Source organism: Hemicordylus capensis, chromosome 2 (assembly GCF_027244095.1).
Source record: "Hemicordylus capensis ecotype Gifberg chromosome 2, rHemCap1.1.pri, whole genome shotgun sequence".
Lineage (NCBI taxonomy): Eukaryota > Metazoa > Chordata > Lepidosauria > Squamata > Cordylidae > Hemicordylus > Hemicordylus capensis.
In genome coordinates, this window is record NC_069658.1 from 206440334 (window position 1) to 206577469 (window position 137136).

Here is a 137136-nt window from a genome sequence, read left to right on the forward strand (position 1 = left end):
AAATACTTTTAAGCCTAGTCTTGATTCCAGGACCATGATAGTGATTTATCTATCTATGGTTTAATCTTGCAGAGATCTTCCAAACTGGCTGAAAGAAGAAAATGGGTGAGTTTTAATTACATCTCTCTAACTCACGATATCTTAGCCTATATCTAGCTAAGCAGCATAAATATTCTTACTGTACCTCTAGTGTTTCTAGTGTGTTCTAGAGCCGGGTCTCACGATCCGTCAGACCCGGTTTCTTCGGGTGAGTGGGGAGGAAGCCCTGTGTGGCCGGATCGGCCGCCCACACAACTGCTGGCTCTGTGACGGAGCCCGCGAGGGCTGGGGGGAGCGGGGGCTGATTGCCCCCCCCAGGCTCCAGCATGCCCTGCGCGAACACGCAGGGCATGCTGAGGAGAACCCCGGAGCCGGGAGCCAGCTTTTTGCCTTCCCTCCTAGGGTCTCCTCGGGAGTAGGCGTGGCATGAAGCCACGCCACAGCGACTCACGATCCTGGAAACCAGGTTTGCGGAGCACTCGCTCCATAAACCTGGTTTTAGACCCGTGATTTAGTGATTTAGACCAGGGATTTAGACCAGCGAGCCCAGTGGTTCCGAGGCGGGTAACCTGCCTCACTACGCCTGCCCTAAAACCAGGTTTGCGGAGCGAGAACTCCGCAAACCTGGTCCGAAAGATCGTGAGTAGCTGCAGTATTCCTCTCTTCAAAGCTCATGAGAGTCTCTTAGGGGCGATTCGCACAATCCGCAGAAATCGGGCTAGAAGAGCCGAGCTCAAGTTTTGCTGATTGCGAGAACCACCGGGCTCAGCTGCAAGCCCCGTGGTTCTAGAGTGGGTAACCCACTCAATACCCCACCCCTAAAACCAGGTTTGTGGAACGAGCGCTCTGCAAACCCGTTGTTTTCGATCGAGAGTAGCCGTGGTGCAGCTCCGCGCCATGGCTACTCACGAGGAGACCCCCCCGAGGGGAGGCAAAAAGCCACCGCCTGGCTCCGGGGGTCTTGCCAGCATGCCCTGCGAGCACCGTCACGGAGCCAGCAATCCTGTGGGCGGCTGATCCGGCCACCCAGGGATCCCGCCCAGATCATGAGCGGGGAAAGGGGCTTAGCCCGCTCTCCCCGCTCAGCTCACCAAACCGGGTCTCACTGATCATGAGACCCGGCTCATGGTGTAGCGGGATCACATCTCCTTGGGGTTGGTACAACCTCCCTCCCAGCTTCTGCAAATGGTGTATTTTTCAAATCGGTGTCACTGTTACAAAAACATCGTGATTCCATTAGAAATCTAGTTGGCAAAGCCTGTTTACAAAAAGCCGGCGGGCTCAGCTCAGCAAATCAATCTCTCTCTCTCTGACAGGTCAAGATCTCGGACATGCAGAGGCGTGGCACCCCAAGGCACTTGCTGCCTAGAGACCCTGTCTGCAGCCCGGCAGGAAACCCTCACCGAACCCCAACCCCATCCCCCCCAACCCCAACTCCCAATGCCAAAACCAACCCCCCCACCCCCACCCCAACCTCGATCCCCAACCCTCACCCCCCCACTCCCCCACCCTCCCTCGCACCCAAATGCTAAAACTCCACCCCACCCCTCAACCCTCACCCCCACGCCCATGCCAGCCCAACCCACCCCCAACCCACCCACACCCCACACCCCACGCCACCCACACCCCACTCACCCCAACCCCATGCCATCCCCACCCCATGCCACCCCAACCCCTATGCCACCCCCACCCCCACACCACACCTACCCCCACCCACCACCCACCCCCACACCACCTCACCCTAACCATCATCCTAACCCAGATCCTAACACTCATCCTAAATAGGCCTGTGCCCAAAACGCGCGCTCGGGACTTCCAGCCACTTCCGGCCGACGGGGGGAACGGGGCGGCAGGGAGGAACACTGCCACCCCGAGGGGCTAAAAATTCAGAGAGCGCCGGCGGGGGAAACACAGCAGGGGGGGGTGAGTACACTCTCCCCCGCCCTTAAAGCCATACTCCCTCCGGCACCGATATTTTTCATGCACATCCCTAATCCTAAACCTCACACTCACCTGAACCCGCATACTCACTGGGAGTCTATTCACACGATTGAAGAACATCGGGCTCGCCTCAGGTAGCCAGATTTTCTTCAGTCATGAGAATTACTAGGCTCGGCCGCGATGCCAGTGGTTCTTGAGCAGCTAATCCGGTTAGGCTTAGGGTTTTCAATTTTCAAAGATGAATGAGCTTGACTTATATTTTTCCTTTTTTTCCCAATTCAGTTTTTATTAATCCTCTATAATAAAAGCCTTGGTGTCCGTCCGTGGACACCAAGGCATGTGTTCATGCCTCCCTGGCCTGTACTGGGCATGCGCGAAGCGCATGCCCACAACAGTACAAGGGAGACACGAACGGCGGCCAGAGGGGGCTGCCCCGAAAAAGCCGGGTGTGCGGCGGCAAGGGAAACTGGCCGAGGCGGTGGCAGAGCCGCCACCTCGGCCAAAAAAAGGGAGCGCCTGGCCGCTGCATGAGGGGGAAAGAGGCGGCGGGGGAAGCCGGCCAAGGCTCCGTCGCCGCACCGGAGCCGGGAGGGAGAATTTGGGGCCTGAAGCCGGGCAGGGGGGAGAAGTGGTGGGGTAAACTGGCCGAGGTGGCGGCAGAGCCGCCGCCTCGGCCAAAAAAAGGGAGCAGAGGCCACCGGCGGCACGGAGGCCGACGGCAGCACGGCGGTCCAGAGCCGACCGCAAATGGCGCGGCCCGGCCACGGAGGCCGGCGGCGGCGCCCCCAGAGTCCGCCTGGCCGCTGAATGAGGGGAAAAGAGGCGGCGGGGGAAGCCGGCCAAGGGGGGAGAAGTGGTGGGGGAAACTGGCCGAGGTGGCGGCAGAGCCGCCGCCTCGGCCAAAAAAAGGGAGCAGAGGCCACCGGCGGCACGGAGGCCGACGGCAGCACGGCGGTCCAGAGCCGACCGCAAATGGCGCGGCCCGGCCACGGAGGCCGGCGGCGGCGCCCCCAGAGTCCGCCTGGCCGCTGAATGAGGGGAAAAGAGGCGGCGGGGGAAGCCGGCCAAGGGGGGAGAAGTGGTGGGGGAAACTGGCCGAGGTGGCGGCAGAGCCGCCGCCTCGGCCAAAAAAAGGGAGCAGAGGCCACCGGCGGCACGGAGGCCGGCGGCAGCACGGCGGCCCAGAGCCGACCGCGAATGGCGTGGCCCGGCCGCGGAGGCCGGCAGCGGCGGCCCCAGAGTCCGCCTGGCCGCTGAATGAGGGGAAAAGAGGCGGCGGGGGAAGCCGGCCAAGGGGGGAGAAGCGGTGGGGGAAACTGGCCGAGGTGGCGGCAGAGCCGCCGCCTCGGCCAAAAAAAGGGAGCAGAGGCCACCGGCGGCACGGAGGCCGGCGGCAGCACGGCAGCCCAGAGCCGACCGCGAATGGCGCGGCCCGGCCACGGAGGCCAGCAGCGGCGCCCCCAGAGTCCGCCTGGCCGCTGAATGAGGGGGAAAGAGGCGGCGGGGGAAGCCCGCCAAGGGGGGAGAAGTGGTGGGGGAAACTGGCCGAGGTGGCGGCAGAGCCGCCGCCTCGGCCAAAAAAAGGGAGCAGAGGCCACCGGCGGCACGGAGGCCGGCGGCAGCACGGTGGCCCAGAGCCGACCGCGAATGGCGCGGCCCGGCCGCGGAGGCCGGCAGCGGCGCCCCCAGAGTCCGCCTGGCCGCTGAATGAGGGGGAAAAAGGCAGCGGGGGAAGCCGGCCAAGGGGGGAGAAGCGGTGGGGGAAACTGGCCGAGGTGGCGGCAGAGCCGCCGCCTCGGCCAAAAAAAGGGAGCAGAGGCCACCGGCGGCACGGAGGCCGGCGGCAGCACGGCGGCCCAGAGCCGACCGCGAATGGCGCGGCCCGGCCGCGGTGGCCGGCAGCGGCGCCCCCAGAGTCCGCCTGGCCGCTGATTGAGGGGAAAAGAGGCGGCGGGGGAAGCCGGCCAAGGCTCCGCCGCCGCGCCGGAGCCAGGAGGGAGAATTTGGGGCCTGAAGCCGGGCAGGGGGGAGAAGCGGTTGGGGAAACTGGCCGAGGTGGCGGCAGAGCCGCCGCCTCGGCCAAAAAAAGGGAGCAGGGGCCACCGGCGGCACGGAGGCTGGCGGCAGCACGGCGGCCCAGAGCCGACCGCGAATGGCGCGGCCCGGCCGCAGAGGCCGGCAGCGGCGCCCCCAGAGTCCGCCTGGCCGCTGAATGAGGGGGAAAGAGGCGGCGGGGGAAGCCCGCCAAGGGGGGAGAAGTGGTGGGGGAAACTGGCCGAGGTGGCGGCAGAGCCGCCGCCTCGGCCAAAAAAAGGGAGCAGAGGCCACCGGCGGCACGGAGGCCGGCGGCAGCACGGCGGCCCAGAGCCGACCGCGAATGGCGCGGCCCGGCCGCGGAGGCCGGCAGCGGCGCCCCCAGAGTCCGCCTGGCTGCTGAATGAGGGGAAAAGAGGCGGCGGGGGAAGCCGGCCAAGGCTCCGCCGCTGCGCCGGAGCCGGGAGGGAGAATCTGGGGCCTGAAGCCGGGCAGGGGGGAGAAGCGGTGGGGGAAACTGGCCGAGGTGGCGGCAGAGCCGCCGCCTCGGCCAAAAAAAGGGAGCAGGGGCCAACGGCGGCACGGAGGCACGGAGGCCAGCGGCAGCACGGCGGCCCAGAGCCGACCGCGAATGGCGCGGCCCGGCCGCGGAGGCCGGCAGCGGCACCCCCAGAGTCCGCCTGGCCACTGAATGAAGGGGAAAGAGGCGGCGGGGGAAGCCCGCCAAGGGGGGAGAAGTGGTGGGGGAAACTGGCCGAGGTGGCGGCAGAGCCGCCGCCTCGGCCAAAAAAAGGGAGCAGAGGCCTCCGGCGGCACGGAGGCTGGCGGCAGCACGGCGGCCCAGAGCCGACCGCGAATGGCGCGGCCCGGCCACGGAGTCCGGCAGCGGCGCCCCCAGAGTCTGCCTGGCCGCTGAATGAGGGGAAAAGAGGCGGCGGGGGAAGCCGGCCAAGGGGGGAGAAGTGGTGGGGGAAACTGGCCGAGGTGGTGGCAGAGCCGCCGCCTCGGCCAAAAAAAGGGAGCAGAGGCCACCGGCGGCACGGAGGCCGGCGGCAGCACGGTGGCCCAGAGCCGACCGCGAATGGCGCGGCCCGGCCGCGGAGGCCGGCAGCGGCGCCCCCAGAGTCCGCCTGGCCGCTGAATGAGGGGAAAAGAGGCGGCGGAGGAAGCCGGCCAAGGCTCCGCCGCCGCGCCGGAGCCGGGAGGGAGAATTTGGGGCCTGAAGCCAGGCAGGGGGGAGAAGCGGTTGGGGAAACTGGCCGAGGTGGCGGCAGAGCCGCCGCCTCGGCCAAAAAAAGGGAGCAGGGGCCACTGGCGGCACGGAGGCCGGCGGCAGCACGGCGGCCCAGAGCCGACCGCGAATGGCGCGGCCCGGCCGCAGAGGCCGGCAGCGGCGCCCCCAGAGTCCGCCTGGCCGCTGAATGAGGGGGAAAGAGGCGGCGGGGGAAGCCCGCCAAGGGGGGAGAAGTGGTGGGGGAAACTGGCCGAGGTGGCGGCAGAGCCGCCGCCTCGGCCAAAAAAAGGGAGCAGAGGCCACCGGCGGCACGGAGGCCGGCGGCAGCACGGCGGCCCAGAGCCGACCGCGAATGGCGCGGCCCGGCCGCGGAGGCCGGCAGCGGCGCCCCCAGAGTCCGCCTGGCCGCTGAATGAGGGGAAAAGAGGCGGCGGGGGAAGCCGGCCAAGGCTCCGCCGCTGCGCCGGAGCCGGGAGGGAGAATCTGGGGCCTGAAGCCGGGCAGGGGGGAGAAGCGGTGGGGGAAACTGGCCGAGGTGGCGGCAGAGCCGCCGCCTCGGCCAAAAAAAGGGAGCAGGGGCCACCGGCGGCACGGAGGCACGGAGGCCGGCGGCAGCACGGCGGCCCAGAGCCGACCGCGAATGGCGCGGCCCGGCCGCGGAGGCCGGCAGCGGCGCCCCCAGAGTCCACCTGGCCGCTGAATGAGGGGGAAAGAGGCGGCGGGGGAAGCCCGCCAAGGGGGGAGAAGTGGTGGGGGAAACTGGCCGAGGTGGCGGCAGAGCCGCCGCCTCGGCCAAAAAAAGGGAGCAGAGGCCTCCGGCGGCACGGAGGCTGGCGGCAGCACGGCGGCCCAGAGCCGACCGCGAATGGCGCGGCCCGGCCACGGAGGCCGGCAGCGGCGCCCCCAGAGTCTGCCTGGCCGCTGAATGAGGGGAAAAGAGGCGGCGGGGGAAGCCGGCCAAGGGGGGAGAAGTGGTGGGGGAAACTGGCCGAGGTGGTGGCAGAGCCGCCGCCTCGGCCAAAAAAAGGGAGCAGAGGCCACCGGCGGCACGGAGGCCGGCGGCAGCAGGGTGGCCCAGAGCCGACCGCGAATGGCGCGGCCCGGCCGCGGAGGCCGGCAGCGGCGCCCCCAGAGTCCGCCTGGCCGCTGAATGAGGGGAAAAGAGGCGGCGGGGGAAGCCGGCCAAGGCTGCGCCGGAGCTGGGAGGGAGAATCTGGGGCCTGAAGCCGGGCAGGGGGGAGAAGCGGTGGGGGAAACTGGCCGAGGTGGCGGCAGAGCCGCCGCCTCGGCCAAAAAAAGGGAGCAGAGGCCACCGGCGGCACGGAGGCCAGCGGTACGGAGGTCAGCGGCAGCACGGCGGCCCAGAGCCGACCGCCAATGGCGCGGCCCGGCCGCGGAGGCCGGCAGCGGCGCCCCCAGAGTCCGCCTGGCCGCTGAATGAGGGGAAAAGAGGCGGCGGGGGAAGCCGGCCAAGGCTGCGCTGGAGCCGGGAGGGAGAATTTGGGGCCTGAAGCCGGGCAGGGGGGAGAAGCGGTGGGGGAAACTGGCCGAGGTGGCGGCAGAGCCGCCGCCTCGGCCAAAAAAAGGGAGCAGAGGCCACCGGCGGCACGGAGGCCAGCGGTACGGAGGTCAGCGGCAGCACGGCGGCCCAGAGCCGACCGCCAATGGCGCGGCCCGGCCGCGGAGGCCGGCAGCGGCGCCCCCAGAGTCCGCCTGGCCGCTGAATGAGGGGAAAAGAGGCGGCGGGGGAAGCCGGCCAAGGCTGCGCCGGAACTGGGAGGGAGAATCTGGGGCCTGAAGCCGGGCAGGGGGGAGAAGCGGTGGGGGAAACTGGCCGAGGTGGCGGCAGAGCCGCCGCCTCGGCCAAAAAAAGGGAGCAGAGGCCACCGGCGGCACGGAGGCCGGCGGCAGCACGGCGGTCCAGAGCCGACCGCAAATGGAGCGGCCCGGCCGCGGAGGCCGGCGGCGGCGCCCCCAGAGTCCGCCTGGCCGCTGAATGAGGGGAAAAGAGGCGGCGGGGGAAGCCGGCCAAGGCTGCGCCGGAGCCGGGAGGGAGAATCTGGGGCCTGAAGCCGGGCAGGGGGAAGAAGCGGTGGGGGAAACTGGCCGAGGTGGCGGCAGAGCCGCCGCCTCGGCCAAAAAAAGGGAGCAGAGGCCACCGGCGGCACGGAGGCTGGTGGCAGCACGGCGGCCCAGAGCCGACCGCGAATGGCGCGGCCCAGCCGCGGAGGCCGGCAGCGGCGCCCCCAGAGTCCGCCTGGCCGCTGAATGAGGGGGAAAGAGGCGGCGGGGGAAGCCCGCCAAGGGGGGAGAAGTGGTGGGGGAAACTGGCCGAGGTGGCTGCAGAGCCGCCGCCTCGGCCAAAAAAAGGGAGCAGAGGCCACCGGCGGCACGGAGGCCGGCGGCGGCACGGCGGCCCAGAGCCGACCGCGAATGGCGCGGCCCGGCCGCGGAGGCCGGCAGCGGCGCCCCCAGAGTCCGCCTGGCCGCTGAATGAGGGGGAAAGAGGCGGCGGGGGAAGCCGGCCAAGGGGGGAGAAGCGGTGGGGGAAACTGGCCGAGGTGGCGGCAGAGCCGCCGCCTCGGCCAAAAAAAGGGAGCAGAGGCCACCGGCGGCACGGAGGCCGGCGGCAGCACGGCGGCCCATAGCCGACCGCGAATGGCGCGGCCCGGCCGCGGAGGCCGGCAGCGGCGCCCCCAGAGTCCGCCTGGCCGCTGAATGAGGGGAAAAGAGGCGGCGGGGGAAGCCGTCCAAGGCTCCGCCGCCGCGCCGGAGCCGGGAGGGAGAATTTGGGGCCTGAAGCCGGGCAGGGGGGAGAAGCGGTTGGGGAAACTGGCCGAGGTGGTGGCAGAGCCGCCGCCGAGGCCTGGCGGCGACGGAGCCGGGCGGGAGGGCGAATATGGGCCCTTCCCCTTCCTAGCGCCCGTTATTCAACAGGCTAGAATTAACTTGTTTTTAATAATAATCATAACAATCATAATCATAATAAACACAAATGGACTTCCCGCGCACCTCTCTTCATGAAATTACAACTATAAAGTTTACCCTTATTATATTACTAATAAGAAGAAACACAAATTTAAACTTTTAAAATAGAAAAAAAAACACCCATTAATCTACCCTACCTGCATCTCAAATTTGGGGCCTGAAGAATTTGGGGGGAGAAGCGGTGGGGGAAACTGGCCGAGGCGGCGGCAGAGCCGCCACCTCGGCCAAAAAAAGGGAGCAGAGGCCACCGGCGGCACGGAGGCCGGCGGCAGCACGGCGGCCCAGAGCCGACAGCGAATGGCGCGGCCCAGCCGCGGAGGCCGGCAGCGGCGCCCCCAGAGTCTGCCTGGCCGCTGAATGAGGGGGAAAGAGGCAGCGGGGGAAGCCCGCCAAGGCTCCGCCGCCGCACCGGAGCCGGGAGGGAGAATTTGGGGCCTGAAGCTGGGCAGGGGGGAGAAGCGGTGGGGGAAACTGGCCGATTTGAATTGCAGGTAGGGTCTCTCTCTCTCCCCCTTCCCCCACCCCTTCCCCTCACCCCACCCCTCCCCCACCCCACCCTCCCCCTCACCCCACTCCTACCCCACCCCACCCTCCCCCTCACCCCACTCCTACCCCAACCTCCCTCACCCCTCCCACCCCCTCCCTCACCCATCCCCATCCCTCCCTCACCCCCAGCCCCTCCCTCACCCCTCCCACCCCTCCCTCATTCCCTCCCACCCCTCCCTCACCCCCAGCCCCACCCTCACCCCTCCCACCCCCTCCCACCCCTCACCTCTCCCACCCCCTCCCTCACCCCATCCCCACCCCTATCCCCACCCTCACCCCCAGCCCCACCCCCACTTGTTATGGACTTATTAGCTTTGAGTCATGTTACTGGTGTTGTATTATTCTGTTCTGGCTAAAATTGGTTCTTCCTTAAGTGGGATTATTTATGTATGTATTTATTTAATTATCTTTTTTGTGTTTTTGTACTCTGGTCTATGACCATAATAAAATTGGATTGGGAGTCGCCCCTTTCTCCGGAGGCCAAGCCCGGAAGGGCTGAGTAGCAGGGGCTGCCAGCTGTGAAGAGAGGGCCGGTGCCCGGCCGGCCTCAACGAAGATGTTTCCTTTTCCCACCATGGGGCAGCCCCAGGAGACAGTTCCTCTGAGTCACCTCACCAATGCCTTCCATTCGCCCCAAAGTCCAGCTCCATCTTTCACTGCAGCGTCCATCCAGTGTGTGCAAAGGGAAGCAGCTCCTGAACATGATGTACAGAACACGGAGCCAACGCTTAATCTACGAGATCGAGGACGACCTGATTGGAAAGCTAGCCAGATTGATAAACTAGTGGACAGGCTACTTCCTGGCTGTTGTATAGCAAAGAAAACCCCTTCCCACGGGCAAACGTCCTATATATCTGCACAGTCCTTCTTGGGAAATAAGTATGGTTTTGCAGATGGATTTAGTGTTTTGCGCTCATCTGATCTGTATGGACAGCATCCTAGCCCTCTCCAGAATGTATGCAAAAACCTTCAACGCTGGCCAGTTTTCGTTCAGTCTCGAGGTTTTAAAACCCTGAAATCAAGAGCAAGACGACTGCAGTCCACATCAGAACGATTAACAGAAACAGAAAATGTAGCACCCTCATTTGTAAAGGGTCTTCTGAGAGATCGAGGAACTGATTTTGAAAGTTTAGAGAAATTGATGAAAACAAAAAACATACCTGAAGTTCATCAAGATGCTTTTAAAACTGGGTTTGCAGAGGACTTTTTGAAATCACAGGCACTCTCACAGCGTACAAATGATTCCTCAAGACGAAACCGTTACATTCTGGTTCTTCTGATAATGCTTAGTATTTATGCTTTATTTAAAAACCCATATTTATCTGGTAAAGGCTCCTTTTCTGATACTGTGCGTTTCCGAGCAACTTCTGGGCTTGATGCAGCAGTGGACCCTATTCAGATGAAAAATGTCACCTTTGAACATATCAAAGGAGTTGAAGAAGCTAAGCAGGAGTTGCAGGAAGTGGTAGAATTCTTGAGAAATCCTGATAAATTCACCGTACTAGGAGGTAAACTTCCTAAAGGTATTCTTTTGGTGGGACCACCTGGTACTGGCAAAACCCTTCTTGCCAGAGCTGTGGCTGGAGAAGCTGATGTTCCATTCTATTATGCCTCTGGGTCTGAGTTTGATGAGATGTTTGTTGGTGTGGGAGCCAGTCGTATCAGAAATCTGTTTAGGGAGGCCAAAGCAAATGCACCTTGCGTTATATTCATTGATGAACTGGATTCTGTTGGTGGCAAAAGAATAGAGTCTCCAATGCATCCCTACTCAAGGCAGACTATAAATCAGCTCCTTGCTGAAATGGATGGCTTTAAACCTGATGAAGGAGTCATTATCATTGGTGCAACAAACTTCCCCGAAGCATTAGATAATGCTTTAATACGTCCTGGCCGCTTTGACATGCAAGTTACAGTGCCCAGACCAGATGTTAGGGGCCGAACAGAAATCCTGAAATGTTATCTTAATAAAATAAAGTATGATCAATCTATTGATGCAGAAATCATTGCAAGAGGTACAGTAGGATTTTCTGGAGCTGAGCTGGAAAACCTTGTGAATCAAGCTGCATTAAAAGCTGCTGTTGATGGGAAAGATATGGTTACTATGAAGGAGCTAGAATTCTCAAAGGACAAAATTCTCATGGGCCTTGAGCGAAGACGTGTAGAAATTGATGATAAGAATGAAATGCTTACTGCCTATCATGAGTCTGGGCTTGCCATCATTGCATCTTATACTAAAGATGCAATGCCAATTAACAAAGCAACAATTATGCCAAGAGGACCAACACTTGGACGTGTATCTTTGCTACCAGAAAATGATAGATGGAGTGAAATTAGATCCCAGTTACTTGCGCAGATGGATGTTAGTATGGGAGGAAGAGTAGCAGAAGAGCTCATATTTGGAGGTGATCATATCAGCACAGGTGCTTCTAGTGATTTTGATAATGCTTCTAAAATAGCTACGCTTATGGTGACTAAGTTTGGAATGAGTGAGAAGCTTGGTGTCATGACCTACACAGATACAGGGAAACTCAGTCCTGAAACCAAGTCTGCAACTGAACAGGAAAGAAGAACACTGTTAAAGGATTTGTACGAGCGGGCAAAGAATATCCTGAAGACCCGTGCAAAAGAACACAAGAATTTAGCAGAAGCATTACTGACCTATGAGACTTTGTATGCCAAAGAGATTCAGATTGTTCTAGAGGGGGAAAAACTGGACGTGAGATGATCGCTTCCTTGACAAGAAAGGTTCCAACTGATTACTCTGAAGAATGCAGCAGTCTCCTTATGCAGTGTAGCTTTCTTTTCCTCCTGATGTGTGTGTGGTAATAATCACATTTCTGAATAAAATTGGATTGGATTGGATTGGTTTGGATTTATTTAACATATGTATATATCGCCCCAAACCAAGGTGTCAGGGTGGTTCCCAACAAAGCAATAAACAAAACATTAAAATCAATTAAAATTCTAAAAACAAATTGACACAAATCAATAAACAGTATAAAATTTAAAAAGTTAAAAAGCCTGGGTAAAAAGATCAGACACTTTTTAAAAGCAAGAGAGACTCTTATTCCCACGGGAAGACCAGAGAAAGCCCGTCCCTGGGTGGCCACCAGATGACTTGGAGGTAGCCACAGGTTAGCCTCCCCTGATGTACGCAGTGGACGATGGGGATCATGCAGAAGAAGACGCTCTCCTAAATACTGTCGGCCGAGGCTGTTTAGGGCTTTATAGGTTATAACCAGCACTTTGTATTTTGCCCAGAAACTTATTGGCAGCCAGTGCAACTCCTGTAATATAGGAGTAATATGGTCTCTTTGAGATGACCCAGAGACCAACCTGGCTGCCGCATTTTGTACTAATTGTAGTTTTCGGACTACGTACAAAGGCAGCCCCACATAGAGCACATTGCAGTAATCAAGTCTGGAGGTTACCAGCAAGTGTACTACTGTTCTGAAATCATGAACCTCAAGAAACAGACGCAGCTGGTGTATCAACCGAAGTTGATAAAAAAGCACTTCTGGCCTCTTCCTCACCCTGGGGAACCAGGGAAAGGTGTGAATCCAGAAGCACTCCCAGACTGCGTACCTGTTCCTTCTGAGGAAGTGTGACCCCATCTAGATCAATATTGCTTCCCAAGTGGACCCCACACAATGAGTACCTCCGTCTTGTCTAGATTCAGTCTCAGTTTGTTATCCCTCATCCAGCCCATTACTGCTTCCAAGTAGGCATTCAGGGAGGATATGCCTTCTCCTGATGATGTTGACATGGAGAAATAGATTTGGGTGTCATTAGCGTACTGATAGCACCCAGCACCAAATCTCCAGATGATCTTTCCCAACGGTTTCATGTAGATATTAAAAAGCATTGGAGACAGTATGGAGCCCTGAGGGACCCCATATAAATGCTTAGATTTTGAAGAGCAACAGTCTCCAAGCGACACCATCTGGAATCTGCCAGAAAGGTAGGAGCGGAACCACCGCAAAGCAGTGCCTCCCACCCCCAACTCCCTCAGACATTCCAGAAGGATACTATGGTCGATAGTATCGAAAGCCGCCGAGAGATCCAAAAGGACCAACAGAGTCACACTTCTTCTGTCAAGTCCTAATTGGAGATCATCCATCAGGCTGACCAAGGCAGTCTCCACCGCATAGCCCGTCTGAAAACCAGTTTGAAATGGGTCTAGATAATTAGTTTTCTCCAAGACCTCCTGGAGCTGGTGTTAGGAATTCTCTTTGGTGAGAGAAACCCTTTTTCATTATAGCAGAGTGCACAGAGGCACAACAAAGCGGAATTTAGTTAGGCATGCGTGTATGCTGAGAGTAAAGTAACTTGGAGCCAATTCATAGTTTCAAATCAATATATAAGGCATTTATTAAGGAACTCCATTCTAGATAGGAAAGTGAGGAGTTAGGATCTCTAATCTATCTATCTATCTGGATGCAGATGGATTCTGCATCTTCTCTGCACACATGGTGCAGGGAGAGAAGCTTGCTTGCATGTTGCAAGGTAGAAGGAACAGGTAAAGGAGAGAGAGAGGAAGTTAATCCCTAAGAGTACCAATCTACATTTCAAAGGGATAGTGTCAGAGCAGTAGAGAAGGGATGACCAATGTCTTGAGCCTCTAGCCCTCTGACTCACTAGTCTGTCCTCCACTGTCTGAGACAAGAGATAGTGCAAAGTCCTTAACTTCCAACAGCTGGGAGGTCACCACCCTCTCAATCTCCTTGCCCAACTATGGGAGGTTGGAGACAGGCCTGTAGCTATTGAACTCTGAGGGGGTCCAAGGCAGGCTTCTTAAGAATAGGTCTAATAATTGCCTCCTTTAAACAAGGAGGCATGCTGCCCTCCGTCAGAAAGGTATTTTTAATTGCCACCAGGCTCTCCCCAACAACCCCCTTGCCAGATAATATAAGCCATGTTGGGCAAGGATCAAGCAGACAGGTGGCAGGACACACCGTTCCGAGCAGCTTGTCCACATCCTCAGGAGTCACAAACTGAAATTGATCCAGAGGAGTTACTGGAGACCTCTGCATCTGACACTGTGCTAACTGTGGAGTCTAAATCTAGACCGACTCGAATATGAGAGATTTCCAGTGCCTGCCTTCTCCCCCAAACAAAAGCCTGAAATGTGCCTTGCAAGGGGGTAGGTCTGAATTATGCTCTCCCAGTCTTCCTCCGGGAGCCTGGCTTCTTTCCTTCCTTGGCTCTCTTCTTTTGCTTTCTCTGCAAGGACCTTTTGCAATGAGGGAGAGGCGTCGTGCAAAGACCTGTGAGAGGAATCCTAGCTGAGAAGGTTTAACCTCAAGGAACAGGCCCCGCAGTTTTTGTAAAAGCAGGTCTCATGGATCGTGAAACCTGCCTCCAGCTCACCTCCCCTGACCTGCAGCCACAACAGCAGAGGCTGTGCTTGGCTTAACTCAGGGGTTCGCCAAGTTGCGCGGCCAGAAGTTGTTGGACTACAGCTCCCATCACCCCCTGCAAAATCAAAGGCTGGAGGTGATGGAGTTGTAGTTCAGCAACATCTGGAGACTACCATATTGAGAACCCCTAGCTTAATTCATTCATGAATAGTCCCTACATTTCCACCCACCCACTGGAGAACCCCCTAATTCCAGAGGGTTAAGAAAGGGTCTCTTCACTCCAAAATCAAGAGATTGCATATCGAAATCCTGAGGTGTGGAAACCCAAGTTGCCTGGGTTTCTGGAGTCCACCGAGGGCAGTGAATTGGCATTTTTTGGTCCAGGGTTCAGTCTGGAGAGTCTTTATGGGTTCCCCAAACTACTCAAGGGTTCAATGCTTCATTCTCATGCAGAGCGGTGCTGGGCCCCAGCCTCCCTAGGAGCTCTGCTCTCTGACCCAGCGGCCTTTCCTCCCACTCCCAACATGGTTCCTAAGCTGGAAGGGGAAAGCACTCTCCGCATGCTTGCTTAGTGGCTGCTCTTCAGGATGGACTCTGGCCCCTGGAATACAGCTCTTCTTGCAGCAAATACGGGCTCTTGTGAGGCTACCAGGACTTTTTAAAAAGGTACAACCGGACACAAAATGTGCCGTTCCAAAATAAAATGTGTGCAGTTCAAACATTCAAGCCATGCAAGAGCTGAATTGTGTTAGATGTTGCCAAGAGTGCCTGGTAAGGACGGTCCAAGTGAAGCGAGTCCTCCAGACCTCCTCCAGGCTCCTCTGATCAAGCCCCCCCATTTCTCCTCCCCCTGCCGAAGACGCTCTCCACAGTCTCCACAGCGACTCCCCACAGGGTCCAGGGCCCTCTTCGGCAGCACTGCTTCCAAATGCCCAGCTTGGAGGATTTCCTCCTACTCCTACTATTGCTATTGCTATTGCTACTCCCTGTAGGCTTCTTCGTGTGCTGGAAGGGGACTCTTTGCAGCCCAGCCGATGTGCACAGACCACAGACTGGGGAAAGGCCTGGCTGTGGGGGGCTGGAGCAAGAGCAAGAGCAAGAGCACTGACATTTATATACCGCTCTATAGCCGGAGCTCTCTAAGCGGTTAACAATGATTTAGCATATTGCCCCCAACATTCTGGGTACTCATTTTACCGACCTCGGAAGGATGGAAGGCTGAGTCAACCTTGAGCCCCTGGTCAGGATCGAACTTGTAACCTTCTGGTTACAGGGCGGCAGTTTTACCACTGCACCACCAGGGGGGCCATGCATGCATATCACACACACACACACACACACACACACACACACACAGAGCACTCACATCCCATTGTGCAGTTCTGGGTTTTCCCTTCCTAGGGGCCCCCCCTTCTTCTCCCCACAGCACCTCCTCCCCACCCCCTCCCATCTCCAAGCAGGCCAGTTGTTGTGGGCCTTGTAAAATGAGATACTTTGAACCCAGCGGGCTTGGAGGCAGCCTGGTGTCCCCAGCAGCAAAAGTCCTCCCTCCTTCCCCCCTCCCTCCAGAGTCCCCCACCACCACCACCACCTCCCATTCTCTGCCGGCTCCCCCTATAAATTGCGCCCTCCTTCCTGGCGGAGAGGGACACGTGATGGGCCCAGACTTCGGACCCTTTGGCCCTTCAGAAACTTTGACTCAGTTTCCCCTCCTGCAGCGTTTTCCTGTCAACACGGATGCTTTCAGAAACAGGGGTGTGCGTGTGTGAAGCGTGGAGACTTTCCTTCTGAGTATTTCTGACCTGAGATTGTTCTTGCAGCTCCAAGGCCAGGAGTTTTGCGTAGATCTGAAACAAATGGCATTTTAAATTAAAAGAGCGTAATCGCTTCTTTGGGCTTTGATCCTGCTGCAGCACCCTTGTTCTCTTCTATTTCCTAACCACATTCCTCTTCGTTGATATTAGAGTTGCCACTTTCCCCTTTCTCTTTGGAGGCAAGCACTGTGCCTCAGCAGCCACACCACAGGCAGAAACAGCAAATGTAGGGAACTGCCTTTTACAGAGTCAGACCTTTGGTCCATCTAGCTCAGGATTGTCTACTACACTGACTGGCAGCAGCTCAGGCTGAGGTTCCAGGCAGGAGTTCTTCGCAGCACTACCTGGAGATGCCGCCAGGGGCCTCACCTGGGATCCTTCTGCATGAAAAGCAGAGGCTCCACCCCCATTATTCAGCACACTGAAAAAGCATGCCAAACGTTTTCCAGCACGGAGAGAGCTGCATCAGTTGGATTTCTGCCTGTATGTCATAGGAACATAGGAAGCTGCCATGTACTGAGCTCTCAGCCCTATCTTGGAAATATTTTACAGTGCTCACACATCAAGTCTCCCATTCAAATGCAACCAGAGCAGACTCCGCTTAGTTAAGGGGACAATGCATGCTTGCTACATAGGAGCATAGGAAGCTGCCTTATACCGAGTCAGATCTTTGGTCCATCTAGCTCAGTATTGTCTTCACAGATTGGCAGCGGCTTCTCCACAGTTGCAGGCAGGAATATTTTTTGCACAATTTAAAGCTGCAGAGGAGGAATTTACAGAGAGTCAGAAGCTGGAAGCTCTGTTCCTAAGCATGCCCCCCAGCTATAGGAATATAATTGGCCAATTGGAAGTCCACACCGCTCTAACCTTTGAGAGAGCAGTGGAAACCATGTCTTCTGAGGCAAACAGAAGAAAAGTTTTGAATTCTCGCTATGAAAATGAATTGGCAAGTAACTTTGCTCTTAAAGCAACAATTGGCCGTTCCAGAAGAAACCCAAGGTGGGGAGGGAATGCTGCAAGAGGAAACCGCATGGGCCCCCCACATTTGCATACAAAGAGGTCTGGCTTCGTTGCCAAGGAAACTCGGTCCAAAGAGAGAGGTCACATGACCGCCAGCAGGGAGACTGCTCCTGGAATGAGGCCAATTGGGACTAATGCCTTTAGATGTTTTCTGTGTAACCAATTTGGCCACAAGGTGGCGAACTGTCCCAAGAATCAGACAAGAAGAGTTGATTTTACTGAGAGAAATTTAAATAAGGACTTTAAGCGTACAAATACCAATAAGAATTTCGGTGCTTCACTGTTTCAAGGAGATGGAAAATTCATATTAGACAGTGGGTCCACAATTCATATCTCAAATCATTTGGATTTCTATACTGAACTGTTTGATATTCCTGAAGAGATTGTTCATTTGGGCAATAATACTACAATTAAAGCAAAGAAAAAAGGCAAAGGAATTTTGTATTGCAAGTTATTGGATGGATCAATTAATGAGGTTTTTGTGAGTTAAGTTTTGTATATTCCTGACTTCTCAAGCTCCTTGCTTTCAATATCCCAGCTAGAGAAACAAGGCTGTGGACTGTATATTAGAAATGGACAATGTATTGTTACCCAGAATGGAGAAGTTTGCCTTGTAGACTCTGAATGCAAAGGCCTGTACAGCGTGCAGGAACAACCTGTACCAAAGACAGACAGAGAGAGTCCAGCCCAGTCCAAACCTGAACATACCAGCCCAATGAAGTGAACCTTGGTCAGTCATGCCTGCATGAAAACTGCTTGCAGCTGTGGCATAGACGCCTGGGACACAGGAGCTATGAGTCAATCCAGAACATGAAGGAAAAGGGATTAGCTGATGGCATTTTGTACCATGTGACATTGTGACTAACTGTGTTTGTTGTCTTGAGTCCAAAGCAGTTAACAAGCCATTTCCTAAGCAGAGTGAAAGGAAGACCAGAAGACCCCTGGAGCTGATCCACAGTGATATATCTGGACCACTACCAGCAACCATAGGTAATCAAAAATATTTCTTAACAATCACAGATGATTTCTCACGATATTCAGTTGTCTTTCTACTAAAGGAGAAATCACAGATGCTCGAGAAACTCCAGGACTACGTGGCCATGGAAAGCAACAAAGTTGGGTTGAAGCCAAAGATCTTGCACACAGACAATGGAGGAGAGTATATGTCCAGCGCCACACAGCAGTTCCTGAGAGAACATGGAATCATGCATCAAACCACGGTAGCTTACAACATGTCCCAAAATGGAGTCTCAGAAAGAAAGAATAGAAGTCTACTGGATATGGTAAGATGCATGCTTGCTGATGCACACCTCCCACAGAAACTCTGAGGAGAAGGCATCATGACTGCTACATACATACAAAACAGAATGCACACAAAGCCAATAGGAACGACACCATATGAACGTTGGCATGGTCATAAGCCGTCCATGACACATTTGCATGTCTTTGGAAGCACAGCTTACCCATACATCCCAAAGGAAAAAAGGACTAAGTTAGGGGCTAGGGCCACAAAAGGGATTTTTGTAGGCTACTCAGCTCAATCCAAAGGCTACAGAATTCTGGATCCTGACACCAACAGGATAACCATAAGCAGAGCGGTGTATTTTGATGAGAATGAAAGAGCTACACCTTCAGAGGGGGCCTACACTGAAGTAAGCAACCAGACCAAGCACCCTGATGACTGGATTATGCTTCCTGATCTCAGAGGAATTGAGGAGGAGGAGACAGCAGATCCAGATCCAACCACGCTCGACACAGAGACCCCCAGAGATCCACCAGATGCACCCGAGGTAATGGAAGGGACCACAGAGGGTGAGGTGAGGCGATCAATGCGCTCAACCAGAGGTGTCCCAGCCCCAAGACTGTCCTACCTCGCAAGAATGGCAGAACAACCAGAACCCTCATCATGGGAGGAAATATCCCAGCTACCACAACCAGAAGCCCAGGAGTGGAAACAAGCTGCAATTGAAGAGCTTGAGGCTCTACAGAAAAACAAAACCTGGACATACCTCAAGGTAGGAAGGTTATAGGCTGCAAATGGGTTTTCAAACTCAAACATGATGCTGATGGTGAGATTCAGCGCTACAAAGCCAGATTAGTAGTGAAAGGATATTCACAACAATATGGAGAAGATTATGATGAAACATTTGCACCAGTGGTCAAACATACCACAGTAGGCACTCTGTTAAGTATAGTTTCTAGCAAAGGAATGCATGTTGAACACCTAGATGTGAAAACTGCATTCTTGCATGGTGAACTAGAAGAGGACATTTACATGGAACAACCACCAGGTTTCTTAGAGAAAAGCAAAGAGGACCTTGTATGCAAACTGCAAACGAGCATTTATGGTTTAAAACAGGCTGCCAGAGCATGGAACACAAAACTGAATGATATGCTGCTTCAAGCAAATTTCAAAAGAAGTGAAGCTGATCCATGCCTGTACACGGAATTCATAGATGGCAAATGGACTAACATTTTGGTGTGTGTTGATGATTTGAGTCTTGCCTATGAGAATCCAGATGACAGCAAGGAAATAATGCATTATCTGAACAGAGATGTGGAAGTCAAGCGACTTGGCAACATTGCACACTACTTGGGCATTCAAGTACAAAGAGAGAAAGATGGAAGTTTCCTCATCAACCAAGAACAGAAAATTAAAGACCTGATAAACTTGCTCAGACTGGAAAATGCGAATCCTACACCAACTCCAATGGAAGTGAACTACATAAAGCAAGAAGATCAAACTGAGCCACTAGCTGACAACCACAGATATCGTGAAGCATTAGGTAAGCTTCTATATACAGTATTAGTACACTCAGTAGGCCAAATATTAGTACAGCAGTTGGCTTATTTTGCAGAAAGACTGCATCACCAACAGTCAAGGACTGGAATGCAATTAAGAGACTTGTTAGGTACCTAAAGGGTACTGCACACTTTAAGCTCAAGCTGCCAGCTAACAGTCAACCAAAACTAGAAGAATACGTAGATGCAGACTGGGGTGGAGACCTAACAGAAAGGAAATCCACCAGCGGTCACATAATTTTCTATGGAGATGGAGTCGTAAGCTGGTCAAGCACCAAGCAAGACATAAACAGCATCATACTGTAAACCAATGAAGCAGAGTATGTATCAGCTGCATAGGGCTGTCACGAGATACAATGGCTGTGTCAACTACTGAAAGATCTAGGTACAGAGGTACCACAGCCCATACCAGTGTATGAAGACAACCAAAGCTGCATTCAACTCTCCAAACAAGAAGATGTAAAGAGGCTTACCAAACATATTGATATGAAGTACCATGTAGTGAGAAATCTGCAAAAGGATGGACTAATCAAGCTGATCTACTGCCCAACCAATGAAATGCTTGCAGATCTACTCACTAAGCCACTACCAAGAACTTGCTTTGAAAAGCTGAGAGAGAAAATGAATCTTGTGAACTGAGTCACGAGACATCGAGAGGGGGTGTTGGAAGTGAAGGACTTTGCGCTATCTCTTGTCTCAGACAGTAGCGGACAGACTAGTGAGTCAGAGGGCTAGAGAGTCAAGACATTGGTCATCCCTTCTCCACTGCTCTGCCATTATCCCTTTGGAATTTAGATTGCTAATCTCACGGACACTTCCTCCTTCCTCTCTCCCTTCGCTTCCTGTCCCTTCTACCTTGTAACATGCAAGCAAGCTCCTCTCCCGTGCACCATGTGTGCAGAGATGCAGAATCCATTTGCATCCAGCTAGCTAGATGGATTAGAGATCCTAACTCCTCACTTCCCTGTCTAGAATGGAGTTCCTCAATAAATGCCTTATATATTGATTTGAAACTATGAACTGGCTCCAAGTCACTTTACTCTCAGCAGACACGCATGCCTAACTAAACTACTGCTGTGTTGTGCCCCTGTGCACCCTGCTATCATGAGAAAGGGATTCTCTTACCAGAGAGAATTCTGCTGCCTGAGATGCCTCACTTCTTGTGGGTCGGCTTTGTTCTCCAGGAGAGTAACACATTCCTCGCGCCGGTGCTGAGGGCTAGCTGGCTCTGGCACCAATGCCTTCTGCTTGCTTTTCCACTCCTCCAGCTTGTCTTTCCAGAAGCCCAGCTCCCAGCAGAGCCGTTCGGGTTGCTCAGTCATGAGGGGCCTCCCCGCCCGCCTCCGGCACCAATCCACTCGCCCTTGGTGCCTATAGCGCCGCCGCGCCCTCCTGCATACAACCGTCTGACTGTCATCAGTGTTCGTGTAGGTGGTCGCCGAGCCCTCTGAACTCCTGTCCTCCTCCTCCTCCTCCTCCCCCACTCCCCCGTGGATGACTCAAGCAGGGAGGAGGAGGAGAAGCAGCCCTCCGGCCAAAGGTCCAAGTCCAAAGGAGAGCGCTGTGCCTCTCCATCCGCGCATCACTCCCATGAGCCAGCAAAGCACAGGGGTTCCTTTCTCCTCTGGGGACCTCAATGTCCTCCCTGTCTGCCAACATGCTCACCTCCTCTGCTACTTCCACGTCATCTGCTGCCACGGCCATGTCTGCATCGGATGCCCTCGCTCGGTCCGAGGAGGGGGTGGCCCCACGCATCTTTGAGCACTGAGCTCCTCTCTTCTGGCCACTGTCCAAACTCCTTCTCCCCCCCCCCGCTGCCGCTCCTGTGGCCCCTTCTCCTCCATGCACTCCTGTGGTGGGGGGGGGGCAGCAGGAATGGTGATGCCTCCCCTCCGCCCCTGTCCAGACGCACCAGTTGGCTGCCTCTGGTACTCCTGCCTCCTGCACCCCCTCACACTCTCGGCACCTCCGGTCACCCTCTCTAAGCCCAGGAAGAAGTCCTTGGGCAGGTGGCGGCGGATCCTGCTCGTGACTGGGCCCCTGTGGAAACACACTGCCGCCCTGTATTCTCCAGGCCAATCGCCCATCTCAGCCCACACTTTCTGAGGCGTGGTGAGCCCCTCCCGCTCCCTCTCCATGCTCATCTCCACACCTTCCGAGGGGATGCCCGTGGAACGCAGCGCCACTGTCACAGTCCTCGGGTCCACTGGCGACCTAGGAATCAAGTGGGAGCCCTCCAGCAGGTCCGGCCTCCGGTGATCGACAATCTTGGCCTGTGCCCAGAGGTGCTCCTGGGCCCCCCAGGCTCACATCCACCTCGGCAGTGCCGGGCTGCTGAATGATGCCCGCCCCGGGGAGGCGGGGAAGAGCCCAGCGCCTCCTCCACCCACGGAGGAAAGGCAAGCGGCTGGGGCTCTTGTGGGGTGGGGGGGTGCCCCTCCTCGTGGCCTCCCTGTGCACCTCTCCCTCCTCCTCCGCTCCAGCCTTGCGCTCCACTGCACCGTAAGGAGGGGGTGGGTGAGGCTCCCTGCTTGCATCCCGGGAGCTCGCTTCTTCCCCTCCCGAAAGGGAGCCCAAGCCCTCCGCCCGCGGCGGGTCTTCTGGTCAATCCAGCCAAGTGGCCACTCTTTGCAAGTCCTCCTGCACCTCTTGAGCCCTGGCCAAATGGTCCCCCCCCCCCACGACCCCCTTGGGAGATGCCTGTTTGAGCAGCAGCAAAGTGACTCGCCGGCAGCGGGGCTTGTCGGAGCTGCCCGCTCTCCTCGGAGACCCTCCAGCTCCTGCGTTCCCTGGCACAGGTGCTGCTGCTGCTGCCCCTTTGGGGGCGCTGCTGGAGAAGTGCTTGGCTGCCCCTCGAGGGCTCTCGGCTGTCTCTGCAGCCTCACCACCGCCTGAGCCTTGATCTCTCTCTGCTGCCTCAACGCCTCCTGGAACCTCTCTGTGTCGGTCGGTGCCAAGATCGGGGGGGGGGGGGACGGGGAGGGACATTCTCCCACCACACGGTGCTCCTCAGAACCGACGGGACTGCCGGGAGGACCCTAACCCTATGGAAACTGAAGACGCCGCTCCTTCTGGGGTGGACTCTGGCCCGGGAGGGACAGCTGCCGCCGCCTCCTCTGTCACTGTCACGGTCTCTGCCACAGTCTCTGTTATCAATGCTGGTACCTCTCCCTCCACTGGAGCGGATGGAGGGGGCAGAGGGGGACTCCCCCTCTCCTGCTGGACCTTCCTCACCCTCACTCGGGCCTCCCCCTTCCAATGAGGGGCTGCGGGGACATTTCGGGGGGGGTGACCAAAGGAGTGCCATGCTGCGCCCCTGTCTTACTCCCAGACAACTCCACCTCCACTTCTTCCATCTCCTGCGTGTCTGTCCTTCTCCTCAAGCATCAGGGGGCATTTGAAAATGGAAACAGCCCCCCCCCCGCGCGCAGCAAGACTTCCATCGGCACTGGTGCGGGCTCTGGATGCGTGTCCATCTCTGAGAGACTGCTCAGCTTGTTGGAAGACTACTCTGTGAAGAGCAGACACATCTGGGGGAAGTGAGCAAGCTTTTCTAAGCATCTAGCCCTTCCCTCCTTCAAACCAACTAACAGGAGCAGGGGAGATTTTCAGGGGCTGGTTTCTCTTTAAGGGATAAGTCCTAGTCTCTGTGTGTGGGTTTGTCCCTGCAAGGGGTAGAAATTGCAAGGGTTAGCTAACTCCAGTGTTTGTTGATTGTCCCTGCCTGGAGGGGATGAAATCAGATAGGGCTAGGGGAGGCCCCACATTCCTTTGACTCACATCCTGTGTCAGTTGGAAGACTACTCTCTACATAAGAGGTTTAGGGCCGAGAGCATAGCGAACAGGAGTAGCAAACAGGACATCGGAGTTTTGCAGGAGTTTAGAGGGAAGTGTGCGGGGGGAGCCTGGAACAAGCCCCAGTGATCACAAGGAGACTGGTGGAGAAGAGGACATAAGTACAAATCCCTTCCTCATATTCTTGGGAAAGGCTGCTTGGACAGTAAATACCTGACCATTACAGCTGAGACCTATCCTTCTAATAAGCTAAATACTGTAAATAGACAACAAAAACTCTCAATGGACCTTCCAATGGGCCTCCCCATGTACCCAGGGAGCTGTCACTCACTGCCCAACAGAACTCAGGAAGCCTCAGGGGGCCTCAAGGGGGGAGACTGAAAATAAGACGGCTAATATGATAATGCCCTTATACAAAACTATGGTGCAACCACACTTGGAGTACTGCATACAATTCTGGTCACATCATCTTTAAAAGGACATTGTAGAACTGGGAAAGGTGCAGAAGAGGTCAACCAAGATGATCAGGGGCCTAGAGCACCTTTCTCATGAGGCAAGACTACAACACCTGGAGCTATTTAGTTTAGAAAAAAAGACAACTGCGGGGGAGATATGTTAGAGGTCTTCAAAATCATGCATGGTGTGGAGAAAGAGAAATTCTTCTCCCTCTCCCATAACACTAGAACCAGGGGTCATCCCATGAAATGGATTGCCAAAAAATCTAGGACCAACAAACGGAAGTACTTTTTCCACACAGCACAAACTCAGCTTGTGGAATTCTCTGCCACAAGATGTGGTGACAGCCAACAACCTGGATGGCTTCAAGAGGGTTAGGGTTAGATAACATCATGAAGGAGAGGTCTATCAGCTACTAGTCAGAGGGCTACAGGTCACCTCTGGCCTCAAAGGCAGGATGCTTCCGAGTCCCAGTTGCAGGGGAGTAACGGGGGGGGGGGGGACACGGCATGCCCTCAACTCCTGCCTGTAGGATTTCCAGCGGCATCTGGTGGGTCACTATGTGAAACAGGATGCTGGGCTAGATGGGCCTTCTTGGGCCTGATCCAGCAGGGCTGGTCTTATGGTTATAAAAATTCCATTGTGTAAAAGTTTGGGTAATACAATGGGTAAAGTTTGTTAAAGGGTTCCCGGTTTTAAACATTCCATTTGTAACAAACAGATTTACGTGGCAGGCACAGGAAACTCTTAACAGACATGTTGTTAGGGTGAATGTTGTAAGCACAACACCTAAGCCATTGAAACAACGTCAAGTTAAATCCAAACTATACGATGATAAATGTCAGGGGAAGGATTGTTCCATCTGTGAGGAGGGTGAAGGGTGATGCGAGGTGAAGGGGACACTGTATAAGACAGAATCTGTGGAATGTCCAGCATTTTATATTAGGGGGGAAGGAAGACAGTTGATGAAAATATATGAACAGCATTTGGCTGATTTGCAGCACAATAAAAATAAAACTAAAATGTGGGTGATGCACATGAGGGGAAAACATCAAGGAGAAGTAATACTGGCAGTTGAAAGGAATTTGAGATGTAAGAATAAAGCAGCAACGTTTATAGAGCAATTGCAACCAAATATTGAGGTAAAAGAGATGAAAGAATCCATGTCACTGAATTAACGAGGTTTGCTCATTTGTTTCTACTTTTGTATTTAAGGGTTAGGTGTTTCCTGCTGATATGTGTAAAAGAGCAACAATAAGGGTGTCTTATGAGTGAGTGAAAGGGATTGCCTGTGAGTGGACAGATGCTACAGCTGAGCCAGACAGGCACTGCTTTGCGGTGGTTCCGCTCCTACCTCTTGGACAGATTCCAGATGGTGTCAGTTGAAGACCCTAACCGGCTCTTCAAAATCTGAGCTTAAGTATGGTGTCCCTCAAGGCTCCATACTTTCTCCATTGCTTTTTAACATCTACATGAAACTGCTGGGAGAGATCATCAGGGGATTTGGAGCTGGGTGTTACCAGTACGCTGATGACACCCAGATCTACTTCTGCATGTCAACTGCTTCAGGAGTTGGCATATCCTCCCTAAATGCCTGCCTGAAAGCAGTAATGGGCTGGATGAGGGAGAATAAACTGAAGCTGAATCCAGATGAGACGGAGGTACTTATTGTGCGGGGTCAGAACTCTAGAGACTATTTTGATCTGCCTGTTCTAGGTAGGGTCACACTTCCCCAAAAGGAACAGGTTTGGTGTCTGGGAGTACTTCTGGATCAACGTCTCTCCTTGGTTTCTCAGGCTGAGGTGAAGCCAGGGGTGCTTTCTATCAGCTCTGGCCGATACGCCAGCTGCGCCCATTTCTCGAGATCAATGACCTCAAAACAGTGGTACATTTGTTAGTAACCTCCAGACTTGACTTCTGTAATGCACTCTGTGTGGGGCTGCCTTTGTACGTAGTCCGGAAACTTCAGTTGGTTCAGAATGCTGCCAATAGGTTTCTGGGCAAAATACAAAGTGCTAGTTATAACTTACAAAGTCCTAAACGGCTTAGGCCCTGGGTATTTAAGAGAGCGTCTTCTTCGCTATGAGCCCCACCGGCCATTGAGGTCACTTGAGGAGGTCCGTCTCCAGTTGCCACCAACTCGTTTGGTGGCTACACAGAGACGGGCCTTCTGGGCTGCTGCCCCGAGATTGTGGAATGCGCTCCCTGCTGAGATACGATCCTCCCCATCTCTGGCAATTTTCAAAAAACACATCTCTTCAACCAGGCTTTCTCAGCTTTTTAAAACTTGTTTTTAAATTGTTCTGATTATTTAATTGTTGTTTTATGATGTTTTTAGTTGTTAATCATTGTTTTTATGCTTTATCATTTTTGTTTTAATTATTAACTGATTTTAATGGTGTTTTAATGTAAACTGCCCTGAGCCTTCTGGAAGGGCGGTATAAAAGTTTTAATAATAATTTAAAAATAATAAATAAATAAATAAGAGATGACATTCTAAACAGTCCAGAAAAATCAAAGATTAACAAATCACCAGGGCGAGATGGCAAGAGCTCACATGTTGCCAACCTCCTTGCAAATATATATATATAACTTATCCCTACAGTCAGACTCTGTACCAGAGGACTGGAAAGTAGCCAAGGTAACACAGATTTTCAAAAAGGAATCTGGGGGTGATCTGGGAAATTACAGGTCAGCTAGCTTAACATCTGTGCCAGGCAAATTGATGGAAAGCATTCTAATAAAAGCCCTGCTGGATCAGGCCCAAGGCCCAACCAGTCCAGCATCGTGTTTCACAGTGGCCCACCAGGTTATTTTAAGAATAAAATTGTTAAACATACAGGACAAACCCTGCTGAAAGAGAACCAGCATGGCTTCTGCAAAGGTAAATCTTGTCTCACCAACCTTTTGGACTTCTTTGAGAGTATCAACCAGTGATCCAGTTGACATAGTCTACCTGGACTTCCAAAAAGCTTTCAACAAAGTTCCTCATCAAAGACTCCTGAGAAAACTTAGCAGTCATGGGATAAGGAGACAAACACATGTGTGGATTGCTAACTGGTTGAAGGACAGGAAAAAGAGGGTAGGGATAAATGGAGAGTTTTCACAATGGAGGGAAGTCAGAAGTGGGGTCCCCCAGGGCTCTGTACTGGGACCAGTGCTCAACTTGTTTATAAATGATCTAGAAGCAGGGGTAGCCAGTGAAGTGGCCAAATTTGCAGATGACACCCAACTATTTAGGGTAGTGATTGCAAAACTGATTTCAAGGCACTCCAAAAGGATCTCTCCAAACTATGTGAGTGGGTGACAAAATGGCAAATATGGTTCAATGCTGGCAAGTGTGAAGTGATGCTTATCCCAACTTCAAGTATATGTTGATGGGGTCTGAGCCGTCAGTGAGTGAGCAGGAGAGGGATCTTGGGCTCATAGTAGACAGCTCGTTGAAAGTGTCGACTCAAAGCGCGGCAGCTGTGAAAAAGGCCTTCCTTTTAGGAAGGGAATTGAAAATAAAACTGCTATCATAATGCCCTTACACACAAAAATATAGTATGGCCCCATTCAGACAACCATGTACAGTTCTGGACACCATACCTCAAAGGACGTTATAGAACTGGAAAAGGTGCAGAAGAGGCAACCAAGATAAGGCATAAAACACATTCCTTACGAGACACAGCTATAGCATCTGGGGCTTTTTAGTTGAGAAACAAGGTGACTATGGGAAGACATGATGGAGGTCTATAAAATCATGTTGTCTGGCCAGAAAGACATGATATCCCTAAATGTTGCCAAGTTTATTTGATTGATAGCAAAATTGGGCAACAAATACTAATTTCTGCGTAGCGGGTTCAGGTTGCGGAAAAGGGGCTCCAGTTCACTCTGTGCCGTATAGGTTGATACTGCTAGTTCCCATTCTAATTGTCCTGTTGCAGGATGTTTACTCCCTTGTTCTCTATTTGCTGGTCTGACTGTATCAATAAAGACTAATTGCTGAACAGATCCTCTGTCATAAGGCAAGTGCACTTTCAACATGATGGCAGCCTGGCATGATGCTGAATTTTGTGCATAACTTTGGGCTATTTTGCAAATTTCAGAAACTCGAAAAACAAATGGCTAAGCAATACAGAAGGAATAGCAGTGGCAGGGAGAGTTCTCATGTTTTACGGCATGTCCACACACCCCAGGAAAGCACCATTCCAGAAACAATGGGTGTCTAGCCACATGCTTATTTGGGTTCACGAAGCGAAGGTATTTTTGCCATTTAGGCCTCCAAAATGGCTTACGCACCTCTGGGGGCACAGATTTTCCACTCAGACTAAGCCAAAAGTCCCCCACAGCTCTGTGTTTGTGTCACTGAATAAACCAATTCCATAGTAAAACATGGGATTTGGGTGGCAGGGAACAACTCTGTTGGTGCAGGAGCACATCTCTCTCCTACACACACACACACACACACACACACACACTAGTGTGGGCAACTGAACCAAAGTTTGTGTGCGTACATGTACAGCGTTAATCAAGAAGATGGTTTCCTGTTATTTGGTGAGGACAGGACAATGGTATCGCCACCAGCAGCTGTTGCGGCCACTGTGCTTCTAGTACTTCAGAGGAGGATTTGCCACAGACTGTGCCTCTGGCATTTGACCTCTGAGATGATCTCCAAACACTTTGTCCAGACATCCCAATCGTGGAATCACAAACCACCCAGGTCCTCACTCAAAATCTCAATCAAGCAAGGTAGTTTATCTCAACAGACGTTTAGGAAACACCAACAATGACCTTTTGAAGACATGATGCATCCTTGACAATGTTTCTGACAGATGGAGGGAGGCAGCGGGTGGCCGGTGCCCAGCTCTTGGGAGCCACCATTAGCAGTGCTGAAGCAACACTCCACCCCCAGCAGTGGAGCGGCGTTTTCCACCGTAGCAGAAGGCCACAAGACGTCCCCATTCATGCTCTGCCTTGCCTTCAGGGTTTCCATTTGGCCAAGCAGAGCACCATAGGAGCCACGTTTCCAGAGACAGCCGTTTCCAACCTCCAAAGCTGTCAGACACAGGGTGGGCATCAGGTTCCGAAACTCACATTTAACATCTGCTTTTCCAGCAGCCAACACTGATTTAGTAGACACTGTAAACAAGTCATGAAATTGAAACCCGCAGCTCCAAAGAGGAAGGGAGCAACTAACAGGAGGAAAGCTAAACAAGCACAGGGAAATAGTGGCCTTTCTGCTAGAACAGGTGCAGAGAAGGGATCTCTCCGATGGAACAAATGGACCTAGATGTGGAGGAAGCCCGGGCCTGCCTTCCATTTCCCCCTCACTCAGCTCTTGAGCCAGGCTCCTTCAAGCGGGCAGCTTGGACCATCTGTTATCGTGCACCACTCACTGGGCTCTCATTGCAACAGGCGTGTTTATGGCCAAGTTCTCTCACAAAGAGCAAATGACCTGGCAACCCCCTACCTGGACCGTACGACTTCAGGCGGGGGCTCACATGATCAAATATTCCTCCAGACCAAAATTCCTGCCATCCAGAGAACCAGCCTGTCAGGCTAGATTCCTTCTCTGCGACACCTCATTCTGAGCAGGGATTTTCTTTTCTAACGAAGGACTGCTCAATCACGCAAGCGTCAGAAGCAGCACAGTCCAGACACAAGCCTGCCGCCTCAGCTATGATCTGTGCGACCTGGACGGCCACGAACGGGATGTCCTCTCTCCGTTGCACGTCAGCATGTGCTGTGCAAAACAGCTGAGGCCTCCATGCCGAACGCCCTTTGGCAAGAGCCAGCGGGCTATCTTCAGACACCTAGATGAGGATTTCCTTGCAAAGCAGCACAGCCCGGAGCAAAGCTGGCTTCTCGAGGGTTTCCAGGGGAAAGACTACAGGGAGGGACTGGGACTGGTTAGCATTCAGAAGTGTCAGCAGCAGCAGCAGCAGCAGGGGGTCCCCGGGCAAGAGAGATTTGGCTAATACAAATGGCTTCAAGAGGAAGCGGGGAGGAGGAGGAGGAGGAGGAGGAGGAGGAGGAGGCGGCTGAGCTCCGGGAGCTGAGAAGTCAGATGGAACAGGCTTCCCAGAGACCAGCTCCTGGCTTCCTCTCAGGGCAGCTGCTAACATGCTCAACACTGAACAGAACAAAACAAACAAACATTGGCAAGTCCTGCAGCCTCCTGGCCCAAGCACAGTGTCGAGGGCTGGGCCTGACCCCGCTTGCAGCCAGCCAGCTCCCGCAGCCACCTCCAAGCCCTTCCAGGACCACCAGACGCCTCTCTGGACTGGAAGCCAAGAGCTGTTCTCTGGTCTGTGGCAGGCAGGTGCTTCTGATTATGTCCGGAGTTGGTAATCTAGGGCAGGAAAAGCAAGATGGGAGGAAGGGACTCTGAATGTCCCTTGAAGTCTCTGCTCCTCCCCCCCCCCCGCTTTGGCTCCCCTGGATCTCCCCAGAGGGTCTAGACTGCACTCAGCACACCCCTGGGGGGCCTGCGAGGTGGAGGGGGGGGCAGCCGCTAAGCACCAGCTCTCTCCAGCCCCTTCCCACCCAAGAACAGCTCACCCACCCCATGGCCCCTCCCTGGCAGCTTTCCAAGTCATGGGGAGGGGAAAGCACTTACCCCCGTTCTGGGTGATGTAGCGCACCCAAGGCAACGCCTGATAGCCACTCTTCTCAATGATCTTCAAGTAGCGGACCTGCAAGAAGGAAGGAGTTACCCTGATAGGGGACGGGGGCCAACGCCCTAAGCTGGAAAGGGGGGGATTCCCCCACTACACACAACGGTCCTCCTGGGTGGGGATCGGTGTTCCCTCTCACAGGGATGCCCAGATGTTGTTGACTACAGCTCCCAGAAGGCCCAGCTGCAATGGCTTTTGCTGGGGAATCATGGGAGTTGTAGTCATCAACATCTGGGAATCCCAGTGAGAGGGAACACTGGTGGGGGTGACTGGGGCCAGGGAGAACATAGGAAGCTGCCACATACTGAGTCAGACCATTGGTCTATCTAGCTCAGTATTGTCTTCACAGACTGGCAGCGGCTTCTCCAAGGTTGCAGGCAGCAATCTCTCTCACCCCCATCTTGGAGCTGCTGCCAGGGCGGGAACTTGGAACCTTCTGCTCTTCCCAGAGCAGCTCCATCCCCTAAGAGGCGAAAAATCTTACAATGCTCACACATCAGGTCTCCCATTCAGATGCAACCAGGGCAGACCCTGCTTAGCTATGGGGACAAGTCATGCTTGCTCCCACAAGACCAGCTCTCCTCTCCAGGAGAGACACCCTTCTACTGAAATGGAACCCGGAGCACTCCCAGTGGGGCTGAATCCCCTCTGCCACATTTAGCTTGGCTGTCAGTGATAAAACCCTGAAAAGGGGGGGGCGGGGAGAAGGCCCAGAGGTCAAGAGACACCCACCTGGATCCCAGAGGTGGTGAAATAGGGGATTTCAAACTTCACACTGATGGGTGGCTTCCCCTCCTTGTCCTCAGCTTCCACACTGGGGAGTCCGAAGTGGGCCCGCATCAGGTACTCCTTCCCACCCTGCAGGCAGCAGAGGGAGGGGGGAGGTCAGTCCCGGCATCCCTCATCCAACTCTCAGACAGGACACACCTCTGCGCAAGAAGCAGCAATTTCCCGAGAGCAAGTCACAGCACACATCAAATGTGGTCTCTAAGTCGGCTCAAAAATGAGAGATTGTGTCTGTCTCTTAGAAGCATCACAGTGGTCAACCACTAGTTCCAGGTCCAAGGTCAGGAAAGGAGGGGACCAGATTAGTCCTCTCATGACCCTAAACAACTCAGCTGACTGTGGATCGTGTCCACTGCCCTATTGAGTTCATTGTTCCAAACCTCCACCAGGGCATCAACAGGATCAATCCTAAACCCTAAAACCTTCTAAAGTTTCTTGGAATTCTAGTGGATCCAATAGTCTTCTCGGGCGGATCATCCCAACAGGTCCTTCACTCCTCCAGAGGTGGACTGTGACTGCAGACTGAACCTCAGCCAGATGGTGTTCCGTCCATGACAATGCGGAAGTCACAGGAGCCCCCACCGGGGAACGCCTCCCTGATCAGAGAGTGAAAGACTGAGTCTTTCCCAGGGCTTCATACTGTCTCCAATGTTGTTTAATATCTACATGAAACCGCTGGGAGAGATCATCAGGAGATTTGGTGCAGGGTGCTACCAGTATGCAGATGACACCCAAATCTATTTCTCCATGTCAGCATCACTGGGAGAGGGCATAACCTCCCTAAATGCCTGCCTGGAGTTGGTGATGGGCTGGATGAGGGATAACAAACTGAGACTGAATCTGGCTAAGACGGAGGTACTCATTGTCTGGGGTCGGAACTCGAGAGATGATTTTGATCTGCCTGTTCTGGATGGGGTCACACTTCCCCAGAAGGAACAGGTACGCAGTCTAGGGGTGCTTCTGGATCCGAGCCTCTCCCTGGTCTCCCAGGTTGAGGCGGTGGCCAGAAGTGCCTTCTATCAGCTTCGGCTGATACGCCAGCTGCGTCCGTTTCTTGAGGTGAACGACCTCAAAACAGTGATACATCTGCTGGTAACCTCCAGACTGGATTACTGCAATGCTCTGTATGTGGGTCTGCCCTTGTACGTAGTCCAGAAACTACAGTTGGTCCAGAGTGCAGCAGCCAGGCTGGTCTCTGGGTCATCTCGGAGAGACCATATGACTCCTGTATTGAAGGAGCTACACTGGTTGCCGATATGTTTCCGGGCAAAATACAAGGTGCTGGTTATCCTATACCATAAAATGGTTAGGTGTGCAGCCGTGCTGCCCGTGTCTTTTTGGGCTGTTCTGGGCATGCGCAGAGCGCATGCCCAGATCGGCCAAAAAAGATACGGCCGCCCAGACACGGGCGGCCATGTTGAGGAGGGCAAAGGCGGCCGCGCCGGGGAGACTGGGCCCGTTGACGGCAGAGGCCGCGGGCAGGGGAACTGAGCCCGCTGGCGGCCGGCGGAAAGACTGGGCCCGCTGGCAGCGGAGGCTGCGGCGGGGCGACTGGGCCCGTTGGCGGCGGAGGCCGCGGGCGGGGGAACTGAGCCCGCTGCCGGCCGGCGAAAAGACTGGGCCTGCTGGCAGCGGAGGCTGCGGCGGGGCGACTGGGGCCGATGGCGGCCGCAGCGAGAGGACTGGGCCCGGCCCGCTGGCGGCCGCACTCGGCCCCGCCATGGACGGAGGAGGACGGTGACTCTTCTCTGGGAGAAGGAATAAAGGAAACACACACCCCCCCAAAAAAGGTACTAGCGCCCGTTATTTTAACGGGCTTAAAAATACTAGTAACCTATAAAGCCCTAAACAGTTTGGGCCCTGGGCACTTAAGCGAACGCCTTCTTCGGCATGAACCCCACCGCCCACTGAGGTCATCAGGAGAGGTCCGTCTGCAGCTGCCTCCAGCGGCCTTCTCTGCTGCTGCCCCGAGACTTTGGAATGCGCTCCCTAGTGAAATAAGAGCCTCCTCGTCTCTGGCAGCTTTTAAAAAGTCCCTAAAAACACATTTCTTCACCCAGGCTTTTAATTAATGTTGTTTTAATGGTTTTAATGCTGTTTTAAATGTTATTTTAATTTTTTTAAATTGTTGTAATGTGTGTCCCCCTCCCCCCCCATTTTTGTCTTAAAGAATGTTTTACTTTGTTTTTATTCTGCTGTAAACCACCCACAGATGCAAGTTTTGGGCGGTATAAAAATGTTTTAATAAATAAATAAAAATAAATGGAGCGTGCGGCCAGCAACATGCATCAGTCCCAAGAGCATTTGGGATGGGCCACCGCTGTCATGGCTGCTATGAACTGCTGTGGACAATTTGGTCCCAAAGTGAATGCTGAAGTCCCCCCAAAGCATTCGCCAAGCCAGGTCCTCTCACCTGCTCCACATCCGAGAACCCCGCAGGGAGAAGCCAGGACCAAACCGGGCCACTAGCCTCCCCAACTAAGTCCTCGTAATGCATACCAGGTTGGCACCTCCATCCACAATCAAATCCGATTCATTCTGCCCCAGCCTGGCACTGCCAAGGAGCTCGGTGAGGTTCTGTGGGTGGCTGGAATTGTCCCCCCAGGTCAAAGAGAGCAGGCAGGAGAGCTGGGAGGGGAAACTGCGAGGAAGCTTCCCTTCCCGCCACACAGCCTGCAGACCTGCCAACCCCCATTCTTCCTCAACTTACTTGTTTGGCCTGGCCTTCCAAGGTTTGTAAGTAAAAGTATTTTAAAGTATTTTAATTAGTTTTCAATGGTTTTTGAATTGTTTTTATATTGTTTAGCACTGTGCTTTAAATGGTGTGTGTTTTTATGTAGTTTTAAGTTTGTTGTACACCACCCAGAGCCTTTGGATGGGGCGGTTTATAAATGTGGTAACTAACTAACTAACTAACTAATAAATTTTCCTGCACCACCACCGGAATTAATCGCTGCCCTCGACGCAGTGAACACACTCCTGCTGCCACCCGTCTCTCCATCTCCAGAGAAACCTAGGCACATCCCCAGCCTGAAACCTGAACGGGAAGATGCGGGCACCTGATCCGGGCAGGAAGCCCTTCGCGCACAACTGCCCAGCATCCTCCATCCTCAGCCCCCGCTGGGATTGGCCTGCCAGCTGTGCCTTGAGCAGCAGCCTCTCTCGACAGCCAAGGGAGCCAGCCAGTCTCCTCTGGCCAACAGGCACGCCGCGGTGAGCAGCTGGAACTCAACCAGCTGCAGTTAGGAGACAGGATCCAGAAGAGCAACCACAGCGAGGAGGAGCAACAGCAGCCACACGGAGGTCTTCTGCTGTGAGTCGGCATCAGGCCCCCACAGTGCCGAGGATGCATCTGCTTCAAGCCAGCGATCCTTGGTAGAGCAGTGGGGGGGGGGCAGGAGGGCTCCGAATACCCCCTGGGAGCCCTTCAAGTACCCCAAGGGATCTTAGTGCCCCCCGGGGGAAGGGGGGCTATACGGGCCATGGCTCTGACTCCCAACTGCTGACGTTTTTAGGAATCCTCAGAAAACAGCTTACCGGGAAGGATTTGATAGACCACATGATGGCGCTGTTCTCAGGCACCCACTTGACACTCCCCACAGTGGTTTTGAACTTTGGCGAGTCGGCGTCATTCGGAACAGGAATGTGGATCTCCACATTGTTGGCCGTGGATCGGCGCTTGAACTGGCTCTTGGCCTGAAGAGAGTCAAAGAACCTCAGCACGCACACACACACACACACACACACACACACACACACACACACACACACACACTTAAAATCCAGCTAGCAGGGGGTCCCTTTCAGTCGGACACTCGCTCAGCTTTTCAAGACAGAGTTGCAGCCAGGAGTGCTTAAACCAGGAAGGAGTCACCTCTGTTTCCTTAGCAGACAGTGAGCTCCATTTGAGCTGCCCCGGATTAGGCCAAGATCTGTCTCCAAGCTTCCCCATTTATAACTCAGATGGACCACAGTGGGCCTTCGTGCGACCTTCCTCCTAAGCAAACCCTTACAGCAACATCCAACAACTAAAAGCCTCTTACTGGACTAAACAGACATGTCTGCTAATTTGTGGGGGGAGGGGAGGGGACACTATTTTGGAAAAGGGAGTGGACTTGCTCTCTGCTGCTCCTGAGGTCAAGGCTGGAACTTGTGGGCTGAAATGACAAGCAGGCAGGAAATGACAAGCAAGCAGACAATTCCCTAGCTGTTAGACAATGGAACAGTCTGCCTCATGCAGACTGCATGGCGGCATGCTCCAATGGAGTTTTTCACACAGAGGTGGCGGGGGGGGCACAAAACAGGGAAGGTATCTTTCTTTAAAACTTCTGTTTTAAAGGCTCTAACTGCATATACTGCAAGTGAACCTGATGCATCAAACAAGATCTCTAATCAGGTGGCAGACCAACCTACTGCATGAAGCCTCTGAAATCCACAGGGATTCCCTGTCGGCAGACTTCTCTGGACCTTGGAGGCCCAGGCCTCCCAAGAGCTTTAGCCCTTGACCCCTTGGAGCAGACCTGCACCCCCGTCCCTCAGGAACTGCTGCCTTCTTGGAGGGAAGCCAGCGGAAAGGCAGAGAGGGGCGAGAGAGAGAGCACACTCCAGGGTCCACCACCAACCTTGATCATGTACTCGATCCGGCTGTGGGAATGCTTCTCAATGACCGACTCAATCCAGATCAGGGGCTTGACCTGTAGGCAAAGACTCCAGATGTTACATCCCCAACTCCCAGGAAAATATTCAAGAGGAAAAAAGGGGGGAGAGAGAGCGCACAAGCAGGGGGTGGTGGAATGAGTCCTGTCAACAGGTCTCAGTTAGCGGTTGTCTTATATTTAGCAGGGGGAGAGCAACTGGCCCTATCCAGCCCCAGCAGCCCAGCACCCCTCCAGTGGCTGTGGCTGGTGTCTACCGTGTGTTTCCTTTTAGACTGTGAGCTTTTGGGGGACAGGCAGCCATCTTGTTTGTGTATTCATTTTTCTGTGCAAACCGCTTTGAGAACTTGGGTTGACGAGCGGTATATAAAAAAGCTGAGAAGGGCCACTCTGCAGCTGAGGTGTTCTGCCAACACCCTGGGTTTGCAAGCAGGCCGATGCCAGGCCAGACACTTTTCTAGGTGGGGAGGAAGAGAGAAGCTGGAAGGAGGGAAGCAGCACTTTGCTCCTGAAGGGACCTGGCCCGCTTGCGTTGCGGCTGCTGCTGGGGACACGCAGGGCTGCACCACTCACCAAGGAGGCTACTCGGCAACCATGGCTGGCCCGAGAGGACGCTTGGAGGAGCCTGTTTTGTTCTCTTCCATTCTTCTCTTTTCTGAAAGCCCAGGAATGACTCTGCCTGCGACCCCAAGATCAATTCACACTTACGTGAGTGTTAAGGCGATAGGACATGAGCTCAAACTCCCCATCAGGGGGGATGAAAGAAATGGTCCTGTCGTTTTCGAAGCGGGACAGACGGACGCACTGGTGGAACTTCACATCCTCCAGCTCCACGGATTTGCTTTTGCCACCTGGCAGGAAAACGAGAGAAAACGGCCCATGCTTGGAGGCTGGATTGGCAGACTGGCAGTCCAAGGAGGAGGAGGAAGAGGAGGAGGGGCACCTGACCTGCGCTCGGAGGATCAGCACCAGCACACTCCCAAGCCCACAAGAACAGCCCGGCTGCTGGACCAGGCCCCCCAAGGAGGAGGCCCATCCAGCCCAGCCTCTCGTTTCCCACAGTGGCCCCACCAGGTGCCGCCTTTGGGAAGCAGCCCACAGGTAAGAGCCAAGGACATGCCCTCTCTCCTACTGCTGCGGCTCCCCTGCAACTGGTATTTAAGGCATCCTGTCTCAACTCACCTTCCCCTCGAGATGGGTGTCTCCTTTGTGGCAATGGGGGGGGTCACTTGTGCACCTCGCTGCACACTTCCCTGCTAAACTCCATGCAAAACTCCTTCGATCTGTTAGCAAACTCCTGTTCACAAAGCTCTGGGTAGACCAAGCTCCCTTGGTCTAAGCCTTGTCTTCTCAAGAGCAGCTTCCCAACTGAGCCTCCTCAGGAATGTGGCCCCTCCCACAAGCTGTGTGACTCACCTTCAGCTAATCCCTACCCACCGACTCTCCCAGTCTCCCCCAGTGAAGCCTCCCAAGCCTGACGCAACCCTTTCCCAGGACAAATGCTTGAGGGGAGGGGGAGGAAGAGCCCACAATGTTGCAGAAGCCACTGCAGAGGCAGATACTTACGCCCTGTGTTATCAAAGAGAACTTTGTCATTTAACCCGAGGCGAAGTTCTGGCATCCCCGAAAGGAAAACCCTCATTTTGATGGATCCAACAATCTCACTGCGGAGAACATTCCCATTGGCGCTAACCTGGAGGAAGAGGAAGCAAAGGAGAAACTGGCCCATGACGACACAGTCTGACTTCTCAGTAGTCTAAGCCTTCCTCCTCTTCGTCTAGCCCTTTTGGTACAGCACAGCCACCTTGGCCCCTTGCAACACCCTTTCATGAGCAAAACATTTCCACTCACAAATCAGTGGTTGGACTTTTCACAGAACTCTAGAGCTGGAGGTGGCCTTGTGGGACTCCGATCCGGAGGGAGGGAGGGAGGGCGCCCTGCCCCCGGCTCCCCAGCCAGAGCCCGCCACCCATCGGAGTAGCTGGCTGGAGTGGGCCTTCCTGCAACTGGAGCCCCTGTTAGGTTTAGCCCTGTCCTCTGGGGCGGCGGTGGCAGAGAACAAGCCTGGCCATTGCGCCTTGTCGTGTGGCTCCACGAATGCAGCCTCAACGCCACGAGCCCTTTAGCCACACTGCGGCCTCATGTTCAGCTGCAGGATCTCCAGGGCCCTGCTGCCTCGTGGGCACTACTGTCAAACCAGCCGTCCTTTACCTCTGTGCATTTTATTTTAGCCTAGAGGCACGTTAGGGACTTTGTATTGCTCTCTACGGACCTCTTCCCCTTCCAGCCCCCGTTTTCCGTGCTAGCAAGGTCATTTTGAAAGTTACCCCCTCAGCTGAGGCACTGGCAACCCCTCCCAATTCCGTGCTGCCTGCAGATCCCATAAGAATAAGGCCGTTTATAAGGGGAGTTCCCTCTGCTCAGTGGCAGAGCCCATTTGCAGCAGACAGGAGGTGTCTGGGGCCCAGTCCCTGCCAGCCTCACCGGTTCAAGGGCTCTCGGGGAGCTCCTTCTGTCTGCATCCTGGGTGAGCGGCTGCCAGTCAGAACAGACGATGTGGGGCTACATCTGAGTTGCTCTAAGGCAGCTCCCAAGAGCTTTGATTTGGGTTTGAAAGAAACCCAGCAGGCAACTCGTGAGAGGGCCCGCTTGCACGTACCAAGAGGTTCACAGATTCGATGACGTCCAAGAAGACCTCGTTTTTCCGGTACTTGATCCCTTCGGATCGCCAAGAGACCGCATTTGTGACAGTGGCAGGAGGGCGTGGCGCTCCCGTTTCCAGCTTGTGGCCTTCTTGGGTTATGTACCTTCACAAGTACAGACAGGAAGTTCAAACTGCAGACCTCTCAGCCCTAGAAGGGCATTTATCTATCTATCTATCTATCTATCTATCTGATTTCTATACCGCCCTTCCAAAAATGGCTCAGGGCAGTTTACACAGAGACATAATAAATAAATAAGATGTCCCCAAAGGGCTCACATTTTTAAAAGAAACTTAAAACAGATACCAGCAACAGCCACTGGAGGGATGCTGTGCTGGGGGTGGAGAGGGCCAGTTGCTCTCCCCCTACTAAATACAAGAGAATTGCCACGTTAAAAGGCGCCTCTTTGCCAAGTTAGCAGGGGTTTAGCCCCACTGATGTCAGACAGGAAACAGCTTGTGTGTGCTATTCATGAATTTGCCCAATTCAAACCAGATCCTGCATTCCTATTTCTCTTACAGCCAAATACACACAAAGATCTGAAGCTGCAACAGCCCAACAACAAAGTCCACCACCATTATTCTCATGCACCATAAACATTTCTTCCCCACCCCCAAAAGGACACGAGCAACCCCCACTTCCGATTCTCATGTTGCCAGCTCAGCAGGAATCATGAGAACTCCTGTCCCAAATGCACACGCTCCTCCCACCCTATGACTAGGCCATGGCTTCTGATCATTTGCCTTGGCCCCACCCAGACCAATCTCACTTCCTTGCTGGATTCATCAGACCACGCAACCCCTCCCCATTCACAATTGTCACAACTTGAAATCAAATTAAAGTCTCTCTGTGGCTGCTACTCTCTAGAATACTTACTCTTGTAAAATTTTGCTGTCAGTGGTTTGGGGATATCCAAAATCCATCAGCTCATCCAAGAGTTCATAAATTATCACAAAATTATCCCGAATGCTCTCTTCTTCCAGCTCTTTGAAATATTCAGAAAACACCTGAAACATCAAGGCCAGAGAACATGACGAGACTCCTGAGGCCCATGAGACTGACTCTAATGAAGAGGGCAACATCCAGAAAAGAATGCCCAGCAACTGCTTCCCAAAGGGAGGCAATCATTTCCTGAAATCTAATTCGGCTCTATGCCACAAGCTGCTGCAGGGGTGGGGGAGGGAAGAGGAACGTGTGAGCAGCTGGGCACACTCCAGCCCCCCCCCCATACTCCAGGTGACCCCAACTCTGCGGTCCACTGCCTCCTGCAAGATGCTTCTCCAGACAAACTCACAACCAATTCTGCACAAAAATCCACAAGTCACAATATCTCCTCAAGTTGGAGTGACAGCTTGCGTTTCATGCTCACCTGGACCACTTTGTAGAGAAAGGAGAACACTAAAGAGACACAGGCATTCTTCTTGGAAGTTGCAACCACTGGGCGTCCATGCTAAGGAGCTTGCAACTTAAGAGCAGGAAGTTCTACACACGCACACCCACCCACAGCATTTCCCAACCGGCGCGCCAAGGAGCACTGGCCGGGGGGCCACGATGACTCTTCAAGTCAACTACAAAGGCAGGGAATTTAAATTCCCTGCTTTTGCAGGCAACTTGCCTCATGATGCACCAGAAGGGAACCATCCCCCTAACAAATAAAAGGATAAATAAATAAGATAAAGTGCATGCGCAAGCTTTTTTCTTCAGGCAAAAAAGGTTGGGAAATACTGTAAAGGAACAGGGCGGGGGGCACCAAGCTGAAGTCCCTTCACAGGCCGCAATTTATGCACTCCTCAAAATCTCCTTCCCCCCAAAAAAAATCTCCTTCCCCCGCAACCCCCCAAAATCAAGCGGGGGGGGATTAATCCATTGCCACCAGCTATTCTTCAGGAACAGAAGCCTACCCACGTCCTTCCCTTTCCCCTTTTCTTATTCCTCGTGGCATGGCAAAGCAAGTGTGGGATTACAGATGACACAATCAAGAACAGAACAGCACATGACAACTTTATGTAACACACAACACCACATTTACCCAAACAGAAGACGACTCTGCATTTCAGATGACCCCCTTAAAAATATAGCGAAGTACAGGTTATACCTGCATTTACCCAAAAGGAACAGAATTTCAGACAGTCCCCCTTTCCTAACATCAAAACACCAGGGGGGGGGAGGGGGGAGACGATTAGTCTTGGATCCAGAAAAATACAGTAAAACGTGCGTCGTTGGAAGTTGGTGGTTTGTGCAGGCTTGTTCCCATCTCCCAGCATGGAAGAGAAATGAGGGCCAGATGGGAGAGTGCCAGTCCCTGGCTGAAAGACAGGCCTGATTTCCTCCCCACCTCTTGCCCGCCTGCAGATTCATGCCACCATCCTTCCCTCGGCCCCCACAAGCCAGATTTCCCTTCCACAGAGACTGACTCCACCCCAGCTTTTCCTCACAGCCACCGGATGGGGGCTTGGATCTGCAGCTGGGCCTCTGAGGGGCTGCCTGCCCCACCCTTTGTCTCTCTGAGCTCCTCCTCCAGGCCCTGCCACAGGATCCTGAGACAGGGCTCCGCTTCTCCGAGGCCCCCTTGAGCTCTGTGGTCCTCCTGGCACCCAGAGGGAATTCCAGCGGCTTCTTCCTTCCTTCCTCCCGCTGCTGCTCCTCTGTCCCTACTCATTGGTTTTCCTCAAGGACTCTCTCCTCCCACAACACAGCCTTGAATGCAGCTGAGGACTGGACCGGACTTCCGTCTTCTCCTTGGTCCTGGGCAGTCTGCTTAATACTGACCCAGCAGCCACTCAGTAGCAGCATCCCAGCCCAGCTCCATTGGATCAATCTGGGTCCCTAGCATTTGCACCGTGTGGGAGGTGGGCAACACTGCTCCCTCTAAGGCATGCGCATGCGCACACATTTCTGATGTCTGCTCAGTTGATTTTAGATCCCACTCAGGTTGAATCAGGAAGGCCCCTCTCTGAATGCAGGTGCACACACAGTGCCTTGATCCTGCCGCCCAGAACAAAACTCCTTCTGCACAGAGATGGAAAAAATGAGAGGGACCACTGGTGGGCCAGCCACCTCAGAATCCAGCACCTGGCTCCGTGAACTGACAGCTCGCACCATTGCATCGGCCCTTTCTACTGCTGGCTCAGCTGACAGGTCTCTAGACCTCCAGACGCTTTTCCGTTTTAAGAAACCTTGCCAGGTTTTGCCTAGCCCTACAAAGACCATCATACTAGCAATTCTCCACGAACGCTGCCTTAGCAAGCACTCTAGGATTGCATTGCTCAAAGGGGAGGTGTGCAAAGGATTGCCAGGGGCCCCAATTCCTTCTACTAGCCAAGTCTGTGACACCCCTCACCTTCCAAGCTGGGCCTGCCCCACACATCCGCCAGCTGCTTCCCTCTCAACAGCAGAAAGCCCTCATTCCCAAAGGGGCTTTTTTGGCAAAGGATACAATATAAGTTGTTGTGCTTGATCCACATGAAGCGAACCCCTCCGTGAGCAAGAATGGGGGAAAGGGCACCTTCTTCCTCCTTCTCCATGAGGACGGGCATGAAGTGCTCCACTTCGGACATGTCCACATCTCCACGGTAGTTTCGACAAATGAGGACCTAAACAGTGAATTGCAGGAGCAGGAAGAACATCCTTAGCAGACGGAAGAGAAACAAGGCGTGGAAGTCACCGGCCAACAGCCACAAGTGGACCAACCAAGAGACCCAGCACAGACCCACAGTCTGCCCCCCCCCCACTGACCTCTCGCCCATCTCTGTCCTAGAGGGATCTCCTCACTTTGGAGAGCCCCAAACCCCCAGGCTGGCCGGGCCACCTCCAAACACGGATCCCCTTTTCTCCTCGGTCCACTCCAGGGAGAAAGGAGGGCCTGGGCTCCTGCCTCTGCACCCTGCCTGCCTCCAGGAGCTCACTGGGGGCCCCAAGCAGGATCTGCAGCAGGCAGCGCCCGGCGGCCCTGAGCGCCTGGAGGTCCCTCCGGGCCAGCAAGGCAGGGCCAGGCCAGAGAGAGAAGCCGCTTCCCCCCCCCAGGAGGCAACACCAGAGCTGCCCTTCGGAGCGAAGAGGGCCGCTGCGCCCACGGGGGTCCGGCCAGGGCTCTCTCTCAGCCCACCCGCAGGCGGGAGCCCGGAGGCCACGCGAGGCTGGTGCGCGAGGGGAAGCCGCCACTCCCCCCCCCCACCGCTGCGCGCCCCCAAACCGCTGCTGGCTGAGCCCAGCACGGAGGCACCACAGCAGCTGCCGGCCAGCGCCTGTCCCGAGGAGCCCCCCTCAAACCCCCCCCCCGGTGCCCCGACGAGGGCAGGGCGGGGGCGAAGACCACCCCCCAGCCCCCGCGGCTGTCGGCTACTCAGCCAGAGGCCATTTCTACGACACGGGGCGGCTCCCCTGCGGGGGCCTCCGAGCAGCAGCAGCCGCCGCCAAGAGCGCCCACCGCCACTCCCCAGCGCTAGACTGCCTCTGCACCTGGAGGCTCCACGGAGCCCCCCCCCTCGGCCCCGCCCCGCTTTCCTGACAGGGCCCAAGGCGGCCACTCCAGGAGGGGGAAGCGTCGCCCCGCCGGAGGGCCGGGCGCTGGGCCACACCTTTCCCTTCAGGTCCAGCACGTAGACGGCGCTGGCGGACATGGCGGCGGCAGCGGCGGCGCCCCCAAGCTCGGCGCGGCTACTACTGCTGCTGCTGCCCCCGCCCGCCGGCCCCCTCAAGCGGTTCCTTCCGGGTCACGCCCACTTCCTGCTCCCCTCACCCGGAAGTTCCCGTTCAGGAGGGCCATAGAGAGAAGAAAGCGCTAGAGGCCCCGACGGGCGGAAACGTACCCAGCTGCTGTTGGACAACAACTCCCATCATCCCCGGTCGGACACAGCGGCCAATAGGGACGATGGGAGTTTGGCAACTAGAGGATCGAGTTGTGCAGGCCTGCCCTAGAGACAGAGAGGCTAGAGTCAGCCAGTCACCCCCGGGGGCTCCTCTGCGCGCGCTCCCTCGGGGTGGGAAGAGTCTCCTTCCCTCCGAATGAGCTCCGGCTTCACAACAGCCTCCTTGCAAAGGAGCGCGCCGAGCCAGGACAGGGTCTCCTCCCCACCGCGCCATGTGTCGCTCTAGCTCTTTTTATTTCTATGCCACCCAAAGAAACGGGGGCCAGGGTGGCCAGCCAGTGAGAGAAGGTTTTCCGCCCCCTTGGTCCGCTGACCAATGGGAGGCTGCGCTGCCAAGGCGGACGTCCCTGCGTCAACCAATGGGATTTTCGGGCCCAGCTCTTCCTGCCGGGCTCTCGTGGGGCGGGAGCCGGGTGATGCCCGGCGGCGGCAGCAGCCAATGCGAGCCCAGCTCGGCCTGGCAGACGTGCCAGCCGGCCAATGGGGGCGCGCGGCGGCGGCGGCGCCCGGCCAAGGACCATGGCGAAGACCTACGACTACCTCTTCAAGCTGCTGCTGATCGGCGACTCCGGCGTGGGCAAGACGTGCGCGCTCTTCCGCTTCAGCGAGGACGCCTTCAACGCCACCTTCATCTCCACCATCGGTGCGTCGCCGGGCGGCGCCCCCCCGCCCCCCTGGGTCGCCATGGCAACCCGCTCGTGGTGGGCGCGCGCGGCAGGCGGCCATCCGGCAGGTGCAGCCCCGCGCAGGGCCGCCAGGCGGGCCCGCAGGAGGAGAGACAGCCCCTCTCCCCGCCCCAGAAGGGCAGCTCCCTCTGCCCAGGCCCTGGCTGCGTTCCCCAGGAGCAGAGTCGCTGCTGCCCGCCCGTGTCGACAGCCCTGCCTTGGACCCCCCCCCCCGGGTCAGACTCCGTCGGTGGGCAGCGGCTCCCCCTGGTCGTAGGAGCGCGAAGCCAGAAGAACATCAGAACAGCCCTGCCGGATCAGGCCCCCCAAGGAGGCCCCTCTAGTCCAGCCTCCTGTTCCGCACAGTGGCGGCCCACCAGATGCCCCTGAGAAGCCACAGATGCAGGAGTTGAAAGGGGCCTGCCCTCCCTCCTGCTGTTGCTCCCCTGCAACTGGGACTCAGAGGCATCCTGCCTTGGAGGCTGGAGGTGGCCCACAGCCCTCCGACTAGTAGCCATTGATAGACCTCTCCTCCATGAAGTCATCCAAACCCCTCTTCAAGCCATCCAGGTTGTTGGCCGTCACCACATCCTGTGGCAGAGAGTTCCACAAGTGGATCACGCGTTGTGTGAAAAAAAGTACTTCCGTTTGTTGGTCCTAGACCTCCTGGCAATCAATTTCATGGAGTGACCCCTGGTTCTAGTGTTGTGTGAGAGGGAAAAGAATCTCTCTCTCTCCACTTTCTCCACGCCATGCATGATTTTATAGACCTCTATCATGTCTCCCCGCAGTCGTCTTTTTTTCTAAACTAAAAAGCCCCAAGTGTTGTAGTCTTGCCTCATAAGAAAGGTGCTCCAGGCCCCTGATCATCTTGGTTGCCCTCTTCTGCACCTTTCCCAGTTCTACAATGTCCTTTTTGAGATGTGGTGACCAGAATTGTACGCAGTACTCCCAAGTGTGGTCGCACCATAAAGTCCGGTGGGCTTTAGCCAACTATGCGGCTGTAAAACACAAGAATGACTCCTGTAACATTTGCTGCTCAGTAAATGCATTCCTAACAATAGCGAGGGTTTCTTTGGGTTATTAAGTGTTGATTAGTTTAACACGATGCAAGTACACAAATTGTGAACAAGCTGCTATATCGCCCACTAATCATACAGAATACCACCCTCTATGGGCTGCAAAGGCCTTTGGCTGGAGATTGTGGAAGTTGGAGTCAACAACATCTGGGAATTCCTGTTAGAGGGAACACTGAATGCCACCCCCATCAATTAATTCCCTCCCTCAAAGAAACCTCTAAAGTTATCTTTGAAATAGAACCTATCAAGCCTCAGCCTGAGACTTCATCACACCCACAGAGGTGCCTTTAGATTGCAAATAGCTGCAGGGAACTCACCCATACTTCTAAATGTCATGCTTTCTTTTGGTCAAAAACATCATTTTTTTCTGACTGCTAGGATAGTCAGCTCCTGAATTCATGCTTGTGCTCATAATCTATGCTTATCATTCTTTTGCCATGTTGCCTTTTTTTTTTTTTTAAATAGGTATTGATTTCAAGATCAGAACTATTGAGCTTGATGGCAAGAAGATTAAGCTGCAGATCTGGTAGGGAGCTTATAAGAACAGCCCTGCTAGATCAGGCCTGAGAAGGCCCGTCTAGTCCAGCATCCTGTTTCGCATCGTGGCCCCCCAGATGCCTCTGTGAAGCCCACAGGCAAGGGGTGGATGAGGGCATGCCCTCTCTTGCTGCAGCTCCCCTGCCACTGGGATTCAGAGGCTCCTCTGGATCCTACAGGGGTGGGAGAAAGAGAGCCGGTTTCTCTCTAGACTGCTGGGGTGAGCATGCATGGCCCCAGGCTGAGGCCAGGACCCAGAGGAGTGTGGCTGCATAGCCTCTGACCGCAGAGCACTCTGGTGCGGCTGGCTCTGAGCAGCGGAGGCGTTGCCATGAGCTTCCTTCCCACCGTAGGCACCTGCCTGGTTTCTCCCTCCTTATAGCCTCTTCTTCCCTTCTCCAGGGACACTGCTGGACAGGAACGGTTTCGGACCATCACGACTGCTTACTACAGAGGAGCCATGGTGAGTTGGTGGGGAGTACCTGCGTTGTACCTGCATGGGAGGAGAGCTGGTCTTGTGCTAGCAAGAATGACTAAGCAGAGTCTGCCCTGGCTGCATATGAATGGGAGATTAGAAATGTGAGCACTGCAAGAGATTCCCCCCCTCAGGGGATGGAGCCACCGCTCTGGGAAGAGCATCCACAGGTTCCAGTTTCCCTCCCTGGCAGCAGCATCTCCAAGACAGAGCTGAAAGAGACTCCTGCCTGCAACCCTGGAGAAGCCGCTGCCAGTCTGGGTAGACAGTACTGAGCTGGAGGGACCAAAGGTCTGACTCGGTCTGGGGCGGCTTCCCGTGTTCCTAGGCCCACTGCATTGGAGGCAGCTCCGAAAGCCCCGCAGATGCTGGGCCACCCGCTCTGCCGGGCTGCAGCTTCAGCATCTCCATTCCGTGCTCAGACTGGTGTGATCTGTTGCCCCACAGCTGCTGCCCCCTTTCCTTTCTGCGCTTGAGAGCGTTCCCCACTCTTCTCCTGCCGCCGTCCCCTTCTCTTGCTGTCTCTGCCTGGTTCCCCATTTCTTTTTGCAGGCTTTGTTCCGCTCCAGGCCTGCACCACTCTTCTCTCGCTTCCCCTTTGCCCCTCCATTCCACCCCAGATCACTGGCTAGACCAGCCCCCTTGGGTCCCTTCCGCCAGTTGGCTCCCTGGGAAAAACCGCCCCGCTGGTCTCTGCCGAGCTCTCTCCACCACTGCTTTACAAGGCCTTCAGTTCATTCAGAGGCTCAGGAACAACTGTTTGCACTGTCTCCTTCTGTCCCGTAGGGCATCATGCTGGTGTATGACATCACCAATGAGAAGTCATTTGAAAATATTCGGAACTGGGTTCGGAACATTGAAGAGGTAAGGGGCCCAGTGTCCTCGCGTATGATAAGGCCCAGCTTAAAAAAAGAAAAGCAAAAAGCCGCCTTCTGTGCACTAGGCTTAGTTCTTCCTTGCACACAGCAGGCGAGGAGAGGAAACCCACACCAAAGGCTTCCAGCATGTCGCAAGTTTGCAGCTGTCAGGCTGTTCTCATCTGGAATAAACCCCCCTAAAATCTCTCTTGAACCCATCTGGCATCCCCGTGTGCCATCTCTGACCATTTTTAAGAAATCTTTAAAAACCCATATTTTTACTCAGGCTTTTTAGCTTCTTAATAATGTATAGGTTTTTAATTCTGTGATTGATTTATAAATGGTTAGTTTTAGATTGTGTTTATGTGTTTTTATATGTACTTTTATCATTGTGAACCACCCAGAGACACGAGTGTGGGGTACTTGTTGCCAGATTTGGCTTATTTTAAGCCAAATATTGGGTCACGGCCCATTTGACCCACGAGTATACCCCTTAGGTTCTGGCAACAAGAACATTCTGCATTAGTCATCTAGTCCGTTGACTCCCTGGGAATACGTATTATTTATTTATTTATTACATTGTCATAAATAAATAAGTAAGTAAGTAAGTATTCCCGTGGAGTCAATGGACTAGATGACTAATGCAGAATGTTCTTCCTTCTGAATTAGTGATGTTGCTTTGTTTAAGTGACATTTATGTAATGTATTTATTACATTTACATGCTACAACAGTGGCCTTGAAGAAAATAAGCACAAACCCCCAACGCAGTTAACAGCTGGTTAGGTGATCAAGAGCCAGCAGGGTGAGGGTGAGGCTTCATTCAAAGCTTGCCGGGAGAGGAAGGCATCCGCCTGGCACCCAAATGAAGACAAGGACGTTGCCAGGCAAACCTCTCCAGGGCGGGTAGCTGGGGGGACGCGGCTGAGAAGGTCCTCTTCCTGGCACACCCGAACTGCTGCCCTGTGTGGGTGGCGGCACCCAGAGGAGACCCTCCCGAGATGGGCGCTTCTTCTGGCAGACTGATCCTACGCCGTGTGGGCTGCCAAGGTCAGCGGCAGCACTGAACTGGGGCCGGCCATGGGCTGGCATCCAGCGCAGCGGAGCCCACGCTTCAAGCCGGCCAGTCCCCACCCAGGTCAAGCAGCCCAGCTGCACGCTGCTCTGCCACCAAGTGAAGTGCGTGGGGCGCTGTGGGCAGGCGGTCTCTGTCCCGATCGGGCCATCGTGGGGCTCTCAGCCAAAGCAAAGACAAGGCGCTCTGTGCCACAGAGACGGCTTCCGCCTCCGGTAACAGAACCGGCCCTCGTGCCATCATGGGCCATCTCTGCTCAGTCTGAAGCCGCAGCAGCCCCGAGTCCTTCCCTGCCTGGGAGCTGGTCGGCTTGCCCCAAGCGGTGGGGGGAGGAGCCTTCCAGGCAGACGCAACAGCGGTCCGTGTAGGGTGGGCTTCCTTCCAGGCGGGGGTCCTGCTCTCATCACGCCCTGTGGTGGTCGTCTTCTTCTTCTTCGCCCTAGCACGCATCTCCAGATGTTGAGAAAATGATCCTAGGGAACAAGTGTGACATGAACCACAAGCGCCAGGTTTCCCGAGAGCAAGGAGAGAAGGTGAGGTCGATGCAGGGGACTGTCCGGAGACTGAGGGGCTCCCTCCAGGTGGCCTACATCTTGTCCCGAAGGACTGCAAGGGGCCCCCAGGGCTTTGCCCTTCCTTTCCTTCTACAACAGGAGCAGGAAGTGGGGAGGCCCCTTTGTCAGTGGTCCTGGTGGGGGGGGGCCCTAAGTGTCATGTGCAGACGGGGGGTGGGGGCTAAAACGTAAGGGATAATCAGAGGCAGGTGAGAAGTCCTGCACCTTTTGAAGAAGGGGAAGCAGCCTAAAGGGCCCTTTGCATGGGCGTGGCGGCCGCTGGGCAAGCAGGGACAAATGTCCCTGGGCCCAGAGGGTCAGGGGGCCCACAAGCAGACTGCCCCGCTGCCCCTGCCCTTGCCCTGCTGCCGCTTCTTATCTTTGCCCCTGTGCGGCAGCAGCAGGCACTGTGGCTGGGCCAGGCCTCGCTGGTCTCTCTCTCTCTCTCTCTCTCTCTCTCTCTCTCTCTCTCTCTCTCTCTCTCTCTCTCTCTCTCGCCAGCTGGCCGGCCGAACTGCGCACCTGCGCAGTCCAACTATGGAAGTCGCATTTCCCTGACGTCCCAGGCATGCGGCATCCATAGGCGAACTGGGCAGGCATGCAGTTCAGCCAGCCAACAAGAGGGAGAGAGAGGCACTCCGGCCGGAGAGGCCCAGCCAGAGTGTCCGCTGCCGTCATGGAGGCAAAGACAAGAAGGGGCAGGGGTGGCGACCCAAGGCAGGGCGGTGGCCGCGGGGGAGATGTTTGTTGCCCTGCTTCTTGCATCTGATGTCAGGCGCAAGGGCCATGGCTTGGAACACTTGCAGTGGGGGGGGGGCAGCTACCAAGATTGTGTCCCTGGGCCCCCGGGGGTCTCGCTACGCCCCTGGTCCTTGTGTTGCTAAAGAGGGCAGGACGCCTTTGCCTTCCTGATGGTGGCTCAGCCCCTGCTCTCTCTCCCTCCGTTTTGTTCAGCTGGCTGTTAGCTTTGGGATCAAGTTCATGGAGACCAGTGCAAAGGCAAACATCAACGTAGAGAACGTAAGTACTGCTCTTCCGGGGCTCTTCAGGTCTCCCAGGCAGGGCTCGGATCCAGCTGCTTTGGAGAAAACCTCCTCCAGAAGGCCGGAGAAGGGATGGGCCGCAGTCCTGCCCCCGCCTGTGGCCTCCAAGGGCTTTCCTGCTCCGCATGGAGCCAGGCCTGCTGGACTGCAAAACAAGTCTCCAGTGTGCACACCTTTCCACTGGGCAAGCCCGCATGCCAGGCGCCAAGGGACAGAATGCCAGGCATGAGGAGTGTGGCACGGCAGCGCCTGCCTCCCTTTCCCCAGGGTGCAAAGAGAGGGTCTTCTGGGATCCGTCTCAGGAGCTAAAGACGGCTGAAAGGGGGGCGGGGGGATGGGGGGACTCACTCGGCCCCTTCCCAGGGACCACCTTCGACTGGGCAAGGAGAGGGCAGAAGCAGCCTTCGGGGGCATTTCTTGCCACGCCGGTATTTCTTCTTGTCATTGTAGGCATTTTTTACTCTGGCAAGAGACATCAAAGCAAAAATGGACAAGAAACTGGTGAGTCGTTGCAGTGGAGGCCCCCCCCGCCCCCACGCCCACCCCCCAAGTTAAGCACCCCACTGGGCACCGGGCTGGCTGTAGTGCCCTTTGGGCCAGCCAGGCGCAGGGTGGGCACAGCTTCAAAGACCCCCTGACCCTGCCGGGCCCCAGCCACCCACTGTGTGTCTCGCCTAGACCCAGAGCTCAAGCCCACCCAGGAGCCGCCTCCGCAAGAACTCCCTCCTCCAGGCCTTTGCAGCTTGCTTATGTGCGTATTGGCGTGTTTTCTTTGCCTCTTTAGGAAGGCAACAGCCCTCAGGGCAGCAGCCAAGGTGTGAAGATCACCCCCGACCCGCAGAAGAAAAGCAACTTTTTCCGATGTGCCCTTCTCTAGGGGGCCCAGGCTTTCCCACAAGCCTCCACTCAGCCTCCCGGGACTGTGCCTGCTCATGGCAAGGGGCTTCCTGTGGCTGGATTTGACCCCTTGCCACACCCCCAGCCACGCTGCGCCCATCTGAGCAGAACTGGGAAGGGGGCTACTTTCCGTGGCTCTCTTTTCTGCGCTGGTGGAGAAACGTGGCCTCTTCCTATCACATGCGTTGTTCAGTTGGGGTTTGGGCTCTGAGGGACTCCTGCCGTGTAACCTTGGAGAAGCCGCTGCCAGTCTGGGTAGACAATACTGAGCTAAGTGGACCAAGGGTCTGACTCAGTAGGGGGCCGCTTCCTCTGTTCCTGTGAGAAATCTGTGGATCAAGAGATTAGCTGGAGGAAGTTTCCTAGCAGGTTTCTCTCCCTGCCCCGTGCGTTCTCATTCTCTCTCTCTGGTGTGTTTTGTCTTGAATCTGGTAGAAAAAGTAAGTTAGGGATCAGAATAACTCTCAGTGATTCCTCAACCAATGAATTCCCAATCTGCAGATCATTAGGGCATGGGACGTGGAGCTGTTTGTAGGGCTGAACTGGACGGCCAGCAAAAACAAGCACTGATTTTTTGGTAGCAGGCACACCCCACTCTCTCTCTCTCTCACACACACACACACACACGCCCTTGCTTGTGGGGTGGGGGTCTTGCAGCTAGCTCTTCCCCTTCACGAGAAGGGCTTCTTTTTGCTCCTGGTGTGCTCTTGGCAATCCTTGTAGTCAGTCCTGTCAGGGTAGAAATTGCACAATGCCTCCAAATAAAATAAATCTATTTTTTTAGAGAAGCTAAAGTGTATTTCAGTGCAGAGGCTGAGACAAAGCCCTTGAATCTCCAGGCAAGGAACGCACAGGCGACATCTCTCAGCCCGCCACCTCCAGCAGGAACTCTAGGCGTGGACTACCCTGCCAGGCTGGTGCAGTTCCCCCAGCCCCTCCCACCTCTGGCCATGGATCTTGACTGGGCTACGCTGCAGAGATGGCGCAAGACGCCCCTCTCAGCCCTTCCGCCCGCTGAGGAGGCGACACTGCAGGACTGGCGTCAACCCCACTCACCTGCAGGTGGAAAGTGAGCCCATTCCTAGGATTTCTGGCTTACCGGCCCTGCCATGTAGCATACATATTAGAAACCCCGATTGGGGGGTTGGAGGGGGAGGGTGGTGCCAGCCTTGGTGTGTTGGCCACTGTTGGGCTGAGGGGGTGATGCTGCCCTGCAGGGCATTTCACTTTGAGTGGCTGTGGCTGCAGGCAGGAGGAGCTGGAAGGGGTGATGCCGCCCCTGCAGGGCAGGCCACGCCCATGATTCCCAGCTGAGGGGGTTGCGCCATCCCGGCAGTGGAGGCCACACTTCTTGCCTCTGACCTGAGGTGGGAGGGGCTGAGAGGGCAGTCTTAATGCCTGTGGGTGGGGGCAGCACAGGTGAGCTGGTTCACGCTAATGGCGGGCTACATTGCAGGGGCGGCGTACACCCCACTTAGCTGTGAAGATAGGGCTGCTGTAGCTCAGTGGCTTTGCGTGCAGAAGGTCCCAGGTTCAATCCCTGGCACAAAGCCTAATTCACCTCTGGAATTCTCTGCTACAAGAAGTGGTAATGGCCACTAGCTTGGATGGTTTTGAAAGCAGCTTGGACAAATGCATGGCGGACAGGTCTCTCCACGGCTACCCGTCTGGTGGCAAGATGCCTCTGAATCCCAGCCACAGGGGAGCCACCGCAAGAGAGAGAGAGGGAGGACTGGCCTTCGTCTCTTGCCTGTGGGCTGCTTCCCAGAGGCACCTGGTGGGCCACCCTGGGGCCAGAGGGGCCTCCGGGGGGGGCCTGATCCAGCAGGGCGGAGACCTTGGCGAGCTGCTGCCGGCCAGTAGAGAGCAGAGTTCCCAGCAGAGGAGACGGGAAGGGCTCCTGGGGGACCCGGAGAAGCCCTCGTGCCTCCCCTCCCACATCGGAGGCATCCTCAGGTGGAGGACAGTGAAGACTCCCCCGCTCTGCTCCTGGCTGGCGGGCTGCAGAAAGTGAGCACCAAGTACTCCCGTTGCGATGTATGGGGGAAGGGAACTCGCCCCATTCATTTCAGTGAGGCTCCTTGTGCGGAACGTCGCGTGGGTCTGAGCCAGTGGCTGGAGTAGCCTGCCCAGGGCCCTCGTAGGGCGATTGCCCCCAGCCCTGAACTCCCACGGAATATTGCGCCGGTGCTTTTGTCCAGGTCCCAGGTGGGGGGTGGGGGGGGCGGCACGTGGTTTTGTGGTCTGTCTCTCAGGCACCCCACAGCAGGGCTAGACAACAAAGGGTGGCTGTGTGGGGTTCTTGGAAAGAATCACCGGCGGCCGCCCCAGCAGGGAAGCTGCCTCGGTCCCGGCTCCAGGTGTCTCGGACTGGAGGCTTCCTGGGCCCGGCTGCCTGGCTGGCTGGCTCCACACGGCCTCTCTTGGCTGGTTGGCTGCACCTGCCCCCTCCCCACGGATCTGCCCCCTCATACCACTGTCCCCCACGCCCCAGTTTAGCGCTCCGACCACCACATGATGCTGCCGCTCAACTGGATGCCGCCGACCCCTCCCCTGGCAGAGCTGCTGCCAGTCAGAGTAGAGACTGGACAGACCAGTGTCCGGACTTTATTTAATTTATTTATTTGTTGTTGAATTTCTAGAACGCCTTTCATTGAAAACAACCCTAAGGCGGTTTACAAAAGTTAAAAACATACAATAAAAATGACAAACTAAACATATAAAACCTCTAATTTAAAAACTATAAAATACAAGCATAAAATCTATAAATGAGTAAAAACACACCGAAGCAGCAGTAGGAACAGTCATGTAAAAGCCTGGGTAAAAAGCCAAGATTTAGGAAGCTCTCTAAAAACTGTGATGGAGTCTGAGGAGCGAATGGCCGCTGGGAGAGCAGTCCAAAGTCTGGACTCGGCATACGGCAGCTTCCTGTGGGGAGGGGTCCACAGCTCAGGGGTGCAGCGTCTCTTGAAAGCGTTCTCCAAGCAGAGCAGGAAAGACTCTTGCCTGCCCTGAAACCTTGCAGAGCTGCTGCTGTTCATCACAATTAATGGGCTACCAAGTGGGGGGCAGTGGCAACTAAGAGAGAGAGGTGTTGACCTGTGGCCAAGGACTCAGTGTGCTGCTGCTGCTGAGGACAGCAGAACGAGAGTTGCTGCTTGCCAGAATGTTGAAATCAAACTAATTTTGGGGGGCTACAGGATATAACAACTAAAACGTGTCATCCGGGTGTCCACCTTTGGTAGAAATTCTCTCCCTCCTTAGTCCGGGTTGTTTCGGGGAAGAGTTTTCCAGCCACACCAAACTTCCTTTCCCATCGCTTGTGAGATTCGGCAGAAGAGGCATGGAGAAGCAGGGAGAATCCAAGCCGCCAAGAGATCCTCTATCCAGCTAAGAAGAGGCAGGGCGGTGCCTCCCAAATCACTGGCCCCCTCCATCCCCCACTTGCAGCTTGCTCAAGTGCCCTTAACTTGTGGGGCAGGAGGGATGATGGCCTGGAATCTGTTGGCATCAGGCATGGCCCTCCGCGCCCCCTTCTCCTCCCCCTCAGTGCAATCCTAGCAGGCATGTTTGCTTGGAAGGACGCCCTCGGGCCATTCATTTAGGAGATCCTGCTCTTCCTCCAAGGAGCTCAGAGCAGACACATGGTTATCCATATCCTCACAACAGCCCTGTGAGGTGGGCAACACTGAGGTGTACGTGGCTGGCCTAGAGTCACCCACCCAGTGAGATTCATCTCTGAATGGGGATTTGAACGTAGGTCTCCCCAGCGCTGCTTCAGGACTCTAACCACTGCACCACACTGGCTCTCTAAGCTGCAAAGTTAGCACTGCCCAAACTCTTTGACATCTGCAATTCCAGAGCTTTTGGTAATGTTCCGCCTGTTTTAAATAATTCTAGGAGGAAATTATTGTTAAACGTCTGAAGAACAAAAATTTAAAGGCTGGTATGCTTACTGGATTTGTTCTGATGGCTCCTGTAAGAGTCTCGAAGTGGTTTGTTTGTGTGTTTGTTTATTTAATACATTTAATAATTTATTTAATACATTTCTATACCATCTAAAACACAAGTTCTCTGGGTGGTTTACAAAACAATAAAAACAGCAAAAGGTCTAAGAAAATGATGCTCTGCTCCAAAGGAGCTTACAGTCCTAAACCCAACTCACTCGTTCACTCACACGATTTACACACGTTGGATGTCATCAGCCAGTCGGATTCTGTATTTCCCTGGGCAATGTGGAGGCGGCAGGTGGTGGGGCATGTGCTGATCGGCTGCCCCCAGCCCCCGCCAGGAGCCCGTCTTCCTGACTGTAGCATCTGTCTGTGTTTGTGCGCGTTCTCTCTCTCTCTCTCTCTCTGGCCTCAGAGCTGCCGGCCTGCCACACAGGTGCTGGTTTTGACCTTTAAAGCCCTCAACGGTTTGGGCCCTGGGGGGCCACCTGCTCCCAAGGGTCGCCTCCAGCTTGACAAGGTTATCTTGGGGGGGCTCCACTCCGAGTGCCGACAATGAGGGAGGCTTGGCTGCCGTGCACGCAGGACAGGGCCTTCTCTGTGGCTGCCCCCAGACTCTAGAATGCTCCCCCACACCGCCCGAGGCTATTTGCTCCTCAGTCTCCAACACCATTTTTAGAAAGCGTGTGAAATCTTGGCTTTTTGCCCAGGCTTTATATGATTGTCTCTACTGCTGCTGCTTCTCTGTATAGTGTATTTTGCATGGTTATTTTATGCTTGTATTTTAAATCTCTTTAGTCAGAGTCATGTTTCTATATCTTAGCTTAATATTTTAATTGTGTGTTTTTATAGTCTTGTTTTAAATTTTCTGTGTGAACCGCCTTGGGATTGTTTTGATGAAAGGTAGTATATACATTTAACAATAAATAAAATAGCGGGTGGGGGGCACACACATTAAAAAAGTAGCAGCAGCAGCAGCAGGGAGCCCGGCAGAGGAGGGGCCACCAAGCAGGGGCCTCCGGACTGGGGCTAATGAGGCCGCTTCTTCTTCCGATCTCTCTTTCTCTCTCTCTCTTGTGCTTTTCTGTTTTTCTTCTGCTTTTGTCAGGCATCTTCCTCCACATGATTAAAAGCCCAGGAGAAGCCCCTTTCCCCGGTGGGATTGGGGAGTCCCTTGCAGGGAGCAGCACACTTGGCCCCCAAGCCCCGCTCTCAGCGTTTGGAAACACAGTATAATTGCCCCCGTTGGTCCTTCTCGGTCGGAGTCACGACTTGTGGTGCCACCTTTGTCCCGTCCGTGGCGCGTGGCGTCGCTCTGAGGGATGGATGGAGTGTCGACTCTTGGCGACCACCGAGAGCGATTCTCTCCAGGCTGACGGCCTGTCCTCCGCTTGGCCTTGAAGAAGGTCTCTCCGGGGTGCCTTCGTGGCTGCCCTGATGGAGTCCCCCCACCTGGCTGCTGGCCACCCTCTTCTCCTCCTCTGGCCTCCCACTTTCCCCAGCATGACGGACTTCTCCAGGGAGCTGGGTCTTCGCATCGTGTGTCCCAAGCAGGATAGTCTGAGCCTGGCCATTGGTGCCTGGAGGGACGATTCTGGCCTGGTGGATCCTCTGGATCCTGGCTGTCCATGGCCTCCTCAGAAGTCTTCTCCAGCACCAGAGTTCAAGAGTGTCAACACTCCCCCCCCCCGCAATATCTTGCGGCTTCAAAGTCACTCTAGCCTATTTCACATCTATGGTTCCCTTGGGTGCTCTAGGCTCTGTTGCTCTGTGGTACGAAGTTGCCCTTCAGCCGCCTGCCAGTTCCTGCTGGTCACCTGATTAGGCCGGAAGTGGTGTTGCCGTCAGCTGGGCTTCTCGCCGCCCGCTCGCTCGCTCAGGCAGAGGAAGAGGGTCGTCGTCGAGGAAGGATGTCTGAATACGAGGCCGCCCAGCGGGGCCCGCTGCGGTTGAAGGGAGACGCTGGTGCGGTGTCTGCGGCCAAGAGGTGAGTAGCGCATGCGCGGGGGGGCCTGCTTGCGGACGGGTGGGGGGGGGTCTAGCCGCCGCCGCCTCTTCTGGGCCGAAGCGGCCTCATCATAGAGAGAGGTCCTAGACCGGCACTTCAGTGTGAAGGCGGGACTTACCTCGCACGCCTTTTCATTGGAGGCTAGGAAGAGGAAGTAGCTTTTGCCTTTGGCCCAACTGGTGCTGGCTTCCTGTGGGCGCCTCTGTTTCTTCCCCCACCGCCTCTGAGAGGGAGAGAGATGTGGGCAGGTAAACCTGAAAGGAGGCGGCCTGTTTCAAATGAACGTCTCCTGCCAGGTGGGAGCTGACAGCCCACAAGGGCCTCATCGCCACCTCACCCTTGACTGAGAAAGCACCTCGGCTCGGGCTGTTTGCTGCCCCGCCCAGAGCATAAGAAGGTCAGAACAGCCCCGCTGGATCAGGCCCATCTAGGCCAGCATCCTGTTTCGCCCAGTGGCCCAGCAGATGCCTCCAGGGAGCCCCACAGGCAGGAGCTGAAAGGATTTCACTACCCGGAAGACTTTGGCGTCATCTGCAAATCTGGCCACCTCGTTACTTACCCCTGCTTCTAGATAATTGATGAATCAATTAAAAAGCACCAGTCCCAATACAGATCCCTGAAGGACCCCACTTCTTACTTCCCTCCATTGTGAAAACTCTCCATTTATACCTACCCTCTGTTTCCTGTCTTTCAACCAGTTAGCAATCCACACATGTACTTGTCCCCTTATCCCATGACCGCCAAGTTTCCTCAGGAGTTGTTGATGAGGAACTTTGTCAAAATCTTTTTTGTGAGTCCAGGTAGACTATGTCAGCTGGATCACCTTGATCCACACACCTGCTGAGACTCTCAAAGAAGTCCAAAAGGTTGGTGAGGCACGATTTACCTTTGCAGAAGCCATGCTGGTTCTTTCCCAGCAGGGCCTGTGCTTTTATGAGCTTTACAATTTTATCCTTGAAGATTCTTTCCATCAATTTGCCTGGAACGGACATTAAGATAACCGGCACCTGTCATTTCCTAGATCGCCCCTGGATCCCTTTTTGAAAATCGGTGTTACATTGGCTACTTTCCAGTCCTCTGGTACAGAGCCCGATTTCAGGAATAAGTTATATATTTGAGCAAGGAGGTCAACAATTTCACATTTGAGTTCTTTGATGACCTTTAGATGGATACCATCTGGCCCTGGCGGTTTGCTAGTTTTCAATTTTTCCAGACAGTTTAGAACATCATCTCTTGTCACTTCTATCTGACTCAGTTCTTTAATCTCCATCCCCGAAAAGCCTGGTTCAGGAACAGGTATATGCTCAGTATCCTCTGGCGTGAAGACAGACGCAAAGAACTCATTTAGCTTCTCTGCAACCTCCATATCTTCCTTAATAATCCCTTTCACTCCCTCATTGTCTAATGGCCCAACCGCCTCTCTGGCAGGTTTCCTGCTTCTGATGTATTTAAAGAAGTTTTTGTTCTTCCCCTTGATGCTTTTAGCTAAATGTTCCTCAAACTCTCTTTTTGCCTCCCTTATTTTCACCTTGCATTTCTTTTGCCAGAGTTTGTGTTCCTTTCTGTTCTCTTCATTTGGACAGGCCTTCCAATTTTGGAAGGACGTCTTCTTCCCTTTTTAAAATTATTATTTATTTATTTATCATATCTTTACACCACCAAAAACTTACAACTCTGGGCAGTTTTATGGCTTCCTTGACGGTACCTCTTAGCCATGCTGGCATCCTCCCGGACTTAGTGGTACCTTTCTTCCCTTTGGGAAGAAAGGTACTAATCTCTACAATCTACTCACTAGTATTGTGAGTAAATCCCATGCATTCTAGAGCAAAGTGACTCTCCTGATTTTCCCTTTCAGCTTCCTTTTCACCATACTCCTCATTTTGGAGAAGTTTCCTCTTCTGAAATTCAAAGTATCTGTGTTAAACTTCCTTGGTGATTCTCTCCCCGCATGTATACTGAATTTGATCGCACTATGGTCACTGTTCCCCAAAGGGTCGATTACACTGATATCACACACCAGGTCCTGGGTGCCACTCAGGGTTAAGTCCAAGGTCGCCTTCTCTCTGGTTGGTTCCAAGACCAACTGTTCTAGGGCACAGTCATTTAGCGTATCTAGAAATTTGACCTCTTTGTCCTGACCTGACTGTGAATTTACCCAGTCTATGTGTAATTGAAGTCGCCCATGATTACAGCCCTGCCTCTCCTTGACGCCTCCCTGATTTCCTCCTGCAACTCCCAGTCACTGTCGGCATTATGATCTGGAAGGCGATAGCACGTCCCCAGTAGCACGTTCCCTTTCCGGCCTTGTATAGTCACCCACAGGGTTTCTGTGGAGGACTCCAGTCCACCTAGGTTTTCTAGCTTGTTAGATTCTATCCCTTCTCTAACATACAGTGCTACCCCTCCTCCAAGGCACCCCTCCCTGTCCTTTCTGTAGAGTTTATATCCAGGGATAAGAGTGTCCCACTGGTTCTCACTGCCCCACCATGTTTCTGTTATGCCCACTATATCTATTTCTGCTTTAGCAACCAAGCACTCCAGCTCACCCATCTTGGCTCAGAGGCTTCTGGCATTGGCATATAAGCACCTATACACTGAATCTCTCCCCTGATGTATGCTATCTTTCTTTTGACTCTTTGACCTTCTGGCACAGGCTCCCGCCTGCTCTTTATGCGGTTCTGCTCTGTCCCCTTCTGTTTTATCTGAATCCTTTGCACCCTCCCACTTTAAAGGATGGCTTTTACCGAACCAGATACTGCCAAGCTTCCGTCGGTTGTTCTCCAGGCGTCATTTTAAAAGCTGCTCTGCAACCTTTTGGATTTTAAGCGCCAAGGGTGGCTCTCAAAATGTACACCACAAAACTGTCGGCCTCTGGGGAATTCCCAGTTGGGCCATAGGAAGCTGCCCTTTGCCCAGTCAGCTCACTGGTCCGTCCCGCGCAGCGTTGCCTCTGCTGACCAGCAGCAGCTCTCCCAGGTCCCAGGCAGGACTGTGTCTTTCTCAGCCCTGCCTCCAGATGCTGCCTGGGACGGATCCTGGAACCCTAAGCAGGTGCTCTCCCACTACACTGCAGCCCCAGCCTTACAAAGCAGTGCAGCACAAGAGATCCCACCACACAATATTTGGCCCATGGTCTAGCCAAGGTTGACTAGCTCCATCAACCAACGCTTTCTACTTCATGTGTGAAGTTCACATTTTTTCTCCTTTGAATAGATCAAGTGGTTAAGTAAAGCACCAAAGCAACGTGTGTGAGACCCTGGCTCTTTTGACTGTTGGGAAGGGTCTGTCCAGTATGTTTGATCACGGCCGTCCCTTTGCAGGAAGAAGAAGAAAGCTAAGGAAAAGAGCAAGATTGTGGACCAGACCGTGAGCAGCAAGAAGCAGGAGGAAGAGAGGATACGGGCCCTGGACAAGCGGACTCCTGCACAGCTGGCCTATGAGAAGACTCAGGAGAAGCGGGTAGGCTTGAGGAGGCCCTTGAAAGAAAGGGAGAGCGGCCAAGTTGGGGCAAGGGGTTGAGCTGGGCCGATCTCCCCACTCCTCCCTGCCTCTGGAGGCATGGAGCATCAGTGTGGATTAGCCCAGGCCGCAGAGGAATGGAAGCAACCACTCTCCTCTTTCTGTTCTGTAGCAAATAGAACGGATCCTGAAGAAAGCCTCCAAAACCCACAAGCAGAGAGTGGAGGTAAGTTGCTGCTGGGAAGGCTGGGAGGAGCAGCCTGACCCCAAGCTAAACATAGAGGGCGGGGCGAGGGGCGCCTCCACAGTCGGCCTGAGAGGGTGACGCTGGACCTAGCACAGAGAGACCCTGGTGGCATGGAACGGATTGAGGGGGCGAGGCAAGGCAAGGCCAAGCCACTAGGCTTCCTTGTCCTGGGTGGTCTTTGTGGCAGCACTAACAGCACTTTTATGCTGGGAGAACCTTGTAAAAGGCTTCCTTAAAGTAGCCAGCCACGAGGGGTGAGGGATGCTAGAGCTCTGGGAAGCACCCCTGAGGCTGTGGGGGTAATTGTCACTGGGCAGGTAAGCGACGGATCTCTTCCATCCTCCTCGGACGCATGAAGGTGTGAGCCAGCAATATTCAGCAACAGTGTGTGTGTTCCTCCTCTTTCTTTTCCAAAACGACCTCTTGGGATGGTTTGTTCCTTTCTGAAGGGCAGAGTTCAGCCATAGCATCAGGCTGGCTAGGAGTCAGCAGAAGCCACAACTGAATCCGTGTGTGCAGGGGAGTCTGTTTCCAGGGTGCCATCCTGTCTCCGTGTCTTTGGCCATAAGCCCCGTTGAACCCAGTGAGGAAGCACACTATTCAGCCTGGAGGAGCAGAAAAGCTATCCCTGTTGCTCACAATTTGCACCTCTTTTCTTTCTTCTCCTAGGATTTCAATCGGCATCTGGATACTCTGACAGAACATTATGACATACCAAAAGTCAGCTGGACGAAATGAGCGTATTTGTCTTTTGGGAGATTTGCTTCCAAAATGTGTTCTCTAGACTAGCTCTCTGGCTTGTTCTGACACTTCCACAAACCCCTCTTTCCCATGTGATCGTTTGCATAAAATTTGTGGTCTGGCTTACTTTCTGCAAGTAACAGCAGCTGTTTCCTTTCACCCATGCTCTTTCAGTCCTCTTGTTGTAGTGTTAAATAACTGATTTGAGTGCAATTTTATTAGACGCCTAAAAGGCCAGATACAGAATATGAATAAACATGAACCTTCTGCTTTCTAGCCTCAAGCAGTGCATGTGGGAATTCTGGCACTCCAGCAGACAACTATAGTCTGATTCACGTGAGCACCTCATGTGAGCTCTCTGGCTACATCAAGTTGCATGAGGCAGTGGCTTCTTTCCCAAATATGCCACTTCGGGCAAGCACTTGTCCTGAATTCAGTGGAAGGGAGCCAGGGGCTTCAGCCACTAACCTGGATGAGACCTGTCTCCTGTCTGGCTGCATTTCTGTTTGGGGACTACATAGTAAACGCCTGGCACTTCAGAGGACCTGCTGGTTTATCGAGGAGAGGAGAGCTGGTCTTGTGGTAAAGGCAAAGTGGGCCATCGAGTTGGTTTCAACTCCTGGCACCCACAGAGCCCTGTGGTTGTCTTGGGTAGAATACAGGAGGGGTTTACCATTGCCTCCTCCCACACAGTATGAGATGCCTTTCAGCATCTTCCTATATTGCTGCTATATTGCTGTAGGTGTTTCCCATTTGCATTTGAATGGGAGAATACATGTGTGAGCACTGTTAAGCTATTCCCCTCGGGATGGGGCTGTTCTGGGAAGAGCATTTGCATGCAGAAGGTTCCTTCCCTGGCAGCATCTCCAAGAGAAGGCTGGGAGAGATTCCTGCCTGCAACCTTGGAGAAGCTGCTGCCAGTCTGTGAAGACAATACTGAGCTAGATGGACCAAGCGTCTGACTCAGTCTATGGCAGCTTCCTATGTTCCTAAGTGCCAGCTAAAGGCAGGTGTGGCTTTCACTCCTCTTCCCTCCCGTCCCCATGCTCCAGCACATGTGTGCGCACACACCCTTTTGGCAGTGACCAGGATCAGCAGCAAGACTGCTGCTCCCTCTCCCTACACAACATGACAATTGCTTCTCACCTGTGGGCTTCCCAGAGGCGGCATCTGGTGGGCCATTGTGCGAAACAGGATGCTGGACTAGATGGGCCTTCTTGGGTCTGATCCAGCTGGGCTGTTATTTTGTTTTTATTTATTTGTTTATTGTTAGATTTATATACCGCCTTCCATTAGGCCAGCGTGGTGTAGTGTTTAGAGTGCTGGACTAGGAGCGGGGAGACCCGAGTTCAACTCCCCATTCAGCCATGAGACTTGCTGGGTGACTCTGGGCCAGTCACTTCTCTCTCAGCCTCACCCACTTCACAGGGTTGTTGTGAAAGAGAAACTCAAGTATGTAGTACACCGCTCTGGCCTCCTTGGAGGAAGAGCAGGATATAAAATGTAATAATAATAATTAATAATTAATTAAAAACAATATCAAGGCAGTTATGTTCTTAGTACTTAATACATAACCGCTGCCAGTTATTTCTTAATACAAGAGTTAATGTGTGGTTTGTACACATTTTGAACATAAAGGGTCTTAATATGTAAGCCAGGCATTTCTGCAGGGAGGGCAGGTTTGGTGAGCGTGCCGCAGACTTCGCTTTCTAGCAAGATAGCTTTGGGATGCTGCGCCTCCCTGTGGCCTGAGGAAAATTTGTGTGAAATCTCGCTTCTTGGTGGCTCTTTCTCTCTACACCTGCAAGGCTATTTTCACACCTAGAAGGACGTCAACTCCATTAAAGTTAGTGGGACTTGCTTCCATATCGCGAGGGGAACAGTTAACCAACCTCTGGGGAACGGTCTTGGGGGAGAGGAAAATAATAGCAAGGTCCTTTAAAAAAAAGTGAATGGAAACAATGGAAAAGCCTGTGAGTTAAACCCACCAGCACACAGATGATTCTCAAAGAATCTGACAGTAGCCAAAGCATCCCACAGGGTATAAGAACTGTTAGTATATTTAAAACAAGAATGTCAATAATCCCTCCTCCCCTACTTTGCAGAGAATACTAACATAATGACTCATAATGACTAACATAATAATGTTTTCCTACTGAAACAAAAAGAACATGTTAAGGAATGTCTGATGTCCTTTTAATTTCAAGGCAACTGCTTTGAGTAGGCCATTATCTTATCAGCCATCAACCATTAAGTGGAGGCCTGAGGCTTAAAGGAGAGAAAGCAGAGCTACTCTGTCTATGCCCAGAGGCTATGTCACTTGTGTAAAGGTAAAGTGTGAATTGGTGTCAACTCCTGGTGCCCACAGAGCCCTGTGGTTTTCTTTGGTAGAATACAGGAGAGGTTTACCATTGCCTCCTCCCACGCAGGATGAGATGATGCCTTTCAGCATCTTCCTATATCGCTGCTGCCCGATAGAGGAGTTTCCCATAGTCTGGGAAACATACCAATGGGGATTCGAACCGGCAAGCTCTGGCTTGCTAGTCAAGTCATTTCCCTGCTGTGCCATTAGGTGGCTCAAACACAAATTACCTGCTCCTTATTCACTAGTGAATAATCATGTGGTGGGATCACACTGCCACTATTACGGAATCCAATAATTTCATTTAATTGTTGTTTTCAGGTAGGTGTGTGATTTTTTTCTTAGTTGAAAGTGTTACAAAAATTTTGGTGTTCAACATCAGGAAATTCTACCTTGTGGTTTGAGCTGATATGATTATTTGGTAAGTAATTTATAGAACTTCAAATCAAACCATAACTTAGAAAACTTTACTATTTGGATCCTGATCCAAAGTGGGCTGAGCGGAATGTTGCCAAGTGTGCAAACTTAAAATATCCTTTAATAACTGTGTTTTAAAAAGGAAAGGAAAAAATGGGTGCTATTAAAGTGGAAGTGGTATTCTGTGAGTATGGAAAATCAAGTTATGTGCCCAGCCCAGTTGAGGCCTACAATGCTGTTAGGATGGAGAGGCCTGGGTAGTAGCCTCTGTCAACACAGGCTTAAGATACTAGAGTGTTCTCCAAAGAACACGGATCAAAATCAGAAGTTTTCCAACAGAAAGGACCAATTGACCTCCACTCACCCCCAGGAGCGCCAGTCCCGTCCTGAGAGATCTCCTCAGGTTGCCCTTCTTTCGGTCGCTGGTCTCTGAGAGGTCCGTAGTACTAGGGCCCTCTGTCGCTGCCCCTTCACTTTGGAGTCCCCACCGCCACCAGATTCAGTCTGCCGCCTCCTTTTCAGCCTTTAAAACCTCATTGAAGACATTTCTTTTCCACCAGGCATTTGCGCACTTTGTTTGTTGGTTGGTTTTTAAAATCTCAGATGCTGTTTGTACACTGAGTCTGTGGCTTGGGCAATATATTAAATCTCTTAAATAAATAAATATTAGAGAACTGTCATGGTGGAGAAAACTCCTACCATAATAAGAACCTTTCCTTATGTCACAGCTCTGTTAATATCATTTGGAGTTTGCTGGAGGAGTTTCAGCATCTTAACATTATAAGCCATTATAATATTTTCTTGGTGGTAAAATCTAAATTGTCTGCCTGAAAGTTTGCAGTCTCAACTAGGGAACACCACCTCTCTTTTTCAGATCTGGAGCAGCGAGTGGCTAAGATGCAGCAGTTTAAATTCTAGACATCAGTTGTTGGCTACTAAGGGTGCTGCGATCCCAATGAGCCTGCAACATTACCCTTTGCACCGTGGCCACCCCCTCTGGGGCCGTGGGGAGCACAGGGCTGTCTCCATGGCGGCCGTGGAGTAGGAGCCCATGCGGGAGGTCTTGCCGTGGCATCGAAGGTGGTGCCAGACTGCCTCTGCACACAGGATTTTGCATCTGAGGGATACTGCCAAAGAATGGGAAGACCACTTAACCAGCATGGGTAAACTCTTCTCCGTGGTGTCTGATCAGATTGTCCTTTTTAGAAATTAAATAATCCAAAAACCTCAATTTAAGATAGAAGTTGATGCTTTACATTTTGACTCGTGCTTTTTTAAAAAATAGCGATGGCCAGCTTAGGTGCCCTATAAACTGTGAAGACTTTGTACCATCTGGTATATGCTGGCTTCAGAAATGAGGCTCCATGCACCCACACTTTGCCTCCGTCAGAGATGCAGCAGGGGCATCTCTAGGAAGTGATGAGGAAAGCTGCACCTGCCTGCCTGGATACATCCCTCCCCACCCCAAGGTCAAGTGTGGACACATGGAGCCTCATTCCTAGAGCAGGAGTCAAAACATGAAGCATCTTCTAGGGATGTGCCCAGAACCCCTCCAAGTTGTGGAGGCCATGGGAGGGCTGCCGTAAGGGTGGGGGAGGGTGCACTTACCCCTCCCACCACATTGGAGACAGCAACTGCCGCCCTGTTGCCATCCTCAGCCGGAAGTACCGGGCGCACGTCTGCCATGCAACGGAGCACCAGTGGGGGAAATGCAGCCCACGGGGTAAGTGCACCCTCCTCCACCCTCCAGGGAGTACCCCTGCCGCCTCCGAAACCTGAAACGGCCCCAGTAGCCGAAACGTTTGAGGCTCAAGTCTAACATCTTCACTCTCATCTTAAACCAAAAGGTTTTTGGATGACTGGTTGGTACCCTTGTATGCAGAAGCTTTGTGCCCTAACCTGTGACAGGAGGAAGGTCAGACACAATGGCCAGAGCACTGGCAAAGCTACCTTGTTTGCCAAAACTACCCTGTAGTGACTCACACCCTTTGAGAACAGCATAGGAAGGGAACAAGTTTTGTCTTCTTTTTGCTAGGGGATCTGAAGTAGGCGAATAAGTAGCATTTCTGAGGTTGGTACTGTGGTAGCAAACCTGCACATCTGGAGAGAAGTGGGCATTGTGATGGGTCTCTTCAGAGTGCAAAAAGATACCCCAGTGTCTGTCTGCCTCTCGGGCTCAGATGTGACTGTAGCATTACCCCCACACTCTCCATGCTTTAAGAATGCTCCATAAACTGAAATGTGTACATAAACACAAAGTTTATTATATCCAAAGGTAAAAAGCTACTGCCATGTTACAGGAGGCAGTCCAGGGGTGGGGGTGTCATAAGATTTCAGCTGGATTCATTTTGCTAATTTTCCCACCACCCAACATTTAATAAATACAGTTTAAAAACAACAACAGTTTTTCCCCATCAGAGCACAACCAATCAATTGGTTTTGGCACACACTTGTAAACTGGGAAGCCCAAGATCAGATGAATATTTAAGATGTCCAGTTTGTATGTTGAAGGTTAAGTCACTAACTGTAAACATGTCTATAAATATCACACTTCTGCATAAAAAAAGAATCCCTCTTTTAAAAAGACTTCCTGCCACTGAAGACAGAAGGCACCAGACCATTACTGCCACAGGAAGAAGCTACCATCCTCCTCAGAAGAGCAGGGTGCCCCCCGCCAGACTAGCACCTTTGGAAGATGCCTGCCACTGAAGAGGGAGGGGTACAGCTTTCCAGTTTTACAACCTGTCATACTACAGCATGACAGGAACAAATGAAACTACACTCAATCTGTGCCCAAAGCCATAACATTGAGAGGCAAAGTGAAGGGGAAAGAAAGTATTTGGTCCCTTGTTAGATTTGCTTTCTGCATGGATGGGGGAGGGGGAGGGGGAGGGAGGGGTTCCCAAAAGGCAACGGCCACTCCAAGCATGAGTGAGGGGGATTTCTTGGCCTTCGAAAGTTGGGCTGCATCCCCAATTTATATGCTGCCAAGTTCGCTTAGGGTCTGATCCAGCGTTTGGTGCAAAGTCAAGTTCTCTTCTTTCGCTTGGGCAACTTTCTCTGGTGAAAAGAGGAGACACACTTGCTTTAAGAAGAACAGTACCTATGACCAGAAGATTGCACATCGGTTTTAGCTGCACCTGCTTATAAGGAGAGCCCCACTCTAGGATTTCCCATTTCCAAACCACAAATTGTTGGGATTATGCCTTCAAAGGGGCCAGTTCTGAGGACACACCTTTGCCCAGAAGTTATTAAGACCCATATGACTAAGAATCCAAAGACAGAAATCAAGAAACTTGTGACGTATAGGCAAAGCAAGAGGGGAAAGACTTTTTATTTCATGGCTAGGTGGTGGGAAAGCCAAGAAACAGACAGAAATGCAAGGAAGCTTTTTAATTGAAGTCAGTTTTTACAGAATAAGAGAAAAGACCACTCAACTCGTGGGAGCACACCAAAGCAAAGAAAGCAGCAGGCACCGAGTATGGAAGGAGAGCCAGGTCGACAGAGCACCCTCCGTTTACAAGGAGGTCATATCATTGAGCGCGTGGTCCAGCTCCTCACTGATGGCTTTGTACTTCAGTTTCTGAGCATACAGCTCATCTGCACGTCAAAAGGCCAGCAGGAAAGACAGAGTGAGAGGCCCCAGCAAAGTTCAGAGATTGATGTTGTGCCGTGGAGTAAGGAAAGGTGGAAGAGACAGGGAGGAATAAAGGAGGAAGGAGGGGGGGGGAGGGGGAATATTAACAAACAAAGTGACAGGCTTCAAAAATGTCTCTCAAAATGCAAGGAGTTGTCTGCAAGATTGCAACCACAGCGAGAACTTCCACACAGCCCTCCTACTGCGCACAAAGGACTCCTGGGAGTTTTTAATAGCGACAGCGGGGAAGGGGTGGCAGGGAGGTATCCTGCCGCCCCAATTACTTCTGAAATTACGGTGCCAGACCGCAGTTTGGCGGTTCCGTGCACACCTGGTCCTAGTCCAGCCCTCATCATCATCACACCACCTGCTCTCTCCCATTCTCAGCCATGACACAAAGCCAGGTCTCCGTCCAGCAGCGAGAGGCCAACCAGATCTTTGGGGCAGAAGGAAAGACCTTGTGCGCACAGCACTGCTGACCTCCTGCAGCCACGCAGGGCCCTTTATGCTCTTCGACAAGAAGTTCAGGGGCTCTAACTGAACTTGGTTTTCAAAGGGCTCATTCCATACCTTCAAGATCGTCAATCGTCTTCTCCAGTTTGGCAACCGTTCTCTCTGCAAATTCAGCTCGTGTTTCAGCCTAAAAGCAAATATTAAGAACTGGAATGTATGTCACTTTTCCTCAGAGAACGGTCTCAAAGCATGATTAAGAACACACACCCCAGAACAAGTTGTTCTCGTAATAACTAATCTCTCTATTTTCCTTTCACTATTTCTACAACTGGACTAATTTTGGGCCAAACAAGTTAGGCAGTTCAGAAGTTAGTCCATTTACACCTCAAATGTTCCTGCATCCACCATCTTGAATCAGGGTGGATGACCCCATCACAAACTATGCCTTTGAGATGTCCCAGTGTCCCTCCACCTGTAGCAAATGTGGTTCAAATTAATTAGGTGGTCCAAAAAGCTCACTTGCACCTCAAAAGTTTACAAGCCTGCCACCTTGAATTGGAGTGGACAACATCACCACAAACGACGCCGTTGAGGTATCCCTACAACTGTACCAACGTTGGTTCATACTGGTCCAGGCATTGCGACGTTGATGCAGGGAGAACACACAGAATGGCGGGCGATCTCATAAGCCTACTGGAAAGTAGGCTAAAAGCAGGTAAGAAAACCAGAGACACACCACCAGGGGCCAACAGATCCACCAGTAACAGACCAGTCCCTGGAATGCAACCCAGAGATACTCACCTCCTTGAGTTTGTCAGTCAGAAGCTTGATTTCTTCCTCATATTTGTCCTCCTTCTCAGAGTACTGTGAAAACAGGACCAGAACAGGCCATTTGTGGGGTGGGAATGAAACCGTCAACGGAACTTTTGAGAAGTCTCTTGGACAAGATGGTCCTCTAAGATGGTGGATTCCGTCTCCAGCACATACTCCGGGCATGCATAAGATCAGGCTTCCAAGGGGAATACCAGCGTCTCCCTACCCCCCTTCTGTGGAAACAGGAGCCTTTGAGGGAGGGGATCAGCCCTTGGTGCTCCTGGCAGCTGCACCGAGGCAGGCAGAAGAGCGCAGAACCACATCTGGCCCACGTGGCGCTGCTGGGGCGGCTACAGGCAGAGCAGCCGGCAGATCCTGGGCCTCCTCCAGCAGACCCTGCCGCCTCCTCCTCCTCCACAGAAGCCTGGGGACTGGAGCCACACCCAAAGCGTGTGGCGCTGGATTAGGGAAGGGCAGAGGAAGAGCCGAGGCAGCCGCGGGCCACTGCCCAACCCAGCCTCACCTTCCACACAGGAGGAGGAGGAGGAGGAGGAGGAGGGGTGGACTGGCTGGGGAGCCATTCAGAACAGCACTGAGCTGGGGCCAAGTCCTCCCACAGCCCCGCCTCCCCCCCACCCACCTTCTCAGACTGCGCCTCCAGGGACTTCAGGTTGTTGGTGACGTTCTTCAGCTCCTCTTCCAGATCACTGCATTTCCTGCAGGAGACAGACACGGCGCCCCGCCCGGCCCCTGGTCAGCTCCTCCTCCTCTCCTTGGGGGCTCCAGGTTGCAAACCCTGCCCCCCTGCAAGACCCCCCCCAGGAGCTCTGCTCTGCTCTCCTGGCCTCCCTTGCTGCAGATCCCTCCCTGGAGAGCCCAGGCAAGGCACCCAGCCCGGCCTCTGCGGCCGGACAGTTCTGAAGAGGAGCCTGGGACCCGCCCCATGGAAAGCTCGAAGGCTGATGGCTGGAACTCCCCTCAGACTGGGCTTAGTGAGCAGGGCAAGCCGCAAACCCTCCGGCGCCCTGCAGAGCTCGGCCAGGGCTGGACAACAGGCAGCGCTCCAGAAGCCGCTGGACGTCGGCAACCCCCATCACCGCCAACAAGCGTTGGGTGTGCGGCCATTCAGCAACAGCGGAGAGCCACAGGCTGCCTCCCGCCGGGCTCCGCCCTGCTCCCAAGAGCGCCTGTGTGCCGGGGAAGGCTCGCTCTCGAGAGGAAGGAGAGGAAGAGGAGGGCCGCTGCCGGGCTGCCTCCTGGGACCTGCCGGCTCAGCCTGGCTCCCTCCTTTCCCCCTGGAGACCGTCCCAAGGCCAGTTCGCTTCTCTCCCTGTTTAGTCCCTGCCCCTTATTTCGGAGAAGCCTCTCTCCCCTCCACCCACCGCTGAGGCAATAAGCCACCTCTGGGCTGCAGAACTGCTCACCTGCATCGAGGCTCCCCCGTCCCAGAACTCCCCACAGCCCAGCTGTTTGGGGCTGCACTGCCGGAAAGGGAGCGGCTCAGAGACCGGCCCCGATGCCGGCCAGCATTTGGCTCCCAGAGCACATGCCACGCCGGCTGCAGCTGAACTCCTTGGCTGGGGCAGCACCAGGGAGCCCCTCCCAGGACCGGGCCAGGGCGAGGGAGGCACCCCTGTGGTCCTGCTCCTCCTCCTGCCAGCCCCCAGGGTCTCCCGACTCCCCCCGGACTCCTGCTTGGGCTGCCGCTCTGCAGTGGGCTTCCCCGCCCTTAGCCAGGCTCCCAACAGGAAACCCCCACTCACAGCTCAGACACCTCGGCCCGTTCTTCAGCTCTTTCCAGCTCTCCCTCCAGAATGACCAGTTTACGGGCAACCTGCAGGGAAAGCCAAGTCTCAGCCCGGACCTCCCAGCTGCGCTTCAGGGGGCCAGCACTGGGGCGGTGAGGCAGGCCCCAGAGAGAGCGAACAGGGAGCACTCGGCGGGTGAAGTGCTTCTAAATACTGTCAGAGCGCCGGGGGGGGGGCGGGGGGGGCTTGGTTTCCGAAGCCAATTCAAGTGTCAGCTCTGCAATACGAGGCTGGAAGTGGGGCAAGCAGGGCAGTCCCCCCCCCAGCCCCCTGGCTGGGCCCTCTGCACACCTATGATGAGGCAGGAAGCACTTCGGAGGATTCTCTCACCCACCCACCGCCACGTCCAGGGTCTGGGCCCCACCACCGTGGCCAGGCTGCAGCTCACTTGCAAACCAGCTGCAGCCCCTGGCGGTTAGGGTTGGGACAGGGCAACGGGCGTGCTGCTGCTCTCCCTCGGGCTAGGGTCAGCACCCTCGGAAAGGGCAGCAGCATCCCCCCCCCGAGATTCCCAGCATCCCCCCCCCGCACACCTCAGCTGCCTGCCTCTATGCCTGCTGCTGCTGCTGCCTGTCGAATGCCCAGGATCCATACAGAGAGGTGAGGAGACTAAAAGGGTTTCCAGGGAACTCTCAGTCCCATCGAGTGCAGTGGAATTTCTAGGGCAAGCCTCTGTTTACTCGGGAGTAGAGTCTCACTAAGTGCAGCAGTGCACGCAGCGCAATCCCGTATATGTCTGCTCAGAAGTAAGTCCCACTATGTTCAGTGAGATTAGTCCTGAGGAAGCGTGCCAAGGATCACAGCCACCCTTATTTCCAACTGTAGCCTGAGGATGCACACTTACCTGGGAGTAAGACTCGGACAGAGACTGTTTTCACGGAGTCTTACTCCCAGGTAAGTGTGCATGGGATCGCATCCTCAGGCTGCAGTTTTACATAGTATTGCACAGTGGGACTGAAGAGTTCACATACATAGGACCGTCTGTTATGCAGCCCTATTTTCAAGACAACCAGTTTTCTCTCCCTTTAAACCGTCTTCCTCAAAACAATCCTGGAAATGGTGGCTTGGGGAGGATTCCCTGTTCTTCCCCTTCCTTGCAGAATGGAGCGTGCCGCCACCTTTCCCCCCTGCCTTGCTCCTGTGCCTTTCGCAGCAGCCCGGCATACAGAGATAAGGGGGCGGGGACACGTTGCATCCGTTCTGAAGTGGCTGAATGAGGACCACTGGACCAAAGAGGGAGGTGACCGCTGCTCGCCCCCAGCCCTGCACCCTCCTAGCGGCAGCCCTGAATGGAGGACCCCGGAGAGGAAACAGAGTCAGGTCCTGACCAGCGGGGCGGGGGAGGAGGCAGCACAGTTTGCAGCCAGAGGAGCCCTACAACCAGGAAGAGGTGGCACAAATGTATAAGAAAAAGCGGCAGAGAGGAGGGAGGGAGAAAGAAACACCACCCAAGGAGAGTTAGGACCAGCCACTGGAACCGACCGCTGGCATCTCCCCGACCTGCAGAGCTCACAGGGCAAGCAACCAACTGTTTGGGGGGAAAGGGGGGTCACCCATGGAGCTCAGGGGGCAATGCGCTCACCATGGCCATAACTGGGCAGTTTCCTACCAAGTGTAGGTCAGCTAAAGCTTGGGAGCGCTCTCTGGGTGGGCCTGCCTGCCTGCCAGGAGGGGAGGTTCACTAGCCCGCAGGAGGAGGAGGAACCAGACGGGCTCCAGGCTGACCCCACATGGCAAGCGCCTCCTCACCTCTTCGTACTTGCGGTCAGCCTCCTCCGCGATGTGCTTGGCCTCCTTCAACTGCATCTCCTGGATCTCCATTTTCTCCTCGTCCTTCATGGCCCGGTTCTCAATGACCTTCATCCCTCTGCAGAAGGAAAAGAGAGGAGGAGGAGGTGTTTTAAGGCGCAGGCAAGCAAACTGGCCCCCAGCAGCCCCCCCCCCCAGCACGGTCCTGACCAGGATGCCTCTTCACTGGCCCAGCTCAGCTGCGCATGGAAGGGGAGCGGAGGAGCACCAGGGGCCACCCCCCCACACACACCATCACCAGTGTAGGGTCCTCTCTTGCCCCTTCCCAAGCTCCTCTCGGGAGACTTCCTCTGCCAGCCGCCCATCACAGGCTGCGGGGTCAAGCGGGCTCCCCTACCTCTCGCTTTCATCGGCGGCCTTCTCGGCCTCCTCCAGCTTCTGCAGAGCTGTGGCCAGGCGCTCCTGGGCCCGATCCAACTCTTCTTCCACCAGCTGGATACGGCGGTTCAGGGCTGCCACTTCCCCTTCAGCCTGTGCAGAAAAGGGAGGCATCCCTGCCGGTGAGAGGCAGGCGCAGGAGCCCTCCCTGCTGGGCCCCCCGCCTCGCCCTCTCCAGACCCACCGAGAGACAGGCAGAAGCGGGCCCCAGCCAGGGCTGTTTGCCCCCCCCCCGCCCCAGCCCCCCGACAAAAGCCCCGTCTAGCCCTGGAAGCCTCTTTGGAGCGCGACAGAATCCTGCAGGGGCGCAAAGGCCGGCCTACCTGGAGCCCCGCTCACCGCCGCCGCCGCCGCCGCAGAAAGACCCGGAGAGCGAGTTGGAAGAGGGGAGGAAAAAGAGGGGCGCCAGAGCCCAGAGCAGAGGAGCGGGAGCCGCGGCAGCGACCGCCTCCTTCGGGGCCCTGCTCGAGCGGCTGCTCGGGAGAGGATCCATCCGCTCTGGCCGCCGCCGCCGCCGCCACCTCTCCCTGCAGGCTGCCGCCCGCTGCGGAGTCCGGGAGGAAGGCGCAGCGGCCAGCCGGCGTCTTCGGCCGCGCCAGCGCCTCGGTGTCAGAGCTCGACGGCGGCCCCGACCAGGGCGGAGGAGGCTCTTCGACCTCGGCAGGCCAGGCCGGCCCTGCCCGCTCCAGCCGGCGCGCACCGCAGCAGATGCCGGGAGCCCGGCCCCGCCAACAGCCTTCGGGGGCGCCCGACGCGCCGGCCCCAGCGCCCCCTCCGCTCCGGGGGCCGAGGCGCAGCGCGGCCGCGGGCCATGGCGGCTTGCTCCGAGGGAAGGAGCGCAGAGCCCGCCGGGCGCCCGGAGAGCAGGAGGCAGCAGCGGGCCGAGAAGAAGGCGAGTCCCGCGGCCGGGCCGCCGCCCCGGCAGGCAGGCAGACGTGGAAGGCAGGAAGGAGGAACCGCCCAGCGGCTGCGGCTGAGTCAGGGCCGCCCCGCCTCCCGGCCGCGGAGCGGCTGCCCTTATACGGGCAAAAGGCACATCTGGGCTGCGGCGGCGAAGCCCGCTGGAGAGAAGCCCGGAGCAGGAGAGGGAAAGAGGAGCAGAGGAGGAAGCGGGCGGAGACCGCGCGGCCGGCGAGCGGAGCGGAGAGGAGAGCGCCCGCCCGCCCGCTGCTCCTTCCTGGCCGGGCTCACGTTCTCGCGCAGCTCCCGCTCCTGGTCGCGCTGGCGCTGCAGCTGCTGGGCGCGCTCCTCGGCCTCGTCGGCCTCCTGCTGCAGCGCCTGGATCTTGCGCTTCACCGCCTCCAGCGAGCCTGTGGCGGTGGCCATCCCGGCGGCCTCTGCTGGTCAGCGGGGCCTGGGCGCTGGGCACGTGGCTCCTCTGGCGAAGCTCCGGGCGGCGGCGGCTGCTCTGGGTGGTGGCGAGCGAGGCAAGCGAGGGCGGCGGCGGATGGGGCGGGGTCGTGACGTTGGCACCGCTGGAAGGCGGGCCCGTGACGTCGTCACCGCTGGCAGCGCGGCTTGTCCTTCTCGGCCAAACTTTGGGCGGGCAGGGAGTGCCTCTGCGCATGGGCAGAGTGCCCCCCTCCGCGCGCACAGCCCTCCCTTCCTGTGGCGATTCCAGCCTCTTTCTGCAGGGCGAGCAGGGAAGCGTCGTCGGGCCTGCTGAAGGATCGGCAGGGGCCCTAGAGGGGAGGGGGAGGAGACGGCGCCCCCACCCCCGCAGGCGCTCTGCGCTGCTCCAATTTGCCAATCTGGGCGGGGGTCTCTCTGACCTGAAACTAAGGGCTGCAAAAAACACCCTTCTCTGGTGCGAGGGCGGGGCTCAACCGGGAGCAGCGATCCTGGAGCACACTGAAACAAGTTGCGCTGAGTTCCATGGGACTGGCTCCCGAGCAAAGGGACCCCCCGGGGGCTTAGCCCCCGCCCCGCAAGAGCTGCCCCGAAGGCGGCGGGGCGGGGATTGAACTGGAGGCGAGTGAGCAAGGCGACCAGTCAAAGACCCGCGGGAGGAGACGGGCTGCCTGGCAGTGGCGGTGTTCACAGTGGAAGCTCCATGCTCAGAGGCAGTCTACCCCCAGGAGCCGAGGCAAGCAAGGGGAGGAAAGGAGTCCGGCCTCTGGCTGTCCCGTGAGGACTGCTGCCGCTGGACGCAGGCCTGGTGGGATGCGGGGAGGGAGGGGGGTCCGGCTCCCCCAAGGAGGGCCCCCTCCCAGCCCAGCGAGGGCGCCTGCCTCTCCGCACCGGGTCGGTGGGCGGGTGATGGGAGGGGTCGGCGTCCTGGCCCCGCAGTGGGCCTTGCTGGCCCTACTGATTCCGCCTCCTGCCACTGCCAGCTCCCCCCCTTCGCGGGGCGGGGGGCTGGCTGGCCACCTTCCAGGCCACAGACGGCGCCCCGCCCCACCCAGACCCAGGCAAAGTGCGCGGTGACTGGAGCCTTCTGTCGCGGCTACCCTCGTTTCATGACGGGCGGGGCGAAGATGGGGAACGCCTGACCGAGGAGGAGGAGGACGCCCCCCCCACCCCGTGTTGCTTCTGCATATCTGGTGGAGCTTGAAAACTCGTGTGTGTGTGTGGTTTGTATACAATCGAAATAAAAGTGTCTGGGGGTTTTAAAGGCAATCGTGGTTCCCGGACTTGGCCAATGGGGGCGGGGGGGGGGGCTGTGGCGGCCTCCGGGCCCTCGCAGGTCCTCCGCCGCGGCCGCTGCTGCCCGGCAAGGCGCTGCCGGCAGAGGGGCCCCATGCGCTCGCCGGCTGCCCCCGAGGCCTCGAGAGCGGCGCTCCCCGGCCAGGTTCCCCCCTTTGCGCTGGAGCCGGAGCTGGCCGGGCAGGAGCAGCAGGGCGGGCCTGGGGCGAAGCGGGGCCCCTTCCAGTTAGTTGTTCTCACGGGGCTCAAAAGCGCCGCCCGGGCGGCCGCCTTCCTTCCCTGCCTGCCCTGGGCTGGGTAGGAGGGAGTCCTGCTGTGCATGCGGGCGGGGGGCAGCCTGGGGTGCCGCCGAGGCCCTCCCCCTGCGGGCAGCTCCCACCCGGGTCCCCAGCAGCCCCCCCGCCCCCCGCCCGGTGCGCCGCAGCGGGTACTCTACGCACGTCGGTGGCTTTCTTCTCCGCCTGCTCCAGCTTCTCCTGCGCGTCCTTCAGCGCTTCCGAGTACTTGTCCAGCTCATCCTCGGTCCCCTTCAGCTTCTTCTGCAGGGCCACCAGCTCATCCTCCACCTGGCCAGAGCGGGAGCAGGAGGAGGGGGAGCCCGTCAGCCGCGGCGGCAGCCCTGGAGGCGGGAGGGGAGGCGCGCGGCGGCCTGGACCCGCCAGCCCGCGCCTCCCGCTGCCTCCAGCCCAGCCCGGCCCCCCCCGGCCACGCGGCTCCCGGCCTCAGCAGGCTCTCTAGCGCGCCCCCCCCCCCCCCGCCTGCCGCGCGACCGGCCAATCGCTCGCCTCGCTGTCCGCCGCCTGCCAGCAAGTTCTCCTGGCAGCGTCGCGGGGGGGGGCTTCCGCTCCCAGACAGCGGAGGAGACCCCCCCTCCCCGGCGGCTCCTCCTGGGACCCTCCCCTGCTCCTCCCTGGCGGGATCCCTGCTGCGGAGTGCGGCTCTGCCACCTCCAGCCGCCCGCGGCCTGCACAGGTCCCCCTTTCGGAGGGCAACATGGGGGGGACTCCTGCCGCCTCCCTCCCTCCCTCCCTCCCTCGCCTGGCTCGTGGCTGTTCAGTGGAGCCCCTCCTGGGTGCTTCTCGGTGTCCGCTGGGGCCATGATCCGCCCGCCCCGCATGGCAATGGAGGAGTCCCCACACCCCCACCCCCACCCCCAGCAGGGGTTCTTCCCAACCTGGGTTCCTCCAGATGTTGCTAAACCACAACTCCCACCACCACCACCACCAAAAGTTGTAGCTGGGCATGATGGGAGTGGTCTCCAGCAGCAACATCTGGAGGAGCCCAGCTTGGGCACCCGGGCTGTGTCTGCGCCCTCCCTCGGAGCCCCTGCAAGCAGCTCCCTTGCCCCCACACCCCGCCCTGCCTGCCCCATGGTGCAGCAGGCCTCCCTCCCTCCAGCTCCCTCGAGGGTGGGGGTGGGCAGCAGCAGCAGCAATAGGCCCCTTTCCTCTTCACTCGCTCCTTGGCCTGAGCTGCCAAAAGAGGCCCCTGCCTTATCGCTGTGGGGTCAGCTTCTCTGGCACCCTCCCTATCACTCCCCTGCTATGTATGGCGTTCCAGGCATGAGCCAGAGGCCTGGAGAGAATGCCGCGGGTTGTGGGGCGGGCTGGCTGCCTGGTGGGGCCGAGGGGCTGCCTGGGCCAGGAGCAAGGCATGCTGTGCCTCTCTTGGTCGCTGGCCTGGGGGGCAGGGGGTGAAGCAGGGGCCCCCCTTGGCCCCCCCTCGCTGCTCAGGGGCTGGGCTGGGCTGCAGAGGGAGCTGCCAGCCAGGGCTCCGTGTCCTTTTCTGTGGCCTGCTCTCACTGGCAGCAGCTTCCCCCAGTTCCAGGCTCCGGGGCCTCTCCCAGCCGCCCTCCCTGGAGATGCTGCCTCCAAGGAGTGAGCCTGCCTGGGACCTTCTGCGTGCCAAACAGCAGCCCGGCCACTGGGCGGCCTGCAGCCCCATCCCCTCAGGGGACTCTCTTAACACAGAAAATGCTCCCAAGTCGTCACTCATCCACATGCAAACCAAAGCAAACCCTGCTGAGCAAAGGGGACAATTAATGTTTCCTACTTACTGCAAGGTCACCTTAAGTGGGGCAGTGCGGAAATGCTTGATAAACAAGCAGGAGGTTGCCGGTTCGAATCCCCACTGGTACTACATCGGGCAGCAGGGTTATAGGAAGATGCTGGAAGGCATCATCTCATACTGCGCAGGAGGCGGCAACGGTCAACCCCTCCTGTATGCTACCCAAGACAACCACAGGGCTCTGTGGGCACCAGGAGTCGAAATCGACTTGACGGCGCACTTTACTTACTGCAAGACCTTAGTCTTAGAGTGTAAAATCTATTGCTACTTAGGTTTTAAAATGTGCTTCATGCTGGTCTGTGACCGTAATAAAGGTTGATTGGCTGACACTGCAAGACCAGCTATCCCAAGTATGTCCAAGCAGGAGATGCCAGCTTTGAGACCAGCACTTCTGACGCCATGCATGCGCATGCGCGCACACACACACACACAGGCCTCTGAACTCCCTCCTCCATGAGCCTAGGGAACTCCCTCCTCTGCTCAGTAGCTGGCTCTCCAGGGTTTCAGACAGACAAAGGATCTGCCCTTCGTGAGGTTTAAGGTGGGATTCCTAAGCGGTTTCCCGTCTTGTGCTGCTTACACGGTCCAAGCACTTGAGTATTATTCTCCCTAATCTTACCAGACCCAGGGAAGGTAGCCCCCCCACCCCCCTTAGTACAGTATTTGGGTGGAGGGGAAGGCCGAGGGCACCACCCTGCATGACTTTACTTCTATGACAACAGATACTTATATGCCGCTTTTCGACAAAAACGTTTCCAAAGAGAATACATCAGTACATCTAATAAGATGGATCCGTAGCTCAGGTCCTGGCTTCCGGCTGACACACACACACACACAGCTACATGGGAGGCAGCTGGAGATGCACTTTGGTGCCTGCCCTGGGCTGAAATGAGGAGGGTGAGTAATTAATTAAAGGAAGGAAGGAACAAGCTGGCCCCCAGCCAGTGTGGGCTGCTTTGGGGGGGGGTGGAGCGGGGAGGGAGGTGATCTTTTAAAAATAAGTGCACAGCAGCAGTGAAAAGGCTTGGCCTCCTGTTCCCTAGGCAGGCAGGCGAGAGCCGGGTGGGGCTGGAGTGGGTGGCCAGGCACTCTTCCCCAGCGGGCCCCTTGCCTTTCTACACAGCGGTGGCCATGGGCCAGTGGAGCCCGACAGTTGCCAGCTGGAGCAGGCCAAGCAAGCAGCCCGGGGAAGAGCCAGAGCCGGCCGGGCTGCTGCCGCCTCCCAGAGAGGGCTCTGCGCGAGTGGCTGCCAGCAGCATCACAGAGACCCAAAGAAGGTCATCGCTAAACCCAGGTAACGAGAAGTTCCGTGCCCTGATGCTGGTGTCGAGGGCTACAAATAAGCGCTTCCTAATCCCCCCTCAATCCAGGGCTCCCATGACCTCATCCCCACCACCACGGAAAGTATGAGGAGGAGGGGGGGGCTCTCGGTCCCCTGGTCTCTCTTCCGACTACCTTTTGTCTGGGAAACTTTGGGACTCCTACTCCTAGGTGGCGAAGTATTCAAAGGTAAGTCCCTGCTTTAGCCTACAGGTGGCTGGTAGTCATTCTAAGGCAACGGGCCCAGCCCAAAGCTGCTGCTGCCACTGCTGCCACTGCTGCCCCCCCCCCCAGCTGGGGCTGCTTCTCTTGAGCTGGCGCCATGGAGTGCCAGGAAGGGTGAGCAGAGAAGTGGAACCGGCCCCTGCCTCTGCGAGGGACACCCTCCTCCTCCTCCTCCTCCTCCTCCTCCTCCTCCTCCTCCTCCTCCTTCTTCTTCTTCTTCTTCTCCCAGCCCAAGTCCCTAATCCGCAGCATGGAGGTAGTGCAACCAGATTCGGTTCCGAGAGTGCCTTGGCGGTGGCTGAGCGATGGTGCGGGGAGCCCGGAAGACCCACAGGATGGACTCTTCATGGTGGTGGTTCCCATGCCAGCCCTGCCTGCCTTCCGGGCACTGGCCAGTGGAGAGACCTGCTAGCGGCTCCCACCAGCGGCCGCTGCATGGCCCAGCTAGAGAGCCTGACGGGGTCTTGTTCTTGGTGATCAGACCTGAGCAGGCAGAAGGCTCCACCAGCTCGCCCATGGCCAGCCCCCGCCACCCACGATGCCACCCAGCTCGCCTCTGCGGCAGCTCACCTGCTTGCACTTGTCCTCCGCAGCCTTCTTGTCGGCCTCCGCCTGCTCTGCCCGGTCAATGGCATTCTCCTTGTCCAGCTTCAGCATCTGCATCTTCTTCTTAATGGCCTCCATCTCTGCAGTGTGTGGAAGCAACCCTCGGGCAAGGTCCTTTGGGGAAGAGAGCCCTGGAGCAGAGGCTGGCTGGTGTCAGCTGGCAGGCGGGCGGGCGGGCGAGCGAGTGAAGCTCCCGGGCAGCCGGCAAGAGTTTTGAGCTCTCTCCAAGCCCCCTGGCTGCTCTGGACGCTGCTGCGTCCGCCCTGGTTGGCCCCCAGGTCTTTCGCAGGCAACCTTTCGAAGAGATAAGTTGGAACAGAGTCAGTGGAGGAATCGTGAGCACTCGGTCCTCACCTTATTTGGGGCTTGGCTTCTTTCAAGACAGAAAAGCACTTGTTTCCATTTTTAACTTCCCGGCTGAAGCAAACGGGCTTGCCGGGGCCACAGACAAAGCTCCCCAGCCTTTGCGGAGCAGCAGCTCAGCCCAGGAGGGCCAGGAGGCCAGGCTGGTGGGAGGACCACGGTGATCCGGGCTGGGACCCGTCTGGGATTGCTCAGTGGACACGGAGCAGCACACTGGTGCGCAGGTCATTGGGACGAGAAGGGGAAGAGACCCAGATCTGAGCAGACAAGCGAAGAAAGCTCTTGGTTTCTGTGCCTTCAGGCCCTTGGGGTCCGCCTGCTTCTGAGCTGCCCCCTGAAGGATACTGTTTCCTCTAGAAACAGAACAACTAGCCTAACAGACAAAGAGGTGCCGCTTATAATGGTGCAGAGGAGGCGGCTTTGATCCGTGGGGTCCATTCAGAGAGAGAGAGAGAGAGAGAGTGTGTGTGTGTGTGTGTGTGTGTGTGTGTGCGTGTGTGCGCATCCTCCAGAGAGAAAAGTTCCCCTTCCTTATCCTGGGATAGTCCCACAATCCAGCATCAAGCTCGCTGTCTGAAAGGCATCTAGCTGGCCTCTGTTGGAAACAGGATGCTGGGCTCAAGGGATCGTTGCTCTGATCTAGCAGGCTCTTATGATCTTAAAAGGAACTTCCATGCTCAGAGACCTCTGGAGACTAGAGAACAGGGACCCATGTCAGGGCTATTGCCTTCTCATCTGGCTTGTGGGCTTGCTGGTGGAAGCATCTGTGGGATGGATGCTGGATATGGCGGGACCCAAAAGAACCTTTGGCCCAAGGGAGCTGAGCTGCTCTGCTGTTCTTAAGCTGCTTCTGGAAAGCAGAGAGCTGGTCTTGTGGTGGCAAGCAGGACTGGTCCCCTTAGCTAAGCAGGGGCCACCTTGGTTGCATATGGATGGGAAACTAGGAGTGTGAGCCCTGGAAGAGATTCCCCCCACACTCAGGGGATGGAGCCGCTCTGGGAAGAGCATCTAGGTTTCAAGTTCCCTCCCTGGCAGCATCTCCAAGAGAGGGCTGAGAGAGAGACTCCTGCCTGCAACCTGGGAGAAGCCGCTGCCAGTCAGTGAAGTAGACAATCCTGAGCTAGATAGACCGATGGTCTGCCTCCGTAGATGGCAGCTTCCTGTGTTCCTGTGCATGAGCAACAGGCTCCCCTTCTGCCTTTGCTGATTTCTGCTACACAGAAATAAGGTTGGGAGCCTGCAGGCAGAACCTTTGCCCAGCCATACTCAACCACAAGCCATGTGCCAGGCCTGACACCCTGGGAGGTTCTCTCCGCGAGCACCATCCCGGCTCCCCACCCTTCTCCTCTCCTGTGGTGCCCCGATCCAGCAAGGCCTTTCGCCCCCTTGGTGGGAGACTGCAGATGCCCCTCTCCGACCCCCAGCCCTGCACCCCTCTGTGCGGACAACCTTGGCCGAGCACCCCAGACCTCTGCGCAGGAGCCGCCAGGCCCAGGCAGCGCACACCCTCACTCCGCCCCGCTGCTGTCCATGCTGGCTTCAGCCCAGAGACTCTTGGCCAAAGGGTGCCCTTGACCATAGGCAGAGTCAGCAGCCCGGGCACGGCTGGCGGGGAGGAAAGCGGCAAGCCTTGCCTCGCAGCGGGGAGTCCTCCCTGCCTGGCCCCTGCTGTTGCGGCAGCCCTCTTGGAGGCTGAACGGCCAAGTGGGGCAGAGCACGGAGAGCGGGCTGGGCTGGGCTGGGCAGCTGCTGCTGCTGCTGCTGGAGAGGAGGAGGAGAAGCCGCGCTCTGGTAGGGAGCCCAGTGGAAATTGGATCCGTCCCTCAGGAAATGGCGAGATAGTGGCTTGCAGCCTTGTATGGTGAAGTCAGGGACTGACATCAGGGGAATTGAGAGAGGAGTGGGGGGGCTTTGGAGGGGGGGCAGTGAGCCAGAGATAAGCGGGTGTTGACTGCTAGGAGCCAGGTACCAGCTGCTGGGGAGGAGGGGGAGCGGGGAGGCAGGCCTCTTCTCCAAGCGTTGTGGGCAACCATCACTGTGCTGGATCAGACCCCAGGAGAGAGGAGCCTCCTTTCACCGCCGCACCTGGCACTCAGTGGTAGACTGCCCCTGGCCATGGAGGCCATTGGCAGACCCCCAGAATGTGGCCGGTTTCAAGTTTCAAGCAGTAACCTGCTGGGGAAGCAAGTGTGTGCCAGGATTCCAGCCCCACTACCCATAAGAACAGCTCTGCTGCAGCCAGGATCAGGCCCAAGAAGGTCTCTCTAGTCCAGCACCCTGTTTCCCACAGTGGCCCACCAGATGCCGCCTCTGGGGAGCAGCCCACAGGCAAGAGGTCTGTGCCTGCCCTCCCTCCTGCTGCTGCTGTGGCTCCCCTGCCACTGGGATGGAGAGGCATCGTGCCCACCCCCTGCCCCCAGTTCCTGTGTCGCCTCGGGCAAGCCCCTCTGCCTCCCCCTCCCTTCCTCAGGGGCTACTAACACAAACAGACAGACAGACAGGAGCTCCCTTGCAGAGCTGCCGCCTGGACAGCCATCTCTCTCGGAGGCTGCCCTACTACTCGGACTTCTGCTCTGAGCAGGGGGCTGGTCTGGACGGCCCCCACGTCCGCTCCAGCGCTGCCATGCAATGAACACGCTTTGGCTCAGAAGAGAATAATATACGTGAAATGTTGGGACACTCTAAAAAGCTACACAAGCATTTGTCATTACTATCCCTAGAAATGCCCACCACCTTCTGCTCCAGAAACTTCAAGCACCTCGAAGCATAAGCAGAGCGCTTTTCTCTTCTGACAGGCAGCAAGTACTTGGCACCCAGGGGGGGTGGGGGCGGTGAACGAAGCCTAAAAGTGGTCTGACTGCCACCTGCTGGACAAAGACCTCCTCCGGCACCTTGGAGTATTACCCTGCAGGGATGCAGAAGGGAACACGTTCTGTTTGGCCCTAAAAAACTCCTTCCACAGTCAGAGAAAGTCAGTGTTGTTGTTAAATAGTCCGCTGGCTCCCAAACAGCATTTACCACCCAACCCCGCACATTCTGAGACATCCCATTCACTTCATTTTGATGTTCTATATCATCCACCCGCTGAAAAAAATACCTGTTTGGCTTGTTCATTTCCTAAGGAGATCGGGAGTTCTGTTGAAAGGCCATATGAAAGTAGTTTCTTGGCGATTTTCGATTTCCATCTGGACAAATGATCATCCAGAAGAACTAAAAGAATTAATCCAGACAGGAAAAACTCCACCTTAAGCCAGCAACTAATGGTGTGCTTCCAAACTCTCACCTCAGTTTTGGTCCTCCTGGTCTCCACTCTGAGTGCTGCATTAGACCCACTTCGAGGGGCAGCAAGGATGGACGGTAAGGATTTTGTTTGCACTCTCTCTAGGTCATCTCAATTGATACAAATACCCACTTGTGCCCCACATGGAATTTGGGCCAGGGTTTTGGCCTCAAAAAGCTTCAGGGCTGCTGGAACTATTTCTCCTCCTTTTGTGTAAAAGAACCTCTTAATAGCCGGTGAAGACCTTGATGCCATTCATGTGATATACTCAGTGTGGGTCCTCCAGATCCCCATTGGATGGAAAACTACTCCGAGATACTTGAAGTTTGGCACCTGCTCAATTTTATTTCCTTCAGCAATAGAGCGCCTTCTTCTGCACAATCCCCACCTCATGTTAAGGTCATCTGAGGAGGTCCGTCTCCAGTTACCACCGGTGCGTCTGGTGGCGACTCAGAGGCGGGCCTTCTCTGTAGCTGCTCCTGGGCTGTGGAAGGCACTCCCCGCAGGAGTCCGAAATTTGAGTTCATTATTGTCTTTCAGAGAGCTCTTTAAACCTATCTGTTTGGCCTGGCCTTACAGGGTTTTTGAATGGTTGTAAACTGTTTTAAATTTTTGCCCTGGTCTTCCAGAGTTTTTAACTGTTTGAATGTTTAATTGGTTTTATTCTGTTTTTATAGTTTTGATTTTAATTGTTAACTGGTTTTAACTGTTTTTATTTTGTAGTAAAATGCCCTGAGCCATTTTTGGAAGGGCGGTATATAAATCGAATAAACAAACAAACAAATAATAAACAATCCATTTCTGTGTTCTCGCTCTTTTTGTGAACCTCATGATTTTCGATTTATGAACCTTAACAACCAACCTGTCCTCCTTACAATAATGGATTATAGCTCTTGCAGCTCTTTTAAGGCCAACTGGCATATGGAAGATGACTGCCACGTCATGCGGATATCAGTGCCCCCAATTTTAGCGGGGAGGTGGAAAGCTGGATGATCTAAGCTTGTGACCATCATGTTGATGTAGAAATTAAATAAAGATGGCACCAAAATACATCCCCACTTAACCCCTTTATATGTGGGAGATTATTTTTGAGAGTAGCCCTTGTGGGTCGCATCTCACTCTCGGAGTGGTATTCATAGGAAACTTCTGAATGAGGAGAAGTAGACATTTGTCGACAGAGGTCTTTTAAATTTCCCCTCAAAGAATCCCTCTCGAAATTGAATCAAAAGTGAATTTGAAGTAAAAGAAAGCCACATATAGGGCAGGGTTGGCCTTACGGGTATATTTATCTATTAAATGATGAAGAATGAAGATATGGTCAATAGTTGAGTGCCCAGACCTAAATCCCACTTGCTCATCCCCAAGAACACCTTCAGATTCCAGCCACTCTTGGAGCTTTTACAGGCTTTGCGGATCACCCTTATTGTCCTTTCTATAACCTGGGACAATTGTCACTACGCCCCCGTCCTCCGGGATGTGTGCTGTCTGTTCTAGAACACTAGCAGAGAAGCCCACCAATGGGGGTTTGCTTTGATTAGCTCCAGGACAACGAGGTCTATCCCCAGGGCCTTCCCCTCTTCTGTCTCACTTCTCTCTAGCTCACACAATAGCCCCCACCCCCCACCCCACTTTTAGGGGGCAGAATCTATAAGGCCCTTGAGCCCCTTATAAAGGTTTTACAAAAAGCCCTCTCTTTACAAAAACACCCTCCCAGTCAGTCTCCAGAGTGCCTGCTGCAAAAGCAGAGGTGAATGATCATGCCATGGTGGGGGGGGGAGGTGTTCTGTCACTCATCCAGTCTGCCCCCCCCAATCCCAGCATCCACCCCAAACCCACAACTCCCCTCCCTGCTGTCACATTGCTTCTGCCTCTGCATGTACCTGAAGCCTCCTTGGTTTTATGACCTCCCGCAAGGGGCAAATGCAGGCTCGTGCCAGTGAGTTTGGACCCGAGGGATGGATGGACGGACACCCCAGGAAGGCACCGACCCACAGGCTCAAGCTCAGAAACCAGATCAGCCCTCCACTTGGGACACCTGTTTGCGATGGCCCCAGGGCTGAACGTCTCGAGCTGGACGCAAAGCCAACACTGTGGGCAAACGAATCGGCTGCCATGACAGGTCCCAGTGGCTTGCCTCAGAAAGAGGGATAGAAATGGCTGTGTAAGAAATACATGGGGGAATTACCATAGCAAAGAAGAACAAGGGGAGGAGAGAAATGATGTAGCACCAAGGAACCATAAACTACAGGGTGGGGGAGGAATCCCAAAGACACTGTGTCAGTCAGAAGCCATCCTTATGCAGTGACAAAGCCGCTGGTCTTGCCTGATGCAGTTTGAGCTTCAGAAAGCTCTTCTTCAGAAGCAACCTTAAGAACTATCTGTGTGTGTATTTGTAAATTAAAAATATAAAAATATAGGTATACCAAAAGTATGAAACCTTCATATATTTAAAAGAGATTGTTTGTTTGTTTGTTTGTTTTCTTTATTATCATATTTCTATACCGCCTGATATGTACATCTCTAGGTGGTGTACAAAATTTAAAATATTTAAAAGTACAATTTAAAACACACAACAATAACAACAATATAGTAACATAGAGGGCAATCATCTTTACATAAGAACAGCCCAGCTGGATCAGGCCCCCCAAGAAGGCCCATCCGGTCCAGCATCCTGTTTCACACAGTGGCCCACCAGATGCCTCCTCTGGGAAGCCCACAGGCAAGAGGCCTCTCTCCTCCTGTGGCTCCCCTGCGACTGGGATTCAGAGGCATGGTGCGTCTGAGGGTGGAGGTGGCCCACAGCCACCTGACTAGTAGCCATTGATAGAGCTGTCCTCCATGAATCTGTCTAAGCCCCTTAAACTGGATTGGGAAACTGGCCCCTCGATATACAGAAGAGCTATGGGGGCTGAAGCGGCAAGGTGGGCAACTGGAGCGCAAGTGGAGGAAGACTCGACTCGAATCTGACAGATTGCAACATAGAGCACATTTGAAGATCTATGCTCAGGCGATGTGTGTGGCAAAGAAGCAATTATTTTCCTCCCGTATCGCGTCCGCAAGTTCAGTCTGGCGGAGTTGTTCGAGGCTGAGAAAGGGCTCATGGGCTAACCTTTCCCCCTTGAATAACTGCTTGGAACCAACAATTACTCCCTGTGACCTTTTTATTCGGGCCAACCTAGATCCAAACTCCGCAATCGTTACAGAGTCTGATGCCGAGGTGTCCAGCAGCTCCTCTCATGTGATGACCCTGCTGGGTCAGTTTCAGTTTGTGACTCTTGAGGATGCGGACAAGTGGCCTGGAATGGTGCCGCCTACCACCTGCCTTCTTGACCCAGCATGGCTTATACTGTCTGGCAGGGAGGCTGTTGCAGAGGGCCTGGTAGAGATCACAAATGCTTCCCTGAGGGAGGGCAGGATGCCTCCTTGCCTTAAGGAGGCCAGTATTAGACCACTTCTGAAGAAGCCTGCCTTGGATCCCTCAGAGTTGAGCAATTATAGGCCTGCCTCCAACCTCCCATGGCTGGGCAAGGTGATTGAGAGGGTGGTGGCCTCCCAGCTCCTGGCGGTCTTGGAGGAAACTGATCATCTAGACCCATTTCAGACCGGCTTTCAGGTGGGCTAAGGGGTGGAGACTGCCTTGGTCGGACTGATGGATGATCTCCAATTGGGAATTGACAGGGGAAGTGTGACTCTGTTGGTCCTTTTGGATCTCTCGGCAGCTTTCGATACTATTGACTTTCTGGAATGTCTGAGGAGACTGGGGATGGGAGGCCCTGCTTTGCAGTGGTCCCACTCCTGCCTCGCAGGCAGATTCCAGTTGGTGGACAGTTGTTCTTCAAAGTCTGAACTTTCCTATGGTGTCCCTCAGGGCTCCCACACATGGGATTAGTGACGGGTAAGCCTAGGAGAAATAAATATATAGATAATAAAATTTGTATATGGGCATTATAAGATTAGCATTCTTATTTTCAATCCTCTTCCTAATTATCCCTAGTGAGGAATTGGCCTTTTTCACAGCTGCCACACACTGAGTCGACACTTTCAATGATCTGTCCACCATGACCCCAAGATCTCTCTCCCGGTCAGTCACTGGCAGCTCAGATTATTTATTTATTTAGTTAGTTAGTTAGTTAGTTAGTTAGTTACACCCCACCCCTCCAGTACATTACTACTCGAGACAGCTCACAATATTTATTAAATAGTTACAATGTAAAATTAGACGAATAAAATTAACAAAATTAAACAAGTTAAAAATCCAAACTAAAACCACAATCAGAATTAGCTCTTAAAATTTCAAATTAAATTCTTTAAAAAGCTAAAAACTAAGAATTATAAAAACTAAAGGCTAAAGAACCTACCAGATATAAGCAACAGGTGAAACATTAAAAAGCCTCTTTTAAAAGATGTGGTTTTAGTTGTTTTTTTAAAAACACTGAGGGAGGGAGCATGGCAAACCTCTTCAGGGCGGGCATTGCAAAGCCGAGGGGCCACAACTGAAAAGGCCCTGCCTCTAGTCCCTGCCAGCCAGATCTCTGTTATTGGTGGGGCCATGAGCAGGGCCTGAGATGATGAACGGAGGGCCCTGGCAGATTCATATGGGCAAATGTATTCCGACAGATACCCCGGCCCCAAGCTGTGTAGAGCTTTAAAGGTCAAGACCAGCACCTTGAATCTAGCCCAGAAGCAGACTGGTTTTTGGCTTCTGTTATATTTAAAGACGTTTTTGTTATTCCCCTTGACACTTCTAGCTATCTGCTCCTCAAACTCTCCCTTTGCATCCCTGATTGTCTCCTTGCATTTATTTTGGCAGAATTTATGTTCCTTTCATTTGGGCAGGCTTCCATTTTTCTGAAGGAAGTCTTCTTCCCTTCTATACTTTCCCTGACTCTTCAAGTTAGCCATACTGGCGTCCCCCTGAACTTGGTGGTACCTTTCCTCCTTCTTGGTATACATTCCAATTGAGATACTGCGGTTATGGTTTTGAATACGTTCCATGCTTTCTGGAGTGATTTGACCCTCCTGACTTTCCCTTTCAGCTTCCCTCTTACCAGTCCCTTCATTTTTGAGAAGTTTCCTCTTCTGCAGTCCGTTCGTCTTCTCTCTGGTTGGTTCCATGACCAACTGTTCTAAGGCACAGTCATTTAGCATGTCTAGAAATTTGGCCTCTCTGTCAATTTGTTCACCCAGGCTTTTAATTAGATACTCTTTTAATAGTTTGTTTTAATAGTTTCAATATTGTTTTAAACTTTAAATTATTGAGAGGTTTTAATCATTTTATATGTAATTTGTATTGTTTTGTTGAAAATCACCCAGAGACTTGTGTTTTGGGTGGCATAAAAATACGTATGTTAAATGAATGAATGAATGCCCAGAGCATTTATTGGCCCAGTCTACGTGAGCGTAATTGAAGCCACCCATTGTCACAGATCTGTCTGACACTGCTGCTGCTACCATAGGAAGATAGGAAGCTGGCTTCTACTGAGCCAGACCCTGGGTCCATCTAGCTCGGTATTGTCAACACAGACTGGCAGCAGCAGCTTCTCCAAGGTTACAGGCAGGGGCTTTGCCCACCCTGCCAGGAGTTGCTGCCAGGGATTCAACCAGCACCTTGTGTATCTGTAGTCTGATGCACATTGGGACGAAGAACCCCAACTCCAAGTATACGCTGATGGGATCTGAGCTGTCAGTGACTGACCAGGAGAGGGATCTTGGGGTCATGGTGGACAGCGCGTTGAAAGTGTCAGCAGCTGTGAAAAAGGTCTATTCCATGCTTGAAATCATTAGGAAGGGGATAGAAAGTAAAACGGCTACTATTATAATGGCCTTATACAAAACGATGGTGCGGCCACACCTGGAGTACTGCATACAATTCTGGTCACCACATCTAAAGAAGGACATGGTAGAACTGGAAAAGGTGCAGAAGAGGGCAACCAAGATGATCAGGGGCCTGGAGCACCTTCCTTATGAGGCTAGGCTACAACACCTGGGGCTTTTTAGTTTAGGAAAAAGATGACTGCAGGGAGACATGACAGAGGTCTATAAAATCATGCATGGTGTGGAGAAAGTGGCCAGAGAGAAATTCTTCTCCCTCTCCCATCACACTAGAACCAGGGGTCGTCCCATGAAATTGCCAGGAAATCTAGGACCAGCAAACGGAAGTACTTTTCCACACAATGCATAATCAACTTGTGGAATTCTCTGCCACAAGATGTGGTGACAGCCAACAACCTGGATAGCTTGAAGAGGGCTTTGGATAACTTCATGGAGGAGAGGTCTATCATTGGCTACTAGTCAGAGGGGGCTACAGGCCACCTCCAGCCTCAAAGGCAGGATGCCTCTGAGTACCAGTTGCGAGGGAATAACAGCAGGAGAGAGGGCATGCCCCTTTCAACTCCTGCCTGTGGCTTCCAGCGGCATCTGGTGGGCCACTGTGCGAAACAGGATGCTGGACTAGATGGGCCTTGGGCCTGATCCAGCAGGGCCTGTTCTTATGTTCTTATGTTCATTTCTCCCAGCCCTATCTGGAGATGCTGCTAGGGAGGAACTTGGAGCCTTCTGCAGGCAAGCAGGCAGGTGCTCTCCTCCCAGAGTGGTCCCATCGTCCCGTAAGGGGAATGTCTGACAGCACTCACACGTGCAGTCTCCCATCCAAATGCAAACCAGGATGGACCCTGTTTAGCAGAGGGGACAAGTCATGTTTGCTGCCACAAGACCAGCTGTCGTCCCATGTCATTCCCAGGAGACAAGAGGAGTTGACTGGCACCATCATCTACTTTTAAATACATACAGATTTGATAATTTAAAAACAACAACATGTTTTAATATGTTGAATGTACAAATCTTTATACGGAAAAACTTTGTAAAGTATCTCATGTGTTGTTATTATAGTTGCCTCTGAATAAGAGCTTTTTAAAGCTCGTGCAGCAGGGAAATGCTTGACTAACAAGCAGAAAGTTGCTGGTTTGCTCCCCCACTGGTATGTTTCCCAGACTATGGGAAACACCTCTATCAGGCAGCAGCAATAGAGGAAGATGCTGAAAGGCATCATCTCATACTGCGCGGGAGGAGGCAATGGTCAACCCCTCCTGTATTCTACCAAGGAGAACCACAGGGCTCTGTGGGCGCCAGGAGTCGGAATCGACTCAACGGCACACTTTATCTTTAAAGCTCAAACTGCATCTGGCAAGGCAAGAACGGAGAATGGCTCTTTACTCTCACAGCATCTCTGGGATCCCCCCTCCCCCCCCGAATGATCATAGCACCAATAAATCAAAAGGAAAGAGAGAGAGAAGGAAACCTGACGGGGCTGTGGATGGTGAACTGACTGCACCCTTCATTCATTCAATAATCCTTTCCTTGAAGAAACTTGCCTTATGGGTTCCAAGTTAAAAGCTCTTCCTCAGAAGCAAGAAAATGTTGCTTTAGATGTGAGAGAATGTATTTCATATCCATCCAAAAAGAGATATTTCCTTTAGATGCAAGATACATTCTCTGTTAAGGATACAAAAAGTCCTATAGCCCCTTGGGGGCTCCAGCCCCTCCTGCCTGCCTCCTGAGAATGAAGGCTTTCCAAATATCCTCTCTCTTCCCCCCACCAGGTCTGGGTGATGAACTCAGAAACCTGCCTATAGCTCTGCAAGACCTCAGCTGCTCTGAATCACAGCAAAGTGCCCCATTGCCACAGAGGGGCGCTGTCAGTCACACAATTGCTGTCCGCAATTCTGGGCCAAACAGACCAAGGTTGAAGCAGCTTCACTTGCTGAAAGGAGGGCTGGAGAAGGAGCTGGGTTAAATATGCACTGCCAAGACCCTGAGTGTCTTCTTGGAGACCTAGGACACTGCCATGTCCTTTTAATTTATTAATTTATTTATTTATATTATCCCACTCTTCCTCCAAGGAGCTCAGAGTGGTATACATGCTTATTTTCATCCTCACAACAACCCTGTGAGGGTAGGTTAGGCTGAGGGATACATGACTGGCCCAGAGTCACCCAGTGAGTTTCATGAGAAGAGAGCTGGTCTGGTGGTAGCAAGCATGGCTTGTCCCCTTAGCTAAGCAGGGTCTGCCCTGGTTGCATCTGAATGGGAGACTTGATGTGTGAGCACTGTAAGATCTTCCCCTCAGGGGATGGAGCCGCTCTGGGAAGAGCAGAAGGTTTCAAGTTCCCTCCCTGGCTTCTCCAAGATAGGGCTGGGAGAGACTCCTGCCTGCAACCTTGGAGAAACCGCTGCCAGTCTGTGAAGACAATACTGAGAGAGATAGACCAGTGGTCTGACTCAGTATATGGCAGCTTCCTCCTACGTTCCTACGTTCCTATGGTTGAATGGGGATTCGAACTCGTGTCTTCCCAGTCCTAGTCCAACACTCTAACCACTATGCTATGCTGGCTCTCCTTAGTAGTATCCTTGGTAGAGACCCTTGATCCATCTAGCTCAGCATTGTCTGCACAGACTGGAGGCATCTCTCCAGGGCTTCAGGGAGGCGTCTCTCTCAGCCCTGCCTGGAAATGCTGCTGCCGCCGCCGGGGACGGGACCTGAGTGGGGCCTTCCTCCACATGCCAAGCAGGGGCTCCACCCCTGCTTGTATTGGCTGACATACCAAAGTCTGGGGGCAGCCACAGAGAAGGCCCTGCCCCGCGTGCAAAACAACCGAGCCTCCCTCATTGTCGGCACCTGGAGCAGAGCCCCCTCAGATGATCTCATCAAGCAGGCAGCAACCCTTGGGAGTTATAGGGCAACTAACAAATTAAGTTATTTTATTTTATTTTATTTTATTTTATTTTATTTTATTATTAAGCAGGCACAGAATTCATTGCTCTGTCTGAGCTGACATACCTCCAAGTGCTTGCCTGGGGGTACCTCACAAGAGGCAAGAAGAAACAATGGGCCCCTTTGTCTCCCTCAGGAAGGTGGGGTGGGGAGGAAGAAGCCAGTTCCCTTCAGGCAAGGCCTTCCCTGAACATTTCCCTCAGGCTCTGCCTAGAAGATGAAGGGAGGGGGGTGGAGATGGCAGGTCAAGCGCCCCCCCCTCTCTCACCTTGCCTAGAACAAGAAGAAACTTACAGAGCTGCTCTTCGAAGCGTATCCTTCCCTTGTGGGATACTAAAGAAGTCCCTCCCTTCCCAAGAAACGTGCTCAGCTATGAACTCCATTTTCCGTGTTTGAGCTACAAATGCAGAGCCGTGCAGATCTACGGCCATTCTCGCAAGAGCAGCAGCAGAGGCTCCAACAAGGAAATGCTCCAGCTCCTGTGTGGATCTCCTGGGCGCTTTCCAGATTAGCTGCTCAACAGCGGCAAAATGCTTCGGGTCAGGCAAATCGCATTCAATACGTAAATAGCAAAGTGCCCAGCAGGGGGAGCCGTCTTGCAAAAACTATCAACCAGGAAATACAGCAACCTTTTAATGCTGGACATACAACATTATAGTAATAAATCATGGCGATTAAACCCAAAACAAGGCACCAGAAATGTGAACGGCACCCTGCTGACAGCATAGGGACTGTGGTGTCACAACACAGGAAGTGCGGAAGCACACTTTGGAGATACGGCGTGACCCCGTTGCAGGGTCTGGTCTGGAAATCATGCCCTGGAAAGAGGCTCCCTACTCCGCAGAGAGATACTCCAGCTGTGCTTAGAACATAAGAACATAAGAACAGCCCTGCTGGATCAGGCCCAAGGAGGCCCATCTAGTCCAGCATCCTGTTTCTCACAGTGGCCCACCAGATCCTGCTGGAAGCCACAGGCAGGAGTTGAAAGGGACATGCCCTCTCTCCTGCCATTACTCCCCTGCAACTGGTACTCAGAGGCATCCTGCCTTTGAGGCTGGAGGTGGCCCACAGCCCTCCGACTAGTAGCCGTTGATAGACCTCTCCTCCATGAAGTCATCCAAACCCCTCTTAAAGCCATCCAGGTTGTTGGCCGTCACCACATCCTGTGGCAGAGAGTTCCACAAGTGGATCACGCATTGTGTGAAAAAAAGTACTTCCGTTTGTTGGTCCTAGACCTCCTGGCAATCAATTTCATGGAGTGACCCCTGGTTCTAGTGTTGTGTGAGAGGGAAAAGAATCTCTCTCTCTCCACTTTCTCCATGCCATGCATGATTTTATAGATCTCTATCATGTCTCCCCGCAGTCGTCTTTTTTCTAAACTAAATAGCCCCAGGTGTTTTAGTCTTGCCTCATAAGAAAGGTGCTCCAGGCCCCTGATCATCTTGGTTGCCCTCTTCTGCACCTTCTCCAGTTCAACAATGTCCTTTTTAAGATGTGGTGACCAGAACTGTACGCAGTACTCCAAGTGTGGTTGCACCATAGTTTTGTATAAGGGCATTATATTGTTAGCCGTTTTATTTTCAATCCCCTTCCTAATGATCCCTAGCATGGAATTGGCCTTTTTCACAGCTGACGCACATTCAGTCGACACTTTCAACGAGCTGTCAGCCACAACCCAAAGTTTCCTCCCCTGGTCAGTCACCGACAGCTCAGATCTCATCAGCATATACTTGAAGTTGGGGTTTTTCGTCCCAATGTGCATCACTTTACACTTGCTAACATTGAACCGCATTTGCCACTTTGTCACCCACTCCCCCAGTTTGGAGAGATCCTTTTGGAGCTGCTCACAATCCGTTTTGGATTTCACTACCCGGAAGACTTTGGTATCATCTGCAAATCTGGCCACCTCGCTGCTTACCCCTGCTTCTAGATCATTTATGAATAAATTGAAAAGCACCGGTCCCAGTACAGATCCCTGGGGGACCCCACTTCTTACTTCCCTCCATTCTGAAAACTCTCCATTTATACCTACCCTCTGTTTCCTGTCTTTCAACCAGTTAGCAATCCACACATGTACATGTCCCCTTATCCCATGACTGCTAAGTTTCCTCTGGAGTCTTTGATGAGGAACTTTGTCAAAAGCTTTTTGGAAGTCCAGGTATACTATGTCAACTGGATCACCTTGATCCACACACTCATTGACACCCTCAAAGAAGTCCACAAGGTTGGTGAGGCAAGATTTACCTTTGCGGAAGCCATGCTGGCTCACTCCCAGCAGGGCCTGTTCTTCTAGGTGCTTTACTATTTTATCCTTAAGGATGCTTTCCATCAATTTGCCTGGAACAGACGTTAGGCTAATTGGCCTGTAATTTCCCAGATCGCCCCTGGTTCCCTTTTTGAAAATCGGCGTTACATTCACTACTCTCCAGTCCTCTGGTACAGAACCTGATTTCAGGGATAAGTTACATATTTTAGCAAGGAGGTCAGCAATTTCAAGTTTGAATTATTTGAGGACTCTTGGATGGATGCCATCCGGCCCTGGTGATTTGTTAGCTTTCAGTTTTTCCAGACAGTTTAGTACATCATCTCTTGTCACTACTGTCGGACTCCGCTCTCTAGCCTCCATCCCTAAAAAGCCTGGTTCAGGAACAGGTATATGCTCAGTATCCTCTGCCGTGAAGACAGATGCAAAGAACTCATTTAGTTTATCTGCAACCTCCATATCCTCCTTAATAATCCCTTTCACTCCCTCATTGTCTAATGGTACAACCGCCTCTCTGGCAGGTATCCTGCTTCTGATGAACTTAAAGAAGTTTTTGTTATTCCACTTGATACTATTGGCTAAATGTTCCTCAAACCCTCTTTTTGCCTTCCTTATTGTCACCTTGCATTTCTTTTGCCAGAGTTTGTGTTCCTTTCTGTTCTCTTCATTTGGACAGGCCTTCCAATTTCGGAAGGAAGTCTTCTTCCCATTTATGGCTTCCTTGACAGTACCCGTTAGCCATGCTGGCATCCTCCTGGACTTAGTGGTACCTTTCCTCCTTTTGGGTATACAGTCTAACTGGGCTTCTAGTATTGTGGTTTTGAGTAAACTCCATGCACTCTGGAGCGAAGTGACTCTCCCGGATTTCCCTTTCAGCTTTATTTTCACTATACTCCTCATTTTGGAGAAGTTTCCTCTTTTGAAATTCAAAATGTCCGTGTTAGACATCCTTGGTGATTCTCTCCCTGCATGTATGCTGAATTTGATGGCACTGTGGTCACTGTTCCCTAAAGAGTCGATGACACTGACGTCACGCACCAGGTCCTGGATGTCACTCAGAATTAGGTCCAAGGTCACCTTCTCTCTGGTTGGTTCCATGACCAACTGTTCTAGGGCACAGTCATTTAGCGTATCTAGAAATTTGACCTCTTTGTCCTGACCTGACTGTGAATTCACCCAGTCTATGTGTGGGTAATTGAAATCACCCATAATTACAGCCCTGCCTCTCCTTGACACCTCCCTGATTTCCTCCTGCAACTCCCAGTCACTGTCGGCATTTTGATCCGGAGGGCGATAGCACGTCCCCAGTAGCACGTTCCCTTTCCGGCCTTGTATAGTCACCCACAGGGTTTCTGTGGAGGACTCCAGTCCACCTAGGTTTTCTAGCTTGTTAGATTCTATGCCTTCTTTCACATACAGTGCTACCCCTCCTCCAAGGTGCCCCTCCCTGTCCTTTCTGTAGAGTTTCTATCCAGGGAGAACAGTGTCCCACCGGTTCTCCCTGTTCCACCAGGTTTCTGTTATGCCCACTATGTCTATTTCTGCATTAGCAATCAAGCACTCCAGCTCACCCATCTTGGCTTGGAGGCTTCTGGCATTGGCATACAAGCACCTATATGCTGAATCTCTCCCCGGATGTATGCTACTCTTTTGACTCTTTGACCTGCTGTCACAGGCTCCCATCTGCTCTTTATGCAGTTCTGCTCTGTCCCCTTCTGTTTTATTTGAATTCTTTGCAGCCTCACACTTTAAAGGACGGCTTTTGCCGAACGGGATACTGCCCAGCTCCGGTCGGCTATTCCCCAGGCATCATTTTAAAAGCTGCTCTGCAACCTTTTTGATTTTAAGCGCCAGCAGTCTGGTTCCATCTTGGTTCAAGTGCAGCCCATCTCTTTTGTACAGGCCTTGCTTGCCCCAAAATGTGTCCCAGTGCCTAACAAATCTAAACCCCTCCTCCCGGCACCACCGTCTCATCCATGCATTGCAACCCCTCAGCATTGCCTGTCTCACTGTACTTGCATGTGGAACAGGTAGCATTTCTGAGAATGCTACCTTGGCGGTCCTGGATTTCAAAATGCTACCTATCAGCCTAAATTTGGCTTCCAGGACCTCATGACTGCATTTCCCCACATCGTTGGTGCCGACGTGCACCACGACAGCTGTCTCCTCCCCAGCACTGCCTAGGAGCCTGTCTAGACGCTGCGTGATGTCCGCAACCTTCGCACCAGGCAGGCAAGCCACCATCATGCGGGTCACAAACCCATCTCTCTATACCTCTAATTATCGAATCGCCCACTACAAGGAGGCCTCCACCCTGCAGAGGAGTATCCCCTGTGCGAGAGGATCTGGGCTCATCATCCACGGAAGGGGTCCCTTCTAAAGGAGCATTTCCCTCTTCTCCAGACAGATGCCCTCCTTGCTCAAGACCTTCATTCACCCTGACAGCAGAGGAGCTACCAGCCCTGGAGTGGGATGCCTCTATCACATCCCCGAAGGTCCCATCCGCCTGCCTCTCTGTCTCTCTCTGAGCTTCTCCAGATCCGCCACCTTGGTCTCAAGGGAATGGATTTGTTCCCTGAGGGCCAGGAGCTCCTTTCACCGAGCACACACCCCTGACTTCTGCCCATGGGGCAAATAGTCATACATGTGGCACTCTGTGCAATACACTGGGAAGTGCCCCCTCCCCTGCTGACTTTCTATCTTCATACTGTCTTGTTGGCTGTTTACAGTATTTAGAGATAGTTTATTGTAAGTAGTTTATTATCTGTTTATTAGAAGGATAGGTCTCAGCTGTAATGGTCAGCTATTTAACTGTCCAAACAGCCTTTCCCAAGAATATGAGGGATATGAGGGAGGAATATGAGGGGGGCTTCTGGGAGCAGCAGCAGCCCCACCCCTCCTCCTGGGGGGTTTCAACAGCCCCCCCTAGCTACAGCTGCCATTTGCACTGACCTGCCTGTCCCATTTCACTGGGTCTTCCTTCAGGACCCCTCGGAGCCCAAAAAGGCTTTCCAGAGTTGCTTGCTGCTACTGCGTCTGGACTCCCTGGACAAGGCTCAAGCTTCCATAACTTCCCTTGCGAAATCCACCCGGGGGGGGGGGGTCTTATCCACTTAGCACAGCTGCCACAGAGCCACCTAATGGTGCAGAGAGGAAGTAACTTGCCAAGGGAGCAAGAGGTGGCTGGTTCGAATCCCCGCTGGTATGCTTTCCAGACTATGGGAAACACTTCTATCAGGCAGCAGCGATATAGGCGGAGGTACATATATGTATTTGTGTGGATGACTGTGTGTCATTAAACAGTGACCCTGGGCACAGGCCCCCTGAAATACACAATTCAGGCCAGAAGTGGGCTGCTGTGCATGCGTTAAAAAGCATAAATGTGAGGCGGTCTCAACCATGAGCGCCCAGATAATGCTGGACTACAACTCCCATCATCCGCAGCCATAATAGTCTTCAGCTGAAGTTGAGAGCTTGCATGCTGGAGGTGGCCTCCCCTCTCACCTTCTCGGTATGCTGGGGGGGGCTTAATATTATAGCCACACCTTGATGATTCACTGTTACAGAATAATCCCCCCTTTTCCTTTTCAGTTCCAGGTTCTGCACTTTATTCAGCTGCAGGGCGTCCTGGAATCGGGGGCCGGGGGGCCTCCAAAGGCCTCTTCCAAGCAGTGAGGGCAAGTGAGAGGAAGAAGACAGACTTCTCGGCCGCATTCGACACCACCGGCCATGCTGTCCTTCTGGGCCGCCTCTCGCTGACGGGGATGAGAGGTGCTGCTTTGGAGCGGCGTAGAGCCCTGCGGAGGGGCCCAGAGGGGGCTGCTGGGGGGGGCTGCGGCTTGGCTCCTTGACCTCTGGAATTATTTATATGAAGCCCCTGAAAGACGTTGGCAGCTATATGCAGATGACACTCAGCTCTCTCTCTCCTTGTCACCTGATCCTAGGGAGGCAGTGGATGCCCTGAATCGGGGGCTGGGGGGGGGGCTGGAGGCCGTGATGGGTTGGATGTGAGCTAATAAACTGAGATTGCTGTTGCTCAGTAGGAGAGCCAATCGGGATAGCACTAGCACTTGCATTTATATACCGCTCTATAGCTGGAAGCTCTCTAAGCGGTTCACAATGATTTAGCATACTGCCCCCCAACATTCTGGGTACTCATTTTACCGACCTCGGAAGGATGGAAGGCTGAGTCAACCTTGAGCCCCTGGTCGGGATCAAACTTGTAACCTTCTGGTTACAGGGTGGCAGTTTTACCTCTGCGCCACCAGGGGCTCCTGATGAGAAGATTCTACCAGTTCCGGATGGGGCTGCACTCCCCTTGAAGGAGCAAGTGTGCAGCTTGCGGGTATTGCTGGACCCAGCTCTGCTTTTGGAAGCTCAGGTGGAGGCGGTGGCCAGGGGTGCCTTTGCACGGCTTCGGCTACTGTGCCAGCTGTGTCCCTTTCTCGAGAAGGCAGATCTGGCCACAGTTACTCACGCCTTAGTCACGTCACGGCTGGATTACTGTAACACGCTCTACGTGGGGCTGCCCTTGAAGAATATCTGGAAACTGCAGCTAGTGCAAAATGCAGCAGCTAGGGTTTTATCCGGAGCTTCCTGCTAGGATCATATTACACCCAATTTTAAAGAGCGACATTGGCTGCCAATTTGTTTCCGGGCCCAATTCAAAGTGCTGGTTTAGACCTTTAAAGCCCTTAATGCCCAGGATACCTGAGGGACTGCCTGCTCCCAAGGTTTCCTGCCCACTTGGCAAGGCCATCGGAGGGGGGTCTGCTCCATGTGCCGCCTGTGAGAGCCGCTTGGCTGCCGTGCACTCGGGACAGGGCCCTCTCAGTCATGGCCCCCAGATTTTGGAATGCTCTCCCGCTGGGCATTCGCTCCCCAGTCTCCTTCACTGTTTTTAGAAAGCAAGTGAAATCTTGGTTTTTTATCCCCAGGCTTGTATAAGGGTGTTGATTTTGTTGCTGTTGCTCTGTATTTAATGGTCCTATTGTGCATGCTTTTTTAAACTTTTAATTAGATATGTATTTCCATATTCCAAGCTAATATTTTTATTGAGTAACTATTTTCTAGACTGACGTTGTTTTCAATGTTTTATAAAGCGCCTTGTGATTGTCTTAATGAAAGGCGGTATGAACATTTAACAACGATCGATCAGTCAGTCGGTCAGTCAATCCGTGCGCACAGCCCAGCCTCTGAAGCAAGCGGGAAGATCAACTCACCTGCAGATCACTTTTAGCCACCGAAGAGAATGGGTCAGCCCCCCGCCCCGCCCCGCCCCGCCCCGCCCCCGCTCTTCCTTGCTTTTGGTGCCCGAAACCCTGGAGCGCCTCCACCCCGAGTCACAGCAGACAGTGCTGGGCTTGCTCTCCTCCTCCTCCTCCTCCTCCCGGCGGACGGACCCACCAAGTCGCAGCTCCCCGCCTGTGGTCCCAGCAAAGCGCCCCGCGCCCCCACCGCCCTGCTGCAGGGAGAAGAAGACCCCTTGCCGCCGCCGCCGCCGCCGCCAGTATGGTGGAGGAAGCCTTGGCTGAGGGCTCCCCACACGCTGTCCTGTGCAGGGTCCTCCCCCCGGCCGCTTCGGAGACAAGCGGCGGCCACCAAAGGACCCTCCTCCGCCTCCTCCACGCCAATGGCCTGACTGAGGAGGAGGATGGAAAGGCTGCTTTTGCCTGGCCCTGCCCGCCAACCCGCCCCCCCCAGACAGGCCCCCTTGGGGGGAACCTGCAGCCAATGGCCACCCACACACTGGAACCAATCAGAGCCTGGACATTTGCATTGCCTTCGGCCATTCACAAAGTCCCGCGCCAGAGCCAGCGCCCCCTTGCCCAGGCAAGCTCTTCCGCGGCGGCCCTGCTGCGTGCACTCCGCGCAGTCCCTCGTGGCGGGGCCCGGGTTGCGCTGGGAACGGGCTCCGCGGCCCTCCTCCTGAGGCAGGTGCGCTCTCACCTGGGGGCCCTTCTGAGGAGGAGGAGGAGGAGGAGGAGACGGCCGCTTCTCAAGCGGGACACAAGGCGGGGGCTGGCCTGGCTGGGAACATGGAACGAGGCATCCTGGCCCTGGTTGCGACTGGGCCGGAGCAGCCTGCCCCCTGCGGCGCCTGCCCCAGACGTAGGAAGCTGCCGGAGTCCCTCGGAGTCCGCCGTCTAGCTCAGGACTGTCTACTCACTGACCGGCAGCAGCTCTCCAAGGCTTCGGGCAGGGGCCTTCCCCAGGTTGGCAGCTCTTCCTGGAGAGGGGTTCCGCCGGGCACCTTCTGCACGCAAAGCGGATGGGCTCTGCCGCTGAGCTCCAGCCCCGTTTGCTTCCTTGGACACCCAGCTAGGCGGGGGCAGCAGGGGGCCAAACTGGACAGCAGGCAGGGCGGGGCTGAGGCGCGGAGATGCCCCAGTCGGGACTGCTTGTCACCTCTTGGCCACTAGGGAGCAGCAGAGGCAACCGGCTGAAGCCTCCCGTGGCAGGCTTGGCGCCGCGAGGGGGGGGGGTCTGCATTGCAACGCACCTCCCGGGCAGCCACTGACCGGACGCCCCTGGGGAGACAGAGAGGCGCGTCTGGCCCCGGAGGCTACAGGGACCAGCAGTCACCAGCAGTCAGGGACTCTCCTTGGGCCACGGGCCACCGGCTGTGCATGGAACTCACAGGCCCACCACTTCATGCCGCCACCCTCCTGGAGGCCCACCTTGGTCTGCTCTGCAGGGCTGTCCTCCTCCTGCTCCTCCTGTGCCTCCAGCAGGTGGCTGAGGACGGAAGGAGCTTGGCTCCTGGGTCCAGGCTGCTCCCGCCTCCTGCTGCAGGGCACAGGAGGCGGCAGGTTATTCCGCTGGGTGGGCTACCTTTTGCCTGGCAGGTGGGAGGAGACGGGGCCTGCCCTGGGAGCTGCAGATTGGGGCGGCAGCATCCCGAGGCTGTTTGCAGCAGGCCCTCCATTCAGTCCCTGGCAGGCAGCGTCTCCAGCTCCAGAGGCTGGTGATAGGCAAGGTCTCATTCTGCCTGGAGAGCTGCTGCCAGCCAGAGTAGACAAAACTGGGCTAGGTGAACTGAAGGCCCACCTCCATGTCTGTGTGCTCCATGGCTCCAAGAGCCCTGGCTTTGAGGCATGTCCCCTCCCTGGCAATGAGGCCGCCTTGCCAGCTATGGGCACCCAGGGTCCTGAGGACTAAGCCTGGGACCAGCTTCTGCAGGCAAAGCAAGGGCTCCAGCACCACCAGCCGAGGCACAGTATGTAACACACACACACACACACGTTACAGTGGTGGAGGAGGAGGAGGAGGAGGAGGAGGAGGAGGAGGAGGAGGAGGGTCCGCTTAATTGCACCCCTCCAGGTGTGAGCATTGCTGGGGCAGCCAGTAGGGAGATGGGCCGCGGCTTTCTCTGCCAGCGCCTTCTGCTGCTGGCGGGGCCGCTTCTCCCGCCCTCCCTCTCTGGCCAGAGCACCAGCTGAGCAGCCCAAGTGGCTGTTCTCGGGGCTGGGGGGGGTCACACAGGTCCCTCCGCTGCGGGTGCTGGTGGCCAAGTGCCACAGGCCGCCCTCCGCACTATCAACAGGAAACATCTTTAGCCGGGCAGGAAGTGGCCCTTTGCCATTGGTCCAGTGCAAGAACATGACGGGGATTCTCTCATCCTATCAGGGTGGAGATATTTTAGGAGCTGGTATATAAAGCAGGGAAGGAGCAGAAGAGCGAGGGCAGCGCTGGGGGGGGGCTCTGTGGACAACGGCTCCTGCTGCCGGGGGGGAGGGCTGGAGGGTGGGGGGAGAGGCAAGGAAGAACCGGGCCCTCTTGAGGGGTGTTGCAGGGCAAGGCTCTGCTGTCACCGGGGGCTGCTCTCATTCCACTGGCCAGATCCCCCCCCCCGCCTCCAGCTGCACACCTCTGGGACCAGGACCGCAGCTGCCAGAATTGGTTCAAAAAGTCACCCAGAGGGCAGAGCAGCAGCAGCAGCAACATGACTATCCATCAGTTGCAGGGGTTCACCAGGGGTGAGCAAACTGCACTCTGCAGTCCCTCAGAGGCACCCTGCCGTAAGACGTCACACAGCCCCAGGGGAATCCTTCGACACAGAGGAAGGAAATCAGGCTCTGCCGCCAAACCCTGGCAAGGTCTGGCTCCACACCAGCAAGGGCGGCCTCAGGCCAGTTCATCCTGGTGGTTGGGCAAGTGGCCACCCAGCCCCGAGGCAGACTCTGCCCGCTGCCACGGTCGCCTGGAGATCTCAAGGACTTAAGGGAAGCCCAAGTCCCCATCCCATGTTGCAGCTATTAGGTCGACAGAATGCAGCATAGGCTTGGCAAAGGGTGCTGCAGCTTTTGCCCACCCAAAGGGTGACCCTCCCAGACTCCAGGCGTGCCTGTCTCCCTCTCCACAAAGCATCTCCGCTTCTGCCTCCCTCCCTCTGCCCTTTGGCAACCAAACCAGCATTAAGGATGGCAGGTGCTGCTGCATAAATGCTTAGCACTTCTTCAGAATGCAGCTTACAGGATGAGAGGGGACCAGACCAACAAGCCACACGGCATCTCTGTTACTTCTCTGGATCAGCTGTTGGAAGCCCAATTTCCTTGCAACAGAAATTTCCCCATGTGCATGTGTAAAAAGAAGAAGGCTCAGCCACTCTAGGGCTCAGGCATGCCGCGTACACGGCCCCGAGTCATCTGGATGGCACTTCTTCTGCTGCCCGGAGGCACCATCTCTAGGGCCCGTTAGATTTCGACAAGATTTGCTGCCGTCTCAGAAGTCGGCCCCAAATTTGCCACCGGAGGCAAATCACAGTCAGGACATCTGCAAACGGCACTCTGCTGCCACTACACAGGAAAAACATAAGATTGAATTTGCCGTTGGGTGTGGTTAGCAGACAGGATTGAGAATAATAAGGTTGACTGTGAAAAAAAAGACAGTTCTTGAGCACAACACAGTTCCGTTGGGCTACAGTTCAGTCAGGAAGATCCAGAGGAAAGATTACTCAGATCTCGTCTTCAGAAACAAGCTGCTAATTGTACGGTGCTCAGGAAAGTTATGAAGAAAGGAAGAAAAAAGAAGCCAAACCTTAAGTCAGGACATTTTCCTACCTCCAGTCCCATCTAGCAGCGTGTAATTCTCGCAACATGGAGAGATGATGTTAAGGCCAAGCAAAAACAGGGATGCCAGAGTGGCATTTATGCACGTAGGAATCTCACACCACACTTCTGCCGGCGGTGCCTGGTCACACACATGCCTCCTCAAAGGCTAACCCTCTTCCTAGCTCAGGGCAATTGGCGGGCAGAGAGTATGCAGAGGGGGGGCTGCTCTTGCAGCAAAGCATTGGCAAACAGCGTGATTTTCAGGCATGGCCACCCAGCTGGGAAGGACTCTCTCTCCCTCTCCCCCCCCCCCCTCTCTCTGTCTGTCTTTGGACAGCAGCAGCCTGCAAGGAAGATCCCCAGCCTGCCTCCTCATGAGCAAGCATGCAGGAGGGCAAGGAGCTCAGCCCAGCACCGCCTCCCCCCCCCCCGCGCCAACTCCTTTTGGCTTCTGGGTTGGGCCACGGCCCAGTGGAGGGCATTTGCCCTCTGAAGCCAAGAGGGTGAAACCCAGCTTCTGGCTCTTTGTGAACACCAAGTGACGAGTGCCTGGTAAATACCTCCGGCTTTGACCTTGGCCAGCGTCACTCAAAGAGGATTGCACCACACCAGCTTCTTTGGGTCTGAAGAAACCACACCCGTTTGCCTCTCTATCTCGTATCAGCGGTGGGAACTCTTGTGTGTGCGGTTACAGTGAGCATAGCTCCTCGATTCTCAGAAGAGGAGCTTCTTTGATGTGCCAGTTGGTGCAAACACCTTGTTTTTGAGTTACATGGGTTGGTGTTTTTTCAAAAAGAGCCCCTTTATCTTCCCCTGCAATCAAGATGGGAGCCAGATACAGATACAGGCCCTGCATGTGAGACTCCCAACTGTTGTGCAATGCAAATGCAAGTTACAGTAAATGGGCTGTGCTGCGGGGGGGGGGGCTCCTCCTCCTCCTCCTCCTCCTCCTCCACAAGCCCAGTTCGCTGGTCCCACTGTGGCAATCCCTGGCCGGAGGAGCGGGGTGGGGGGGGAAGGGGTGGGTATTGCTCCTCCTTTGCTGGAGAATTTACTTGGCACGGAACCGGCAGCCCCGGGGGGGGGCCTCCCTCAAGCCCAGCCCTGCCTCCTCTGACTGGCAGCAGCAGAAGCATGCCATTGCCATCCAGGCCTCACCGGCAGGTGCTGAAGCAGGAACTACCTCTGAAGAGCTGCCTCTGGCCATGTCAGAGCCTTGGCCCACCTCTCTCTGGCAAATGCGGTTTATTTAAAATACAGTACAATACTGCTCGGGGCAGTTCACAACAGAAAAAGTAATACAAAGTTTAAAACAACAAATAAAACACAGCATAGAATCAAATCAAATCGGACACATTTTTTTAAAGAAAAGAATGAAAAATACATAAATAAATAAATTTCCATCGATTTCTCATTAAAAGATTGTAAAAGCCATCTCTAAACAGATAGGTTTTTGAGATTTTTTTAAAAACAAAACCCTAAAGGAGGGAGTGTGGTGAAGTTCTTCTGGAAGGGCATTCCAGAGCTGAGGGGTCACAACGGAGAAGGCCCTGTCTCTTGTCCCCACCAACCAGATCACAGTCAATGGCGGGGCTGCGAGCAGGGCTCAGTATGATGAACAAAAAGCCCTGGCAGATTTGTATGGGCGAATGCGGTCTGACAGAGACCCCAGCCCCAAGGCATGTAGGGCTTTAAAGCTCCAGACCAGCATTTGAATCAGGACGGGAAGCAAACTGGCAGCCAGTAAAGTTGCCACAGAATGGGGGTGACACTTGTGAAGCGACTTGCACCCATGGGCATCCTTGCAACAGCATTCTGGACCATCTTCAAGGGCAGCCCCACATAGAGCGCATCGCAGTAATCCTATCTGGTCGTTACCAAAGCATGAGTGACTGAGGTCCAGTCTGACTTCTCCAAGTAGGGTTGCAGCTGGCGTACCAGCTGTAGCTAGTAAAAGGCACGCCTCTTGCTGCCGCTGCCACCACCCCTTTGGAAGGCCTCAGCCAGAGAATGGATAGTCCCAGCCTTTGCTACCTGAGATCCTGTGACCTGCAGATGGAACAGGGGACTTGGGAGTGCAAAGTACCCCGGGGTTGTTCTCCCCCGTCCCAGTTAATTAATGTGAGGAAAGCAGCCATGGTTAAGCAAAAACAAAGCAAACAAACATTGACAGGGAAGGCTATGAGGGAAGTTTTTATCCATCTAGTTTTTACATCTATGAAGAGGAATTGTTTTCCCTCTGATTCATGCCAAAGTCAGGGCCTCCCAAGTACCAGGGCTTAAAAGATAAATAGTGGGTCCAATTAAACTGACTGCAAGGAAGGAGGCACTTTTTAACACGATGCATAATCTTTGGAACTCATTGCCACAAAATCTTGTGATGGCCATTGTAGAATTGTGGGGCTTTCTAAAACACAAAATAACTCTGGGAGGAGAAGACTATAAATAGCTCTTACCCACAACCCAGAAAATGGAGCTTCCACGTTTTAAGGCCATTCAGAAGTTAAGCTGCCCAGCCATGGGTACAGCTCAGGGAAGCAGAAAGTAGGAGAGGTCTCTGCAGGCACAGACCTTTTGAAAAGGGGGGCCCATCATGGGTCACCAAATGTCTCCCAATGTACCCAATGGGCGCCCAGTGGCGGGGAGGGGGGTGCAGAAGTCCAGAGCACGCTCTGGCCCCTGTGGCCACTTCCCCTCTGGCAGTTGCACCAGCAAGTGGTGAGGCTGTGGCAGTGACCCCCCCCACCCCACCCCGGGCTTGGCTTATAGCCTGCCCATCTCAGCTTGCCAGACCCAAACCCAGAGGCAGCCTCCTCCCCAGTGGTGGTCTGGGGACTGGGGTGGGCCTTCTAACCAGGGCTGGGCAGAGAGCCTGGTGGGGCCAAAGAGACCCACAAGTTGCTGGGCAGCAGCAGCAGCAGCAAGACCAGCAACTCCGAGGAGCGGAGCCCATGTCTGGACTGCTCACACTAAAGCCACGGAGAAGGCCCTGCGGTGGTGGGAAGAGCCCTGCTGGATGAGGCGGCAGCTGTTCCCACCAGGCCTGTGGCCAAGCAGAAGCCCACCAGGAGGGCAGGAAGCCAGAAGCCAGAAGCCGCCCTCTGTGCCGGACGGCCTCTGAAGGCAGCAGGAGAGGTGGACCCGTTGGGGACGACCCAGCCCACACTTTGGGGCAGTACGGAGGGGGGTCCGTGGAATAATGGCCTGTGTTTAGAGGAGGACAGACTTTGGGGCCTCCCTCTCTCAGACCTGCTGCCACCAGGCAGCGACTGGGCCAAGCGCACTCCTGTCTACACACACACACAGAGAGAGAGCCCACTTTTGCCCAAGCGGGAGAAAACCATCCATAGGGGGGACCTGTTCAAAGAAATCGTCCTGGCAGCAGGAGATCTGGCTGGCTTCAAGCAGCTGAGCCCCGAGGGGGAAACGCAGCCTGCTCGCCATGGAGAGGCAGGGCTTCCCTGGACCCCCCCCCCCGCCCCCTCTTCGATGCGGCCTCCTCGACGCGCCCTCAGGAAAAGACCCCAAAGCCGAACCAGGCAGAGAGCTCTGTTTTTCCGCACGTGGCTTCAGTTTCAAAACCACTCAAGAGCCCGGCTCTGAAACCTGCGGCTCTCCACAGCCATCTGAGGTTTACTGATCAACTGTTATGCTAATAGCAAGACTGGAGAGAGATAAACCACCGAGAATGAGGCCTCCCTGCCTCCCTCCCTGCCTCCCTCCGAGCGGCAGCCTCGCTGGGGAGCCGCAGGCGGCCTCGTTCCCCGGACACCACAACCTCCCCGTGTCCGTCTCGGGAAGCCCGGGCGGGAGCCCCAGAGGGGAGCCTGGGCACTGCCCAGTGGCAAGCAGTCCACAGCAGAAAAGGTTCCCCCACCGTGGCAGCCCCCTCCCAGCGGGGGGGGGCTCGTGTGCGCTGCTGGGGCGCACCCCGTGACTCACCCCCCCACACACGCAGCGGGGGGGGGCAGCCATAACTGAGCGGAGGGGGCGGGGCTCCAGCTCCCCAGGGCGGGCCCCTGCAGCCCCACCCCCCTCCCTCCCTCCAAGGGGCCGCTGGGGAGCGGGGCAAGCCGGGCCCCCTCTCCCCTGGCCACCCCCTGCCAGAGCTGGGCCCCCGGCCCCTTCTCATCACGCTGGGGACTGGAGGGCCTGAGAGATGAAGCTGCTGCCGGGGGGGGGGGGGCGGCGGGGGCCTAACCCCAACCCCAACCCTAACCGGCACCTCCCGAGGGTGCTGCTGGCGCCTCCTCCCTGTTCCTCCTGCTGGGATGCAGCTGGCCACAGCCTTGTCCACACACCGCGGGGCGCCTGGGGAGGCTTCTGGTGGACGCCGAGTGCAGAATATTTCTCTCAGGTACCAGGAAGAGGCGTGGGGAAGAAACGACACAACACACGTCTGTATATGCCGCTTTTCAACCAAGTTCTCAAAGCGGTTTACATAGATAGGCATAGATAAAGAGAATGGCTCCCTGTCCCCAAAGGGCACACAATCTGAAAAAGAGACATAAGGCAGACCCCCGCAGCAGCCACTGGAGGGATGCTGTGCTGGGGACGGAGAGGGCCAGTTGCTCTCCCCCTGCTCAGTCCAGAGAACCTCCTCTGGGAAAGGTGCCTCTTTGCCCATTGAGCAGGAGATGGCCCTTGTGGGTGGAGGCCCTCTCTCTTCGGCTGACCAGAAGAGGCCGGCCTGGCCTTGATCGGCCAGCAGTGGTGGTGGTGGTGGTGGGGCTTCAGCTTCACGGTGAAGATCATGGGGCTGGTGTGTGGAGGCATGAAGGCGCCGCTGCCAAGCAACCAGGCTGCAGCAGCAGCAGCAGCAAGAGAAGCAGGGAGAGGTATTCCGGCCACCCTTCTTCCCAGGCCCAAGAGCTCGGCTGGGCCCGTGTGCTCCTGGCTCTTCGCTGCATGTCACGTCAGCCCCATTTCCTCTCTTGTGCACGGCGGTGGGAGTCCCAGAGGGGCCGGGGAGGCTGTCCGGAGCTCCCCCCTCCCCCCCACCGCTTCTCTGCTGAGCCAGGAAGACTGACAGGCGGCGGCAGGCAGGGTCCTCTGCTGCCACAGGCGAGTGGGCTGAGCCCCACAGACTGGGCCCCGGGCGGCTGGACGCTGATGAAGGGCAGAGGCCGGCCGGCCTTGCAGGCTGCTCCAGGCGGTGTCGCCTTTGCTTCTCCGGCAAGGAGGAAGGTCGGAGGAGCTGCTGCCCTTTGTGCTGGCCGGAGGAGCAAGAGCCAGGCAGCAGCAGCAGCAGGGACCGGGGCAGGGAAGACCCTTGGGGAGTTCAGCGGCTCTCAGGCAAAGCGGACAACACTGAGCAGGCCAGGCCAAAGGTCCGACGCAGCGAGGGCAGCCGGTAGTGGGACTCAGTGGAGCAGCCGCTGCACCGGACGGGCGTGGAGAAGATCGCGGCGCTTCCAATCCCTGGCACCTCCGGCTAAAGCAGCGGGGTTGGGAAAGCCCCTTTCCCCCCATGGGAGGCGGGCGGGGAAGGACATTGTAGAACTGGGAAAGGTGCCGAAGAAGAGGGTAACCAAGATGATCAAGAGCCTGGAGCACCTTCCTTAGGAGGCAAGGCTACTACAACACTGGGGGCTGTTTAGTTTGGGAAAAAGACGACTGCGGGGAGACATGAGAGAGGTCTATCAAATCACACTAGAAGCAGGGGTCATCCCATGAAATTGATTGCCAGGAAATTTAGGACCAGCAAATGGAGGCACTTTTCCACACAACGCATCCTCCACTTGTGGAATTCTCTGCCACAGGATGTGGTGACAGCCAACCACCTGGATGGCTTGAAGAGGGGTTTGGATGACTTCATGGAGGAGAGGTCTATCAGCGGCTACTAGTCGGAGGGCTACGGGCCACCTCCAGCCTCAAAGGCAAGATGCCTCTGAGTCCCAGTTGCAGGGGAGTAACAGCAGGAGGGAGAGCATGCCCTCAACTCCTGCCTGTGGCTTCCAGTGGCATCTGGTGGGCCACTGTGTGAAGCAGGAGGCTGGACTAGACGGGCTTCTATCTTGGGCCTGATCTAGCAGGGCTGTTCTGATGTTCTTATGACCCTGGGGAGCTGCTGCCAGTCAGAGCAGACAATACTGGTTGGATGGGCCAGTGGTCTGGCTCTGTAGAAAGCCACTTGATAAAAGCACCACCCATAGCTCAGCAGAAGAGCGCCTGCTTGGCTGGCTGGCAGATGGACCCAGGGACAGCCGCTCTAGTTCGGAGGACGGAGAAAGAGACCTCTCTCTGCCTCAAACCCTCAGGAGGGTTTGAGGCTGCTGCTGCCAGCCAGAGTCCAGAAGACTGCTCTCGACTCGGCCTGGCTGCGGGGAGGAGGGTCACCACAGACCGGGCTGCCTGCCGGATTCCAATCACGAGCACCACAGCCAAGAAAAGCGAGCCCAGCCTTCGCCCGGCAATGTTAAAATAACCACCGCGCAGCAAAGCAAATATTATCTCCATTAACTCTGGGTAAAATGCACCCCCTCCTCGCGCCCCTCCCTCTCCCAGCAAGGCCCAAGAATGTGTTTTGCCTGGTCCGCTCCTCCCTCCGACTCCCAGGGACCCTCGAGAAGCGCAGAGACCCTTCAAAGGCGCTGCTGCCTGAAAGAGCCGCCTTTGTGTTTCCACGTCCAGGCCAAGTATTGACCCAGCTGGCAACGTTTAGCCGGGAGGGGCGGGGGGGGCGCTTGCGGCTGCCATTGTGTACAAAAATACAGCGCCCTGGTCTCCGTCATCCTCCTCCCAAATAAACCGGCAAACTATTTCTGGCCTCGAGGGCTGGATTGCTGCGGCTTCCCGAGCTGAAAGGAGGAGAGTCTGGAATGCTAGACATGGCCTCCTCTCCCACCTGGCGCTGTCCAAGCCCTGCTGCTCCTGACTCTGCTGAGGTTTGTGCTGGAGCCTTCTAGGACTGGGAGATCAAGACGCCCCGAGTCACTTCTGGCCCCTGCAAGGGGAGCATCTGTGAGCAAGTGTGCGCGTGTGTGTGCCTGTGTGTGCAGTGGGCCCCCCCCCCCACCCATCCCCGGCCATAGTTCAGGAAGCCGGCCTCTGTTTTCCGTGTTCAGAAGAGAGCTGGGCTGGAGCTGGCCAAGGCCTCTGTGCGTGGAATTGCAGGCGTGTGCTTTGATGTGTTCTGGAATGGAAAGACGGATTCCGCGGGAGCTGAAACCCGGCCAGCCAGCGTGTGTCCACAGCGCACAGTTTGGCCTTTGATGCAACCTGAGCAACGCAGCTCCTTGGACGATCCGCTCATCTGCATGCAGCTTGTTGTGGCGCAGACTAGGCCCCGCCTTCTCCTGAGGAGGAGGAGGAAGGGGAGGAGGGATTCCTTCCGCGGGGGTGGGGGGGTGGGGGTCTTCGGTGCTGCTCGCTAGAAGCGGAAGAAGCCTCCTGGAACCCCTTCCAAGGCGCGCTCAGCCCAGAGGCAGAGATTATCGGGGGCCAGGCTAATGCAAGCGGAGCCCCCACCCCCCACGCCCCTCCGCCTCCTCCCCAGTTGCTGAAGGAAGGTTGGCCCCCTGGGCTTCTCCGGCAGCAGCACCTAGCAGGCAGGGGGACTCGGGCCGACCTCTGCTCTGCTGCCAGGAGGAAGGGCTGAGCACCTGCTGCTTGCTGCCCCGCCAGAGAGGGGTTGGCACCCCACCAGCCCCAGAGCAGCCCCGGTCGTCAAGAGGGCCAGGCAGCAGGGAGCCGCCCCATCCGCCCCATCCTGCCGCTAGGGTGGGCAAGGACTCCCCCGGCAGGCAGCCTGCTGCCTCCCCCGTCCGCCCAGAGGTGCCCAGAGTCCTGCCTTCTCTCGGCTGCCCCACCAGCTGTGCCCCTCACAGAGTCGAAAGCCAGCAGGAGGAGGGCAATGTCCTTCAAAGAGAGGAGAGGAAGAGGGAGGCTGCCTCCACCTAGCATCAGGCTGGCTCCGCGGCCCCTTGCTCGAGTCCAGACCATGCCTCTGCTCCCCATGCCATGGCTGGATAGAAACACAGGCAGCGGTCGAGGACCGAGTCAGACCCCTGGTCCCTCTCACTCAGTGTTGTCTACCCAGACTGGCAGCAGCAGCTTCTCCCAGGGCGCAGGCAGGAGTCTCTCCCAGCCCTCTCTTGGAGATGCTGCTGCTGCTGCCGCCAGGGAGGGGACTTGGAAAGCAGGCAGGTGCTCCTCCCAGAGCGGCCCCAGCCCCAAAGGGGGCTCTCTTCCGGGGCTCACACATGGGGTCTCCCATTCAAATGCAAACCAGGGCAGACCCTGCTCAGCAAAGGGGACCAGTCATGTTGCTGCCACCAGACCAGCTCCCCTCAGCTCCCGGGGAGGGTGCTTTGCCACAGACCCAAAATGAGGGCGGGAGGGAGGGACAGTGGAGCACCCGCTTCTCCCAGACAGGGATCGTGCTGCCGGCCTGCTTTGCAGGGTGGCTGGAAGGGTTCTGGAGATCTTGCAGGCAAAGCACTTTGAAGGCCCCGAATGCAAAAGCTTTTTCAAGCTGAAGTCTGACAAGAGAACTGAAAGGGGGCCAAATGCCACCATTTCCCCCAGAGGCCCTCTTTCGAAAACAGAAAGTGGCCTCCCCTCCCTCCCCCTCCGTTCTAAATGCGGCCTCCTCTTCCTCCTCCTCCTCCTCCTCCTCCTCCTCCTCCTCCAGCCCTGCCGAAGCCTGCTCAGCAAAGAGCCTATTGACGCCGCGTTTGGTGTGGCTTCAGGCCTAAGGGGCCCCTGACGACGGAGCCGGGGCCTCGGCCGGCCGGCCTCCCCGCCTCCCTCCCAGGCTTCCAAAGGATTTCTGTCAGGGCTTGAGGAGGTGCCAGATTTTCCTCCCGGTGTTGTTCTCCAGGTCCTGTGTGCCAGGAGCGCGTGTGAGCAGGAAACGGAGCCAAGCAGGCTTCCTGAAGGCCTGAGAGAGGAAACGCCTGCCATCAGCAGCAGGGGAGGCTGTGGTTAAAAATAACTTGGGTATATAAAGGCTGCCGAGGATCCCCTCGCTCTCTCGCACTCGCTCGTGCGGCTGCTGTGAGCGGAGTGCGCAGACCTGGCTCCCAGCAGAGCGCGCCCGAGGAGGAGGAGGAGGAGGAGCTCAGGTGTCTGCGGCGCAGAGGAGACTAGCAGCTGGACCGGCAGGGCCGCCAGCCTCCTGCCCTGCCTCGGTTTCCCTTCAGGCTGAGAGAGAGAAGGCAGGCACTCCGAAGACCCTGTCCCCATCTGCGGCGGCGGCGGCAGCCTCTCGGACAGTCCGTGTCAATCCCTGACTGGAGTGAGTCGCCCCAACTGTCTCTGGGCTCAGAGTCCACTCAGGAGTCCCATATCTGAGCAGGGCATGTGTGGGTCATCCTGCCTCTCAGGCACACCCAGCATCCACCCATCACACGACGACACACCACACAGCCCCGCCATTGCTGCACACACCCTGCAGCAGCAGAACACACCAATCTCAGAGCCCTGATCACCTTTGTGCAGCTAAGATGCCACTCGCCCCAAGAAGCCCAAATGGTTGCCGATGGCGGTGCTAGTGACCCCAGGAGGAGACTGTGCTCAGCCCCTCCTCTGCAACAGCCGTGGGGCATATGGCTGCAGCCAGGACGAGGGGAGGCCTGTCTCACGGGAGCCCCTCCTTTCAGAGGCAGAAGCCCCCTTCAGCTTGGAGCCTTGGCAACCACAGGTGAGAAACCCCCACCCCCTGGCCTGCCAAGTGTCCCCAGGGACCCAGTGAAGCCAGCCCTGCCTCGACCCAGAGCAGAGGTGCACCTCCAATGCCCGGGGGGGGGGCGGCTCGATGCCCAGCTTGCCTTTCTACTTGACATCAACTGGCTCAAGGCGGCTTATCATCCTGCGTATTTCTGCAGAATGTGCCATTCTCTGGAGAGCCGTCAGGCACACTCTTTATCTTCCTTCCATCTTTATGCTGCCTTTAATAAGGCATGCCAAGGCAGACCAGCTCCATACATGTTTGCCTCAAAACGGACTAAAAAGACGAGAGTGCCTCTGAGCGCCTACCGAGTATATGGCCCTCACCACAAAGCTATTTCAGGAGATGATGCCCACCACAAGGAGACTTGGAGGGCTGCCGGGAAGGCGGCTGGGCCCAGAGGGCCTGGTGAGACCTTCGCGGCTGCCTTCCTTGAGGCCCGTGAGTCACACTTCCAGGAATTCAAGCTCCGGCCACAGCAGGTGCCCATTCAAAGCGCCTCTGCCCTGACTCACCTCTTGCTCCCCATGACACAAGCACCCAGCCTTGGGGCGGGGGGGGGCACTAGCTTGCCTCAAGGCCCTTCTTCTCCCTCCCTGGCCCTGGATGCTTGAAAAAGCCGCTGGCCTCTGCTGCTCAGTGACACAGGGGTGGGGACTCTGTTCATGTTCAGAAGTTTGTTACTACTTCGCTCAACGGCTGAGCTGCAAAATTGCACTCGCGGATGACGTCCAGGCAGCATAAAGGCCCCTGAGCCAGGATCCCTGGAGAACCCCGGCCAGTCTGGGCAGACAGTCCTGGCTTCGAGGGACCAAGGGCGGGCCTGACCCCAAAGAAGCCAGCCCCCTCTGCTCCTCAGTCGCCCCTGGAGCTCAAATCAAGCCTCGCCTGCCCCCTGGTTAGCAGCACCCGGCCTGCACACGTCCCATGGCCACTTGCCCCCACAGTTTGTGTTTCCAGACGTCCCTCTTGCTTGGCTTGCACTGTGGATTCGCAACTGAGCTGCTGCCCTGCCGGAGAACTCTTAGTCACATTCCTGTGATGAACAATCATATTTGCATATGGGGGGGGGGAAACAAAGCGTCTTCCAGAGAAGCAGCCAGCAGCCTATGTGTTATTCAGAGGAGACCCCCAGCCTGACTCCCCCATGCCGCCCCCACCCTCCAGCAGCTGCCTCTCTTAGGGCTGGGGCAGCCCCCTGCCGCCATGGTCCTCCCTCCCCCTAGGAGTCGCTGTCCTGGCTTTGACTCTCTTGCCCCAGGGGAATCCTCTCTAATAAAACGCTTGGTGTCCGTCTGTGGACGAACACCAAGCGTGTGTCCGTGCCTCCCTGCCCTGTTCTGCGCCTGCGCGAAGCGCAGGCGCAGAACAGGGCAAGGGAGACACGCTCGCCAGTACCCGGCAGCCATCTTGGGCGGCCAGAAGCGGCCGCCCTGAAGAAGCCGGGTAAGCGGCGGCGGGGGACACTGGCCGAGGAGGCGGCGGAGCCATGGCAGAGGCCTGGCCGCCGCCGCTTACCCTGCTTCTTCGGGGCGGCCGCTTCTGGCCGCCCAAGATGGCCGCCAGACAAGGCGGCAGAGAAAACGATGCAGCGGTGGGCCCGGGCAGTGGTGGGCCCGCCCGGAGCTGCAGGCGGCGGTGGGTGGCGAGAGGGGGAATGGCGGCGGTGTTCTGGAGCGCACAGCTCCACTAGCGCCCGTTATCCAACGGGCTAAAAAACACTAGTGTAAAATAATGGACATATTCATATGTGCTGTTGTGCATCTGTCTAGGAAGAGGAGAGCTAGTCTGGTGGTGGTCGCAAGCATGACTTGCCCCCTTAGCTAAGCAGGGTCTGCCCTGGCTGCATAGGAATGGGAGACTAGAAGTGTGAGCAGCACTGGAAGAGATTCCCCTCACAGGATGGAGCTGCTCCAGGAAGAGCAGAAGTTTCCAGGTTCCCTCCTTGGCGGCAGCATCTCCAAGACAGGACAAGATTTTTTATTGAACCCACAAACTACCAAAGCATACAGTACATTACCTGTACAAGGCTGAGAGAGCTGCCTGCCTGCAACCTTGGAGAAGCCGCTGCCGGTCTGTGAGGACAATACTGAGCTAGATGGACCGAGGGTCTGACTCAGTAGATGGCAGCTTCCTCTGTCCCCTGATGCAGCAGCAGCAGCAGCAGCAGCAAGGAATACCTGGAGCTCGGTTGCCAGTTTTCCCACCAGCCCCTGAAACTGTGTCTTTAAGCGCAATGTGACCTGCAGTAATGAGCAGCCCAAACATCCGTCTCCGTCCTGTAATGGAGCCATGGGTTAAGACACAGCAGCAGCCAAAGCTGGTTAAAGACCTGACAGACCTCAGCCCAGCAGACCAGCATCATCCAGTGGTCCATGACACTGGGCTGGCCAAAGGATGCCTAGCAGAGAAACAGGGCTGCTGAGATTATGCACGTACGCCCCAGTTTTCCTCTGTGGAATGGGGGGAAGTATTGTGTCACCTCAGAAGAGGCATTCCCTGCTTCTCTCTCATATGGTAGGGAATGAGGTGGAAATGCATGACTTTCATTCAAGAGGAAAGAGACAGTCCCCATTCTCACACATTTTTATTTTATTTATTTATTGTTAAATTTATATACCACCTTTCATTAAAATAATCCCAAAGCAGTTTACATCAGAATTTTATTTATTTATTTTTATTAATTCGATTGCTATACCGCCCTTCCAAAAATGGCTCAAGGCGGTTTACACAGAGAAACAACAAATAAATAAGATGGCTCCCTGTCCCCAAAGGGCTCACATTCTAAAAAGAAACATAAGACAGACACCAGCAACAGTCACTGGGGGGCGGGGGGCTGTGCTGGGGGTGGAGACGTGGCCAGTTACTCTCCCCCTGCTAAATAAAGAGAATCACCACGTTAAAAAGGTGCCTCTTTGCCCAGTTAGCAGGGGACACTTAGCAGGGGACATTTAAAACAAGATTATAAAAATGACACAATTAAAATGTAAGCTAAAAATATAAAAACAAATCTGATTAAACATTTAAAACACAAGCATAAAAACAGTACAAAATACAAAGAGCAGCAGCAGAGGCAATCATATAAAAGCCTGGGTAAAAAGCCAGGATTTAACATGCTTTCTCAAAGCTGTGATGGAGACTGAGGAGCGAATAGCCACTGGGAGAGCATTCCAGAGTCTGGGGGCAGACTAGGCACATGCATACTAGGGAATGCCTCTTCTAAGGTGATGCATCCCCCATGCTCACACAAGAAGGAAGAGAATGCCTCTTCTAATTAGAAATATTGCCCCATCTCTCATATGGTAGGGAGAGCTTCTTTCAAGGTGATGCTCTCCCCCCCCCCGCAACAACTCTCACACAAGAGGGAAAAGAATGCCTCTTCTAATAAGTAACATTCCCCCCTCTCACAGAGTAGGGAGTGCTTCTTCTAAGATGGCACTTGTGACCTGCTGTCTTTATTACAAACTAGCTTAACCTGCGCAGAGCATCTGTGCACTAGTACTTGCTTGCTCCCCTCACCTCAGAGATCTCTCCACCCTCCCCTGAGCCACACTCCTGCCCCTGCTCCTCCATCCCGTTGCTTCCATCCCCCTCACCCCTCTTGGCCGCGGCTGCAGCCCCCATCCCCAGAGACCTCCTCACCCGAGCCCCGCCGTCCGGTTGACCAGGCCCTTCCTCACTGCACCACCCCCCATGGCCACTCATTCCCCTCAGGCCACGGATGGCCCGGCCATCCTTTGCCTGCCTGCCTGCCTGCCTCCCTCCCTCCACCAATGACCTCGGTAGCCCCAAGCAGCAGCAGCAGCGGTGGATTGGGCCCTTCCTTGCTGCTGCTGCTGCTGCATCGCTGACAGAAGCCCGGCCCCGGCCCTTCTCTCTCTCTTCCCCTCCCTCCCTTTTCTCTCTTTCTCTCTCCTCCACCTGCTCTTTCCCCCCTCTCGGTCTTTCTCTCTTCCCCTCCCTCCTCTCCCCCTCCCTCTCTCTGAGTTAACAGGTCTTGTTCATCTGGGCAGCCTCCTCCTTCTCCTGAAGGGGCTCTTTCCCCCCTCACCACCCCTCTCTGGGCAGACCTCTGCTGCCCACTATCCTTTTCTAGAGAGAGATGCCTCTACAATCAAGAACATCTTCCAACTGACCTTCACCATCACAGGCTCCTCCTCCCTATCTGCATATGGAATCCCCACTGCCCAATCAGGTGCTTCTGCAAGAGCTGCCAGGCATGTGATCAGCCATGACCTGTGACTCTGGAGTCCCCATCTGGGCAGATAATGGTGAACGGTGTCAGGCACAAGAAGAAGGAGGAAGCCTTGCAAAGGGGACAATTCATGGTGGCTACCACAAGTTCACCACCTTAAGTAGCGCAGCGGGGAAATGCTTGACTAACAAGCAGAAGGTTGCCAGTTCGAATCCCCGCTGGTCCTATATTGGGCAGCAGCGATAAAGGAAAGATGCTGAAAGGCATCATCATCTCATACTGCGCAGGAGGAGGCAATGGTCAACCCTTCCTGTATTCCACCAAAGACGACCACTGGGCTCTGGGGGCGCCAGGAGTCGAGACCGACTCAACGGCACAACTTTACCTGACCACAAGACCAGCTCTCCTCCCGCCTCTGAAGGCAGAGCAAGAAGCATCGTAATAATTCTGGCTAGTCAGCTTTGACACTCTTACCCCGGGACTTCCGGGCTGGAGTCCAGGGCCTTCACATACCGCCGGGGGCCCCCGAAATCCTCTCTCGTCTGTCCTGGGTGGTGGTGTGGTCACCCCGCCACTGGCTTGCACTGTGCTGGGTGGCCACGTGTGACTGTGTGACCTGTGCCTGGTGGCCACACGTGACCACCAATGCTTTGGGGGGAGGGGTGAAGTGGGAAATAAATAAATATGTGGGTCTAGGAATATGTTAAGTTGTGTGTTGAAATGTTCCTGCTGATGCAGACTTGCCTCAGTAGACTTGTTTTATACCCTTACATTCTCCTTTCAGTTTTTGCCCTCCTGTTAAAGATACTGCATGTGTCATGGTGTGTGTGTGTGTGTGTGTGTGTGTGTGTGTAGGGGGGTGATGCAGGGGGGCTGCTGGGGGGAGGCTCCAAAGGCCTTTAGGTCCAGGCTCCAGAATGAGCTGGGGGCCACTGCCCTCTGGGGGGGAGGAGGAGGAGGGAGGAGGAGGAGGAGGAGGAGATGACAATATGACTTTGTCCACCGCATCCTCCTGCTGGGGGTGGGCTCGATGATCTCTGTCTCTCCCGCCCGCCCCGCGCGGTTCCTGGGCTGAGTCAGGCACAGCGGCGGCAACTGAGCCGGAGCCCTGCGGGGGGGCGGGGGGGCAACCTTTCCCTGCCCGAGCGAGCGCACCACGCACGCGCAGTTCCCCGAGCGAGGCATTGCCCAGGCGTGACTCACCTCGCGCTTTGCCTACGGCGGCGTTACCAGGCACACACATCTGCCTGAAGGCTGCCAGCTGCTGCTGCCCAGCCCGGGTGTGAGCTCTGGGCACAAGCGGGCGTGCTGCTGGTGGGGACGACCAGGCCGCCGCTGCCAGCGGTGCAAACGCGCGCTGGTGTCTTGGCGGCGGCGGCGCCCGCGAGGAGCCCCGATGATGGTTGACTGGCAGGCCGGCCGGTTCATCCGGGAAGAGTCACTAGTCACTGGCCCGATGCCGCCGCCAAGCAGCCGAGCCACCTGGGCACTGCGCCGCCCGCACCCGCCCGCCCGCCCAGAAACAAGACCTGCGCGGGGTGGGGGGGGGACGAGGGCGTGGGGCTGGCTGGCAGGGCGAGAGGCCCGTGGGTGCGGAGCCCCCCCGACTCCCTCCCCACCCCCGATGCCCCCCCCACCCCCAAGCGGGCGGGTGTGCGCAGCCGGGCTTCAGAGGCCGCCTGGGGCTGTCCTGCTCTCCCTCTGAGGCGCTCAGTCAGGCGGCCTCCGACAAGGCTGGCTCTCCCTCAGCCGCGGCCAGACTTCACAACAGCCCTGCGAGGTAGGCCAGGCCGAGGTCTCTGAACCCTAACCGGCTCCACCCTAGCTCCGGGCACGCGGTCTGGTGTGATCCCGACAGGCCGCCTGAGGCTGAGCGGCAAAGCCGCCGCCAACCTTGCTCGGGCCGGGCTGGCCTGTGCTGCCGCCCGCTCGCCAGGCGGCCCTAGGGCCTGGATCCAGGCGGAGGCGCCGCCCGCCCGGAGGCCTGCCCTCCCGCCAAGCTCAAGGCCACCCCACCGCCAGGAAGCCGTTCAGCTGCTGCCGCTCCCCACGGCCACAAGCTGCAGGCCGCTCGCGGGGCTGCTCTTCGGGAGGCCCGCGTTGTTGCCGCCGCCGCCGCCGCCCCGCGTTTGACCCCGAGGAGGATGGGCTTGCATCTGTGGATGGCAGCGGGGAGCGGGCCTTCGGGGGCCAGGGCAGCAGGCCCCCTGCCCTGCGGCACCTGAGCGCGCCGCGGCGGGCCCTGCGCGGTCCCGCGGGCATTCTCGCTTCTGCAGTGAACACCCCACACCACACCCCACACAGACGCCTCGCCCGGCAACACGGAGGGCTCCTAGTCATCCTAGTTTGCTTTTCAGCAACAGCGAAGTTCTCAGAAGTGGCTTCTTTGTCAAAAAGGAGGAGGGGCCGGCTTCCCTCTCACAGGGACTCCAGATGTTGTTGACTGCAACTCCCAGAATCCCCAGCTGCAACAGCCTTTGCTTGGGGATTATGGGAGTTGCAGTCACCAACTTCTGGGAATCCCGTGAGAGGGAAGAGTCTGGGTCCCTCTTCCCCCCAGCTGGCCGAGGGGAAAGTCCCTCCAGGCATTTCTACCAGGAGAGCCCCCCAGCTCCTGCCATCGCGCTGGGCCACAGAGACCCCCCACCCCTACCCCAGCTCCGAAAAAGGGCCCTTGCCTGGGCCCCGTGGGCGGCGGCAGCAGCAGCAGCGGGGCGCGGAGCGGCTTCCATTCTGGCTTCCTCCGCCCGGCGACCAGGCCGAGGGCTTGGCCGGGCCTTAGGGACGCGACGCTCTCTGCTTCTCTCGCAGCCACGTGAGGGGAGAGCCGCACTGGCCTACCTCGCAGGGCTGTTGCAAGAACTACAGCGCTCCTCTTGCCTCTGTGCGCTTGGCAGCTGGGCTCTCAGTCCTCCGGGTGGGCCAGGGTTAGGGTTAGGGTCTCTCGGGGTTGGTGCCAGTTTTATACCATACTATCCCATGACCAGGAACGCTCCTCTCGTTCTTTTCCCGAGCAGGAGGACTGGAGACGTCCCTCTTTTCCGGGGAGCCCACAGAGGTGAGCCTGGCGCGGTGAGTCTCACAGGCCCTCCAGGGAGGCGGGTTACCAGCAGGAGCCAGGAGCCGATTTCCATGCCCCCCCCGCCCCACCTAGTTACTCTGGATGCCAAGTAGCAGTGGTGGGCCTGGGGGGGGGTGGCCTGGGCGGGGCAAGAGGGGCCCAGTTTTCAAGTTCCTGAAATGTGTGTCCTCCCTTGGGGTTAAGGTGAGGGTCCTAATGCGGTGTGTGTGGGGGGGGGGTTAATTAGCTGCCTCTCACTAAGGGGTGTGTTCTTCCTTTGTCTCCTGAGCACGCCCCCCCCCCCATGGACTGAACAGCACAGAGTTCAGCCCATGGGGGAGAGTGGCCGCTGCCCTCCTCAGGGGGACACCCCCGAGACTCTGGCATTCAGCCCCCCCGCCGCCCCGATAGGCAGGGAAAGGCGCAGCAGGCAGGGACCCCTCCCGCGCTCCAGGCCCCGCAGATGCAGGAAGCCCTTCCCGGTCTGTCTCTCCCCGCGAAACCGGCGTCTGGAAGCGCATCCACGCGTGGGCACGTCCGATGGCACTAGCTCGCTCTCCCCCCCCCCGCCCCGCCCCGCCCCGCCCCGCCCCGCCAGCTGTGTCTCTCGGAGCACTTCTACTTGTTGCGGCCGGGTGGGGGTGACGACGGAGAGGGTGCCTGCTTGCCTATACGCCGAAGCACGCCTGCGGGGGGACGCGGCTCCGGGCAAGAGTGCTTCTGGACAAGTGCAGAGTGGCCGCCTGGCCATTCGACGCCCCGCCCCGCCCCGCTTTGTGCGGTGGGCCAGGGCAGCTGCCTGCCCGGCGCCCAGCCCTCGGACTCGGAGCAGGAGCCTCCTCGGCCCGCCGGCCTGCTGCGCTGCCTCCCGGACTTCTGCGCCTGCCGCCGTCTTGGCCTCTGCTCCGCCTCCTCTGCTCCGCGTCCTCCTTTTATAGTGGGGCTAATTTTAGGCCGGGCCTCGGCAGCGGCAGCAGCGAGTCCTCCGGCTCAGGCAGCTCCCCCTCCCGCCCGGCCGGCCGGCTGACGGACGGACCCGACGCGCTTCCTGAGCCGCCCTCTTAAAAGCGGAGCGCCGGGCCGAAGCCGGCAGAACGACCCAGAGGACGAGCCACCGAGCCATGGCGCTGCTGGGCGGCCCCCCGGCCCCGATCCTGCCCTCCTTCGCCTCCTTCTGCAAGGAAAGCCACGCACAGCTGCTGCTGCCGCCGCCGCCCCAGCACCAAGTGAGTCCGGGGGCAGGGAGAGGAGGAGGGAGAGGTGGGCGCGCGGCGGGTCCTCTGTACATGCTTAGAGGCGCCGCGCTCAGCCTCCCGCCGCGTCCCTGCAGCGGCTTCCTTTCCGAGCAGGAGGCAGAGGCGGTGGGGCGTGGAAGCGAGTGATGGGCGCCCAGCGTGGCCGCGGCCCCCTTTCCCTCGAGGGCACCACCTCACCCGCCCTGTCTCTGCAGAGGCGCCTCCTGACCTGCTGCCACCCCCGAAAGGTGTCTGGGGTGGGGGGGCAGGACGCTGCCTGCCCCACTCGGATTGCCCTGAATGGAAGCGGAGGCCAGGGGCTCCGGGCCGTGGGAGGCCCCCTGCGGCTCCTGGTGGCTCCAGCCCTGCCCCCCGCCCGCTCCTGCCCCGTACGGAGTCAGCCCCCCTCGCGACGCGCGCCCAGCTGGCCAGGTGGCTAACGGCCTTCCTCCCCCCCCCCCGCTCAGCGCTGGCCCTGCAGCCTGGAGGCCAAGCTCCTGCCCGGCGCCTCCTGCCCCGGCCCGGATCCGCTCGGCGGCCCCAAGGACGACGAAGAGCTCAGCAGAGTCTTGGATCTAATCCTTGCCATGGGCGGCGGCGGCGGCGGCGGCGGCAGCAATGACCAGGACGCCGGCGGCGGCGGCGGCGACCACAGCGGCCTCTTCGGGCACCCGGCCGCTCCCCGCGGCGACGACTACGGGGCGGCCGTCCTGGACAGCTTCTACGAGGCGATCCCGCAGGCTGGATGCTACCGGTCGCTGCAGAGGGGCAGCCCCCCGCCGCCTTACGGCTCGGCCCTGGCCCCTGAACTGGAGGCGCCCTACCCGCTCCCGGGCTGCGGCGGCGGCGAGATCCAGGGGCGCTTCTTCCTGGCCGCCGGCTTCGGGGCGCCGCCTCAGCAGCAGCAGCACTTGGTGGAGGGCATCAAACCCGAACCGGACCTGGACAGCTACGGACCCCTGGTGGGGATGGGGCCCCCCCAGGCCTGCCCCAAGATCAAGCAGGAGGGCAGCCCCCCCTGCATGATGGCTTGTCCCCCGCAGCAGATCCCGGGGGCAGAGACCCCGCCGCTGAGCCCCGACGACCTGGCGCACCACCCCGGACAGCATCTGCTCTGCCCCTCGCAGCCCGGCTACTGCCCCGCCCCGCCGCCGGGCTTCCCCGCGCCCCTCCACCACCCCCAGCGGCCCCTCCAGTACCAGAGCGCTTCCCCGTTCGGCCTCTTTGAGGACAGCCTGCCGCCCTGCCAGGCCTCTGCCCCGCCGACGCAGCCGCCTCCGCGGGGCCTGCTGACGCCGCCCTCCTCGCCGCTGGAGCTGCTGGACGCCAAGCCCAAGCGCGGCCGCCGCTCCTGGCCCCGCAAGCGGACTGCCACCCACACCTGCACCTACACCGGCTGCGGCAAGACCTACACCAAGAGCTCCCACCTGAAGGCGCACCTGCGCACGCACACCGGTAAGTGGCCACCCGGGCGGGGGAGGCGTCCGAGCCCCCTGCGCACGGCCCTTCGTAGAGCGCCCCCCCCCCCACCTTCCCCTGCACGAGATCAGGGGAGGGTCTCGGCCCGCGCCCCCGCCCGCCCGGCCCGGCCCGGCTCAGCTCTCTGTGGCTGGCGGCTCGGCCCCGACCCTGACCCTGAGCGGCTCCTCCAGCTCCCTCCTCCCGGGCCGGTTCCCGCAGCGCGCCGCTTCTCCTGCTTCTGCTTCACCCCCACCACCACCACCTGCTCCTCCTCCCTCCCTCCCCGCAGGCGAGAAGCCCTACCACTGCAACTGGGACGGCTGCGGCTGGAAGTTCGCGCGCTCCGACGAGCTGACTCGCCACTACCGCAAGCACACGGGCCACCGGCCCTTCCAGTGCCACCTGTGCGACCGGGCCTTCTCCCGCTCCGACCACCTGGCCCTGCACATGAAGAGGCACATGTAGCCCGCCGGGCGAGGAGAGGGAGAGGAGCGCGTAGCTGGTACTCCTGCGGCCGGGCGGAGGAGGCGGCGGCGGCGGCTGGACCCCGCGCTGCTTCCCGCAGAGGCCTCCGACCCACCCGGCTGAGGCCGGGGTCCCTGGAGCCACGCGGGGATGACGAGGGCTGGCCGGGGGTCAGCGCTGCCCGCAACATAAGCTGGGAGAGGACGGGGGGCAGAGCTCGGCACCCCCCTTTAGGTGGGGGGGGCCACCACCGGGGAGACCTGAAGGGCTGGATGTTGGGAGAAATGGCGGGGGGGACGGACTGTCCAGCCGAGGGGCCCCCTGAAGCTCCCCCGACACGCTCACGACTGCCGCGGCCGACACTAGGACCCCAGGGCCTGCGGTCCTGTTCGACGCCTTTTTGTACCGAAGTGTGTATTGTAAATAGTTTGATGCGGAAGCGCTGGGATTCTGCCCCTGGGAGACACGATGGGTCTTTTGCCTACCCTTTGATAGAACCGCGAAACTTCTAACGTTTTCGAACAGAGTTTTGTAAAATAAAAGCCATTCCGAGTGGATGCGGGCTGGTTTCCTTCCACGCGCTTCACGGCAAGGGGCCTCGCCTCGTCGAGGGGAAGGGGAAGCGGCCCCCCCCCTGCCGCCGCCGCCGCCGCCCTTCGAAATGCAGCCGCCCACGAGAGAGAAGGCGCCCCGGGGCCAGAAATGGCTCTCTCCCATTCAAAAGCAACCCAAGCTATCATTTGAGACTCATTTTTAATTGCCTCGAGAGACTATTTTCGTAGCACCCTTAAATCTCTTCCAGATGCTGCGGCAGCTGTGCCAGCAGGCAGGCCGGGCGGGGGGGGGGTCGCTGGAGCGCGGCGGCGGCGGCAGCTTTTCCCCTATAAAACTGTAAAATGCCAACGCTGCGTTTCAGCCACGATGGCGCGTTATTTGAGGCCAGAGCCCCGCTGTCTGAGGGTTGCCCTTCTCAAGCACCCGGCGAGGAGCAGCAGCAGCAGCAGGTCAAGTGGGGTGAGGAAACCCACATGCGTGGAAGCCTCTCAGCGGAGTGGGGCAAGGAGGCGTCTCTTCCCTTACTCAGCTGGGGATAAGGCAGCGACAGGAGCAGAAGGATCAAGCCCCTTGGGGGGGGGGAGGGAAGGGCTTTGGTGTCTGACCATACTCAAGCCTCTGGGAACTGGGCTCCCTGAAGCTCTTCTAGTCCAACCCCCTTCTTGGAGCAGGCAGCGACTGCTCCAGCTCCCCTGACAGCTGCGTGCCCAGATCCCCTCTTACTCAACCGCTATTAAGGGAAGGCGCTAAGGCTCCTCGAGGGCACCAGTTTGCGAAATCAAACGCACTTCTCACCCTTGGAAAGGAAAACCTGTTATGAGATTTGCATGGAGTCGTGCACAGTTGCATGCTGCCGCTTTGCTCAAATTAGCCCCTCCAGTGACAGGGGAGCCATTTCAAGCAGCTGCAGAAACAACTGTTCTGTGAAAAGCGAAATCCTGTCGTGTTTTGGAGGGAACAGAAAAAGCAATTTCCCTCCTGCGAAGAATGGCAGAGGCGGATGCCACCCTGTCACTGTGTGTGTGTGTGTGTGTGTGTGTGCGCGCGCACAGTTTCCACACTGCACGGGCAGGTCAGATTCGCCCGGAACCGTTGCGCAACTTTGTTCCAGAAAGCGAGCAGCAGCTGTTGCAAAGGGCTGGCGATTTCCTCCGCCCCGAGTCTTCGCCCTGGGGGGCAACAAGCAGAAGGCATTGCAAGCCCAGAGCCCCGACGCGCCCTCAGCCGGGCAAAGCTCCCAAGGCCCATCCACGCAGCCGGCCTCTGCGGCTGGCAACTCCCCCCCGCGGCGCGTGTTCCTGAACTGGGCCGTGAGCAGCGCGAGCACCAGAGCCGGTCAGGGAAGGGCTGCTGCGGAGAATGGATCCGGCCGTCCCAGAGGAGGTCCTCTCTCCGCGGCCTCGGCAGAACCTTCTCCCCGCCCCCGCCCCCAGCGTCCGAGCAGACCCCCTTCTTCCTCACGGTGCTCCGTGGCAGGCAGAAGGCCCCAGGTCCAGCCGGTCAGGGTAGAGCCTGCTCGGCCTGTGGAAGGAGGCCCCTCTCCGCCTGAGAGGCCCTGCGCGCAGTGGGGTCCGTCTCCCGGCTGCAGGGCTGCGGGAGGGAGAGCTGCTTGCTGCCCGCGGGAGCCAGGCGCCGGCGCTGGAGCCTGCCCAGGTGCTGAGCTCAGCCTCCAAGGAAAGGGAGCCAGGGAAGGCCTCTCTCCCCAGCCTGGGCGGGGCAGGCAGCATCCCGAGCCCCCCGTGCACGCAGCCTGGCTGTCTCCCGCCTCCCCACCGAATCTGGGGGCCATCTTTCTCGGAAAGCAGCAGCAGCCGCGGGGGTGGGCTGGGGGGCGCCGGGGGTGGACCTGCTCACTGTGGCCCAGAGGAGCCGGTGGGGACCAAGTCCGCAGCAGGAGGGCAGAAAGCGCAGCGGGCCTGACACAGAGAGAGCGCGAGCGCCACTCGCCAGAGCGCCCAGATAAGTCACTTTTGTCTTTTATTATATTAAAACAATAACATTTCTCTGATATTAAACAATAACCACAAGAGCATGGGATTGAAATCCCTCCCCCCCCTCCTCCCCCCCCCCACTCACAATCTCCTTACACCAGGTTTCAAGGATAAATATAGATACAGCCATGTACATATTTGGATGCGGTCTCTGCCCCTCCTCCCCACCAGACTCCAGCCGTGTCTGGGGCGGGGGGGGGCGGCTCCTCACCTGGACGAGCTTCCCTTTGAATGGCAAGTGCCCCCCCACCCTGCCCCCAATGCAAACTGCTGCTGCAGCTCCCCTCCTGTGGTGGATCCAGAGGGAGGGGCCATGTCCCAGCCACACACACACACACTGGTTCCCTGAATCCTGGGCCAAGAACTGTCTCTCCCCCCCCCCCCGACCTTTTCCTTTAAGAATCGGGGAGAACAGAAATTGGGGGGGGGAGAAGGGGGAGAGTGGCCTGCTTGGGACAGGAGAAGCCCTGCAGCGGCTCCCCCCCCCACTAGCCAAGCAGCCCCCTCTGTGAAACCAAGAGAAGGGAAGACCCCGGAGGCTGCCATCTCCTGCATCTCAGCAGCTCCACAGAGGCTCCTCAGTGGGCGGGGTGGGGGGGGACGGACGTGCACAACAGCTACGTACAGAAGACACATCAACACACCACCGTGATGCTGCTGTTGCTGCTGCCGCCAGGGTCTGCCGATGGTCTCTTGCTCTCAAAGGGGACCCGGCAGCAGCTGCTGCAGGAAGACCCGGAGCACTCCCCCCACCCCCCACCCCCCTTGGGCCCCCCAGCTAGCTTTGCCCCGGGCAGAGATGCCCAAGTGCGGCCAAGAGAGCCGGCCGGCCGGCCAGGAGCGGCTCAGTCATGCCGGGCACACAGTGCTCTGGCGGGCCCCCGCCCCCCCCCCCTGCCAGCCCAGCGAGCAGCAGAGAGGCCTCCAAGCCCCCAGCCAAGGCGGGCCGCTCACTGCCCGGGCGGGCTTGGAGGGAGGCGGGCGCCACCCAGGAGAGCGTGAGGGGCCAGCCGGGGCTCAGCGGAAGGAGGACCCCCGCCTGCCCCCAAGCCTGGCTGCAGAGCACCCCTCTTCCTCGGGAGGGCGGCGAGGAGGCAAGCCAGGGCGGGGCAGCCAGGAGGGCCCGGCTGGGATGCAGGGAGGGCAGCAGAGGCAGAGAGAAGCCCAAGACCCGCCGCCGCCGCCGCTGCTCACAGCAGCAGCAGCAGCAGCAGCAGCAGGAGGGAAGCGGAGCGAGGCAGCGGAGGCAGGCTGGCACTGCCCGGGTGCCCTGTGGGAGGGGGCGAGTGGCAGCGCCCCCCTGACCCTGCTGCCTGGGGCTGGGCCAGCGCCTCCTTGCTAGAGAGCCACAGCGGCAGCGCCACAGGGCAGAGCCACCCCATCCCGCAAGGAGGAAGAGGAGTCGGAGCTGCAGATGCTCCCTCCGAGTCGGGATGAGAGTCGCGGCAAGGCACTGAGCCCCCCCCTCAGCATGCCCAGCAGGGGCTCTGGGACCCCTCTCTGTGTGGGGGCCAGGCTGACTGCCCCACCAGCCCCACCCGGAGGCAGCGAGGGAGCCTCTTCCTGGGACCCCCTTGGTCGCCTCCCAACAGCAGACCAGAGAGACGAGACCCTTCCTCCGAATGAGGAGGATCCTGCCCCACTGCGTCTCCCCACCACAGGCGCACACCACGCAAGGGGGACGCTGCTGCAGCCCAGGCCTGGAGCCCCACCGCCAGGACTCTCCCCCCCCCACACACAGAGACACACGCCGGCGCCTGCGCTAAGTCCAGCCGGGACGCCCCGAGGGGGGGGGGGCCGTGTCTCACCTGGCCTGCCTAGGAGTTCTCAAGGCCAAAGGCCAAGGTGCGGGGGGGGGCAGAGGCCAGGCAGGGACTGCTCAAAGCGGGGGGGGGGGAGGAATAAAGGCCCCCCCCCTTCGCAGCTCTCGCCAAGAGACAAAACCTGCTCCCCTCCCCGTTTCCAACAAAACAAGAGATGCAAATGCAGGCCAAGCGACGCCCGGCTTTCCAGGACACAGACATATTTTCGTTCTCGTCGTCTTCTTTACACACTCGCGGCCCGGCCCCCACCGCAACGTACGCCCGTTTCCCCGGTTTCGCTATGAGTCAGTGTGAGTTGACAAGGTTGCTCCCTTTTGAGGAGAGAGGCAGCAGATCACGCTCCGCAGACAACTGGCCTTCCTGGGCACTCAGCCCTGCGGGGGGCAGCGGGGGGGGACCCAAGGGGTGGTCCGGGCAGTGGAAGGGAGGCCCCCACTCTGCTGCTGACACGCCTGGCAGGCAGAAGGCCTGGGACGCCCTCCTGCCTGAGCCCTGCAGCCCTCCCAGGGGCAGAGGGGGGGGGGATTCCGCACGGAGGAGCGGCCCAGCCCGGTGAGATCCAGGGCCCCGACTCCAGGGAGTTTGCTCTCTCACAAGGAGGACTGGCTCCTTGAGGGAAATGAAAGAAGCAGAAGGGAGGGAAGGGAAGGGAAGCCACCTCTGGATGAAGATCACTCTCTCTCTCTCTCTCTCTGGGGGGGAACCCAGGAGTGGCAGCTCCCACAGAGCGACGGCTTCTGCCGCATCAGTCTTGGCACCCCCCAGCCGCCACAGGGCATGCTGGCGGACTGCCGGGCCCAGGCCCTGCCCAGCGGCTGGGGCTGCAAAGCCTCTCGCTGACTAGCCACGGCCTCGGCCGGACCAGGTTCCTGGCGGGGTGGGGAGAGGGATGGAGCAGCCGCCCCCACCCAACACAGCTTGCTGCCACCAGCCAGTCTCGTGAGGCAGGTCGACCCACTTCAGAACCAAAGGAAGAGGGAGGAGCCAAGGAAGGGCCGGGGCGGGGCGGGGCGGGGCGGGGGGCGCAACCAGGACGGGTGCCAGGAAGCGGCTCTGCCGGGGCGGGGGCCCTTAGGAGGCGGGCATGTCGGCCTTACTGAGGGCGATGGCTAACTCCAGGTCTTCCTGCTCCTGTCTTCGCAAGCGGGCCAGCCTCTCCTGCTCAGCCTTCTCGCTTTCCCGCTTGGCCCAGGCCAGCTGCTGCTCCTCATTGCCAAGCTAGAAAGACAACAGACGGAGGACACTCGGTTAACGGACCCGGCAAGCAGCTGAGAGCACGTGTGGCATGCAGGGACGCCCGGCAGACCCAGCGGCTGGAGGCCCCCTGCTCCAAGAGGGGCCCCCCAGCCCGCCCCCCCCCGGCTCCTGGGCAGAGGCCTCCCTCCCGGGCCCCGAGCATCACGTTCCTCTTCCGGGCTCCGCCATGCCTCCACTTCGCTGGGCTCCCCACTCCCCCGACCGCCTCTCTCTCCTGGGCCTCCCATCCCTCCAGCAAAGAGCGTGATGTCAACCCCTCTGTGAAGACCTCCTTGCTCCCCTCTGGGCAACGTCTAGGAAGTCTGCCTCCCTCCTCTTCCTCTGCCTGTGGCCCGGGACGGCCTGCCCCGTGGGGCTGGGGCCCCCTTCCCGCCCCTTCTCCCTCTAGCCTTGGCCTGCTTCCGCTCGTGACGCCTCTTTTCTGCCACTGCTGGCTTCGCAACGGCTCCCTCTTCCTTCTGGACAAGCTTCTTCTCTGAACTGGAGGCCCTCTGGACCCAAGGATGGGCTCCGGATATTGTGAGGAGCCAACTCAAATCAGCCACGCCTTCCAGCGCCTTCAGCCTTTCACTCCTGCGGCTCTCCTCGCTCATCGGTGCCCCTTTGGGCCTCCCTTGACCTCTGGCCACCCAAAATGACACCCCTCTTCCCCCTGGCCATGGGAAACCCGGACCTCCCGGCATCCAACAAGCTCCTTCCAATGGCGCAGGTGAGATTTCCCCTCTTTCTCATTGGGACGGAGGAAGAAAGGAGGGCCATTTAGTTCGCCTCCAATGAGAGGGCAGCAGCCAATGGAGCCCCTCAACTGGGCTCTTGCCTGTCAAGCGTCACCACCCAGAGCTTGGAGGCAGAGAAACAAAAGGCTCTCCCCACTCCGTCCTCCTGGGGACTGGATCTGCACACAGATTCTTCAACAGGCCATCACGCCCAGCCTGCCCCGAGGGGGTCAGCAGGGGCCAACGGGCGGATCGGGAAGAAGGCTCTCCCCCCTCCTTGGCAGCCAGCCCAGCCCAGCCCAGCCCTCTGCCCAACACTGGGAGTCTGGAGGCAGACTCGGCTCCCCGCTCCTGGCACCCCTTTCCATGGCTGGGGACCCTCTCGCCTCCGCTCCCCCTCCCCGAGGCGGCTTCTCAACAGGTCTGTGGCCAGCCTGGGTCTCCCCTGTGTGGAAAGTCTCCTCAGGAGCCCCTCGGAGCAGGAGGAGAATCCAGGAAGCCCGGACTGTGCCCTGGTCCCGTGGTGGGGTGGGAAGAGCCCAAGAGGGCCTGGCCGTCGTCACCACCGCCACCACCACCACCACCACCACCGCTGCCTCCTGCTGCTGCTGGGAAGGGTCACTGCAGGGCCATTCCGGGCGGCCCCCTTGCATCTCAGGGCCGCTGGGAAGGCCTCCCTGTGGACAACATCCTGGCCCTTCTTCCCGAAGACCAGGCTTGACCCCTCGCCCTGCTCACCAGCCACACCACACCACACCACTCCAGGCACAGCTCAGGGGACACGGAGCCGGGCCCCTGAGGGGCTCCAGGGCGCTGTGCTCTTCAAGCCCACACGGAGGACCAGGAGGGCCCCTCCGCGCCTCACTAAGGGCCACAATCCAATGCCATTCATTAATCTGGTCGGGGGCGGCGGGGGGATGGACATGCCGTTTCCCTCTTTGGTTCCCAGCTATCTGTGAAGCTCGTCTTTTGCAGAACGAAGAACACCATGAAGTGGAATTCTAAGACGGACCCGCAATGCCAGCGCCTCAGAGGCTGACTGGCATGAACCAAAGCCAAGCATCCTCGGGATGGCTCACGGCATCAACTCAAAATACGACGCGACCCCTAAGCACGAGCAACCTCCAGTCGCCCAGGCGTCAGATACGGCCGTTTGCCATCTCCAGAGGGACAGGCCAGGCCAGCCGTCAGGCAGATCCCGCCACACACACATGAGTTCCAGCCAGATGATGCAGAGACATCCCATCCCTTCTCCCATCGGAAGCTGCCTCTTTAACGAGTCAGACCCCGGGTCCATCTAACTCGGGATGGCCTGCGCTGACGGGCAGCAACCCTCCCAGGCTGCAGGCAGGCGTCTCTCCCATCTCCCAGCCCCACCGGGAGACGCTGCCCAGCACTGAACCTGGGACCACCTTCTGTCTGCCAAGCCGGGACCCCATCCCCGACATCAGAACCTCAAGGGGGGGACGTAAATCCCACACATACAAAGCATGACCCTAAATCTGCAAGGGAAGAGACCTCAGAGACACAACTTCTCAACTGAAGGAGGAACCGATTCCTTTTAGACGAGCCATCCAGCTGGGACAAGGCATCCAGGGGGCAGGGAGAGGCGTGCTCCTGGCCCACAGTGGGGCATGGACAGGAGTGGGGGGCTCCCATCACCTTCCCGGCACAGGGCTCAACAGGGACCCGTGAACCTTTCTGCCTGTGTTTAAGGGCAGGCAGCAGGGTGGGGCCCAGGGCTGACAGAATCAGGCAGCCTCCCAGGCAGGCTTCACACCCAGAAACAACCCCGCAGCCAGGTCTGCTTAATGATGCAAACAGCCCCCATCATATTTTAAGACGAGACCCAAGAATGGATCTTGCAAGCAAGCAAAACTCCACCCCGGGGAAGATCAGAGGTTCTTAAAAAAGAAAAAGCAAGCGAGAAAAAGCCAAGCTAGCTTTCCTGTTGATCAGCAAGCGCTGCTCTCTGGCTGGCAATTTACATCACACGTCTCCTGTGAGCTTTGCTGCCAAGGCTCCTGCCGGGCACCAACCCTCCTGAGCACCTTTGGGGCCAGCCCAAGAGCGGCAGCACCGGCAGCCTCGCCGGGAAGGGAGCCACCAGCAGCCGCCTGCCTCCTCCTCCTCCTCCACTGGAGCATCGACGCTCCCAGCTGGCCCCACGGTCTGAAACAGACTTCCCTGCCATTCAAGGCTGCTCCTTCTCCCCCCACCAAGAAGGGCACTTCCCTCCTCCGATCTTTCTAAATATCTGAGCATGGTCAACGCATCCCCCACCCCCTTCCCTCTAGGCTAAAGAGCCACAGCCTCCTTAGCCACGTGCTCTTGGACTCCCGGGCCTCAGCACCACCATGCCCGCCTCCTGCCAGGAAGGGCTTTGCAGAGCAGGACATCCAGCCTCCCATCTGCTTGGGTCCACACAGGAAACGGCCTCAGCCCTCCGGTCCACCCAGCCCAGGATGGTCCGAGCCCAACGGCACAGCAGTTCTCCAGGGCAGAGAGCAGTCTTTCTCAGCCTTCCTACCTAGAGATGGGGCCAGGGATTGGAGAAGGGGCTGCCCACTGAGCAACGGCCCCCCACTCAGCAAAGCCACTCAGAGCATGCAGGCAGCAAACCCACCCCCCCGCAACAGCCAGCCTGTCCTCTGAAGTGTCTGCAACCGCCTTCTTCTCCCAAGGGCTTCTGCCCACCCAACAAGGTCAGCAGGGGGCCCTTTGCTCCATGTGCCGGCACTGAGAGGGGCTAAATTGTCATACACGCAGGACAGGGCCTTCTCTGCTGTTGCCCCCAGGCTCTGGAATGCTCTCCCAGTGAATGCCCACCCTTTGACATCTGTGGCAGCTTCTAAAAAACAACTAAAGGCCTTTTTATTTGTTCGGACATTTACCCCTTAGCAGCTGCTGGGTCTCTCAGCTTTCCTGCTTCTGGTTTTTTTATGGTTGCTTTTTGGCATGTTGTGGTTTTTACTGTTTAACTGATTTTAAGGTTTTAAAATGGATATTTTTAATGGAGTTTTGTTGTATTTTAACAGTTGTAAACCGCCTTGGGATGTCTTATGAAAGGTGGTATAAAAACTGAACCACCCCCCCCCCACCCCTCTGGGGCTTGTTTACCCAAGTCCCACAATATCCACCTCTATTTCCTTCATGGATTTCCCTTCCCTTTAAATTCCCATCCAACTTGAAGGTGTCTCCGCCTAGTTCCCAGCTGACACAGAATCTGTGCACCCACACTGTTCAACCTGGAATCAAACCAGAGACTCAGAGCGACACACTCCTGCTGGGCATCTGAGGTCTTTATTCTACGGGCTGTGTCTGAAAGCGGCTCCCCCGCCCCCCCCCGCCCGGCCCATCCTGAGCCAGCCCCACAGCACAAGAGGGGCAGGCTCTGCTTGGTGGTGGTAGCGGCAGCAGCACCTCCGTCATGGAGGCGAGCAAACGAACCTCTCTAGTGAGCAGCTTCCAACTAAGAGCTCTGTTTATTGGGAGACAAGGTTGTTGGGTACAGAAGAATTCATACAGAACTGGGAGGGAGGGAGGGAGGGAACTAAGAGACAGAAGAAGCCGGGCGGCGGCAGCAGCAGCAGCGGGGGTGGGTGGGTGGGGCAGGGAGTAGGAGAAGGGGCAGTTGAAACAGAAAGAGCGAGAGTGGACGGACACCCAGAGAGCAAGCCCACAGGTTGCCGCCAGTCGTGCCGAAAGCAGCTGTTTTTGCTCAGAGAGAAGGAACTTAACTTACAGAGCTGAAGTCAGCAAACCCCAAGGAAGAGTCTTTAGAAGGTTTACGCGCAGAGGAGGAAGGAGCAAATGGGTCTTTTCCACTAAATAGGTCCCCAAACCCCTTTTTACTCTGAAACGGGTCACTGGTGTCAGGCCCAAACGGCTGGAATGGATCGGGGCCCGTGGCAAAATCAGAAGACCCGAGTTGGCTTACAGGAGGGCTGTTACCTGGAAAGGTCGAGAGAGAGAGAGAAAAAAACAGGAGGGGAGGGGAGGGGGGGGAAGGAAGAGAGGGGGAAAAGGTTACTTACCGCAGGAGGAAGTGTGGGGAGACCTAACCCTCCCACAGGAAGGCCAAATGCTCCAGACCTCCCTCCCGCTTTCAGGGACTGAGTGACTAGCAGGTGAGAGAGAGAGAGAGTGAGAGAGAGAGATGGCGGGGGGGGGGGCTTTGCAAGGGCAGAACATGCTGGGCTCTCCCCCCAACAAGACTTCTTCAAATCCACCCCCCCGCCACAAATATACCTATTGGCATTACTACTACTACTACTACTACTACCACCATCATCAGAGAGAGAGAGAGAGAGAGAGAGAGAGAGTGTTTTGCAGCTGGCAAAATAAAGGCCACCAGCCTCTGAAGCCCAGCAGCATCTGCATGGCTGGGGGGGGGGCGCGGCAGGCAGCTGGGCTGAACTTTGCAGGACCCCTCCTAGCGAAGGAAACACTCCACGAGGAGGCACAGTCCTAAGCAGCAGACACCCTCTTACCGCTGGGGGGGCTTGCCAAGGGACAGAAAGGGAGCCTGCCGCTGCTATTTTAAGTCCTTGTTCTGTTTGATCACTTGCTAATAGATTTGGGGAAACAGGTTTCTCTCTTTCCTCTCCCCCACCCCACCAAGGAAAGCAAAACAGGTCCCTGCGCTGATAAACCACAAGAGAGTTTCAGCAGTTGCCCAAGTGGCGGACGCAAACCACACCGGAGGACTCACTTCAGCAAAACCAAGGCGAGCAGCACTGCGCGCGAGCACAGCTGCTCCACCCAGCTGCCGCAGAAGCCAGCCTGCCCTGTGCTGCCAGCCCCGGGGGCAGGAGAGAGGCCGGCGGCCAGGGGTGTGTGTGTGTGTGTGTGTGTGTCCCCTTGGGCAAGGCAGGCCCCCGTCCAGCCTCACCACTCTCCTCTCCTCCCCACTTAGTCCCCTGCAGACTAACGGAGCAAAGAGGCCCCTTTGAGGAGAGGTGACTCTCTGGACTGAGCAGGGGGAGAGCAACTGGCCCTACCCGCCCCCAGCACAGCATCCCTCCCGTGGCTGTGGCTGGAGTCTCGCGGAGGTCTTTCTTTGGAGGGTGAGCCCTTTGCGGGGGACAGGGGAGCCAGCTCATCCCTCCCTCCCTCAGGGAACCGCTTTGGGAACTGTGGTTGAAAAGCGGTCTATAAATACAGGTCGTCTCCAGCGCCGTATTTACATCCGCTTGGCTTTTCAACTCCAGGACGCTCCTCAAGATGGTCCCCTCTGGCTGACGCTCTCCGACAGAGAGAGGGTCCTCCCAGCGTCTGGTACCCAAGACCCCTTGGACTGTGGGGGCTTCCAGGGAGCGAGCCCCGGAGCTTCTCACTGAGCTGCCGCCTCCTGAGTCAGGCCCTCCGCCCACCTAGCCCAGCACTGACTGGCAGCGGCTCTCCAGAGTCCTCCCGGCGCGGCCAGGGACTGGAGCTGGCGGGGCTTCTGCCACCAGCCCTGGCCAGGGCTCCCTCTCCTCCACTCCACCTCCTTCTGTGGGCCTACACTGGGGCTCTGGGCTTCTGCTCCTCAAGCCGCCGCCTCTCCGGCTCCCTCCCACGGAGGACAAAGCGCCTTGGGGACAACGGGGCGTTCCTCAGGCTGCCCAGGGGGCCTGCAGTGCAAAGGGCCCCCCCACCCCGAGAGGAAGCCGCCTTCAGCTGTGCCAAGGCCTTGGGGTCTGCCCAGCTCCGTCCCGCCTGCACTGGCTGGCAGTGGCTCTCCGGGCCAAAGAGGGGCCTTTTCCAGCCCTACCTGGAAGTGCTGCTGCAGGGACCAGCCCTGGAGGAGAGGTCCATCAGCGGCTACTAGTCGGAGGGCTCCAGGCCACCTCCAGCCCCAGAGGCAGGGAAGCCGCAGCCGCAGCAGGAGGGAGGGCCGGCCCCTTTCCACTCCTGGGCCTGTGGGCTCCCCAGAGGCACCATCGGGGGGGGGGGGGGACTGTGGGGGGAAACAGGAGGCTGGCCCAGGCGGTCCTCCTCCTTGGGGGGCCTGACCCAGCAGCAGCAGGGCTGTCCTGATGTTCTTATGACCTCCTGCAGACAAAGCACCACCCACTGTCTACCGTCCTCCTGCTTTCTGACCAGGCTCGGACCACCCACCCACACAGCAGAAGGAGCGGGGGGGGGGGCCTCAAACCGACTGGGCCAGAACATGGGGCAGGCAGACAAGACCACTCTGAGACCCCCCAACTGAGAGACTGAAAGCCACACAACCCCCCCCCCCCGCCCCTGCAATCAGAAAGCCCGTGTGGCAGGCAAAGGGCTGAGAGGCACTCGCTTTCTCCACAAAAGGGGTCTTTTTGAGGGGGGGACGACACGCAGTTAAAAGCTACTTCACCCCCGCAGCCCAGCCCAACCTGCTGCCTCTGGCTGAAGAGCCAGGCTTCCCAAGAGCAGCCCTCCCTCCGCCTGCCCGCCCCCTGCCAAGCCCTGCCAGGCGAGCATCTTCCGGCTCCCCTCCTCCCCACACTCCCTCCTGGGCTGGAGGCCGGCCTCTCCCCTCTTCCCAAGGGCTCTGACACTGAGCCCCTGGGCCGGCCTCTTCGGAGAGCCGGGCACGCTTGCCTGACTACGGGCTGTGTCTGGTGCAGGGATGGGGAGTCCACGCTGGGCTGGCCGTTCCAGGGATGGGGGGGGCCAACGGTCGGTCAGCAGGCCATTGCAGGGGCAGGGAAATGTCAGCTCTTTGAGCCCGGGGAGCAGTGCCAGCCTCCCACGGAGCCTCATGCCAGGTGGGTCCAGAACAAACCGCAGACCCTCCCTGCTTTGATCTGGGCTCTGAGCTGCTCTGCCTTACGGAGACCTGGTCAGCAGCGGTGGCCGGTGGGGGGCACTAGGGCCGTGGGGTGGGGGAGCAGCGGGGGAGAGGCCTCCACGGGCGCCCCCCCCCGCCCCGTGCTTCTTTCTTCCATGCTGGTGGGAGGAAAGCAGCAGGGGCAAAAGGAATAAATCAGAAACAGTGGGGGGGGGGTGTGTTTGAAATTTAAACTTTTAAATTTTAATGTATCTTAATCTATTTTTATCTTTTTATGAATTTTAATGTTTCATATTTTGTTTTAATTCTGTACACTGCTTTGAGATTTTTATACTAGATGGTATATAAATTCAATCAATCAATAAGCAAGCAGAATGGTGGGCAAAG

At 56.4% G+C, this 137136-nt stretch overlaps 7 protein-coding genes across 16 annotated transcripts in view; 4 read left to right on the plus strand and 3 right to left on the minus strand.

Annotated features, from left to right (window-relative positions):
- The first annotated feature begins 9078 nt into the window (after positions 1-9078).
- On the plus strand, positions 9079-11644 carry LOC128345346 (ATP-dependent zinc metalloprotease YME1L1-like). The gene has a single exon (XM_053297197.1). The coding sequence runs from the start codon at positions 9339-9341 to the stop codon at positions 11505-11507; it is 2169 nt and encodes a 722-aa protein (XP_053153172.1). The 5' UTR covers positions 9079-9338; the 3' UTR covers positions 11508-11644.
- Positions 11645-28748: 17104 nt separating this feature from the next.
- On the minus strand, positions 28749-43666 carry AP1M1 (adaptor related protein complex 1 subunit mu 1). Of its 2 annotated transcripts, none has more exons than XM_053300730.1 (12): positions 43643-43666; positions 42271-42427; positions 40204-40271; positions 39711-39841; positions 38792-38939; positions 37699-37825; positions 36841-36983; positions 36100-36171; positions 35015-35173; positions 31424-31549; positions 30634-30709; positions 28749-30366 (listed from the first exon to the last, which is right to left on the minus strand). In XM_053300730.1, exons 2-12 carry the CDS (start codon positions 42389-42391, stop codon positions 30347-30349), a joined length of 1191 nt encoding a protein of 396 aa, XP_053156705.1. In that variant the 5' UTR covers positions 42392-42427; positions 43643-43666; the 3' UTR covers positions 28749-30346. The 2 variants fall into 2 exon arrangements, with proteins under 2 accessions (XP_053156705.1, XP_053156704.1); XM_053300729.1 differs by lacking the exon at positions 43643-43666 and adding an exon at positions 43412-43566.
- Positions 43667-44098: 432 nt separating this feature from the next.
- Positions 44099-51670, plus strand: RAB8A (RAB8A, member RAS oncogene family). 2 transcript variants are annotated; one of them, XM_053300732.1, is made up of 8 exons: positions 44108-44345; positions 45912-45972; positions 46386-46446; positions 47245-47322; positions 48832-48921; positions 49897-49962; positions 50436-50486; positions 50770-51670. In XM_053300732.1, exons 1-8 carry the CDS (start codon positions 44183-44185, stop codon positions 50860-50862), a joined length of 663 nt encoding a protein of 220 aa, XP_053156707.1. In that variant the 5' UTR covers positions 44108-44182; the 3' UTR covers positions 50863-51670. The 2 variants fall into 2 exon arrangements, with proteins under 2 accessions (XP_053156706.1, XP_053156707.1); XM_053300731.1 differs by lacking the exon at positions 45912-45972 and having other exon boundaries at positions 44099-44345.
- A 4990-nt stretch (positions 51671-56660) lies between these two features.
- FAM32A (family with sequence similarity 32 member A) lies at positions 56661-61563 on the plus strand. The gene is made up of 4 exons (XM_053300738.1): positions 56661-56819; positions 60161-60299; positions 60472-60525; positions 61216-61563. Exons 1-4 carry the CDS (start codon positions 56743-56745, stop codon positions 61282-61284), a joined length of 339 nt encoding a protein of 112 aa, XP_053156713.1. The 5' UTR covers positions 56661-56742; the 3' UTR covers positions 61285-61563.
- A 4743-nt stretch (positions 61564-66306) lies between these two features.
- TPM4 (tropomyosin 4) lies at positions 66307-80056 on the minus strand. Of its 4 annotated transcripts, none has more exons than XM_053300734.1 (9): positions 79793-80056; positions 76051-76176; positions 72924-73057; positions 72527-72644; positions 70733-70803; positions 69610-69685; positions 68958-69020; positions 68274-68343; positions 66307-67126 (listed from the first exon to the last, which is right to left on the minus strand). In XM_053300734.1, the coding sequence occupies exons 1-9, from the start codon at positions 79904-79906 to the stop codon at positions 67044-67046; spliced, it is 855 nt and encodes a 284-aa protein (XP_053156709.1). In that variant the 5' UTR covers positions 79907-80056; the 3' UTR covers positions 66307-67043. The 4 variants fall into 4 exon arrangements, with proteins under 4 accessions (XP_053156709.1, XP_053156712.1, XP_053156708.1 ...); XM_053300733.1 differs by lacking the exon at positions 66307-67126 and adding an exon at positions 67445-67666 and having other exon boundaries at positions 79793-80035; XM_053300737.1 differs by lacking the exons at positions 76051-76176; positions 79793-80056 and adding an exon at positions 74156-74313.
- A 41195-nt stretch (positions 80057-121251) lies between these two features.
- On the plus strand, positions 121252-124204 carry KLF2 (KLF transcription factor 2). Its single transcript, XM_053288087.1, has 3 exons — positions 121252-121712; positions 122189-123176; positions 123472-124204. Exons 1-3 carry the CDS (start codon positions 121608-121610, stop codon positions 123645-123647), a joined length of 1269 nt encoding a protein of 422 aa, XP_053144062.1. The 5' UTR covers positions 121252-121607; the 3' UTR covers positions 123648-124204.
- Positions 124205-126117: 1913 nt separating this feature from the next.
- EPS15L1 (epidermal growth factor receptor pathway substrate 15 like 1) overlaps positions 126118-137136 on the minus strand; it is a 47768-nt gene continuing 36749 nt past the window's right edge. Inside the window, exons 24-26 of one of the 5 annotated variants that reach the window (XM_053301400.1) lie at positions 133735-133943; positions 129114-129234; positions 126145-128327 (exon numbers count right to left, since the gene is read on the minus strand). In XM_053301400.1, the coding sequence (XP_053157375.1) occupies positions 128302-128327; positions 129114-129234; positions 133735-133943 (356 nt within the window). In that variant the 3' untranslated portion in view covers positions 126145-128301. Of the gene's footprint in view, positions 129235-133734; positions 133944-137136 lie in introns of all 5 variants that reach the window. The other 4 variants (XM_053301401.1, XM_053301402.1, XR_008317415.1 and 1 more) reach the window with 4 other exon arrangements.

Coding starts and splice junctions, on each gene's coding strand:
- TPM4 (XM_053300734.1), bottom strand. CDS start 79,906: ATGGAGGCCATTAAGAAGAAGATGCAGATGCTGAAGCTGGACAAGGAG. Junction 73,058..76,050: donor CGGAGAAGAAAGCCACCGAC/GTGCGTAGAGTA, acceptor TTTTCTGCACAG/GCTGAAGGGGAAGTGGCAGC. Junction 68,344..68,957: donor TGACTGACAAACTCAAGGAG/GTGAGTATCTCT, acceptor ATTTGCTTTTAG/GCTGAAACACGAGCTGAATT.
- KLF2 (XM_053288087.1), top strand. CDS start 121,608: ATGGCGCTGCTGGGCGGCCCCCCGGCCCCGATCCTGCCCTCCTTCGCC. Junction 121,713..122,188: donor CGCCGCCGCCCCAGCACCAA/GTGAGTCCGGGG, acceptor CCCCCCGCTCAG/CGCTGGCCCTGCAGCCTGGA. Junction 123,177..123,471: donor GCACCTGCGCACGCACACCG/GTAAGTGGCCAC, acceptor CCCTCCCCGCAG/GCGAGAAGCCCTACCACTGC.
- RAB8A (XM_053300731.1), top strand. CDS start 44,119: ATGCCCGGCGGCGGCAGCAGCCAATGCGAGCCCAGCTCGGCCTGGCAG. Junction 44,346..46,385: donor CACCTTCATCTCCACCATCG/GTGCGTCGCCGG, acceptor TCCCTTCTCCAG/GGACACTGCTGGACAGGAAC. Junction 49,963..50,435: donor CAAACATCAACGTAGAGAAC/GTAAGTACTGCT, acceptor TTGTCATTGTAG/GCATTTTTTACTCTGGCAAG.
- FAM32A (XM_053300738.1), top strand. CDS start 56,743: ATGTCTGAATACGAGGCCGCCCAGCGGGGCCCGCTGCGGTTGAAGGGA. Junction 56,820..60,160: donor GCGGTGTCTGCGGCCAAGAG/GTGAGTAGCGCA, acceptor GTCCCTTTGCAG/GAAGAAGAAGAAAGCTAAGG. Junction 60,526..61,215: donor CCCACAAGCAGAGAGTGGAG/GTAAGTTGCTGC, acceptor TTCTTCTCCTAG/GATTTCAATCGGCATCTGGA.
- AP1M1 (XM_053300729.1), bottom strand. CDS start 43,453: ATGTCCGCCAGCGCCGTCTACGTGCTGGACCTGAAGGGAAAG. Junction 36,984..37,698: donor TCTCTTTGATAACACAGGGC/GTAAGTATCTGC, acceptor TTTTCCTGCCAG/GTGGCAAAAGCAAATCCGTG. Junction 35,174..36,099: donor GGATCGAGTACATGATCAAG/GTTGGTGGTGGA, acceptor GACTCTCTTCAG/GCCAAGAGCCAGTTCAAGCG.
- LOC128345346 (XM_053297197.1), top strand. CDS start 9,339: ATGTTTCCTTTTCCCACCATGGGGCAGCCCCAGGAGACAGTTCCTCTG.